This window comes from Panthera tigris, chromosome D4 (assembly GCF_018350195.1).
Source record: "Panthera tigris isolate Pti1 chromosome D4, P.tigris_Pti1_mat1.1, whole genome shotgun sequence".
In the NCBI taxonomy this organism is placed as follows: Eukaryota; Metazoa; Chordata; class Mammalia; order Carnivora; family Felidae; genus Panthera; species Panthera tigris.
The window spans coordinates 87,317,567-87,456,484 of record NC_056672.1 but is presented as its reverse complement, the minus strand read 5'-3'; the positions used below and the strand labels follow the sequence as shown (position 1 = coordinate 87,456,484).

Here is a 138,918-nt window from a genome sequence, read left to right as displayed (position 1 = left end):
TTTATTATTTTTTTAAATATGAAATTTATTGCCAAATTGGGTTTCCCAGCTCCAACTTTTAGTTCATTTGCTAGCAGTTGCTACTGTCTCTATATTGTGAGTCTTAATTTTCACTTATTTGTTTTTGGCGTAAGTGGTTTTTACGCTAAACAATGGAGTTTGGTTAAATAAACATCCGAAAAACCCCAAGGAAGTCAAAATGTCAAAATCTCAAGAGTATCAGGAAGGGTGGGAGTGGAGGTGATACCAAAAGTGAATTTACATAGAGATGAAATACTTCCGAAAGCCTCTTCAGTGAAATATTTCCAGTATGCATTTTTTCATTTTGACATGAGACTCTGTCTTAGGCTTGTTTTAATGTTCCTGAAAGCATAACCATTGACCAACCTCCACGTTTGCAAAATGATCTGCAAAATAGCAATAGAGCCCAGTAAGATAATAAATAGGTCATCCCCATGCCCCAGACCTGAAGATTAAGATGAATTGAATAGAAATAATATGAATATTGGGGCGGCTGGGTGGCTCAGTCGGTTAAGCGTCCGACTTCGGCTCAGGTCATGATCTCACGGTCTGTGAGCTCGAGCCCCGCGTCGGGCTCTGTGCTGATGGCTCAGAGCCTGGAGCCTGCTTTGAATTCTGTGTCTCCCTCTCTCTCTGCCCCTCCCCTGCTCATGCTCTGTCTCTCTCTGTCTCAAAAGTAAAAAATAAAAATATTTAAAAAAATATGAATATATTCATATTTTATGAACATATGAATATGCCTATACAAAAATGGATTAAATACATAAAAATGATACTCACTTAGGCTTCCATATGGCAACTCATCTAAGGAAATATTTTCATTTTCACTGAGAGTGAGGGGATAGCTGGGGCAAGAGCTTGTTCTTAATCTTTGGACCTTGTTTCTACCACTCATTAATGGTATGGCACAAGACGGTCTGCTTCCTGTCTGAGTGTGTTTCCTGTTCTGTGAAATAAGGATAGCATTGCGCACCTCAAGGGCTTTTTGTGAGGTTTCAGCGGTATGTGATCTGCATAAAGGAGAGGCCTGCTTTTGGACCACGGTTAAGTGGTCGACACTGTTGTCATCATCTGTATTTTGTCTGTTTGTGTCCCTCTCTTTTGGTTACTTCTGGCTCCTTCCTCCTCTGGTCTTACTCCTTCGACCTACTGTGAATCACTTGAGTATATTTAGAACATTCTAGGCATCTAGGCATTCTGTAAGAACACTTATTGAACAAATACCGCATCAAGAGGATTACAATAGGGTGCCTTTCGTGAGGGCTTTGGTTATCCGATAACGATGAAATGGAGAGTTGAGGAAAACTCGAGTCAGTTGGAGAAGAAGATAGAGTATCGTAGGTTACATGCCAAACTGCCTGGTGAAGATAATGAGAACAATAGCAGTTTAAAAAAATGGTTTATGAGAGGGGTACCTGGGTGGCTCAGTCGGTTAAGCCTGCGACTTTGGCTCAGGTCACGATCTCACAGTTCGTGAGTTCGAGCCCCGTGTCAGGCTCTGCTGACAGCTCAGAGCCCGGAGCCTGCTTCAGATTCTGTGTCTCCCTCCTTCTCTCTGCCTCTCCCTTACTCACACTCTGTCTCTCTGTGTCTTTCATAAATAAAAGCATTTAAAACATGGTTTATGAGAGACCTCGTGTGGAAAATCACCGGGTCCTGTGAGCAGCAAATACGAGGAGTTCAGAGACTAGGATTCTGCATCTGTGAAAGCTCTGTGCAGATGACAGGTTGTTGAGATAGGCCTGAGGCTGGAATTGGGGCCTGAACATGAAGGATGTGTAGAAATTGAAAAGATGAAGCAGGCAGAGGTCAACAGAGTGGAAAGTGCCGCATCCAGGGCTCTGAGGGAACATGCTGCTCAGGTTGGCCTGCCTGGTGGGGCAGGGAACTGAGTAGGGTCTCCTGGAGGGGTGGCATGAGAACAGATGATGAAGAATGTTAAAAGCCAAATGGCAGAATGAAGGTGACCCCGATGAAATGCTATCGAACCTACTTCTCAAAAAGCTCACGCTGGAAAAGTGCTTTATATTTTCTAAAAGGGTTTTGATCCTCTCTAGAATTCTTTTGTCCCTTTCTGGATAAACAGGGTAAGGCTGTAAGATGTTGAATTATCATTAGCTGCAAGTGGCCCTGCTGGATATGGTACAGCCAAGACCGAAGTACGTGTCCATGCCTCAAATTCAGTTCTTGTCTGTGGACCCTATGACTTTACTATTGGATTATGTTGAATGAGCTCTTTACTGTTAACCACCGCTCTCACCTACAGAACTGGCAGGTAATAGTGAGTTGGGGTAAGGTGGCTAATAGCAATTGACATGAGGCCTCAGTATCAGGGAGCCAAGGAGGAGAGGCGGGGATCGTACTGGACCAGGAGGCACAGACACCTGGACGTTCACCGTCCATCCTCACCGCTGTAGACACATTACCAGGCAGGCCCAGTATTGTTACTTCTTGCATATTATTCCTTTCTGGGTTAAACTTCCTCCTTCCTGGATGATAGGTTGTTCTACTTTTCTTCCTTGAGGGTTTGTGAGCAGTACTTGCTTCTTTATTTGTCTGAAGTCTTTATTTTGCCCTCATTCTACCATGATAGTTTAGCTAGGTATAGAATTCTCAGCTGACAATTATTTTCTCTAAACATTTTGAAAATATCATCCCAGTGTGTTTTATCTTTGATCATTCCTCTTGGGAAATTGGCTGTCTACTTAATTGCATTCCTTTGTAGATATTTGACTTTCCTTCCCTAGTTGTTAAGACTGTATCTTTGCCTTTGGAGTTCTGTAGCATCGCTATGATATTTCAGAGTACATACTTTCTATTTCTAATTTTTCTGCTTGGGGTTCAATTGGGGGTTTGTTCCTTTTGTCGATGTAGGAAAAGCTTTCAGGTACTAACTCTTCAAATGTTGCCTGGGTTTCATTCTCTCAAATTGTTGGTTCTGGGTCTCCTCGTTGATGTGTGTGAAACTCCTCATCCTATTCCCCATGCCTTCTAACTTCGTTTCCATTCCTTCCCTTTCTTTATCTCCGTATATTACATTTTGTGTAACTTTCTCAGCTACTTCATGAATTCTCTTCAGTTATTCTATTATTTAACTCATCTGTTAAGTTTTCAAATTTCAGTGACCGTATTTTTTATTTCCAGAAGTTCTATTTGGTTCTTTTTCATATATGCTTCATTTTTATAATGTCTTACTATTTTCTTCTGAGTTCTATTGCTTTTTTTATTTCTTTACTTTAAATATTCCTGTTTTATATTTTCTTCCAAATTGTTCTTTTACCTCAAGTTCTTATGCTGATAATTTTTCTCTCTATTGTATCATCTCTCATGGTGGTTTATTTCCTTGTGCATTTGTGATTATTATGGTCTTTTTTATATGAACATGTCTTCAATGGGGATGGTTTTTTTCTGAGAATCCCATAAAGGCAGGATTAGGTGAAACCCAGCAAGGTTTTATATCGGTTTCTTTCAGACAACCTGGGACCAATTTTTATGTTAATTACTTGGGTCGGGAGTTCTTGTACTATCTGTATAATATATACAAGTTTAAGATTTTGTTTCTCAGAGGACACACTTCCTCCACTCCACCCCATAGCCAAAGACCTTAACAAACTTCCTAGCTGTCTTCTCTGTCACTAGAGAAGTTTTGTTAGGTGTCACCCAACTTAAAGAAAAGCAGAAAGAATGAACACTGAGATTAAAATAAAAAACAAACCTGTGGTCTTACTTCTTGAACGAATTGAGCGTATATGCTGAATACCACATGACAACTTTTTAGTATTAAACCTTACTGGTTAGACGTCTATGGTCACTCGGGTACTAAGGACGAACAGCTGCTAACCTACCGCCAAATACATCAGATTTCTTCAGAACAGGATGCATGTATTTAATTCTTTCCCTGGGGTATGTAACGTGACTAATTTTTGTCCTCTTCTGAGGAACCGATCTTTTCTAGAGCTGCATTAAAAGGGCTTTTAGTATTTTTGTTCTTCACAGGAACCCCACAGCCATAAAGAAAGGTCATTTGGGCATTAACTTTCTAGAATCCGGGCTGTCATCTTCAGCTGTACTCATGTGAGACCTTGTGAGTGTCATATTCTGGGGTGAGATTATTTATTAAGGGGAGAGAGAGAAGAGAAAGAGGTAGTCCGTTTCCACCCTGCCACAGCTGAAAACGCAAGTTTCTTGCCAACAATGCCTTAGAAACAAGGGAAGAGAAGGGGGTCGAGTCTTGGAGACCATGATTTATATTTTAACAAGATCTCTGGGCTCATGCCGAATGTTTCACTAGCCTACCTTGGGCCTGTGCCAACATCAAGATGAACGCTATCAGCATTGGCTTCCCTTTCAGCAGAAACGGTCACTCACCTTTGGTAAATAGATATTTCCAATTCTACTTTTCAAATAAGGCAACCAGGGTAGAGGGGAACAGAAGGCCTTTTCTTAAAACTGTTTAGCAACTGAATGGCCCATGTGGGATTGAGATGCTGGTCTCATTTGCTATCTTTTCTGTGTTCTCTCCTTCTATTTCAGTGACTATGGACCAAAGTAACTTACAATACACTGGGGCTAGAAGTTGTAAGACTGTTAAAAAAGAATCAGGAAATTGCTGAAATATTTCAAGCATATTTCTTTGGTTAACTTATTTTGAAGTTTTTCTCTGTTTTGTATTTTAGCTGCCTTTATAATTTATCAAAGACAGACTCATTGTTTTGGCAAGTCCCCGGCCTGGAAGTCTCCAACAAAAACTCCCAGCACTCTGTCTGAATAGGAATTTTTAAATGCATTCTTAGTCTTGAACTTGAAAATGTATTCTAGATGCAACAGTTTGCTGGGAAATTTAACCAATGCCATTTATCATACACTGTTCCAGACAGAGAAAATTTTCATCTCTTCCTTTGTTGGTATCCTTCCTACTACATTATCTTTTTAGAGCTTTGCTTTGCTTTGCTTTGCTTTGCTTTGCTTTGCTTTGCTTTGCTTTCCTTTCCTTTGCTTTCCTTTCCTTTCCTCTTTCTTTTTCTTTCTTTCTTTCTTTCTTTCTTTCTTTCTTTCTTTCTTTCTTTCTTTTTCTTTCTTTCTTTCTTTCTTTCTTTCTTTCTTTCTTTCTTTCTTTCTTTTCTTTCTTTCTTTCTTTCTTTCTTTCTTTCTTTCTTTCTTTCTTTTTCTTTCTTTCTTCTTTCTTTCTCTCAAAGGCAAGCCATACCTCTTCCATCTTTAAGTTTCTGGAATTCACCATTAGAATTTGTTTCTTTAATCTTTTCGGCAAAATAAAATATTTCTTAATCACTCTTTTCAGAAGTGATCGCTATTAATTATTAATGTTTTATTTTTACAATCACCAAAGTATGCTGTAAATGCTGTTTGGAAACCTTAACATTTTTTTAGATCACATACAGCTTTCACTTTTCCAAATCATTAAGTGCTCTTACTTTTTTTTTTTAAGCAGGCTACACTTTAGTCCATCAAGGATATGACATATATTTAACCAATCACATTACTGAGCATTTGTTTCAAATTATCGTCTAGTATAAATAATACTGTGATGAATATCACTTGTGGACATTTAAAGTGATTTCATTGGCAGGGCAGTGGACTCTTGGCTGTCTCAGCCAGTGTAGCCTGCGACCCTTGACCTTAGTCAAGGTCATGAGTTTGAGCCCCACATTGGGTATGGAGATAACTTAATGAATGAATGAATGAATGAATAAAAGAATTTCATTAGGATGACTTCCCAGAAGTAGAATTGCTAAGTCAAGGACTAGGGAACATGAGTTCGCCTCCTAATCACAGACAAATCCTAGAGACATCCAGTGTAACAGTGAAAGTTTTCAGGGATTCTCGACTGGTTGCTGTTTTTATGCATCTCGAAAATACCCAGAAAATAGGTCAGAGTATTCAGTGGCCTCTTCCTCCCTCGTTTGCTGCCACGGTGTGTGTCCTTCTCATGAACCCAGCCGGGGGTCCAAAGGCAGCGTGTCTCGTGCTTAGGGCTCTTTGCCACTCTGAGAATATGGTGAACAGCTTTGCCAGCTGTCGACTGGGGGCCGTTGTAATGTGCTGGTGTCATTTAGAAGCACTGCAGCTGTGCTTCTGGAACTTTCCAGTGACTTGCCCCAGGCTGTCTTACCTCCTCTCAGTAGTTAGCACAGTTCACAAATGAAGGATTCCAGGTTGTCATGTTTCCAGCGATTGTCCGAGGGTTTGAACGTGCAGGGACCTTTACTTCTAAACCACGGAGTTCTGTAAATCGGAATCATTTGCGGCAAGCAAATTTTTGTAATCAGGTGAAAAAGGATGGACAGAGGCCAGAGAACCCAGGTCTTTAAATGTGTAGGTTGTCACTTGATCCACAGTATATTTTTTTAGGATTTTTTTTTTTTTTTTTGAGTAATCTCTATGCCTACGGTGGGACTCGAACTCACCACTCTGAGATCAAGAGTCGCACGCGCCACCAACTGAGCCAGCCTGGCACCCCAGTTTTATCTGTGATATTAAGTCAGCGGCTGAGGTAGTTTGAAGATGGGTGAATTTGCAGCCAGGAGCCCCACTGGATCCATGCTGTGGCTTCAGCCCAGGCCATCCAGCCATCTGGCTCGATCCTGGTGGTAGTGGTCCGGCCCGTCTTGCCCCCAACAGCGGAGCTACCTCGGGTCGCCAGCTACTGGATAATAATGGTGGGTAGCCTGGCAGTGATACCAAATGGTGATTCCGAATATAACATCTCGATTTAGTCCTCTTTTCCGTCCAGCCTAAAATACGTTTGGCTTCTTTTTATGTTAATGAAATGAAACATTGGAGGGGCGCCTGGGTGGCTCAGTCGGCTGAGCGTCCGACTCCGGCTCGGGTCATGATCTCACGGCCCGTGGGTTCGAGCCCCGCGTCGGGCTCTGTGCTGATGGCTCAGAGCCTGCTTCGGATTCTGTGTCTCCCTCTCTCTCTGCCCCTCCCCTGCTCATGCTCTGTCTCTCTCTGTCTCAAAAATAAATTTAAAAAACACTAAAAAAGAAAGAAAGAAAACACTGGGGCACCTGGGTGGCTCAGTCGGTTATGCGTCTGACTTTTTTTTTTTTTAAGTTTTATTTATTTCGAGAGAGACAGAGAGTGAGCAGGGATGGGCAGAGAGACAGAGGGAGAGAGAGATCCCAAGCGGGCTCCGCACTGCCAGCGTGGAGCCCGACGTGGGGCTCAAACTCACGAACAGCGAGATCATGACCTGAGCCAAAACCAAGAGTCGGTGGCCCGACCGACTGAGCCATCCAGGCGCCCCCAGCGTCCCAAGTTTTGATTTCGGCTCAGGTCACGATCTCGTGTGAAATCGAGCCCCGCTGGGGATCCTCTCTCTCCGTCGTCTCTCCCTGCCCCTCCCCGACTCATGCTCCTTCTCTCTCTCAAGATAAATAAAAAACATTAAAACGAAAAAAATCCCTAAGAATAAATAAATGAATAAAATAATGCAATAAACATCACAAGCGCAGGTGCTCTGGAGAACACTTAACTGTCGTTTGAGCTCCCAGTGGTAAATGCCAAATATTCCTCTTTGCCGTTCCCAGATTTGGGGTTAGGAAAGGATGGGCCTTTCAAATTTATTCTATTACATGCTTTTAACAAAGGAGAAGACGGCTTCCCCAAACCTCTGAGCACCGCTGCAGTAAATGGTTTCTCACTTAAGGAGCAGCACTGCCTGTCGATCTGGGAGGTCTGAGGTCATTTAACTGTTGCTCAAAAAAGGAATCAGTCTCTCTGCTTATTAACAATAGATATCTAAATGGAACGAGTGCGGATTTGCCCATTTCTGTGAAAAGGTCAGAAGCCACGAGCAGCTGGTAAAAGACGAGAGGGTATCGTTTGTTAAGCAGATCAGCCACGTTCCCCACGTGAAAGCGAACGAGTTTCTTAATACACCCTGTATTCTCTGCTCGTGACAACGGGGACTCAGCCAGCAGTGTTGTTCTGTCCCTTAATATCTGAAATATCAAGGGAGAGAATAACACTGCATTGAACAGCAAATGGCTGCACATTTTGGCCAGCGCGAATCGTCTAAATTTAACTAAATGGATTACGGTATTTTTATCTCTAAACCCATTAGGATTTCGAAGCATCGGATGGCAGTTCAGTTTCTAAAATATTGTCTTCTTTATTTAGAAACTCCACCTCTGACCTTTTAGGCAATCCAGCCGTGTTTCCATAGGACAGTAGAAGGGGCTGTGTCGAGAAACCACCGAGCTGTGAAGTCATGCTTAAGCATACACACGCAGGCCTGTGCGGATTCATTTGGGGAGATTCCCGAGGGTTGGTCAAGGAAATTCTCAAGTTTCAATTCAGCCTTTCTGATTGACAGTGAAAGTGGTCCAGACCCTTATTCAAAGATGTCTGCGATTTACAGCCTCAGGCACTTGTGGTCATGCTGGACTTTTTTAGAATATTTTCTCTAAATTCTGTGACCGACTCATAAAAAAAAAAATCCTCTGAACTTCTGCCCTACGGTCATGTCGCTATAAGATGCACTGTCTTGTATTCTTAGAACGAGAACTTTAATTGAATTGCAAGATACAGCGTATGGTCTGGTTTGGGAAGGAAGTATCTCTTTAAGATAATAGTCGCTATTTTTAGACTGACTTACACAGAGATAGAAATAAGGACGCTTCTGATCTTCATTTAGCCTCAGACTGGGAGATACCCTCTTAAAATTTCTAGCTACGTAACCGGTTACTCCAAATAAGTGTTTGAAAGCACGTTTAAACATATTTTTTTTTAATGTATTTATAATCGTGAGTAACTGACCCGACTCTAGTTTTAGAGAGAGATGCTTTTTTTAAAAAAATTTTTTTTAATGTTTATTTATTTTTGAGACAGAGCATGAGTGGGGGAGGGCAGGGAGAGAGGGAGACACAGAATCCGAAACAGGCTCCGGGATCTGAGCTGTCAGCACAGAGCCCGACGCGGGGCTCGAACCCGCGAACCGTGAGATCATGACCCGAGCCGGAGTCGGACGCTTAACCGACTGAGCCACCCAGGCGCCCCTAGAGAGAGACTCTTAAGTTCCATTGCAAAATAAACCCAACAAAATAAACCTATCAAAAATGGATTTTCCATAGTACAACTTGGTCGGAACGATGGCACGTGCCCGGGCCCGGGATTCCAAAGTGGGAATTAATTCCAAGCAGCTGGTTGCTGGGATTGAGAAGAATGGGTTTATCGTCCGGAAGCTCGATTCTGTGTGTGTGTGTGTGTGTGTGTGTGTGTGTGTGCACATGTGTGTACGTACATACTTACACGTGCCTAAGGATGACGTTCTGCTCTCTGTTTCAGAACTTAAGCTATTTTAAAAATTCACCAGGGGCGCCTGGGTGGCTCAGTCGGTTGAGCATACGACTCTTGGTTTCAGCTCAGGTCATGATCTCCTGGTTCATGGGTTCAAGCGCGGCAACGGGCCCCGTGCTGACAGTGTGGGGCCTGCTTGGGATTCTCTCTCCCCCTTTCACTCTCTGCCCCTCCCCTGCTCGCTCTCTATCCCTCCCTCTCTCAAAATAAATAAACATTGAAAATAAATAAATAAAAATTCACCAAGGTAGAATAATTTCTCCAAAATAAAGGGGACTCCATCTTGTTTACAAAGGAGGGGAGGAAACACCACCCCGTGCCCCTGCCTTGAATTTTTTTTTTTTTAATTTTTTTTAACTTTTTTTTAACTTTTTTTTTTTTTTTATTTGTTTTTGAGACAGAGAGAGACACAGCATGAATGGGGGAGGGGCAGAGAGAGAGGGAGACACAGAATCGGAAGCAGGCTCCAGGCTCCGGGCCATCGGCCCAGAGCCCGACGCGGGGCTCGAACTCACGGACCGCGAGATCGTGACCCGAGCTGAAGTCGGACGCTTCACCGACTGGGCCACCCAGGCGCCCCTGAATTTTTGAGAGAAGTATGTAAATGAAATAGAGAATTTTTTAGAAGTTTGAGGTCTACCTGGGAATTTCCTCGGTTCTTTTTTTTTTTTTTTTTTTTCGCATTCACAACAAGATGATAAATGATAAAAAACCCTTAAGTAACTGAAAGAGTTAAAAGGATTTTTGTGTCAGAAGCGTTAGGGGGACAGATGGCACGCGCGTAGGTGGGAGAGCTATTATCTACACAGAGGAGGGCTAGTGTCTATTGGAAGGGATTTTTGAGGGTGGCCAGGATCTTCACATTTGGGGGACCAGCTTCAAATATTTACTAGTGGACGCAGAAGCAGACGCCAGAGCGTATGGTCAGGAAGGGAGTTAACAGGGTGCCGACAAAGAGGAAGAACGTGGCGGTCGAAGTAACCAAGGGAACACGAGACGTGGAGGAAATGGTGTTGAGATCCCTCAAAGCCCTGAGAAACTGCAAAGCCCCAGGTAGTAGGGAAATCGGTTTGGAAAGACTCATCCTGTTAACCTTCGTTTGAGAAGAAAATAGAGGAAGCAAGCTCTGAATGAGCACCTTGGGCTTTCACCAACGCGCAGATGAGTGAAATGTGTCAAGGAAGTGAAAACTCAGGTGGAGCCTTCGAGTCACAGAGGCAGGAAGCCATAAAGGACAGCGCGAGGCCACAAGTCTGATAGTGGGCGGTGCCAGCCGTCAGACCGAAAGCGGGGCGTCGCTTTTGCAGTTGAACGTGTCCGTGTTCTCTTTCGTCCTTTTTGAAAACTGTGGGGTTTAGTAACACAAAGCAAAATGCAAAGCAAACGGGAAAGTTCCCTGGGTTTTGCTGGAACAGGGCCCTCTTCCTGGTGTGTTTTTGGCCCCGAGTAGCAGTGGTCGTGTCACCTGCAGGCCAAGCCACCTCTTTGTCTGCAGGGGGGGTGGGGGTGGGGGGTGGGGGGGGGGAGTGTTTGCCCCGCGCGAACCTCAGGCTGCGTTAGAGATTCATGAGGTCATATTGCTTAAGACATCTCGAAAGTGCTAGATGAAGCCAAGGTGGGATCAGCAGCGTAACAATCGGCGGTGCTTGTGGATGATTTCCCAGTTTACAGACGTTCTTGTTTGAGCTTTAAAATAATAATAATCATTATTATTATTATATTATATATAATATTTAAAATAATAACTATTATTGTATCGATTCTGCAATTCATCAGCGATTGCCCCTTTCTTGCAAGTGTGTGATTGACCAAAACGTGAATTAGAAAAGAGAAACAAAGGGGCGCCTGGGTGGCTCAGTCAGTTGGGCATCGGACTTCGGCTCAGGTCGTGATCTCACAGCTCGTGAGTTCGAGCCCCGCGTTGGGCTCTGTGCTGACAGCTCAGTCCGGAGCCTGCTTTGGAGTCTGTGTCTCCCTCTCTCTCTGCCCCTTCCCTGCTCATGCTCTGTCTCTCTCTCTCTCAAAAATGAAAAATAAACATTTGGGGCGCCTGGGTGCCTCAGTCGGTGAAGCGGCCCACTTCGGCTCAGGTCATGATCTCACGGTCCGTGAGTTCGAGCCCCGCGTCGGGCTCTGTGCTGACAGCTCAGAGCCTGGAGCCTGTTTCAGATTCTGTGTCTCCCTCTCTCTCTGACCCTCCCCCGTTCATGCCCTGTCTCTTTCTGTCTCAAAAATAAACAAACGTTAAAAAATTTTTTTTTAGTTAAAAAAAATAAACATTAAAAATTTTTTTTAAAAAAGAGAGAAAAACGTATGAATTTTCTTATTGATTATTTAGGAGAAAATCAACGCAGAATACAAAATAGCACATACATGTACATATACAGACAAAAACACAAAGAGGGTGCCACATTACTGCTTCTTTAAACTGTATACTTTAAAAAAGTTTTTTTTTTTAATGTGTATTTTTGAGAGAGAGACAGAGCACCAGCGGGGGAGGGGCAGAGAGAGAGGGAGACACAGAATCAATCAGAAGCAGGCTCCAGGCTCCTAGCTGTCAGCACAGAGCCGGATGCAGGGCTCGAACTCACAAACTGTGAGATCATGATCTGAGCCAAAGCCGGACACTCAACCGACTGAGCCACCCAGGTGCCCCTAAACTGTATACTTTATATACTAAAAGTAAACACCTGGGCACCTCCATGGCTCAGTCAGTGAAGCATGCGACTCTTGATCTCTGGGTTGTGAGTTCAAGCCCCATGTTGGGCGTAGCCGTTACTTAAAAATTTTTTTTTTTAAATAAAAATGATCACAAACATTGTGGTGAGTTTTAGAAAAGGTCCATGTACATATAGATCAGTGGTTCATATGCCTTTTTAATTCATGACCTCCATTGAGAATTGAAGTAAAAAAATTACGGATTCCCCCATCCCCTCCTCAAAAAACTATATAGATATATAGATATATAGATATATAGAGAAGCAAGTTCCCACAAGGCCCGTCTAGGTGACATAAATACGTCAACTGGGCCAAGTGCAGACAATACAGAATAGCGGTGTTTGTGTTGAACTAGAAAGTAATGCCAAGTTAAGACAATAGAGAATGGTAGGGCTTGTGAGAAACTTGGGTTCACATCCTTACCTAAGCCAAATTCAAATTCTAAACAATTTCTAGAAAATAACACCTGCTCCATATAACACATTTGAGGGTCAGTCTGACTGCAGATCCCTCCGGTTTGCGGTCCTAGACCCTTTACTGTATTCATTAAACATGGGGTGTTCTCATTTTTTGACCCCAAGGCACGTCAGCAAGCTCAAGTACGTCACCAAATGGCCGAGGACAGCAGAGCCGATTACTCGTCAATTCTCCAGAAATTCAACCACGAGCAGCACGAATATTACCATACTCACATCCCCAACATATTTCAGGTAAGTGATTCAGACCTCCCGAGGTGGCCTTGCTTTGAGAGCCACGTTGCCTTGGAATCACGATGGCTGGGCTTATATGCTGAGTATTTATATAGAGTGCTAAATTTCCGTGCACTAAAGCCATTTTTTAAAGCGTTTGCCAGATCAAGCCTTGACTGGCACCAAGGTGAACTAGAACATTAACCTCAAGGTTAATCAGTTGGCCTTTCCAGACGTCCTCGGTTGGTACCTGCAGCCTTTCTTGGCCAGTTTGAGAATTTACAATTCTTAGATTAGTGCCCCTTTTCGCCGAAAGGACAATTCTGGTTCTGAAATGCCAACTTAACCTTAGGAGTCCTAGCGGAATTCCTAAGCTTGTGGGATTTGAACAAAGGACAGAACTTTTCTCTGGATTGTTTTTCTTTGGGCTACTTTAGGTTGTCAGAAATGGCGTGAAGAAAGATGTATACGTGTTCTCCCGCTTTGGGAATCTTTTACGACTTGTGTCCAGTCGGAGGGAAAATAACAAATATTCGCGTCTTAGTGTCTACGCACACAGCAGACGAGAAGCTCCAGCTTGTAGAAGGAAAATACACCAGTGACATCTCGGCCTGTGTTGCGTTGAGGCGGTTCACTAACGCCAGGCTTTTGGTAAAGAGTGAAGTCGGGGGTCAGAGGCAGAAGAGATTGCCTGAAATGTATCGGCGACAAAAGCACTTGAGTTTGGGGTTCGCAATGAAGCTGGAATGGAATCCTATAAAGTATAGTAAAACCTTGGTGTGCGAGCACAATTCATTCCAGAAGCATGCTTGCAGTCCAAAGCACTCGTATATCAAAGTGAATGTTAGGAACCTTTGGCTCAGTTGTGATCCTGTGACACTCGGCATCGCGTACTACTCGTTGGCAAGGCGTCGCTCATTTATCAAGTTAAAGTTTATTAGAGATGTTTGCTTGTCGTGTGGAACACGAGCAGAACCGAGTTACTCGCAATCCAAGGTTTTACTGGATACATCTGGGCAGCCTAACGATTCATAAAATAACGTGTACAGCTGGTGAATGTGGAGGCAATAATTACAATGATTGTCTAGCTCGAACCCTATCGATGGACCTGTTTCCCTCCTAGACTGTTTGCTCGAGGTAACAGCGCCACTGAAGGCAACTTCCGTAAGTGAGAGTGGACTACGTTAATTTCATACAAAATCTAATGTTGCAGAAAATACAGGAGATGGAGGAAAGGAGGATACTGAGGATTGGGGAGTCCATGAAGACCTACGCGGAAGTTGATCGGCAGGTGATTCCGATCATTGGGAAATGCTTGGATGAAATAGTAAAGGCGGCCGAATCGATTGATCAGAAGAATGTAAGTATTGTAGCTTGGGCTTAACTTACAACCAAGTATCTCTGGTTCCACCATTTCTTCGCCACCGTCTCCAGCGACCTCACTGGATCATCTCGCGGTGGGGAGTTGCTTCCCGTGATCACCAGTACTTTGAGCAGTCGTGAGACCGCTTTCGAGTGTCCTCTTCATCCCTCAGGGTTTTGGATTCAGCTCTCAAACTTCTTCTGTGGGAGACACAGATAAGTCTGAGACATCGCAGAAGCAAATGGCTTTCTTGTCAGTTGGCTGAATAACCCCCCACATTGGGATCTGGTTCTTTAAGGCACTACTGACGTTTCGGGCCAGGTAGTTCTTTATCGTAGGGGCCCGTCGTGAGCACTAAAGGGTGTTTAGAAGCATCCCTGGTTTCTACCCACCAAATGCCGGAAGCACCCCTTCCCAAGTCGTGATGGTCAAAAGTGTCTCTAGACGTTGCGAAATGTCCCCTACAGGGCAACACCGTCTCCGTCTGAGAACACTGCTTAGGGCCAGTGTCATTCGTTTGGATTCCTTTCCTAGAAACCTGTTTTCCCTCGATAAAAGTATCAACTAGAACACCAGCATAGGCTTTTGCAAACATTCGTTAATTTGCAAAACCAAATATTGAACAAAAAGCGATGTCATAAGTCTTCCTTGTCATAGGAGTGTCTTAAAATGAGTCCAGGCGAGGGATCAAAGCCATCTTTTCTGTATGAACATATCTCAGCATGTAGATTTTTCATTGCTCTAAGAATATGTGTGTTAACATTTAAGGCCATCTGTGTAAAAAAACAAAAAACTCTTGTCAATCCAATGTGCAGAGATACTTCCAAATGTGTTAAATGGTAAGTGTTTTTAGGGGGAATAGTTCCAGTAGCAGGCATATTTTTTTCATTTTAGGATTCCTCGACCTCTGTTTTAGTAACATCTATTTGCCGAGAGCCCTCTTCTTCGGGGATTTCAGCCAACTTTTGGGGGGAAAATTACTGATGCTTCCGAATTAATGGTGTTTCCCTCACAGAACTACGCTGTGCCCACGTGGGTTCACAAGTGATCAAACCATCCTTTCCTGAAGCTGAAAATTTCTTTATTTGATGGTGGTTTTCTTTATCTCCTTTAAGCATCTGAAGGGAAAAACAGTTCAGACACACGTGACTGGGCTTGGGTCCACGCAGTCAAGTTTTTCCATGCAACGAGTGCCGGCTCCATTTCCTTATTGCCATTGCTTCATCAATTTCATACACCTCGGTTTTGGTAAAAGTGTGTTGGTGGCTCATCGATGCCTGGCTCTTAGAGGGAAATCAAGTCTCAGTGAGGCTTTTTCTAATCTCCCTATTTAAAATGTCAACGGTCACCAATAAAATACTATGGGGAGGGACCTTTTAAAGGGAAATAGTAATGGGGCGCCTGGGTGACTCAGTCAGTTACGTGTCCGACTTCCGCTCAGGTCATGATCTCGCGGCTCATGAGTTCGAGCCCCACATGAGGCTCTGTGCTCGGAGCCTGGAACCTGCTTCCGATTCTGTGTCTCCCTCTCTCTCTGCCCCTCCCCACCCCTCTCTTTCTCTCTCTCTCAAAAATGATAAACATTAAAAAACTTTTTAGAAGTGAGGTCAGTTCTTGACTCTTTTCCTTAGCTTCATTACTTCTGGCATTGATGAAAATCTGAAACCAGCCTGGTTTAAATTTCTTATAGTAAGAAGCTTGGAAATTTCTTTTTCCTTGAAATTTCACAACTTTATCAGATCACGTCTGAAGGACGGGTTTCCCTTTATGGGCTTTATCTGAGAAATTGTGAGCCCGCTGGATTTATAGGCTATTTCTCCCATTAGGGGATCCTTGTTTTCCGTTATATCACTGATAATTCTTTCTTACCTGTGACCTTTATGTTGCTAAATCCAAGGGTCTGTCTGTCTTTCTTTCTTTCTTTTCTTTCTTTCTTTCTTTCTTTCTTTCTTTCTTTCTTTCTTCTTCTTCTTCTTCCTTCCTTCCTTCCTTCCTTTCTTTCTTCTTCTTCCTTCCTTCCTTCCTTCCTTCCTTCCTTCCTTCCTTCCTTCCTTTCTTTCTTTCTTCTTCTTCCTTCCTTCCTTCCTTCCTTCCTTCCTTCCTTCCTTCCTTTCTTTCTTCTTCTTCTTCTTCTTCTTCTTCTTCTTCTTCTTCTTCTTCCTTCCTTCCTTCCTTCCTTTCTTTCTTTCTTTCTTTCTTTCTTCCTTTCTTTCTTTCTTTCTTTTTGAGAGTGAGAGAGACAGAGCATGAGCAGGGAAGGGCAGAGAGGGAGACACAGAATCCAAAGCAGGCTCCAGGCTCTGAGCCATCAGCACAGAGCCCGATGCAGGGCTTGAACTCAGAAGCCGTGAGACCACGGCCTGAGCCGAAGTCGGACGCCCAGCCCACTGAGCCACGCAGGCGCCCCTCCGAGGGTCTTTTCTAGGTCTTCATTCAAGTTCTTATTCGAGTACTTGAAGTATTAGGAGCACCGGCCCCCACTCGGCCACCCCCCTACTTGTTCTTCCTTTACTTGATTCCCAGGAAACCATAACGTGATGGCTTTTCCTCACTGCCTCAGTCTCCTTTCTTATTCGTGTTTTTTCTTTCTTCTTACACATGGAAGGGGGGAATACCCCCGGGCTTCGATCTCGGATCTCTGAACTCTGCCCATTGACTCCTTGGAGCGATCCGTAGACTCTTGGAGCGTTAAGTCCCATCTCAAGTATGAATCACACATGTTACGACCCCAGCCTGGACTCTCCCCTCCACCGCAGGTTCATTCATTCAGTTGCCCAGTGGCTTCTCCTCTTGGGTGTCCGGTATGTTCCTCAAGCTTAGTGTATCCAAAATGGAGCTCCAGACCTGCCTGGCCACACCCGCGCCTCCCGGGGTCCCCACTGCCTCCGTTACAGCATTTCCGTCCTTCCAGGGGCGTGTATCCTGGAATCATCTTTGATGGCCCCCCCCCCCCCCGACACCTGCTTCAATTTATCAGTCCATCCTGCTGGCTTTCCCATCAGAACCCACACCCTTCTCACCACCTCTCCTGATCCAACATCTCCATCACCTCGGATTGGGCAGGAGGAGCCCGGATGACTGCAGGAGACCTCTAACTAGTCTTCCACCTTTGTCCCCCACCCCCGTTCATTCTTAACACAGAGACCAGAGGGTTCTTTTTTTTAACAATAAGCCAGGTCACATGTCTCCTCTGCTCAGGGCCCTCACAGGGCTTCTGTCTCCCGGAAAAAATCAAAGCCGCTGGGGCCTCGACGCCCTGAACCATCTGGAACGCCCTGCCTCCCCATTTATCCGTCCCACGTCGCCTATTCTCTGTTCTCCCCAGTGCTGTCTTCCTCGTAAGCTCAAAAGTATGCTCCTGCCTTGCTGTTCCTCTGCCTGGAATGTTCTTCCCCCAGATACCTGCCTGGCTTACTCCCTCAACCTTTGGTGTTCCTTGAATGAATGTTTCAATTTGCTTTTTTTTTTTTTTTTTTGAGAATTCAAGGGCGAGATATTCCTTAATCCCTATATAACACCTCTCCTTGCACATTCCTTTCCGCCTGCCCTGTTCTCGCAGTGTGTTTCAAGTTTATCTTCTTCGGCAGATTCGGCTCTTAGCACGGTTACTTGTGGTCCTGCTGCTTTGATCTTTGCTGCTTCCGTCGCCCTTTTTCCTTTTATCACACGCTCTCCGCCTGTTCATGTTTGGCCGCTGTTACACCCTCGGAAACCCATGTTCTTTCCCTTAAGCCCACCACCTTGTTCTTTTTATTTCTAAAACCAGCACCGTTCCTGGCACACGTCTGGATCTGCCCACTCACTCGCAAGTGCCAGGCACAGTTCTAAAGACGGAGACGGACAGTAGCAAAATAAACGAGTGTTAAAACAGGATGAGCGCAGAGCCCCTGGGTGGCTCAGTCAGTTGAGCATCTGACTCTTGGTTTCTGCTCACATCATGATCCCAGGGTCGTCGGATCGAGCCCTGCGTCAGGCTCTGCGCTGTGCATGGAGCCTGCTTAAGATTCTCCCTCTCTCTGTCTCTCTCTCTCTCTCTCTCCCCCCGCTGTCCCCCTCTCCCCAGCTTGTGTGCTCTCTAAAATAAAATACAATAAAATAAAATACCAGGATGAGCATTTGGGGGAAAATGAGGTAGGAAAGGGTGTTAGAAGTGCCTGTGGGGTATTCTACCAAGGCGTGACGTTTGAGCAAAGATTTGGAAGAGGTGATTATTTATTTAAATGGGGTAGGAGGTCCTAAAGCCCCCAGCTCTCCCAACAAACCGGATGTCCCCTCTCCCCCTTAATGCAGTGTCAGAATCACATGATTACTTAAGCGTTCCCACTGGTTTATTTATGTGTGGTCAGTTTCCACTTATTTTCACATGGCCATGTTTTCACTAGAGCACAGCGGCGTGCTCACTGGCACACCCGGGCTTGTGGACCCGACTCGGCTAGCATACGTCTCCCCGCGTGTGACCAGAAGCGTAGTGTCTTACACAAGGGGGATTGTTTCCCCTGTCACGTAAAGGATGTCTGCAGGCAGAGGGTCCAGTCATGGCGTGGACAGATGTCTCTAAGACCTCAGGGACCCGGGCTCCTCTTAGCTCACAGCTTTTGATGATGTGACCTTCAAACTCAACGTGGCTTCTGGAGCTCCAGCCATCACGTCCGACTTCCAGAAAGCAGAATATAGAGAAGGGCCCACACCATCCCTTTAAAGAGTCTTCATAAAATGGTGCCCTGCCCTGTCTACGTCTCAGAGATCTCAGAGGTCAAAATTTAGGTGGTCTGGGGCGCCTGGCTGGCTCAGTCAGTTAGGTGTCCGACCTTGGCTCAGGTCATGATCTCATGGTTCACGGGTTTGAGCCCCACGTTGGGCTCTGTGCTGACAGCTGAGAGCCTGGAGCCTGCTTCAGATTCTGTGTCTTCCTCTCTTTACCCCTCCCCACTCGTTCTCTCTCTCTCTCTCCCTTTCTCTCAAAAATAAATACACATTTAAAGAAAATTAAAAGAAAAAAAAGGAGATAATCCGCAGTCTATGGCCCATCTACAAAGTAGGTAGTAGCTAAAATATTTGCTAAAATGTGGGCTTGTATTCAGAATTGAGATCTTGGGGTGCCTGGGTGGCTCAGTCAGTTAAGCGTCTGACTTCCACTCAGGTCATGATCTTGTGATTTGTGAGTTCGAGCCCCGCGTCGGGCTCTGTGCGGACAGCTCGGAGCCTGGAGCCTGCTTTGGATTCTGGGTCTCCCTCTCTCTCTGCCCCTCCCCCGCTCGTGCTCTGTCTCTCTCTCCGTCTCTCCCTCTCTCAAAAATAAACATTAAAACAAAATTTTAAAATAATAAAAACAAAAAAAAAGAATTTGAGATCTTCCCAGGGGCACCTGGGTGGCTCAGTCAGTTAAGCGTCTGACTCTGGCTCAGGTCATGTTGTCACAGTTCGAGGGTTCAGGCCCTGCACTGGGTGGCGCCTGCTTGGGATTCTCTCTCTTGCGCTCTCTCTCTGCGCCTGTCCCGCATTCTCTTTCTCTCAAGATAAATAAAGAAAAGAAAAGAACCGAGATCTTTCTAGATTGTCTTCTCTGTAGTTAGTTTTTTTAACTTTTTAAATGCTTACCTGTTTTTGAGAGAGAGCGAGGCCGTGTGAGTGCGGGCAGGGCCGAGAGAGAGGGAGACAAGAATCCGAAGCAGCCTCCGGGCTCTGAGCTGTCAGCACAGAGCCCGACATGGGACTCGAACTCACGAACCGTGAGATCGTGACCTGAGTTGAAGTCAGACACTTACCCGACTGAGCCACTCAGGCGCCCCTGTGATATTTTATGTATACATCTATCTTTCTATGGCATTATGGTTGTGATTGCCTCACACGTTTGTGCCTGCGCTCTCTGACCCTGAGAAGGTGAGGCACCCAGAGTTCCTAGCAGCGTGCACACCATAGAGTTCATTGATTTATTCAGCAGACATTTGTTGCCCACGGTTCTCCCCAGGCACCATCCAGGTTCTGGGGATACAGTAGAGGAAAAACAGAAGGGAGCTTGCCTTTGGGACCGTGAACAAATGCATACATAAGGAAAAACCATGCGATGAATTAAAACCCCCGAACCACAACGAACCAAAGAAATGAGAGCGATTATCTCCGCTTGGCTTTGACTTTGGCGGGTGCTAAATTACCTTAGGAATTTCTGGTGAGAACCAGACTTTTGTATTACTGTATTTTTCAAGGGAATTGCGTAACAGCCGTTCATTTTTTTCTCCCTGCTTTTAGCAAAGTCATTCTTCCTTAATATTTGTTTCTCCATATGTGGACAGGTGGTTCTTAAAAGTGTTCTCCCATCTCCACTAGACACATACCTTTACGAATGGCACTTAGTCTTTCTAGTTATAAAAATATTCCTGGAGGGTCGCCTGGGAGGCTCAGTCGGTCAAGTGCCCGACTCTTGATTTCAGCTCAGGTCATGATCTCACGGTTTGTGAGTTCGAGCCCCGCGTCGGGCTCTGGGCTAACAGCCTGGAGCCTGCTTTGGATTCTGTGTTTCTCTCTCTCTCTCTCTCTCTCTCTCTCTCTCTCTCTCTCCCTCCCCTGCTCGCTCTCTGTCTCTCTTTCAAAGATAAAGGTTTAAACAAATTTTAAAAAGAGAAAAAGAAAAAAAATATATGTTTGACTAGAAAAAAATCTGTTATTAACCAATATAGATGCAATTCTGTGAGTCCTTATTTGGACAAAATTCTTTACACGGTCAGCTGTATGATCATAATTCATTGTGTAAAAGGTATTTGCACGTATTTAAATGCATTCCTGTTTGGTGGGTGTCATTTCAGGATTCGCAGCTGGTCATAGAAGCTTACAAGTCCGGCTTTGAGCCTCCCGGGGACATTGAATTTGAGGATTACACTCAGCCGATGAAGCGCACTGTGTCAGATAACAGCCTCTCGAATTCCAGAGGAGAAGGCAAACCGGAGCTCAAATTTGGTGGCAAATCCAAAGGAAAGTTGTGGCCCTTCATCAAAAAAAATAAGGTACTGATGGTTGGACCCGGTGTGAAAGGAGTTTTATAAAGTGTGGCGATTTTTGACTTTCTCTGTTAAGCCTTTAAAAACAAACAAGCAAAGAATTTTAAACAGAACGCAGAATGCAAAGAAAGAAAAGCTAGTGAGCTGTTTTATTTTGAACCATCATTTCTCTTTGGTGGTGGAACCTTTGCCATGGCCATTTGTCTGACTTCCGATGCATATTACCACTTTGTACCGTGTCGCCCACGCTAACCCTGACCTCTACTGACCTCTCGGCCATTTCCCATCATGCCTTTCACTGCTAAGTCTCCCAGACGCCCGGTCGCCTCGGCTGGGAGAGGGGTTACCGCGCAGAATTCCGATAACGATTTATCAGCAGATCTCATTGGAATCGCTTCCATGGGTTAATAACTCGGTGTTGGACTCGTGTTAACCTGTGTGCGTCCATGCCCATTTTTTGCGTTTTCTTTTGATAGTGTGATGCGCAGGCGCATGGCCGCTCTAACCTGGGCGTCGGCTGTGGTCAAGGCCGCGGGACTGCTTTTGCCTCGGGATAACTTTGCTATGTGCTTCGCAGAGGCTGTCGGGTCCTTCATTTTCTCCCACCAAGCTCAGCTCTGTTAGCGTAGGCGGGTTAGAAGTCTCGGCCCTTCTGGCTCTAACGGTTTGGCGGAACTAATCAGAAGCCTTAGTTTGCATGTGGAAAGTCTGCATGAGCTGCTGGTCAGATGTCCCTCGGTCTTCTTGCTTCTACTTACTAAAAACTTCCCCTTTTGTCACATGCCCCAGTGTTTTCTTTCGGACCATGGCCGGGATAGTCGATCGTTTTGCGTTGTACTTGCTTTGGATTTCCAATATGATTTGATGCTTATTTTTGTTTTGTGTCTTATCTTCTTGTTTCTGATTTTACTCTGTCACTGCTCCGTCTCTTACATGTAGCTTATGTCCCTTTTAACATCCCCCCATCAGCCTCCCCCTCCTCCCCCTGCCTCTGCCTTACCCACTGCTGTTCCCAACGGCCCCCAGTCTCCCAAGCAGCAAAAGGAACCCCTCTCCCATCGCTTCAACGAGTTCATGACCTCCAAACCCAAAATCCACTGCTTCAGGAGCCTAAAGCGTGGGTAAGTTCCGCTCCGGAATCCTGTCTCTCTCGTGCGCTTGGGTTGCGTGTTTGGCCCTGCGTCACTTTATCTCGTTTGTGAGTTGAGCCCGTTGTGTTTTCCCATAACGCGAAACCGTAAGGACCTGTGATTCCTCATAGCTAGACGGAAGAACAACAATAGAAAGAGGGGAGGAGGAAGGAGGAAGCAGAATGGACGGAAAGAAGAAGAGAAAGCCAGCCAGCCCGGGGTTCTGTGCGCCCTTCGCGCGTTTCGGAAGGACTTGTCTCCACTTCCCTTTTAAAACATCTAAGTCATTAATATTTTACCAAAAAAGGAAAACTTCGGTTCGCTCTCTAAAGCCAGTGGCAGACGAGATGAGGAATTGGAAGTCACTGTACGCCCAGAAAATACTTGCTCGTTAATTCCCAAAACCACCTGAGTGTCGCCGAGGCACTTCTCCCCGGGCTAAGCCTCAGGGTTCGGAGGGCGGAGATGTCATGAGTTTACAGTGGTTTCTTGAGCTGTTTGGCTGAACTTACAAGACTGATAAAATACCTGTTGACTGGAAGAGGCCGAACGCAGTATTTGTCTTTAAAGGGTGAAAATAAGAAGGAGCTGACGTTTATCGAGTGCTTGTGATGTACCAGACCCTGTTCGGTGTGCTCGTTTGCTTTTCCTTCGGCCGCCCTCCGAACCTAGGTACCGAGGTTTCCTTGTCTTGCTGGCAAGAAAACTAAGGCATAAAAAGATGAACTTAGGAAGACGGCGAGCCAGAATGAAAGCCAGAGAGCCCGCTCGTCATACGCTGAGGTTTTGCGACATCCACATTCAGGGAGGATCTGGTACCCCACGGTCGACCCGCCAGTGGAGGTCATTTATACTCCAGTTTGCCACGCTGATTACCATTGCCTGGCTGCACTCACAGGGTTTTGTGGAATTGATCCAGGAACCAAAAGTAGATACCAGTGTGGTTTACGGGAAAAGATTGGAATAGAGTCAGCCGTAGCCTCCCAAATAAATCGAACCGATCAGTGGACTCTAAGCCATGCCCCCAACACTCTTCATTACGAATAACGAGTGAAGTGTGGCAGTGAAGAGCAAACAGACACATAGCGCGGTGACGTATCCAGTAAAGGTCTTTTGTCCTGACCTTTGGGGATCGCCGTCCGGTGGCAGGGGGATGTGTTCTTGTACCGACACGATTTTTACTCTTCCCCTCCTTTGGGTAAAGAAGAAGTGTCAGTAAATAACAGCCAATCAAGTGGTTGCCTTTTAAAACAAGGGACAGCACATCTGCTAAAATTGGAACGATACAGAGGAGATTAGCGTGGTCCCTATGTGAGAGTGACACACAAAATCATGAGACGTTCCATTTTTTTAAATGTTTATTTATTTATTTTTGAGAGAGAGAGAGAGAGAGAGAGAGCGAGCGAGTGTGAGTACACGAGCGAGGGAGGGGCAGAGAGAGAGGGAGACACAGAATCCAAAGGAGGCTCCAGGCTCCGAGCCGTCAGCGCGGAGCCCGACGCGGGGCTCGAACTCACGACTGCGAGATCGTGACCTGAGCCGAAGTCGGACGCTTAACCGACTGAGCCACCCAGGCGCCCCTGCGCGTTCCGTATTTTAAAAATAAATAAGTAAACAGAACAAGGGACAACCCCCCTATTTCTTTATATGCAGAGTTTCTTTCATCAGGGAATCCCAGTGTTTCATGCAAAGAATCTGTATTGTTGGTGGGATTATTTTGTTTTAAGGTTACCCAGCGTGTCAGGTTAGGAATTAGAGATTTAACTTCCGCAAGACTTCAGGAGAGCCGTTGTTAGGAGGCAGAGTATAGCATCCCAAGTAGATGACGGATCGCGTTGAGCTCTATAATGAGATCTCAATCCCTGGCTCGATCAGGCTGGCTTTTAACACTCCCGTCCATCCCGCTTTTACTCCTGGAAGAATTTCCAACATCTGGCCAGGGTGTTTTTGCTCGACCGTATAAAGTTTTACATCAACTATAAGTCTGTTAACCCATCTCGGCCACTTCCAAAACCTTTACAGAGCGCTCATTTATTATATTTCTAATAAACCCCTCTGCACGGTCTTTTGGAATCTCCTAACGGAGTCTGTTGAATATCCGTGATTGTTTCCCATTTGTTTGTGTCTCTTCCATTCTGTCAACACCACACAGTCTGTCGGTTGCAAACGGTTTCTGAATCTGTGTCTCATGCTGTTCTCTGAATGTTTAGGAAAAGACCAAAGAATGTCAGTAATCAATAAGCGTACGGGAAAGATGGCTAGGAAAAATTTACCACTTAACACCGTGAAATGAGAAACCAGCTATTATGAGGATTTAAAGGAAAATCCCTTTTTAAAAAAAAAAAAATGGTCATCAGCAAAATGAAGTTTATTTCTTACTCTTTAAACCTGTGCTCAGCACAAACAGGGTTAACAAAATTTCTCCTCGATAGTGAGTGTGCTTTGCTGAGAGTGAACTCACACATATACAGACTGGAAACGTCAGTAAGGAGATAGAGACATATTTCTGCCTCCCTCACTTTTGGTCAGTCTGCTCTTAGCAAAGGTCACATTTGATGACCCTTCCTTCGGGAAGTAGCAGTCAACCAAAAGGAAAGAAAAAGGAAACTCATGATCCAAGTACGATTAGGAAGTGCAAAAAAATAAAAAGCAATCTGAAGTTTGGGGAAACAGATTTCATTTTATTTTTTTTTTTAATTTATGATTTGTTAACAAATTGGATGTAAAGCAACCCTACCAGGGAAGGGTGTTGTAAGCCATTGGCATCTGCAAGAAGATTCTGTTTCACTGAACGTTTCTACAGTAGGTCACCTAAGCATGAGTAGCCGTGTTTTCATCTTTCCGTAAGAAGAATGGAACTAGAAAGTATGGTCTCCGTTTGCCGTTTACAGATGTAATTTTATTGCCTTAAATTAAGATTTCTTTTCCCGGGCTGGGCAAGGGCCTTCTAAATCTAAAGCGTGGACATATTTTCCCCACGTTTGAGAGCTCGTTGCATGGAAAAATCCCATCAACGTGGATGAAAAGATTTGGAAAGTCCTTACCGACCGTTTGTCAGATGTTGCGGTTGTATGGTTACTGTAATTTTTTATTTATTTTATCTTGTTCTCTTGCTGGTTATTGGCAGACTCAGTCTTTCTGTTTTCACAAAGAACTCATGAAGAGGACGATAGGGAAGCCCACGTATGCTTTTGAAGCTAGGGACTATGTTGTAAGTTTCCATGTGTCGGCCAGGTCATACAGTCACAGCACAGGCACTAACCCCTATGACAGCACCAAGACTGGGGACCCAGCAGTGAAATTCTCCACTGGCGGACCTGGACACAGAAAAAGCCCAATTCTCAGTATAAATGCAATCCCAAGCTCCTTCATCCGGAAAGCTTGGGGCGGGAGGGGGAAGAGAACCCAACTTCCCAATAACCACCAAACTGCCTAAAAATGCCAGTGAGCTGAGCTCGGCCGTCTGAGACGATGTCCCTGGGTATGTGCCTTTACGGCAGAGTCTCCCCCATAAGCGCAGCCACAGAGCGTGGTCCCAGGAGAAGGACACTCTTAACGGACGGCAGTTGCGTAGCAAGAGGGCTCACGATCCGGTCTGAAACAGGTGGATCCGTAAGGGGGTTATGCCATAAAGCTTGGAGAGCCAGAACGACCACTGAAGCAACGAGCAAGGTCATAGAGTAGTACCGTGACTTTCCACGGACCTTAAGCACATTTACTCGTGTATTTATTTTCACCGTCCCCTTTCTTCGTACTTGAGGTTAGTACCTGCGGCTGCAGAATAACACATGGACCCGCTGGCTCTGTGTTCCCTCATGTGTTATTGACACGTGTGGCTTCCAAGGCTCCATACTTGTTGCCTGAAACTGACAGCTTCTTAGCTCCCCGGGTGTCTCGCAGCGCACTTAATGCCGTCTTTGAAAACGATTCTCTTAAATGATTCGGTTTCTAATGTCAAATGATCTAACTGGCTGGCTTACAACTCACGACCGGAAACCAGTTTATGATAATCGTTACAAGAATACGCGGCACCGTGCTGGTGCTTTATGTAGATTCCCCATCACTGTCCACTTCGGAAAATCGAATTTTGTCTTGAAAACTTGGTATTTTCCCATTGGTGCTCGGATTTGTTTCCAGTCCTCATGATTCGTTTTCATTATGAAGTGGTGATATTCCCGTGCCGTGAGGTTTGATGTTAGAATTCTTCTTTCGGGATGCTTAAGGAAGAATACATAACTTGCGTACGTATATAAGTCACCGAAGTAGCCGAATAGAGAACAGGTAACGTATGAAGTTCAAATGCCGGTTCTTTGAATTAGCAGCATTGAAGACGATAACGTGTGAGGAGACATCTGTAGGTGGTAGTGTGCTTTCTAGGGAGGATATTCGCAAAGTTTTCTGCTGTGCACCCGGTGTTGTCTGTAAAGAACCCAAGTCGTGACAAACTGATCTGTGCTAAAGCTCACAGGAGGGGCGCACAAGACAGTCGCGAGTGTGCCTGTGTGTACCGTGTTCTCCCAAAAGTTTTGTCCGACCACTTCCTTCCTTCAAAGTCTTTCTTTTTCCCCCATAAGGGCGATGTCTTTAAAAGCTTCCTGCCTATTTAAAAAGAAGCGTCCATTTTTGAGTTAATCTTAAGAATAAGATTTTTTAAATCTGGTTAAGGAATTTTAACACCCTCCCCACTCGCCACTTAAAATCAAAGGGCCCTTTCTTCGGTGCTTTGTCCCCAACATAGTTTTGATCCTACTACAGCTGCCGGAACTTTTAGGATTGACGACAGCTAAGCAAAAAGGCACTGCACTCTCAAAACACTGCTTTATAGCCATAGAGCATGTCCCCCCTGTTAACGAAGAACCGAATGTTTCGTTTGCTAATTCGGAGATGCCTCGTCATCTGTTTTGTGTCGAGGAGTCACTATACCTTTGCTAATCTGCAGGCCCAGCAGAATTGCACCTGCTGTGTCCTGATAATTCCCAGGAAATCCACAGCAAGGAGTTAAGTGTTCCCTCGGTAGTTGAGACAGCTGGTTCTCTATTTCCTAAAGGTAACCTTCAGAGCAGCTGCTGCTGTTAATTCCCCAAGTGCTATGTAACCCCCGGGGGTAGGGCTCAGAGTGGATGGAGAGCCTCTGAATACACCTTCCACGGCGCAGGAGGTGGTGAGCGGTGCTCAGGTGGGAGAGAGCAACGCCCTGCCTCCAGCCTGGTGCAGAGAGGCTTTCTGGCTCCTGTGGGTGGTTTCCTCAAGCAACTTCCAGTCCCTGGTCCCCCGTTCACCCACTCGAGAGTGGGTGCCTTTAAGAAATGCCAGTTATTAGAGTTCCTTAAGACAGATTACTTGTACCTTATGGAAGTCCTTGCTCTCCAGACCCCCGCTGTGAGTAAAACATTCCATGTGAAATTTGGTGAACAAAAGCCTACCTGATTATTCTTGGCTTGTATTATCCGCATGCGTTACCCACTGCAAACGTAATTTAGCTCATCTCCAGGCTGATGTGACCGATACAGAACTGTGAACAGAAACTCTCCTTTTCTATCTTTATTCTTTGCTCTGGCAACGTGGCAGCTAAAAGAAGGTTTTTGGCAGGGGCCAGCCCCTCTTGTGAACGTTTGCACAGATCCGCTGCAAGCCATTTGCACAAGCGACAGGTGAATTTATGTGCTATGTTAATACGGTGGAACTGGTCGAGTTCCTCTTCTTCTGATGTGTTGTCTCTCTCTCTTTTTTTCCCCTGTTACCTCTTCAATTTTTACATGAAGCTTTCTCTCAAGCTGGTAAGCACAATTATTCTATGCATGTCCTGAATCTAATCAGCTTGCTTTTTTTTTTTTTTTTTTTTTTTTTTTTTGGTGTGTGTTTCCTTTGCGTGTGCTTTTGCTGGTGTTTTTTCATCAGACCTTTGCAAAACAAAGGTCCAAAATCTAATAGGGGCGATCTTAATCTTTTCAAGTCGCTAAGAAAATTAACGCTTAACTCCTGATTTGGTTTTCTTTCTTATTGGGGCCTTAAGAGGATGGCAAATATTCATAAGCTTTATTTAAGTGCGAGCATAAATAGAAATACTCAATATCGGGGGGGTGGCTCATGGGATCATTTGGAGTCAAGGTAAATTTCGCGGCTGGAGGGTGCTCCTCCCTGGGGACCCCAGAAGCAGATGGAAGATGCGGGGAGCCTGAAGGACACGTGCAGGGATGGTGCCGGTCTCAAACTCAGGTCCGAGGCAGCCTGCGAGAATCGCAAGCCACGGAATGTTTAAAGTTGCTACATAAATACGTGGGTGCCTTGTGCATAGCTGATTTAAGAAATCACAAGGTGACTTTACAGACACCGCAAGGAGCCTCCTAAGCCTTTCTAAAATGATGTACTTAGTGTTCTGTGTTGTTCCTACCTACTTGCATATAGCCCTAGTAAACAGACTAATCATTATTAAATTTCTTAAAAGAAACTCTTAACTCTATAACCCTTAACTGCACTTCAGATACGTGTAACTTACATAGTGGTCTCAACGGCACAGCTGAGAATTTCCTAAAATTATGGACCATGATAAATTGCAACAATTCAACCAGGGAGGAAGTCAGCACTTTATGCAATTCTGTTGATAATGCAGGATAAGAGTTTCTGGTTATCCTGATGTACACATTTGTACGCGTGCACGCATATGTATATGTGCGCATATACAGAATTTTTTCCACCTGACTCAGTATTTGGCAACCAACTCAACCCTAAAGAAAATGAATATTTTAGGGATGCCTGGCTGGCTCAGTCCATAGAGCCTGTGACTCTTGATCTCAGAGTCATGAGTTCAAGCTCCACGTTGGGCGTGGAGCGTACTTAAACACACACATGTGCGAGCACACACATTTATTTGATCCTAGCATTCGTTTATCAAGAATTAAGCACATGGCCCAAATGGACTCACTGGTGAATTCTACCAAATATTTCGGGAAGAAATGCTATCAGTTCTCTATAATTTCTTTCAGAAGATCGAAGCAGAGGAAATACTTCCTAACTCATTCTCTGGGGCCAGCATTACCCTAACGCCAAAACCAGAAGAGGGAGGGAAGGAAGGAAGGAAGGAAGGAAGGAAGGAAGGAAGGAAGGAAGGAAGGAAGGAAGGAAATGAATATTTTATTAAATTGAACATTTCTTAAACTCAAAATCCAAGACGAGTCCCTAATTAAAGTGTCTACAAGAAGGAAAACATTCTAAATGTTTCAATGAACTGCGTTCGACGACAGCAACAATCGGGGAGAAATTAGATGAATTAAGTAGGAGTCTCTTAGATACTGGGGTTCCTTCCTTGCCCTTCCTGTATTTCTTCTTCTGCTGAGGTGCTGGCAACAAAGGATAATATCACTAATAATATTAGGCGGTCTTTCCGTCTGAGATAGAAATCATTTTACCCACCCGGTATTGAATTGTTGCTTTATATCGTTACGTAGACGCTAATAAAGAAATGGAGTGTTGCCCAGAGACGCCTGGGGTGGAAACAAGCGTAAAATCCCAGGAAGCAGCTCGTGCTTGGGCTGTTTGTGGGGAAATGCTCCGGAGCAAGTGTTTGATTCCAGAAATGGGTAAAACAAGTTCCTCCTAGAGCCACAGCCACTTAAAATGACCATACATGCTTTGACCTCCCCCGCCTTCCTGAAACACCAGTGCCACCTGGTGTGGCCAGTCTCTTTGTAAACCAGGCCATTCCAAAGACTTCAGAAAGTCTGTTCTGACCCGAAGCTAGAAATATAAATTCCTTCATGGAATTAAAAAGCTAATTGGACACAATGGCCTTTTAAGGCACTTCGAGACACCATACGCTCCTTTGGATGTAGAAGTTACGACCTGCATCTCCAAGGGCGACATGAGGTTTGTTTGAGGCATAGTGCATGAGATTAGGTTCTATTTTTTAATATTTTTATTTATTTTTTGAGAGAGAGAGCGTGCAAGCAGGGGAGGGGCAGAGAGAGAGAGGGGGACAGAGGATCCGAAGCAGGCCCCAGGCTCTGAGCCATCAGTACAGAGCCCGATGCAGGGCTCGAACCCACGGACCGTGAGATCATGGCCCGAGCCGAAGTCGGGGCACTTAACTGACTGAACCACCCAGGTGCCCCGAGATTAGTTTCTAAACAGCAATACAGAAGCACGGGATATCTATCAAAAGGGCCCTAATTCATTCCTTCCTCATTTAACCGTTTTTAGTTTTCGTAAATGATTAAAGTTAACTTTTTTGCTGTTGAGGGTATCTGTCCGTAAGCCCTAAGCACGGTCCGTTTTACTGAAGATCCCTTTGCAGCTGTGGATACACCAAACGCAAATCTTACACCTGTTCTCCATCTAGACCTGTGCCGTCCCGTACGGCAGGCACACTTCACACGCGGCTCTTCACATGTCAGTTCAGGAAAATGAAACGAAAACGTCAGGCGGTCCCACGGTTGCCCTGGCCGCGGGGCAGATGTGCGGCAGCTCTGTGCGACTACCGCACTGACCAGTGCAGACATGAGACCTTTTCCATCCTTTGTCGAAAAAAAATTCTTCGGGACTCCCAGCACACAGTCAGGCTCAGTGAAGATCCGTGAGTCGACGTCGACCGCTCGCTAGGTCTCCTGGCGGCCGTGACTTGTTGCAGCACCGAAAAGCAACACAGACCAAAAAGCCCCTCCATTCCGGAAAGCGTGCTGATCTGTTTTGAGCCAAGCCAGCACGAGGACAGAGTCTCGTGCTCGCTGGCCCGGCGACTGAATTCAGCCCAAGTGAAAAAGCACACGATTGAGGGTTTCAAGTGTCACCGACACGGCAGTAGCACGTGGGAAAGAAAAAACAAGTCTGATTTCTTTCTGGTGCCTCTTCGCCGTCGAGGCGATTGGACTGGCTCCGTTTGCCATCAGGGAAATAGCCACTTCTGGTTTCACTCAAATCTTCTCTCTCTTACACGCGCACACACACACGCACGCACGCGCACAAGTCTGAGAGCATCAGCTGAGAGAGGTCTGTGCGTGGCCTTCGGGTAAACCCTGCTGAATCACACGCTTCCAGCCCAGCAACCTGGCATCCTGTCGCAGGCAGCCAAGGAACCTTGGTCACAAAGCACCATATCAGCTGCTTGGCAAATTCAGCTTGATTTCGGAATTCCGTTATCCGGGTCCCCTCTTTTCCACCCCCTCCCGAGCCAGTCTGGTCTTTGTTTAATTGGCTCGAAAGCAAGGCGGGCGGGGGAGGGGGGGTGGATCTCTTTTTCAATTCCTTGGCTTCTCCCTGGTTGTGGAATACATTTCTCTGTCTTTATGGTCACAGCCTCGTTGAAGTCAAAGCACTCGGGGACCAACAGCCTAGCCGCAGCTTCTAACGCGTAAGCATCTGTCTGGAAGCTCGCTGTTGATATTTTCTGCTCAGATGGCAGGCACGGAGGAAAGATAGGAATTGTTTCTGAAGGGGGATCAAGATGTCAAAATCTGCTCCTCCTGCCAGATTGGAAACAGCTGGCATGGATTTATTTGCACGCTGGGAAGCCGGTGTGGAGATCGGGGCGCGAGCTCTCCGAGGACTTTTCTGCGGTCACCCTCTAGGTGTCAAAAGGCGTGACCAGACTTTCAGAGGGAAGGGTCCAGTGGGGGGTGGGGGGGTGGGGAGGTGGGAGGATATATGTTTTAATGTCCTTTTCACCCACGGTCTCTGAGGAGCCAGATGTCCCATCTGTCACTTGCTGGGGATGGAAACTTTTGGCCTCCGCCTGTGTGCAGAAATGGGAAGAAAGATCAGGGAGGAAAGCAGTGCCTTTGACGGGACATGGGTGACAGGGGCGCTTGTCCCTGTGTTTTATGAAGGAAGCAGAAACTCCAAACTTCCTTCAGACTTCAGCGATGCCTCCGACCCTGGCGGTCAAGTGGAGAACCTGTCGCAAAATGGGTTTCTCGTGGATTCTCGCGGGGGTCAGAGGTCCTTCTTCGCCTCCCTCCTTCTGCCGTCTCGCTCTCTGCCTTTGGCGGAAGGCGGCTGGGCCGGCAGGCCTGGAGCGGGAACCGGTCTGTGGGACTTTCCTTGGCGGTTTGCATGCACTGATTCTGCGACTCAGCTGGGTGTCGTGGGAAAGGGCTTCACCGATTTCATGAAAACACATGCGGACATCTGCGGCCCCCGGGGTCTGGGGGCATCTTTCCCGCGGGCTTCGCTCGGTGTCTGTTTTCCAGCCCTGCCGCTGGCTCACGCATGTTTGCATCTGCAGGGCGCCGCGCCAGAGGATTTCAGCAACCTCCCGCCTGAGCAGAGAAGGAAAAAGCTGCAGCAGAAAGTCGATGAATTAAATAAAGAAATTCAAAAGGAGATGGACCAAAGGTAGAGTGCAGCAGTGTGACTTACTGAGAAATTCAGGTTCGGGGGCGCCTGGCCGGCTCAGTCGGGGGGAGCTCGCGAACGCTCGGTCTCGGGGTCGTGAGTTCGAGCCCCCACGTTGGGTGTAGAGATGACTTAAAAAAAAGTCGAAAGAAAGAGAGAGAGAAAGAAAGAAAGGGAGGAAGGAAGAGAGAAAGAAAAAAGGAAGGAAGGAAGAAAGGAAAAAAGGAAGGAGGAAGGAAGAAAAAAGGGAGAAAGAAAGGAAGGAAGAAAAATGAAGGAAGGAAGGAAGAAAGGAAAAAGAAGGAAGGAGAAGGAAGAGAGAAAGAGGAAGGAAGGAAGGAAGAAAAAGGAAGGAAGGAGGAAAAAGAAAAAAGAAAAAGGAAGGAAGGAAGAAGGAAGGAAGATAGAAAAGGAAAAGAGAGGAAGGACGAAGGGAGGAAGGAGGAAAAATGAAAAAGGAAGGAAGAAAGAAAAGAAAAAGAAAGGAAAGGAGGAAGGAAGGAAGAAAGAAAGAGGAAAGGAAGGAAGAGAAAGAAAGAAAGAAAGAAAAAGAAAAGAAAGAGAAAGAAAAAGGAATTCAGGTTCAGTTTGGAAAGACAGGAAATCCTAAAATGGGTTCAACATAAGTGATTATTTCGGCCGCGTGTTTTGTCACGGAGAGTCTCCTGGAGGACTTCAGTACCGATCAGGAGAATTCTTTTCACAAATAGGTTTTATTCTGAGTTTGGGCAACAAAATACATAAGATTATTTTTTTTTCTATATTTCCGCATTTAAAAAAAATTTTTTTTACTTCTTTTGAAGTAATGTCTACCCCCACCGTGGCGCTTGAACTCAACAACCCCGAGATCAAGAGTCGCACGCTCTCCCGGCCGAGCCAGCCAGGCAACCCTTAAATTTTGTATTTCTTTCTAGGTTTTTAATTTTAATTCCAGTAGAGTTAACGTGCGGTGTCGTATTGGCTTCAGGTGGACAATGTGGTGATTCGACAGTTCATATTTTACGCAGTGTTCATCATGATCCGTGTGCTTTTAATCTCCTTCACCTGCTTCACCCATCCCCCCCCCACCTTCTTCTTTTTTTAAATCGTGACTGTATAGCTGAGGGTTGGTTTTTTGTTTTTTTTTTTAAGTTTATTTATTTCGAGAGGGAGAGAGGAGGGGGAGAAGGGACAGAGGGAGAGAGGAAGAATCCCAAGCAGGCTCCGCACTGTCCTCGAAGAGCCTGACACGGGGCTTTGTCTCACAAACTGAGAGGGTGACCTGAGCCGAGATCAAGAATTAGATGCTTAACCCACTGAGCCACCCACGTGCCCCAGAGCCAAGTCTCGTGTACAAATGAGGAAGAGAAACACGGCCTGACTCTAGCCCCTCCCCCTTGCCCCATGTCCTAGCTTTGGGTCCAAAACGTGCTTGTTTTTCTCCCTGAGGTTGAATGACAGTCAGCCCTCCCAGAGGTTCCCGCGTCTCCGTATCTTGTTACGGAACATATTGACAGTGTCTAGAAAATAAATCACAGTACGCCTTACACACCGCCGGCCGTCAGGGCGGTGACGGTTGCTGACTCTTGACCAGCTTCTGCCTCCCCTTCCGGGGTTCCCAGTTTTCGGGGCTGTTTTGCAAGTTCCCTAGAATCGTACCCATAAAAAAAAAAAAATGGAAGAGGTTTGATATCTGTCTTCCCTTGTGCTTCCCACGTTTATAACCTGTACATCTTTAATATCATGTAGGGGATACTTGCTACTAATCCCGATTGAAAAACCACTTTGTTAATCGTCTCCCACCTTCTAAAATTCTCACTGAGTGAGTTAGGCGAGTCACTGATCCATCTGAGATTTGAACTTGAGATTTTGTGCTCTGCATGTAGCCAAAAAGTGACTCTGTGTGATTTGAACGATATGGAAGCTGGGATTAAAATCGGGTTATGCAGGGACGCCTGGGTGGCTCAGTCGGTTGAGCGTCCGACTTCAGCCCAGGTCATGATCTCACGGTTCGTGAGTTCGAGCCCTGCGTCAGGTGATGGCTTGCAGCCGGGAGCCTGCTTTGGATTCTGTGCCTCCCTCTCTCCCCCTGCTTGTGCTCTGTCTCTCTCTCTCTCTCTCTCTCTCTCAAAAAATAAACATTAAAAAAAATCGTTTTTAAAAATAAAATTTGGTTATGCATAAAGCAAACAATTGGTAGGTCAGTACAGTTAAAGTATATGCAAAAGAAAAGTAGTTGTTTATTTATTTATTTTTTTTGCCTCTGGTAAAACAGCTCCTGAAAAATGGGTGGGTTTCATAAATCCTGTTACGCCACATAAAATGTAGCAGCACATATAATTACCTTCGCTGCTGTTTTATATTAGAAATACACCTCCTGAAATGAAAACTTCGTCCCTGTACTTTTTATTACATGTGGGACCAAATACAGAAAGGGTCATCGGTGTATAAGCCAGTTAAGCCTCATGCCGTTTAATATGTGAGCAGTTGTGTTCCGTCCGAGAGTAGGAAGTTAGGACTCAAGCATCCGAAATGACATCAGACGCTGTCCAATAATTACGTAGAAAATTTCCTCTGCCACTTGGGTCATGGCCAGGGAACCTGGTTAACCTTTTAACCCTTCCAGCAGCCTTGCTGGTAATTAGGCAAATCACATTTAAACCTTCACTAAATGACTGTTTAGTGAGCATGTACTGTGTACAAGGAAATATCGTAGGCGCTGAGGATAAAGTGATGAACAAACCATATGTCAGGCCGCTGACATTTGTGTGTAGAAGAAGGCAGGATTAGTCAGAAGCGCAAAGTTGATGCTAGATTTCATTTAAAAAATTTTTTAATGTTTATTTGAGAGAGAGGAGAGGGAGACAAAGCTCGAGCAGGGGAGGGGCAGAGAGAGAGAGGGAGACACAGAATCCGAAACAGGCTCCAGGCTCTGAGCTGTCAGCACAGAGCCCGACGCGGGGCTCGAACTCACAGACCGTGAGATCATGACCTGAGCCGAAGCCAGATGCTTAACTGACTGAGCCACCCAGGTGCCCCTTTTCTTTTTCTTTTTCTTTTTTTTTTTTTTTTTAATATTTTTATTTATTTTTGAGAGACAGAGCACAGGTGGAGGAGGGACAGAGAGAGAGAGGGGGGGACACAGAATCTGAAGCAGGCTCCAGGGCACCCCTAACACGCAAGGTACAGAAAGGTTGAAAATAAAAGAATGGAAAAAGGTCTGTCATCCACTGATTGGCCAGTGCCGACCGAAGGAAGACTGACTTTCGGGCCAAAAAAACCCTCTAACTATTCAGCTCAAGGAGGATCAACTTTATAACAATAAATACTTCGAGTACCAAACAGCTCAGTTAAATCCGTGGGACCAGATGACCTCAAAACATAAACAAGGTTTTGCTCTTAACCCTTGGACATCAGCGTGTACAAGAAACACAAACACATCATTGTAGGGAGAGATTTTTTTTTTAATGCTCTTCTGTCCGTAACTGACAGAACAGATTCAGCACAGTCAGGGCAGAATATTTAAATGATAGGATCGATCACATTGACCCAGGACACGCCTATCCAGTGATTGCATGGATGCATTCTTTTCAAGCACCCATAGAACGTTTCCAAAAGTTGAGCACATCCTGTTTTCATGAAGCGAATCTCTACAAACGTCCAAGGGGAGACCGCATTCAAGGCGTGCTCTCTGAAGCCTGACATAAAGCTGGTTACCAAGAACAAAAGTTTAGAAATTAAGAAGTGTAGCTCTGAATAACTCAGAGACTAACGAAGTCATACTAGGCACTGGGAAATGTACAGAGCAGAACTGAACCTGAACACACATTCTCCGAATCAGCTACTGGGCTACCACTGAGGTGATACTCATAAAAGGAAACTTAGAGCTTTATGATACATATTAAAAATTAAAAAAAAAAAATTTAAACTATTTCCCGTGACTCAGAATAGGGTTTGGTTCATTGGTCTGATGTCGTATGATGGGTGTGGAGTGTCTTTTACGGAAGCTCCTGGAAGTTGGCCGCTACCACCTGCAGAGTCACTTGGGTTAAGCTTTTAACGTCTTTTTGAAAAAATTTGTTAATGTGTATTTATTTTGGGGCGCGGGAGAGGGAGACACAGAATCCGAAGCAGGCTCCAGGCTCCGGGCTGTCAGCGCAGAGCCCGACGCGGGGCTCGAACTCACGAACCGCGAGATCGTGGCCGGAGCCGAAATCAAGAGTTGGATGCTCAACCGACCGAGCCACCCAGGCGCCCCTAAACTTTTTAACATCTTGACCCCCTCCGAAGGTTCCTTGAAGCCAGAGTTCAAATTAAGAGGGCTCTGTGGTCCTAGAGATAACCCCAGCTTGGGGATCCCTTACTCAGGCTGCTGTGGGCGGGCCTCCGACACCTGACTTCAGGAAGGGGGTGGGATCTTGCTGTATGCAGCTTTGAGGCTCGGCTGCTCTCGTCATGGATACCAACTGGATGGATCTGGTTTCTTAATAGCTGAAAGGGGTGTGTAGGAAAATTTCCAAAGCAGTTAACTGTGCTTCTCCACGGGGTGAGCGAACGACAGCCCCGCAGGACCCAGGATGCCAGCTGTCGCTTTGGCTTGCGTGAAGGATGCGCACAAGGAAATCTCTGGGTTTGCTTTGGTTTTATTGTCGTTTGGGGCAAGGGGAGGGGTCAGGATTGATTCACGTTTCTCAACGGCTAAAGGCAATGGGGAGACACCAGGTAGCATTCAGAAGAGGCGACTGAGAGTTTAATAACCGTCTCTGGATGACACAGGCCTGGGTAGCGGAATTCTTACAGTTTTAAAGAAGGAAAGGAAGCCCCGATGCTCCCCCCCCCCCCCAACCCAGACGTTACCCGATCTTCCCCTGCTTAACCTTCACACGGTTCCCAGGGCGTCAGGAGAATACACTTAGCTCGTGACATTCACCTTTCACCGTGTTCTGCTCATTCTTGGTTTTTTTTCCACCCCCCCTCCAGAGATGCCATAACAAAAATGAAAGATGTTTACCTAAAGAATCCTCAGATGGGAGACCCAGCCAGCCTGGATCACAAATTAACAGAAGTCAGCCAAAATATAGACAAACTGCGGCTAGAAGCCCAGAAATTTGAGGTATGAAAAAGCTGGGGTTGAAAAGCTCTGTTGAAAAAAAAAAAAAAGAAAAAGACAGAAACAGAGGGAGGGGCGGGGTGGGGGTGGGGGGGGCGCGGTCACAGAGCGTCTGGCACCGGCTGGAGATTCAGCCAGAGGTGTCGGGGTGGGTCTCAAGGGGTGGGTCTCGAGTTGTCGTAAGAGGAAATGGTCGTGCACTGAGCGTCCTGCCCCTCAGCACGCCCTCGGTCCGTTGTGTCTCCTAAAGCCGATGCCGATCAGAGTCGTATTGGGATCCACAGTGCTTTTCCAGAAGTGCCTCCCTTAGTTGATCCTGCTTCATTTTCTGTTGGTCATGGAAACAACTGGAAGAATGTAATCGTCCGACACCGCCCGGAATCAAAAAAACTTAAAAAAAAAAAAAATCAATTCCAATGTGTTATTGTTCTTTCAAAGGCCCCATTATTAAAGGGTTATGTCTGTGAACACCGGGAGGAGACACAGATCAGAAGTGAGTGGGAAATACAAATAATAAATGTTTCAAGGACCGAGAGAGGAGCACCCAAAGGCTTCTTTTGCCCCCAAACGTGAAGGCTACAAAACACGGAAAGATACATTAGTAACCGATCGTTCCGGTCAGAATAGGTGATTTGCAGCCACGAAGGGTCAACGGGGGCGTTTTTAAAATTCTTCCTGGAGCCCATCCATCATTTGGTACTGTTTTTGAGTTTCTAGAGCCTAGAAATGTCCTTTTCTGATCACTTTCATTCTCGCCCCTCTCTTACCCTGTTTCAAATGTCGCCGAGGGCAATTTTTTCTACTTCAGATTTCCTATATGTACGTTTCTTCCCTATTCAAGAGAGTGATCCTCCCCAAAAAAAGGAAGCGTGGCTTTCAAACTGAGTCACTGCTTACGTGGGGCAGGATCCTCCTGTTTCCCCGTGTGACCTCGAGGTCACAGAATTTTGGAACCAGAAGGAACTGGAAGTAACGCATCTGAAACCACACGGCTGTTTGCAAAAAGCCCGAGAGTGTGACGCGGTCCGGTCCCGTGTTCTTTCCGCCCCATTGTCACAGCTGCCTCAGTGCCTTTGCTTCTACGTCTCCGAGGTGAGACGAGCTAGAAGCGGTGGTACAGCCAGGTGCAAATACACTGGAGGGACACCCCCCCCCCCCCCCGCCGTCGCCACCCCTCCCCCCCATGGAGTCCTTCTGGAGTCTCAGCTTCAGTGACCATCGGGCAACCCCAGCGTGGGGCCTTAGGACTCCACGGTCGGGCCCTGAGCTGAGCTCAGACCAGGGCCTTTCGTCACTCTTGCTCGCAGGCCTGGCTGGCCGAGGTGGAAGGCAGGCTGCCAGCGCGCAGCGATCAGGCCCGGCGCCAGAGCGGAATGTACGAGGCCCAGAACCCGACCACGGTCAACAACTGCGCTCAGGACCGCGAGAGGTACAGTATCTCCCTTGTGTTCGCTTCCCGATTCTGGAGGCTGGAAAGGAGCGTAAGGTCGTTTCCTGACACCAAAGCGCCCGTGAGGCCTGAGCTGCCCTTTCGCCACGACTCGGGTCCCTGATGCCGCGTGGGGCGGGGATGGACGGGCGGGGTGACCCGAGATGGTGTTCGTTAGCGGGGGACGGGGGGGGGGGGGGCGTGTGTGCAAGCACGTTGCTCGCACGGTGGCAGAGTCTGAGCCCTCACCGGGGTCGGTCGCTATAGTTGCTGTGTGCTTTGCTTTCTTGAGCAGCCCGGATGGCAGTTACACGGAGGAGCAGAGTCAGGAGAGTGAGGTGAAGGTGCTGGCCACGGATTTCGACGACGAGTTTGATGATGAGGAGCCCCTGCCTGCCATCGGGACTTGCAAAGCCCTCTACACGTTCGAAGGTGACATGGGCCCACGGGGTTCCCCGCTTGCACACGCTGTCCCTCCTCCTGCTGTGACCGGACCTTCTTCTGAAGCCTTCTAGATCTTTCTAGAAGATTCGTTCTGCTCAGAGTTGCCGTCGTCATCGTCATCATCACGTGGCTGACTGCTGTATAGTTTGCCCTTCGGTCCGCACAACCGAACAGCTTTGGTGGAGTTTACTTGCAGCAGGCAGTGTGGGATGATGATGATTTTTCATCCGTCCTTCCAGTATTTCTGGAGCCCCTGTCTTGGAAAGGCCCCGGGGGCGGGGGGGGGGGGGGGGGGGGGGCGGGGATGTGGGTGGGTGTGGCTTGGCATCCGCCCCCGGAGATCAGAGAGCAGACACATTCGTTTACCAGAAGAGGGGTACAGAGTGACAGGGGGACATCACTCTGGGGGGGGGGGGGGAGGTGAGATCCCATCCTTAAGAGAACTCAGAGAACCCTCCAGGCTGCTGTACATCGGAGGGAAGGAGGGAAGGAAAGCATGGGCTCGTGCGGCTGGAGCTGAGAGGTCTTAGGAATAGGGGAATCTGAGACGAGAAAGTGGTACCTGTGCGGGGGGCCGGGGGTAAGAGCAGCGTTTGGATCTGACTTGGCAATAACGGAGGAGCTATTGAAAGCATTTGAGCAGGGTGTTGGTACCTTAGGATCTTTACTGTCACATGTGCAGGACCAATCAGAGAACAGGGACGGAGGGTTAGAAAGACTAGCCTAGCGTTGCCAGAACGATGTCCTGTAGAAAGCTAACGAGGATGCTGTGGAAGAAGCCATCCGAGCTCGGGTTGGTTTGGGGAAGCCCTGGAACGAAGGGATCTTACAGATTCCCTTGCCACAGACCAAATGTTGATAGTGACAAGAAAGCACCAGGTTAAATGTTGCCGATGTTGCCTCCTTCCCACACCTCGGCCCCACCCCTACGGCACCCCCTGTAAACAGCGCCCCAGACAGTCTGCGCTCAGAACGCTGTTTGAGCCGTGGGGGCTAGACTTTTGGCAACTGTCTCCCGCAAACGGTCTTGGGGACCGCGATTCGAGAGTGGGCACCGAGATGCCGCGGTCAGCCAACCGCTCAGACTCCTGGCTGATGGGAAGCGGGGAACGAAGAGGGGGAGGAAAGCGGAGAGGGGTCCCGAAGGTGCCTTCCTGGGGTCCCCCTGAAGTGGGAAGGCAGGAGGAGGAAGTCGTGGTTTGGGATTTGTATTATTTGTAATAATAACATAACCGTGAGCCCGGCGGTTCAGGTGCCAGGGCAACAGGGAGGTGGACGCAGATCGCAGGGAGAAGTGGAACCTTCGCTCCAGACAAGAACCAGAAAGGGAGAAAGAGAAGTAGGGATGTCGTCTGAAAAGGGGTCATCAAAGCCTTGGGACTTTGTTGTCCGTAAGAGAGAGGAAGAACGGCGCAAAGATCCCTCCTGCCCTTCCCCGGGGAGACACCTGGCTTCCCCTGGCTTCGCCCTCCCAGGAGGAACTGGAGAAGGGCCTTGGGGGGAGGGCCTAGAAGCTTCTGCGAGGGAGGAGGCCTTGGAGGGCAACGGGCGAGGGGGTGGGTGCCTCTGTTGCTGGCTGTCCTTTCTTCACGGCCGGGCTCCCCTGTGTGCCCCACCAGGATGCCGCGAGAAGCCTAAAATACTCTTGATCTTGCTTCCCCAGGGCAGAATGAAGGAACCATTTCAGTAGTGGAAGGAGAAACGCTGTACGTTATAGAGGAAGACAAAGGTGACGGGTGGACCCGCATCCGGAGGAACGAAGAAGAGGGTTATGTCCCCACTTCGTACGTCGAAGTCTATTTGGACAAAAATGCCAAAGGTGCTAAGACTTATATTTAATAACAACTTTAAAAAAAAAAAAAAAAAACTTAAAAAAAGTTGGCGTTGTCTCGCTCCACAACTATGACGGTGACAGGCAGTCCTTCAAAGTCTCGATGGAGGACACCCGCGTGCGTGTTGTCGTTGGGCCGGGCGCGGTGGGCATGTAGGCGTCTCACACCCGGCCTTCCCTGGCTAGTTTTGACGATAATCAAGTTTCACTCGCTAATGAAATATTATGTGGAAAGCTTCCAACTGCCCCCTTACGATGCTGTCATTTGCAATCCACAAACAGTCCTTCCTCTGGCAGTTACCTGTAGGCATCCAGAAAAACAAAGTTGCCCTTCTAGCTTCTAGTCGACGTTTCTGAGTTTAAAACGTCCACGCGCGTCAGAGGGGTGCCGTGAGACCTCAGCCCTCCTGTTTGTAGCATCTGTGTCCCCTTGAACTGCCCTAGGACGTTCCGTTTTGTAACTTAACACATTGAACTCCGCAAGTTGGTCAGTTCGCTCTTGCAGTCGTCCGCTTTGGAAGAAGTCAGAAATAAAACCTCCCCCTCCTGGAGGAAAGAGTGAGGAGATTCCTATGTTGGTACTAAAAAGTGTGTCTTTTTTCCTTAAACACGTTTAAGATCGCGATTGGTTTCTTGTGATGAGCCTGTCACGGCTGCGTGATCCCAGACAACCCACTAAAACCCGGAAAAGCTCGGTGAACGATTAACCAGTTGACTTTGCCATCAGACCACCCGAGCCCTGGTGCTGTTCAGATAACTTAACAAAAATCAGTGCATTTCTGTTGGAGCCTTTGTGGCAAGCGGGGGCCGTAGGCAGCTCACGCTCCCCCAGGTGGGGCCATAAATAGAACCTGGTTCGCCACCAGCTGCCTCTTACACGCAGACCCCGGCTAATCACTTTTCAAAGGTGTTTTGTTTTATTTTAATCCCTGGCATTCTTTAAGACCCAAAATATGAATTTACGGACAACTGTTTGAGAATTGCTCGCTTGTTTTGTATAATTAACCATGGCCGGAGTAAAATAAAGCGTTTCACCGTCTTGAAAGGAATCTGGGTCACAAGGGGATTTGCATTTTTTAAATTGGCAAGATGGGTAGTGAAATTGATCACATGCATAGACGGGTACCGAGCCCAGTGCTTGTCCCCATTTCAAGAATCTACCCTGAGAGCCCAGAGAACCAGCTCAGAATAAAGGGGTCAGGTTGAGATTTTCCTTTTATTTGGCTTCGAAAACCATTTCGTGTCTTTCCTACTTTTAAGTGGGAAATCGGCTCCTGGTTTTTACGTTGTGAGCTCCTTTTATAAGCTCGAGTCAATTTACAGCTGACTTTACCAAAAAAATTTTCATAATAAATAAGGCTGATCTGAAAAGCAACCACAGCTCCTGGGTGGGGGCAGCACCTGGCAGGAGACAGCAGTGCTTTTGCTGCACATTCTAGCAGAAGGCACGGACCCAAGCGCACGGGAGACCCGAGATACTAAAATCCAAGCTTTCTGTCCGCTGCTGGACTCATTTCCGGACGATGAACTGCTTGCAGGAAGCAAATTAAACATTGAAGAAGTCTTAAAATGGCCAAGACAACGTTAGCCTTTTGAAGCCTCCCTTGGGAAGTATGACAGGGCATGAATTCTTTTTTTTTGTTTGTTTTTTCCCCCTTATGGTTGTGCAGCTTTGATTCAGAAGATGGCTCAGTTGGTTTGCGGGGGGTCTGGCGGCCGGTTTGGGCGTGTAAATGAAATGATCACGATTTGCAGCTGTGTGCCCCGGGCCCCTAGCAGAGGCCGCCACAGGATCGGGGACAACGCAGTGACACTTTGTAGCTCCCGTTTAGGCCGGTCAGCGCAGCCCCGGGTGTTAGAAGAAATCCCGCAACGATTCTCAAAGAATCAGGATGCCCATTTCTGCCCAGAGTGTAGACTCTGGTTTCCACTTGCTCAGTTAATCTGCTACAATAGAACACAAGTCTCAGCTTGTTCATGAAGTTTTCTCCTATTTTAGAGGCACACTTAGAGGTGACTAGTGTATACGTAGGGGCCGGACTTCCCCACCTGGTTTCTAAATCTGGTCGGGACCCCCAAGAACACCCTCCCCCTCCCCCCCCCCAGCAAACCCATCCCAGCCTGTGGACTGCTGCTTCCTGACGCCCAGAACTCAAAGCAGCTGTTGTGTGCCTGTGCACTTGTGTGTGTGTGTGTGTGTGTGTCTGTGTGTGTGATCTATGTGACTATTTAACGATTGCCAAAATATTTAGACTAGAGGAGCGTCCAATGGGTCAGTTGGATTGTGACTTACCTTCTTTTATGGTTTTTTTTTTTTTAATTGCTTTCTGTTAAATATGCCCGTAATCCCCTCCCCCCCCCACCGACCCACCCCCACTATATTTGTATATACTGCAATTTAAGAACTAAAAGGATGCTAAGAACTAAAAGGATGCCTTGAATTCGTTGTTTTACCGTTTTACTCTTTTGTCTGTTTGTTTTATTGGTGATTCTGCTGCCTAATGACCTTTTTTGTTTTTGTAACCGCTGGGGAAGCCAGAAGGATTAGGTCCCCCTGCCGGCTGCCTCCTCACTTGAGTTTATTGTAGACACTGGGGCTCTGAGTAAGTTTTGTTTGAATGCGGCCAACATGATTGTCTCGCTCTCCTTACCCTAAAAGAAACGAATCTGTCTGGCACCTTTCAGCTGTACCCTCGTATCTGCCTCTCTAATAAACGTATTTTTCTCAGTGTTGTGTATTTTAAGTGATTCTTCACCTTTCCGAGAAAATTATTCTGTGTAATACGGGTGTTTAACTCTTTTGTCTTCAGTAACGGGGAACTTTTCCGGCCAAATGCTTTTTAAAAATTCTGCCCTTCCCCGCCCCCACCCTTTAAAATGATGCCACCTTCTCTGTTTCTTGCCCTGTGTGCTCCTGAGGGCTTCCAGAATCCGCCTCTCTCCTCCTCTGCCCCCTCAAGATGAAGAACTCTCACTGTTCATTGCTGAGTCAACATTAAAGTGACGGGTTTTCCTTTTCTCGCCAAGATTGTACGCTTTTGTAAAGCACAGAGAGTGTCAGCCGGGGACAGAATCCAGAACCGGGCCTTGAAATGCCTCGCGCCCTCCTGGGAACCTGGTCACATTTTTTTTTTCCCCCCTTAGAAAGAGGGGGTCGGGGCGGGTGGGGGCAGCGTCTCCCATGCGGGCCTCTGTTCACCCCTGAAGGGAAGGCGGGTTCCCCAGGGAAAGTGGGAAGTGAAACCGTGAAAGTTCCTTATCTCAGACGTGCCCTGTGGTGACAGCCCCACTGTTCTGAAGCTGTCCCCCCTCCCGGGTGGTGCATTCTGGGAAACAGAGTGGCCCCCCCTGACCGCCTGCCTTCCTCTAAACCGTCTTTTTCTTTCTGTCTTTTTGTGTTGTAGATTCCTAGAGGCCTCGGGGAGCCTTCCCAGGAGAAACCCTCCGGTCTGCTTGTCTCCACAGGCCTGGGCGCCCGTGCTGGGCTGGACCGTGGCCCTGGACATCTCAGCCTGAAGTGACATTCCCCTCCCCACCCCGCCCCCCCCTGCCACGTAGCTGCTTGCCTTTTTCTTTTTCTTTCCTTTCGACAGCATGCCCCTCGTGGCCCGGCTCCTTCCGTGGCCCAGTCCGGCCACCTCTGCGGGGAGCAGGTCTGTCCCTGTCCCCACCACACACAAAGGGCCACGGAAGGCAGCTAGACACGTGTTCCCTCCTCCCCGGGCTCCCGCCTCGGCCCTCAGTCTACCTGGAGCATCCTGGCCCGTCCATGGTTCACACTGTGCCTTTCGTGAAAACTTTGCCACTGGTCGCCTCCCCCCGCCCTGCCCGGGAGACTAACAAAATCTGGACGAGGAAGGCCAGGTGCGCACCAGGTGAACTGAGCGCCCGAATGTCACTGACGTGTTCCCGTGTCCCGAGTCTGTTGAGTATTCAGTGGTCCTTTTCTGGTTATGGGTCCTCACCTCGCCCCAAACACTGGCCCTTGCAACATGTCATGGCCCGAGCGCGCCCACGGTGGCCACGGGGGCACGCACATGCATGCACGCGCGCACCCCCCCCTCTCCGTGCACGCTCAGTACACACGTGTTTTTATCTGGGGCCCGTGCTCAGTGGCCCGGAAAGGTCTGGACTGGACGTCCTATTCCAGCCCGGGGGCCGCGCACAAAAGCCTGCGTCCACCCGCCTTCTCCCTGTCGTCTCATTAATGAGCGCTGTGGACCCTGGCGCTTTACGAACGAGGGTCTCGCCTCGGCGTTAGCTGGTCGCAGGGCGAGAATTCCCGTCTTTCCATGAATTCCGAGATGTGCGTCTTAGGATTTTGGCGCTTTCCTCACCAAAGACCCTGTGCTGCCCGTGGCTCCGGCTTCTGTGTGTTCTCACGTGTTCTGCAGGCCACGGAGACTGGACTGCGTTTGCCTCTGGAGCTAGGTTGCCCGCCCCTTGCGGATCCTCGGGGACAACGTGAGGCCATGTAGCCTGTGGCCACTCATGCCTTAGAGCAGCGCAGCGTTCCTTCTTTTCTGGTGCAGAAACAGTCGGGAGAAATCACTGGCTGGGAGTGTCTGTGGACGAGACCCCATCCGAAGCCCAAGAAGGAAATCGGGCCTCTTTCTCGTCTCGTTTGGCTTTTGGTAACTAGGCGGTCACCTCGAACCTCCTCAATTTTTCTCGACGTTTACGAATCTAAGACCAGGGTGTCTTCTGGGAGCCGAAGGGACAGGGACAGGGACAGAAACGGGCAGGTGCTAAGGGGCTTGGGCCTGTGTCCAGCGGCCCCAAAGATGGCTCCTCTCAGCAAACCGGGGTTGACCAGACGCCTCCCTCAGAGCGGCTCGGCGACTAGAAACTTCCAGCAAGCAAACGCCCGGGGTTGAGCAAGTGAACCGAAGTCGCTTTGGGTTTAAAGGCGAGCCAGCGAGAGAGCATGAGCCGCCCCCCTTCTGTCTCTCTGTCCTTCTGTCTGTCTGTCCCTAAAGGGGGCTACGCCCTTGGCTTGACGATCACCTGCCGGAGAGGCTGCGGCCACTGGCTGTCGCGAGGCTGCTACGTTGGCGGCAGGCCTCCGGTCCCCACGGTGGCGGCGCACCCGTGGCCGACTCCTCAGTCTCGCGAGAGGGCCGGCTTGGCACGTGACCCGGAAGCCAGGCGGCCAAAGGGCAAAGGGGGGGGGCGGGGCTCCCCTGCGTCCCTGCAAACCTACCGGTGCGTGGTTAGTCCGGGCGGCCCCGGGGGCTCCACGGGCGGCTTCTGCAGCCGCCGGGTCACCAGGTGTCCCCAGGAACTTCTGAATCTCACCAGGCCAAGCTGACCACTCTCCACCCCACAGAAGATGCTAATGGTTTTTAAAATCGAGTTGAGAGCCTCGGTAACGCATGCGCATTGCATCTTTCCCATCCCGGGGCAGAACAGATTCATTTCTCGCAACATAGGGGATACGGTAGAAGCTGCAGTGATGTGTCCTTTTCATGTCTGTTAAACCCGATATAGAATATACTCGTATCTTGTACCCCCTGCGCCTTCCTCTCCCCCCCGCCCCTTCTTTCCTTCTGTACCACCTGCGTCCAAAAAAGAATGCATCGTAAGCACTTCTCAGTGTTCGGCGTGGGGTTTGCGCTGTGAGGCCGAGCTCATCAAAGGAAATAAGTTATTATGTGATAGTTGAGACGTATCGTTCACTCTGGGAGTCCTACTGGGAGCTCATCTATCTATTCGTACGGACCAGTTCACGTAGGGTAGAGACGCGGAATTTCCGACCTGCTTCCCGGCCTCCCCGCCCCGCACCCCCGATGCCTGTGGTTTCCCTGCCGATGCTAGAATACTGTTGTCGTAAGAATGACTAAGTTTTAAGGAGCCTGCCCTGACAATGACCTAAAAACGAAACGAAAGACAGGAACTTGTCATTTACCCCGTTTTTCCTTTGCAGGATAAAAAGGTATGGAAAGCCGTAATGGGATTTTCCTTTGGATTTTGATGGCGCTCGCCTCGAAGCTTCCAGGCTGTGAGGCTCAGGCCAGATGAGCTGTAGCACAGGGGCCCCCTAATGCTTTCTGGTGACTTCCGTAATTACAGGAGAAAGTTTACTGAATGTGGGGGAAAAAAAAAATGTTACATCGATGCTAAGTATTTTTCCAGAAATCTTGGTTTCATACTTCCTCATGCCTCTGCCTCGTGTGCTTCTATCATTAAAAAAAACAAAAACAAAAAAAAAAAACTTCTTTAGAGAGTGATCCAAAATTCTATTTTAACCTGACGTTGAGCACCTTTAAACTTTTTAGTTTATCTGTGCGCGTGGCACTAATTCTAAGCTTTGGAGGCATGTCAAGTGTTGTAACGGCCCATTGCCATTGTGAAGGTTCTGGAACTGCCCATTTGTCTCTGGAGATGGAATTAAACCAAATAAAGTGCTTCCATTGGAAGGCTTATATTGACCTTGTAACTATACGTTAACCCTCTTAAATGTTAAATAAAAGTATAACCTCTGTTACGTTGTCACGGGACTGTTTTTGTTGTACTGGCGGGGTGACCCGGGTCACGGAAGCAGGCAGGGCCCCTGCGCTGGGGGGCGGAGGCGGCTGGGCCCGTCCGCACCTCGCTGATTTACTGTGTGAACCCAAGACGAGTCACGTAGCCGTCGAGACTGGGGGGCCGGGCTCGCTCTGACCACCCCCCCACCCGCTGGGGGAAAAGCTGCCTGTCGGGGACATTGTGATGAGAGATTCAAGTTGATTCAGTCCAGGGATCTGGGGAGGCTCCTTAGGAGCAGGAAGTTTGTCTTTCATGCACTTGGCAGCTACAGGTTTTCAGGGATCCTATGGTAGGAGTGGGGGGGGAGGGGGGGCTGGGAAAATGGGGCAAGTTTGCCGTTGGTTCACTGACGCTCTGCTGTGTCAGGTGCAAGTGCCCGGACCCACCCCCTGGCTAGTTTGGCTTCTGTGGGGCCGCAGACGGCGTGCGACATCGCAGGGTGGAGGCCCAGGCCTGCACGCACAGGATGTGCGCGGCGGGAGGCCGGGTCCCTACCGGCGCAGAGAATCCGGCCCCAGGCTCTGCGGGGGGAGGTACAGCGGTTTGTGCCCACACCTCTTGGGGCCCTAAGGCTCCTCCGAGCCATGTTCGGAGAACATTCTCGGGAGGGAGGGAAACAGCACCGCGGAGCGTGAGCAGGGGCAGCCTCGCCGGCGCCAAGCGGCTGCCGGGTGGGAGGCGAGGCCACCAATAAGAGGCCGGCCCTCCCTGGGGCCTTGGCCTCCTCCCCCAACCCCGGTGTGACTGGACTTTAAAGCCGGAGCTCCTGACTCAGGAGGCAGCGGACCCGTCGGTCAGGCTGCCCCGCTGGGGCCGGGAGTCTGCGGGGGCAGGGCCGGGCCTCTCCGGGCGGGTGGGGGCCTCCCCCGGCCTCCCCCGGCCTCCCCGGCGCCGGCCGCACCCAGGCCCGGCAGCGCGGTCGCAGAGGCGGGGGCGACCCCTAGCGGGAGAGGGGGTCAGCGCGTCAGGGGAAGGACGCCCCCTGGCGGGGGACCCGGTACGGGCAATACGATGGAGGTGGGCTGAGCCAGCGGGGCTCGAGGGTCTCTCTCTCTCTCTCTTTTATTAAAGCAAAAGAGATCCCTGGAGTCCGCCCCACGGGACAGCCTGGAGATCCAGCTCTGAACCGGGGCTGAAGGAGGGAGGCCAGCCTAGCTTCCTGGGACGCGCGTCCCCGTGCGCTGAGCCGCGGGCAAGTCCTGTCCCCCGCTGGAGGAGGCCTCCCCTTCCCTCCCTGGCCCCTGCTGCTCTTTTCCGAGGCAGAAAGCCTGTGGCCAGCACCCTCTCAGACCAGGGATTAAAGTGTGAAGTCTGTGAAGCGACCCTTGGGTGTGTCGGGAGCTGTTTACAGCCATGAGGCCCTGGTTTATTATCTATTTCATTGTTTGTGTTTTCTAATTTTTTCCCATTTTTAAAAAACATTTATTTATTATTGAGAGACAGAGACAGAGCATGAGCGGGGCGGAGAGACGGGGGGCGGGGGGGGACACAGAATCCGAAGCAGGCTCCAGGCTGTCAGCACAGAGCCCGACGCGGGGCTCGAACTCACAGACCGCGAGATCATGACCTGAGCTGAAGTCGGACGCTTAACCGTCGGAGCCACCCAGGCGCCCCTCATTGTTTTTATTTTTTAAGGTGTGGAAGAAAACACAGGGATCTTCTCTTCATCAGCTCTTTGGCCCCGGAAGGAAGCAGCAGGGGCCGGAAGGATCCCGGGCAGCATCCTGCCTGGTGCGGGGGGAGGGGGGGGGGTTGGGCGCCCCGGCAGCGTGCACACCCTCTCACTGCCCCCAGGCCAGCCTGTGCCCGCTCCCACTCACCAGACACCAGGCTGCTCACTGGGGTCAGATCCCGGGAAGGGCTGGAGACAGCATCCTAACACGCCCCTGGGACAGCTTTCCAGAAGGCACCTGGTCCACAGCTCGGACTGCGCTTCCCACAGCTCCCCCGGAGGGCGTTCGTGTCTCCCGCACCTGCTCCTTCCCCGCAGTGACGCTCCTCTCCTGCACGGAAACCAGCCAGAGGGAGGCCCCATTCCAAAACACCACTGGCTTCCCTCAAGGCTCTGTGGGGGCTCAAAATGAGGTGGGGGGAGACTCACAGGCTTGTTTGTGTGGAATTGCAACGGGCACGAAGGTGGGAAGCCACACTTCCTGGGTGGCCCGCGCCTTGCCCGTGTATTTGCGAAGGCGGGTTTGTGAGAAGCACGGGCAGATGGGACGGCAACCGCACACTCCCCGGCCGGGCCGTGGCTCTGGCTCCTCTAAAAGGTGCTGCTGGAGTGAGGCCCAGTCCCAGCCTAAGGGAGCAGCCCGACGGCGGGGGGGGGGGGGGGGGGGGGGGGGGGGGGGGAGCCGGCAGGAGGGAAAGACAGGAAGGGGCCTCCCCTGCTGCCCGGTGGTTGCTTCCTGTCCCCATTCAGTCCGCAGTCCGCGGGGTGAACATCCACGGTCTCCTCTTTTGTCTCCGGATTCCAGCACCTAAGGTTGGCCGAGCCACTTAAAACCTGGTGTTTCTTTTTCAGATTATTTATTTGGAGAGAGAGAGTGCCTGTGTGTAAGCGGGGGAGGGGCAGAGAGAGGGAGAGAGAGAGAATCCACAGGTGGAGACAGCAGGTTCCACGCTGTCAGCGCAGAGCCTAACTCGGGGCACAGTCTCACGAACCGTGAGATCATGACCTGAGCCGAAACCAAGAGACGGACGCTGAACGGACTGAACCAGCCCAGCGTCCCAAAGCCTGGTGCTTCGAGGGAAGATGTAAAGCATTTTAAGGCCCAGTGGTACCTCCCAGTCTCTCCCCCACCTTCCTGTAGTCCAGTGACTGTCTCCAAAACTCCGAATCAGCAGAACTGGTTCTCTCTCATCCTCCAAGGTAAGCAAGAAAAGCCAGTCGTGCAATCTGCACCATGGGAATTCTGTGTAGACGACGTTCCAATGCGAGCAAAGCTAAAGATACTGCTTAGACACAGACGCACGCGGCCACGGAGGCCAGGGGCTACCTCTGGGGTGGGGCGAGGTGGCAGGCGTGCTCAGGAGGGACCCACAGCAGTCCGTGGGGACCGGTGATGGTGACACCGAGGACCCGTTCTCGGCGCTGAACACGCTTCTGCACACTCACGTGTGAGGGGATCTCACGAGCATGTGTGTTTCAAGTTAACACATAAAAGCCGCCAATTCTTCTCTCCCCACCAGACCCCAGGGAGTAGCAACAAAACCACCCCAAACCGTGGGGCGAATAAAACACGAGCGTCACTAAACGTCAGGGAGCTGGACACCGGCCACCGCGATGCAGTGACGCCGGCACAATGTCGGCCGTGCGCCGAGGGAAAGGTCCCCGGGGCCGCGAGGCGGCCTTGCCCGGCCCAGCGAGGGCGGCCCCTGCTCGGTGCGGGGTTACTCGGAGTGGCCAGGGCACGGCGCCGGGAGGGGACCGGCCTGTGGGATGCGGGGCCTCGACACCCCCGGCCCCCCCTCCCCGGTCCCCGCCCCTGCTTCTCTACGCGGCCGGGGAAAGGCCGGCAGACTCCTCTTCCTCTTCCGCTCCCGCGGCTTCCAGACCCTGGTCCAGAGGCCTCCACGCGGAGGCCCCTCTGGCACAGTTATCGGTGACGCCGACCACCCCGGCTCCGCACCCCCCCTACACCCCCCGCGCGGACGCACAGACAACAGCGTGGGCTGTGGGGGACGCATACGTATTTATTATGACATTCTGGACACAAACGAGGCCGCGCAGACCCGGGGCGAGCTCACAACCTGGCGCGGAATCTGTGCGTCCTGGCCAGGGTGACGTGCGGCCGCCCGGCTCTGAGGCGTGGTGGCCGCTGCGGCTCTCTGAAGACTGTGACAAAGGTCAAGGGATTCCACAGCGGCTGGTTCTTTGATCACATGCTGCCTCGGTGGGGAAGGAGCCAGGTAGAGACGGCAGGAGCGAGCTGCGAGCTTCAGCGTCGAGAGCCTCGGGGCTCTGCCTGAACGGCCTGGCAGTTCCACCGACATCTGCCTCTACAGAGACTGAAGGCCACGGCGTGTGGGGGCTTCGGTTCCCGGACCCCTTCCCCATCCCCCACTCACTCTGGCCCCCGGGGCAGCCGCCCCAGCTGCTTCGTCCAGGGGCTTCAGTGCCGCGGGAAGCGAGACCCAGGCCCCCCGTGCTCACCCCGACCGCCCCAGCCGTGGCCTCGCTCGGCATCATCCAGAACATACTTCCACGACGGGCGCGCAACAGCGCGGGGAGGAAGGGGCGGCTTGTGTTTTCTAGCGCCAGCCCCCAGGGAAGCCGCGTGAGCAGCAAGAGACAGTGACAGCGGGGGACCTCTGTCTCATCACCCGGTTCCCCGGTGGGGGCAAGCTCCAGCCAATCCATGGGGCAGCACAGGGACGGAGCTGCCTCCAGAAGTCCTCTCTACTGACAAATGCTGCCCCCACCCCGGATCCCGATCGCGCGTGAGTCCAGAGTCGCTAGTGTGCAGGAGAAACGCTGACAGCAGCGTGGGACTCCGGAGCCTGTCTGTGGCCACGGAGTCGGGCGAAGCGGGGCCCAGGGAAGAGCTGGCCCCCGCACCCCGACCTCGCGTGCTCGGCACCCTGCTCCCCAGCTCTGGGCTGTGAGTCCGGGTGCTGGACGGCCACGGTCCCTGACTGCGAGCCCCAGGGACAAAAGCCGGGCCCGAGTTAGCGCGAGGGCGGGTTGGGGACACGACGCTCGTGGCACACGGGGACGGACACCCAAGTTAACGAACGTCGCCGAGCCTCGGCCGTTTGAACAGCCTGCGGTGGATGCGCTTCCTGGTTGTGGCACGACTCGCTTGAACCGAAACAACTTTTCTGCCTCTTTACACATCTGGGTTTCCAAAGTGGCCGGCCTGTCTTCGGGGTACAAACGCGCCCTCTGCCGGGAGGAGGGCGAAGGCAGGGGCCTGTGGGGACACTTGGGGCACTCAGCCCGGCGGGGCCCACGAGAGGGTTTCTCCCAACAGCCTCCCGGAAGGTGTGTTCGGGGACGCGCTCTTCCAACACGCCAGGGACACGAGAGGGTCCCTGGAAAGGGAGGGGACTTACAGACTGGCCCACCAAGTCACACGGCCCGGGTCTCGGCTTCGATCTTCTGCTCCCCGTGTAAGCTCTCTGGGTCCTGGAGCTGGGCCACACTCTGTCGGATGGCGATCTCGGGGCCACCGCCATACAGGTTGTTCAGGTAGACCCAGGTCTCCTCCGAAATCTGCCCATAGTCAGCTCCTGCAGGGCCCAAGAGGGCACCGGGTCGGGGCCGGGCTCACGTCTGCCCCCTCACTCCCTTGATGACGCCATGGTCTTCGGCAGTGGGGGCTCCGGGAGGTGCAGGCCCCGACAGGGAGGGAGCGCAACTATGCGTTTCCGTGCAAAGCGGTGAAATGCAAATCCAGGATGCCCCAGCAGGACGTCTGTGCTCTCAGGACCCCAGAGGGTGCATCTCTGCGCCCCGTTTCCGGGGGTATGGGGTTCACACAAAGGGCAGGTGGAGGCCGACACAGGGCACGGGTGTGAGCGGCGGGGGCTCCTGGGAAGACTGTGACTGGCAGCTGGGGGGCGGGGATGGGGGGGAGCCCGGCCGGCCCAGAAGCCCAGGGCTGGAGCCGGCGAAACTCACCCTGCTTCAGTTGAATGTGGCCGCTTCCCCTGGCCTGTGCGATCCTGCTGTTGTCAATGGGCCCGGGGGGCTCTGGAACAGAAACAGCTCAGGCTCAGCACCTCTGGGCCTCTGCAGCGGCGGGAAGAAACCCCAGCCCCCCCCACCCCCACCCCGGCCCTCCGCCTCTCAACAGGTAAGAGCCATTCTCAAGGCGTCACTCCAACACCTGTGGCCCCCGAGAGGCTGTCCGGGCCGCAGGGGGTCAGTGTGACGTCCTTCCAGGGGCAGGTGTGAGCTCGTGCGTGGAAGTCTGAGAGCCAGAAGGGACTCGTAGCATCCCTGGAGCCCGCATGGGGGACTTCAGGGACCCACGAGCTAGTTTCAGACCCCTCACTGTAGACGGCAGCTGCCACGCGCCGGGCACCCTTCCCGAAACCTCACGGAAGCCTCGACCACCTGATCTGAGAGCCGTCACAGAAGCAGGGGAAGCAACAGCCCAGGTAAGAGCTGGCAGGAATAAGGCTGGGGCCGGAGGTAGGGCTGTAGCTCCAGAGCCCGTTTCTCCATCAGGGCCAAGCCCCACTGCTTCCACCAACACGAGGGAGGCCTCGGGGTGTCCCTGGGACCTTGCCGCCTGACACGGGCTGGACAGCGGTGAGGTCCCTCCCTCCCTCCCCTTTCCCGGAGTCCTGGCTGGAGCTTATGCCCTGAAAGGCAAATGTCCCGTTCACAGAACCCACTGGCTCTGCCGACCCTGCCAGGTCCCCAAGCCCCCCCGGTCTGGGAGCCCAAGTGTGGGGCTTGAGGGTGGTGAGGGTGGCCGCAGGCAGGCCAGGGCTCAGGCTCGGCTGTTTCTGACTGCAGGGGACTGCAGAGGGCTCTGGGAGCTGCCTTGTGATGGGGCCTGTCTCCGCCTCTGTAACTCGTGGGGTCAGAGGACACTGTGTCCACTGTCTTTCCTAAGAGCTTGAAGCCATCTATCCACTAAAATCTAGTATTTAGGGCAAGAGAACCCTCAAAGGAAAGGGCCTGGCAGGAGGAAAGAAGGCCTCCTCTGGGCACCAGCAGGGACGGGAGAACAGGAGAGAAGGGGAGGGAAGGGGCGGAGCCAGACGGCTTCTCTCCCACTACAGCAAGAAGGCGTGGCTCCAGGACACTGGGTGGTCTGGCCCCCGCTAGGTAGCCCGGTGGGGACAGCGACCCCAGCGCACCGGGCTGGCATAACACCCAGTGCTCTTCGCTCCTCCAGGAGGCGGGCGCTCGCCTAAACCTGCTGGGCAGCCACCGACCACCCCAGGCACCCCCTCTCCCGCCTCCTGGGGCCCTCCCCGCAGATCTGAAGCCCCAGGGCCCTCCCGGCGGTCGGGCGGAGTGCCAGGCCCGTGCTCCACTCACCATTGTCCTTGCCCTTGACAAAGGCTTCCCACTCCCGGAACCACTGCATGCTGATGCAGTAGATGACGCCGGGGGACTCCTCGGCCTGGAAGGCTTTGTTGAGCTGGGCCGGCCAGGGGAGCAGAGGGGAGGGTCGGCGGGATGGTCCCAGCACCCCGCCAACCCGCACCCTCGACTCTCAGAAGACACCAGATCCTCCAGGCAGAAACCGCGGGGCCCCCAGACAAGCTCAGAGGAACGTCCCCCCGCGGCCCCGCCACCCGATGTCTTTTCAAGGACTTTAATCCAAGGGAGAAGGCACGCAGATGCGGCTCTCCCGCACTTCACGGACGGCGGCCGATCGCTCCCTCGTTAACTATTCTGACGCGTTTTGTTTTCTCGTGGGCACAGAGCGCAGTGTCCTTTAACGTCTTTCACCTACGCGTCTGCTACAGGATGATGGATGGCCCCCGGTCGCCTGTTCTGAACAGCCCCGGGGCCGGGGTGTGCCCGGGGCCCCAGCACCACACCGCACGAGCCCCTTTCCTACACGGCATCGCCCTGGGTCCTGTTTTGCCACCTGATTTTTCTCACTCAACGCCCCTTTCGGGGTCAGTGGGTAGCACCCATGGTTCTCAGTGGGAGGGGGAAGGGACACTGCCAGCGTCTGGAGGTCATTTTCGTGTGGCTGGCACGGAGGCAGCCAGGGATGCTAACTGTCCTATCACCCGCAGTCCAGTCCCCACGACAAAGAACCATCCAGCCCCGAGCCACGGTGCCCGTGGCTTACCAGCACACCCGGCAGATGGACCTGAGCCTCCCGAAGCCCGCCCTCCTGCTGGTAAAATCTTAAATGTCCGGCCAGGCCTCTGGCCACTCCGTTCTCCCCACAGAACGCGTCTTCCAGACGGAGCCTGGCTGCACGCGGCTCTTCAGTCCCCAAATCCCCGCGTGGCCCCAGCGGAGGCGAGAGGCGCCCCACCCCCACCCGCACGCACCTTAATGAAGGTGTCGATCTCCGTCCGCCTGCGCTTGGCCAGTGCCTCTATCTCCACCTGGCAGATGGAGCACACGTACAGGTGGTTCACGGCAGGGCCGCCCCCAAACCTGCACCGGGAGGGAGGGCCAGGAGGGGGGAGCGGAGAGGGAGGGGGAGAGGGAGAGAGAGCGCGAGCCCTGAGGGGCGGGTTCCAGTAGGGGAGGCAGCAGAACTTGCCAGAGAGCCACGACCGCCCTCCACGTGGTGGGTTTCTCCTCCTCTGGGGAGGCTCCCCAACGCTGCAACCCTGGGTGCCCTGTGCACAGCCCGTTCGCTTTTCGGTCTTCCTCGCCAGTCTGGCAAGGGCACCCGTGTGCCAGCACGACCACGGCACCCGGCACAGGGCCTGCCCCGGCACGGGTGTGTCACAAACAGATGTTTAATGGCTGAAGGAGGGATAAACGTTCTCGCTTCCTCTCTTGGCTGCTGGGCGGGAGCCCTTGCGGCCAAGAGCCCACCCGGCCAGACCCCGGGGACGATGCCAAAGGGACGCAGAAGGTTGTCCCTCTGCGGGCAGGAGGGTGGAGCTCTGCGGGATATGGGGACACATCTCCCTGTGGGGCTTGGCCCACCGTCCTGCAACCGGGCAGAGTCCGCGCCTGATCTGCCAGCGGCCGGGGCAAAGCCTGTCCCGACCCGTCTGAGCACGTGCTGGGCATGGCATGTCCTGCCCACCTGTCCGCAGAGCCACCTGGGCCTGAAGGCCACCCGAGCCGGGCCTGCCCCAAGCCGGCGCTCCCAGGACTATCCGTGACAGAGACCAACACGCTTGCTTTTGCCTGAGCCGGTTTTGTCCCTCCTGACCGGAAGGATCCAGCTGGATGCCCACCAGTGTCTTTTTCCCTGCAGTTCGTGTGCCAGGGAAGCCCCTGCAGCCGCTTCTGTGCGGCTCTGCCCGGAGTGGAGGGCGGCGTGGGGCCCACGGTGGCGTCCGTTCCCCGAGCTCCTTCCCTGCCCCGCCGAGCGCCGGGCCCTCCCGGAAGAGGCAGGCACGGCACCTACCTGTTGTAGAGGTGCTCCCAGACGTTCTGGGGCAGGATCACTACCAGGTCGTCGATGTAGTGGTATTTGTTGGGCGGGATGCCTGGGGAGGAAGGCAGAGGGACGGGGAGCTGGGGGCTCGGCCGCCCGCCCCGCGCCCCCACCGCAGAGAAGGCGCCCTCACCTCCGTGGGAGCAGAGGAAGGTGTGGTTGGTGATGGGCCCCGGCTCCGCAAAGGTGTTGAACTTGTTAAGCCATTCCCGGGACACGTAGAACCGCAGCAGGCTGGGCTCCCGCATGGCGGCCAGGGATACCACCTGCTGCCGCTCCCGCACAGCCTCCTCGCTGCTCTTCCTGGGGCAGGGGTGAGGCGAGGGCCGGTGGGTGGGGTAGGGCAGAGGTGGGAGGGGGTTGGGGCAGGAGCATTGCGCGCAGCTGTGCCTGGGCTCACTCCATGCAGGGGCACCAGCCACAGCTGGCAGAGGTGTGTTCGGGGCCACCTACCGCCACTCCCCCTGCCTGAGCCCCACCCCTGCCCGAGTTCCGGCCACCGTCCCCTCCCACGGGACCACCACGGAAGACCCAAACTCAACTTCTTGGGCTTCCCACTTTCCCGCGGTGGCCACAGAGCTCTTTCTTCCAAACTGAAACCCTTGCTGCCCGAGTCTAGAGCCCTTCCAGGCCCCACCCACCCTGACGGAAGCCCCAGGGGCCAGGGGCGGGACGCCCAGGCCCGCAGGTCACCAGCTCTACCCCGACGGCCCGCCCAGGGCCCCCACCTGTAGAAGAGGACGTAGGCCTCGGCGTTCTGCACCACCGTCTCGTGGACCTCGGTGACATACTGGTCATCGAACTCGTACCACTGCCCGTTGATGACGTTCTGGCAGTAGGCGATGTAGTGGCCACCTGCGGCGGGAGGGGCGGGAGGGGCGGGCGGGTCACGGGTGGCCTAGGGGACGGGGACAGGGAGGGGCAGGGGTGGCCGGACTCACTGCCTGCTGTGCCGTGGTGGCAGATGACAGAGAGGAGGTCGTAGGTGGTGATCTGCGACGTGCACTCCTTGGCAAGGAATGGACGCAAGTCAAGTCCCTCGAGGGGGAAGGAGACGTGGCTGCTGATTTTGAACGAATACATGACCTCGTGCCGAAAGCGCTTCAGGTGGATGCACAGGATCTGCGGGGACCGGGGGCAGGTGTCGGTCCCCCCAGACGGGGCTGGCTGGGGCCCTGCGAGCCCTGGTAACCAGGCGGGGTCTCGAGGCGAGGCTCTGGGACACCCGCCAGCCCGCTGTTCAGTCCACTCGGGTCTTGCCATTCAGGTGAAAACAAGGAACCTAGTGGCTAGAGCCTTCCAGAGGCCCAGGCGGGTGGGTGGGTCACACCCACTGAGCCGCCTGAACAAGGGAAGAGCCCCGCGTGGGAGCCGAGCTGGCTCGCCGCAAGACACGAGGAGAGGCACGGGTGACGGCAGGGCCACGCCGACGGCTGCCGAGACGGGCGTCCCAAACCTGCTCGGCACGGCCCCGAGCTCCCGCCTCTCGGGCACCGCTCCTCTCTGCTCAGGTTTCAGTGAGCCCGTTCCTGCCTCGGAGCTTTGCCCGCCGGCTCCTTCCCCCCTCGCCCCCACGAGGCCCACACAGCCCCCGCGCTCAGGGCCCACTCAGACCGACTCCCCCAGAGAGGCCTCCCCGCACACCCACCTTCCCCGGGGTGGCACCCTCCGCCCCACGCCCGCCCCAGTCCCACTGGGACTGGCACAGTGCGGGAGGAGCTGAGGGAGGGCCCACGTCGCCGTCCAGACCCCTCCCAGCAGGCCTCTCAGCCAAAGCAGTGGACTCCCCCCTGAAGTGGTCAACTCTCCCCAGCCCCGGGCTTCTTGGGGGAGGAAGGATGCTCAGTGACAGGCAGTGGCGGGGGCGGGGGCGCTGCTCCACTCACCTCGGGCAGCCGCAGGACCTTACAGTATTTCACCCCGTTCCGCAGCCTGGCAGGGACAACAGGCGAGAAGCAGTGAGTGTCCGGGTGTGGGGGTAGAGCGGCACCCTCCCAACAGGGGCACGTCTGTGAGGTCAGGGTCAAACTCCCCGGGCGAGCAGGGGAAGTACGCGGGACACAGACGGACGGAGGGGTCGGAATGGGAAGCGGGGGAGAGGCCCCGGGACACACACACACTTACTTTTTACACCGTTCACAGCTGTACATGTTGTCACCTAGAGCAGTAAATGCAGACAACGGTTAGCGGGGACAGGGAATGGCAGAGGTGGACACGATCATTTATGCTGACGGCACACAACCCGACGGGCTGCCTGCAAGAGACTCACTTCAGTGTTAAGGGCACACAGGCTGGGAGAGAGGGATGGAAGGAGACATTCCCTGCAAATGGAAACCAAGAGAGCAGAGGTGGCCATATTGGTATCAGATAACACGGACTTTCGGTCCAAATCCGTCAGGAGAGACGAAGAGGGTCACCATGTGGTGATAAAGGGGTAATTCAAAAAGAAGAGGTAACTATTGTAAATATATGCATCCAACCCCACTGGACCTAAATATGGGAAGCGAATATTAACACAACTAAAGGCAGAAAGAGTCGGCGATACGGTAACAGTTGGGACTTTAACGCCCCACTTTCAACGCTGGGCAGATCATCCAGGCAGAAAATTAATAAGGGAACCAGACCTGAAGGACTACAGACCAAGTGGGCCTAACAGACACAGACAGAACATTCTACCCAACAGCACCAGAATACACGTTCTCAAGTGTGCACGGCACATTCTCCAGGACAGATCCTTTGTGGGGCCACAGAGCAAACTTGGAACAAACCTGGGAAGACAGATATAGTATCCAGATCTTTTCCAAACACAGCGGTATGAAACGAGAAACCATTAACGGGAAGAAAACTAGAAAATTCACAAACATGTGGACATTAAACAACACACTCTTCAACAACTGACGGGTCAGAGAAAAACTCAAAAGAACTCAGGAAGCATCTCAAGACAAATGAAAATGAAAATATAACATACCACCACATATGGGATGCAGGAAAAGCAGGTCTAGGAGGGAATTTCATAGCAATAAGTGGCAACATTAAGAAAGCAAACAGATCTCAAACAACCTTTTTCGATGAAAGAGAAAATGAAAAATAAACTAAGGCCAAACTTGGCAGAAGGGAGGAAACGACAGAGATTAGAGCGTAAATAAACAGAGATGAGAAAAAAAACAATAGAAAAAAAAAGATCAGTGAAACTAAGAGTCGGTTTTCAGAAAAGATAAAATTGAAAACGCTTTTAGCTAGATTAGCAAAAGCAGAGACAGAGAGGATGTAAGTAAATTATAAATGGAGGGGGGCTCTTACAACTGACACCACAGAAACACAAAGGATCACAAGAGGCACTGTGTCCAATTCGCTGTACCCCAAATTGGATAGATAACCCAGAAGAAACGGACAAATTTCTAGAGATATACAACCAAGACTGAATCATGAAGAAAGAGAAAATCTGAAGAGACCAGTAATAAGGAGATTAGAGCAGTATTCTTTCCACCTTGCAATAGTAGTAAAAAGTAAAAACTTCCCAACAAACAAAAGTCCAGGACCAGATGGTTTGCCGGTGAATTCTACCAAACATTTAAAAAAAAGAATTAACACCAATCCTTTTCAAACACTTCCAAAAAGCTGAGGAGGGAGCACTCTCAGACTCATTTTATGAGGCCAGCAGCACCCTGATACCAAAGTTAGATAAGGACACTAAAGGAAAAGAAAACGATGGGCCAATATCCCTGATGAATGTTGACGGGAAAATCGTCAAAAAAAATTCTAGCAAACCGAATTCAGCATCATATTAAAAGGCTCACACACCATGATCAAAGGGAATTTAAACCTGGGAGGCAAGTATGGTTTATCACACACAAATCAATACACAGGATACTCTACGTTCATAGGATAAAGGGTAAAATCATCTGATCCTCTCAACCCAGAGAGGAAAAGCATTTGATGAATTTCAACACCCTTTCACGATAAAAGGTCTCAGTAGGTTAGGTGTAGAGGGAACACGCCTCGGCATACCGGAGGCCACCTAAGACAGGCCCACGGCCAATGTCATCCTCAATGGTGAAAAGCTAGCAGCTTTTCCTTCAAAATCAGGACCAAAACAAGGGCGCTCACTCTCACCAGGCCTATTCTAGCCAGTACTAGAAGTCCTAGCCAGAGCAATTAGGCAAGAAAAAGAAATAAAAGACGTCCAAAAAGGAGAAGAGGAGGTAAGGAGCTCAGGCTGCCTGTATGCGGATGACGCGATCCTACACATAGGAACCCTAAAGACTCCCCCAAAAAACTTTTAGCGCTGACAGATGAATTCAGGGAAGATGCAGAGCACAAATTCAACATATAAAAACCAGCGGCATTCCTGTGCACTGGCAGTGAAATATCTGAATGAGAAACCAAAAAAACAAACCCATTTACAATCGGGTCAAGGATGATAAGACACACAGGAAGACGTTTAACCAGGGAGGTGAAAGATCTGTACACAGAAACCACATGTCATCGATGAGAGACACGGACAAAGATGGCCGTGAGACCTTGGAAAATACAGCTGTTGGCCTCTGCCCCAGGTTCCTGGCTCACACTCCCTAAGGTCCTTCTACTTTCCTAAGTGGTAAGAGCACTAGAAGCATCATCTGTTCTGATATTTGGTCTTTGACCCTTTGACCCCACTTCCTGGCAGGCTCCTAAAGGTCCCTTGGAATTTCCTAGGTGATGGCGGTGGCTTTTGTCCTAACAAGGTGACTCTGGATGGCTCTGGGATTGGGGCTGATCACCAGAAAGACGGAGCCATGATTAGAAGTTTGGAATTTTCAGGGGCGCCTGGGCGGCTCAGTCGGTTGAGCGTCCGACTTCGGCTCGGGTCATGATCTCATGGTCTGTGGGTTTGAGCCCCGCGCTGGGCTCTGTGCTGACAGCTCGGAGCCTGGAGCCTGCTTCGGATTCTGTGTCTCCCTCTCTCTTTGCCCCTCCCCTTTTTGCCCCTCCCCTTTTTGCTCCTCCCCTCTCTCTCTTTGCCCCTCCCCTCCAGATGCTCTGTCTCTCTCTGTCTCTCAAAAATAAATAAACGTTAAAAAATTAAAAAAAAAAAAAAAAGTTTGGAATTTTCAGCCCCACCTGTGTCCTACAGAGGGAGGGGCTGGAAATGGGAGTTTATAACCGATCATGCCTACGTGAGGAAGCCTCCATAAAAATCCCAATGGCATGGCGTTTGGCCCCCTTCCAAGTTGGTGGACGTGTGGAGACGAGGGAAAGTGCGAGCTCGGAGGTCAAGGAAGTTCTGCCCCTTCCCACATACCCTGCCCTGTGCAGCTCTGCCGTCTGGCTGTTCCTGAGTTAAATATGTTTTTTTAACATTTATTTATTTTTGAGAGAGAGAGAGACAGAGTGCGAGTGGGGGAGGGGCAGAGAGAGAGAGGGAGACACAGAATCCCAAGCAGGCTCCAGGCTCCGAGCTGTCAGCACAGAGCGCGACGCGGGGCTCGAACTCCGAACTGTGAGATCATGACCTGAGCCGAAGTCGGATGCTTGGCTGACTGAGCCACCAGGGTGCCCCTGAGCTACATCCTTTCACGATAAACCAGTAATCCAGCAAGTAATGGCTCTAGCAAATTAATCAAGCCCAAGGAGAAAGGGTTGGAACCTTCGAGCTACAGCCAGTCAGAAACACAAGTGACAACCAGGACCCGTGACTGGCTTCTGAAGTTGGGGAGGGGAAGTCTTGTAGGACTGAACCCTTAACCTGTGGGATGTGATGCTGTCTCCAGTGTCAGAATCGAGGCGGATTCTCAATACCCAGCTGGTGTCACACAACTGCTTGGAAGGGGAACGGCACCACGCATCTGGCATCGGGAAGGTAGTAAGAGTGATAGGAGACTGAGTTGTTCCCACACGGTGACCCAATACATGAGAATAAATGAATAAATTCACGGATCAGAATACTAGATATTGTCAAAATGTCCACCCTACCCAAAGCCATCTATAGATTCGATGCAATCCCTGTCACAATCCCAGTGACCTTTTTCACAGAAATAGAAACAAAAAATCCTAAAATTCACATAGAATTATAAAAAAATCCCAAACGGCCAAAACAATCTTTTTTTTTTTTAATTTTTTTTTTCAACGTTTTTTATTTATTTTTGGGACAGAGAGAGACAGAGCATGAACGGGGGAGGGTCAGAGAGAGAGGGAGACACAGAATCGGAAACAGGCTCCAGGCTCCGAGCCATCGGCCCAGAGCCCGACGCGGGGCTCGAACTCACGGACCGCGAGATCGTGACCTGGCTGAAGTCGGACGCTTAACCGACTGCGCCACCCAGGCGCCAAAACAATCTTGAGCAAGAACAACGGTGGAGGCGTCCCGAGTCCCGATTTCAAACTACACTACGAAGCTACGGTAGTCAGAACAGTATGGCACTGGCATAAAAACACACACAGGCCAATGAACAGAATTGAGGACCCAGAAATAAACCCATGCATATACGGGCAACTGCTGTCTGAGAAGGGAGCCAAGAATACTTGACGGGGGAAAGACAGTCATTTCAGTAAATGGTGTTGAGGAAACCGGACATTCACACATGTGACAGAAGAATGAAACTGGACCCGTATCTCATACCGCTCACAGAAATTATCCTAAAATGGATTAAAGACTGAAATATAAGATCTGAAGGGACGCCTGGGTGTCTCAGTCAGTTGAGCGTCTGACTTCGGCTCGGGTCATGATCTCGCGGTCCGTGAGTTCGAGCCCCGCGTTGGGCTCTGTGCTGACGGCTTGGAGCCTGGAGCCTGCTTTGGATTCTGTGTCCCCCCTCTCTCTCTGCCCCTCCCTGCTCATGCTCTGTCTCTCTGTCTCAAAAATAAATAAACATTAAAAAAAAATTAAAAAGACCTGAAACCACAAAACTCCTAGAAGAAAACATAGGGGAAACGCTCCCGGACGCTGCCCTTGGCAATGACTTTTTGGATAGGACACCAAAAGCACAAGCCACAAAAGCAAAAATAAACAAGCGGGCCGATATCGAACGCAAAAGCTCTCGCAACACAAGAAACAATTTGCAAAGTAAAGAAGCAACCTACAGAACGGGAGAAAACACGTATCGGATAAGGGGTTAATATCCAAAGTACGTAAGGAATTCATACAAATAGGAGAAAACAAAACAAAACAAAATCAAAACCCAGATAATCTGTTTAAAAGCTGGCAGAGGACCTGAACAGACATTTCTCCAAAGACGACAAACAGGTGGCCAGCAGGTACACGAAAAGCCGCTCGACATCACTCATCCCCAGGGAAACGCGAATCGACCCCGCGATGAGGTGTCACCTCACCCCTGTCAGAAGAGCTCTCCTCAAGAGATTTGGCAAAATGAGATACAAAGTGTCGGCAAGGACGTGGGGAAGGGGGATCCCTCGCGCGCACCGCCAGTGGGAACAGAAATTGGCGCGGCCATCGCGGAAAACAGTGTGGAGGCTCCTCAAAAAGTTAAATAGGACTACCCCGTGATCCGGCAATCCCACGTCTGGGTATTTATCCAAAGGAAATGAAATCGGTCTAGAAGGGACCAGGTACGCATCCAGGTTCACTGCAGCATTGTTCATGACAGCCAAACGGCAGAAGTGAAGCCCACGTGTCCACCGCGAGAGGAACAGGGAAGTAAGACGTCGTCTATCAAGAGTACTATTCAGCTCCAGAAAGGGGGGGGGGGGTTCTGCCACCTGCCACGACACGGATGAGGAGCCCGTCACAGGAGGACAAAGACCATATGATCTGACTTAGATGAGGTCCCCAGAGTCATCAAGTGATGGAGACAGAAGGCAGAATGATCAGCGCCAGGGCTGTGGGACGGGAGAAGAGAGAGTTGCCATTTAAGGGGTAGAGTTTCCGCCTTGCAGGATGAGAAGGTTCTAGAGATTGATTGCATGATAATATGAATACAGGAACGCTACTGAACAGTGCACTTAAAAATGGTTAAGGTGGGCAGGGGTGCCTGGATCGGTGAAGCAACTGACTTGGGCTCATGTCATGTTCTCGCGGCTTGTGGGTTCGAGCCCCGTGTCAGGCTCTGTGCCGACAGCTCAGAGCCTGCAGCCTGCTTCGGATTCTGTGTCTCTGTCTCTCTTTGTCCCTCCCCAGCTCATGTTCTCTCTCTCTCTCTCTCTCTCTCTCTCTCAAAAATAAATAAATGAACTCAAAAATTTTTAATACAATTTTAAAAAATGGTTACAATGGTAAATTTTATGTTATTTTACCACAACTAAGTCTTGTGGGGGGGGGGTTGTGTTTGTTTGTTTGTTTGTTTGTTTTTAAGAAAAAGAGCTTTCCCAAAGGTAAGATGACAAGCACTCAACAGAAAAATGGGAAAAGTCAGGAAGAGGACATTTTAAAATATGAAATACCAACGGTCAATACGCTCATGGAAACTGTCCAAGCTCATCGATAACCGAGGAAATGCAAACTTAAAAGCACAATATCATTTTTGTGCATCAAACTGTTAAACAAAAGAAAACCAGGTGAAGCCCTAAGGGCCACCAGGTGGTAGGGCTGGGAGAACACGCCGTCCCAGGCCCAGCCTGGCAGGTGGGGGGGGGGGGGGGGCGATAACTGACAGTGAGTTCCAGAAACCAGCCGTATGCTGACCCAGCCAGCCCGGTCCACTCACCCTTCAGCTCATCAGCAGCGAAGAAGGCAGCAAGGCAGTCTTCCAGGGTGACGACCGGCCCCCAAAACCAGCTAGGGGTACAGGATACCACAAACCTACGGAGACAGGAAAGGGGTGGCGGGGATGCAACCAGGGCCTGGGCAAGACTGAGACCTGGCGGCTTTGGGCCCCGGGAGGCACCTTGGCCCGGTGGGTGGAACGGGTAGAGGTCCCAACGCTTGGGAGCACCAGCCGGCAACCCAGGGTCCTTGGGAGAATGACATCACTTCTCCCTGAGCTTTGTCTTTTCACGTGTGAAGGGGCCCTGATCCCACTGGCCTGTCCTCTGGGCAGAGACGGGCTCCTGACATCAGGCGGGTATAAAGCGGGCTTTGCAGCACACAGCAGGGGCTCCGGAAAGCCGCCCACCGCTCTCCCTGCGGGGTCAGGCCCGCTCTCCAGCTGCCGCTCCTTTCTAGCTGTCACCTGGTGACTCCCCTGTCATTACCCGCCTTCAGATCCATGGGCCCACCCAACCCAGGCCATTCCCTCGTGGCTGAGGAAGCCCCCGCCCCACTCAGCCAACACCTGCACATCCTCCAGCTTCAAGGGCCCTTCGGGACTCTGCCCTTGGCCCTGTAACTGCCTGGACTTTGCCGTTTACGGCCTGCTGCCTTCCAGGGCCAGGGCAGCGTCGTGTCTCCAGCAGGCGGGAAGGCTGGGGTACCTCCGGATATACTCCACGATGAAGGCGAGCCAGCCCTGGGCGGTGTAGCTGTCCCCGCAGGCGCCCGGCTTGGCTGGCACGTTCTGGTAGATGGCCGAGTGGAGCTTGGCCAGGTCCTCCTTGCCAGGAATGGGCAGCGACAGGTCCTGGAACGTCTCTACCGTGGTGGACACCTGTGGGGTTGAAGGTCAGCCTGGGTTTCCACCTTCTAGGGTTCCGTCCTGCCCAGAACAAGCAGAATCTGTACCCCGAGCCCCAGTCACCACCAGATGGCAGGTATAGGGCGGAGGGTCTGCTCCCTAGTCTGGCGACCGGGGCCCTCCCCTACAGAAAGGCAGGGGGCACCAGGCGGAGCCCCCGACCTGGGGGAGGAGCACCGGGGCACTGAAGGCCGGCGCGTCACTCGTCCCGCCCCAGCACACTCACACGGTCACAGGTGAGACACTGCACGAGGCTAAGGATGGAGCCGTCGAAGATGTCGGAGATCACGCTGCGGTAGTGCTGTTCCTTCCGCCTCCGGCTGCCGGCACTCAGTACCTGGGCTGGGGGCACAGCACGGGACTAGGCCCAGCCCCTCCGGCCTGTCTGGGGCAAGGGGCGGTGCTGGGGCTTGCTTGGCCGGGACCTGGGGGGTCCTACGTGCGTCACGTGCCGGGGCTCACAGTTCACCTCCCGGCGCCTCGGTCACGGTCAGTGAGACGGGGCGCCCCCGCTCGCACCCGGTGGCATTAGGAGGGCTCGGAGACGCTGCTGCTCCCAGGGGCAGCCACGGCACGACCCGCGCTCCCGGCCCCGAGCCGCGCGTGCGGCCGCCCTGCCGACCCACCCTCCCCGCCCGACCCCGCCAACCTTTCTTGAGCACGTACGACGGCCCCATCCTCACGGGGCTCGCCCGAGGAGGGCTGCTGGCCAGCTTGGCGTGGCCCTCGTGGTGGCGCACTGGGCTGCAGGGGCGGGAGGCGCTGCGCATGTGGGCCTCGTTGTCCGGCTCTGGGGGCAGAGAGGGGGCCGTGCTGGGCCGAGGCAGCCACGCCGGCTGCGGGGCCGGGTCAGGAAGAGGGCCCGCCGGCACCTCCTAGGGACCGAGGCGAGAGCCCGCCAACGCCTCCTCTGGCCCGTGCCCACCCCGGCCGCCACCAAACCCACAGAATGCCTGTCCTCGCTCCAGTCTCCAGCCGAGGCGCGGGGCCGGCTGAGCGGGTCCGCACCTGCCTCGTGGCCGACCCCCGACCCGAGGCTCCGGTGGTGGGACCCCAGGGGGCGGGAGAGGCCAGCGGGCCGGTGCGCGTCGGCGCCCGGCACACGGGAGGCGCCGGGCAGAGCGGGCCGGGGGCCCCGAGCGGCTGTCTGGCACCTGGGGTCCGGCAGGGGCTGGGGGACCGCGGCGACGGCGGCCGGGCCTCGGCGGGCTGGTCGTCAAGGGCGGCCATGGCCGTGTCCACGTCGGCGTCCTCGTCCACTTGCTCCGAGCTGGTGCGCTGCTGGCCCCAGGAGAACTTGCGGTCCTTCATGCGCTCCTTCTCGGAGATGGCGCGGCCCGCCTCGTCGGGGGTCAGCAGCTCCGCCTCGGCCTGCGAGCCGCCACGGCCCTGCCCATCGCCCTCACCCCGGTCGCTGCTCGAGTCACAGGACAGGAACTCGTCCTCGGACGGGCTCCTGTCGCCCTCGCGCTTCTCGTCCGTGTCGCTCGAGTCTGAGTCCCGGGCCTCGGCCGGTGCCGCCGCGGCCGCCACCACGGGCTCCTTGAGCTCCTCGTGCAGCTGGTCCATCAGGCAGCGCAGGAACTCCTGGGTGTCCTGGAAGCAGCGGCCGCGTCAACGGGGCCGTCCCCCCGGCGGAGGCACCCCCGCCGCCCCTGCGGCCGAGGACACCAGCAGGCCCCTCTCGTGGGTCCCGGCGGTACCCCGTGCAGACGCGTCGAGCGGCCCTCACGGGGGCCTCCGTGGCGGTTCCGTCCCAACCCCCGCTCTACCAGGAGCGCCGGGGCCAGAGAGGCCGAGCCACCCCTCCCCAGTCACACAGCTGTCAAGTGGCAGAGCTGAGGTCCCCACCGGGGCCGTGGGACTCCCCAGCTCGTGCCCATAAGCACCTGTAGCCCGGCCTCTACCTCAGTGTGGGACAGTGAAGGAGCCATGTTTGGCCCCGAAAGTCACCTTGCTGCCTGCAGGCGGGGCCCCTGGGGCGGGCGGGGAGACTGAGGAGGGATGAAGGTGACAGAGAAGATGCGTGTCCATGTGACGACCCAGCTGACTTGGGCGGGGGTGATGACGGCCAGCAGGCCCGGCCGCCCGCATCCTCTACCCTTCCTCTGGTTTCCCCCTGCCCTCCCAGCCTTGCTGCCAGCTCCCATGCCCACCCCTTGCCTCGCCAGTGTGGCCGTGGCCCCGGAGGGAGGATGGCACCTTCCCAGAGACGATATATCTAAGCTGTCCCTCCGGGCCGCTTGGGCCTCAAATCACAGCAGTGGCACTTTTATTCTGACCTCTGACTAGATCGCCAAACCGAGCAGGAAGCCCGGGCAGCGAGGCTTCCAGCACCCGCCCACCGAGCCCCGCCGAGAGCGGCGCACGCAAAGAAGATGCCAGAACGTGGTGGCGGCGGCTGGGCTCCAACAGCCGAGGGCACGTGGTGCCACGCTGCCCCTCACAGTGCCCGGCGTCAGAAGCAGTGCCCCCGGCCCAACTCCTGACCAACACGAGGCTGGATCACTCAGCGGCCAGAACCAGCCAAGCCTCCTCAGCCTCACGTCACAGACGCGGAGACCGGGCCTCGTTCTCTCGGTTCCAGGAGAGGGAAGGGAGGACTCTGGAAGGGTTTCCTCAGGCAAAGTGTCAAACTCGAAGACCAGAGAAAGTAACCACTAGCTTATCTTGCATTAGGGAGTGGAGAGGATTCATGGGTCCCGTTATCAGGGGCGCGGAAAGGTTCTTTTAAGAAACGGGCCTTTGACACGCCATCTCCTTTCCTTTCTGGCTTCTCCTTGTCACAAGAGTACTGTGCTTGGGTTGCTAAAATCTCAAGCCATGTGTGGAAGCAGGACAGCATCCTCTGGCTGTTAACAGAGGCCCACGCCTGCATCTATGTTTCGGACTCAGAAATGATCCGTGTGCCGTGTCTAAGAAGCAGACGAAGAGGTGTTTCTGGAGTCTGAGTACGTGCTGGTAGCAGCCGGGCAGCCCTTCTCTTCACAGAGCGCCTGAGGAATGGCTCAGCTCGGCCTCAGTCCCACCCTGCCCCTAGGTGCTGTGTGACCTGAGCGAGCTGTAGAACCTGAGCCTCGGCTCCTTACCTAGAGCCTGGGGGTGATGACAGGGCTCACTCAGGAGAGCTCTGTCAGGAGAAACAGGGCTGTACTTGCGTGGCAGGGAGTGACAACTTAATAAATGGTAGATGGTGAGCTGTGATCGTGGAGGATGTTATCGCTTTCCAAAAGGGTGGTGTTCAGGCAGCGCTGGGCTTCTCGCTCAGGAGCCTGGCGATCCTCCAACAGAGGGTGTGAGCAGAGGAAGCCCAGCAGCCCTCAGCCAGGGAAGGGATGGCAGGCAGGGTGGTGGGGGCCGAGGGAGAGGCGGAAGGCATTCCCCGCCCGACCGCGGCTCTGTTCCCGGGCCCCGCATTCAGGCCGCAGGAATGGCGACCCAGACAGGGCCAGCTCCCCCCGCAAGCCCAGCAGTGAAACCCCGGGCCGCCGGGCAGTCTGGGGCAGGGACCCGGACATGTGAACGATCAGCTCGGCTTGGGACTGGGGCATACAGGTGGCTGCATTCAACTGCATCTTGGTCCCCCGAGGGCACGCCACGGGAAGGATCACTGATTTCCAGAGGGTTCTCTAGACGTATAAAAACTTGTAATGAAACGCTTAGCAGAAGTGAAATGCCGCCTGTGATCTGGAGAATGAAAAAGCACGTTCTGAACGCAGTGCTGAGGCGCCCGGAGTCTGCAGTCAGCCTGCCTGAGGTCAAATCTCCCCTCCGCCACGCACCAGCTGTGTGACCTGAGCCAGTGACTCTCCCGGCTGAGACCCAGCCTCCAGCCTCCTGACCTGCCGAGTGGGGAGAACATCCGCAGGCCCCGGGGGGGGGGAGGGGGCTCCAGTGTCCTCACACACACCAAGGGCTCAGGCAGCGAGAGGACCCGCCCAGTAACGCCGAGCCGCTGCTGGTGTTTTCCATGCCGGTCTGGGCTTCAGGGCCAGGCCTGGTAACGGCCCTGGGTGTCCCCGGCACAGCTCGGATGGCCTACCTGCTGGGCATAGCCTCGGAACATCGGGTTGACCAACTTGATCCCGTGAGACAGGCTGGTGGGAACCACGTAGCTTGGGCTGTGGGAAGACCAGACCCATTAGCGCAGGTGGCCCGGCCCGTTCAGGGCTGTGCGGTCCCTCGAGGGTCGGTAGGGCAGGCAGGTGGGGTGGCTGGATGGGACTCAGTGAGGTGTCTGCTGTAACTCTGGGAACGGCTGACTTGGCCAGGAGCCCCTGCGGGCTCGCACCTCCCCACACTCAGGGAGGAAAATGTCAAGTCACGGCTCAGCCAGGCAAAGAACTCCCGACTGGGACGGCATCATTTCCCGTTAGTCCACAACAAGCCGACCTGAAAACTGGTTTCTTTCTGAAATACTTCTTGTGGTTTTTCTAATTTCAAAAGCAATCCATGTCCATTTTTGAAAAACCCCGAATTTTAGAGAAGCTCGACAAGGAGACATCACCACTAACAGCACCACCCAGAGATAACTGCCGCTGAGATTTCTAGATTTTTCCATGGAAATAGATACACCCAGGAAACAAACTTGGCTCCTGACAGAACCGGAATTATACTGCATCGCGCTGTTTTATGATCTGCTCTTATACACTTCTACGCGCTCCTTTTAAATCATTCCCAAGTTTCCCAGAGAAACGGGTCTAATCCAAACTGCCGGCCTTTAAATTTGTTTCGCGCTGCGCTAAACCCCTGCCCTGTCGGCACCGGCCACCACTTATGAGACTCTCTCCCACGTGGACGGGGTGGCTGGGGCTTCGGAGGAGTCATGGTGAGTGTCTCGGCCTCAGCACACATGTCTCAGAAGTGGTCGCTGGCTCAGGGCAACACCAGGTTCGAACGCTAGCTCTACCCTTCCCAAGCTGAGTGACCTTGAGCAGGACACGGAAATCTCTCTGAACCTCAGGTTCCCCAGTTTATAAAACAGCACTGCCATGAGAATCACACGGGTGAGGCGTGGCAGGTGCACAGCAAACAGCCGAAGGCAGTCCCCAGCCCCATGCACCTGCCCAGGGTCTGGGGCTCAGTCACTCACCGTTTCCTGTGCCAGACCTCAGAGACCAGCTTCTGGTAACTTTTGCACAGGGCTGGCTTCTTGTCTGTGCGCACCAGGCCTCCACACTCCAAGAAGAACTGGGTGAGCGGAGGGCTAGGGGCAGGGGAGGGAGCCGGGTCAGAAAAGGAGGGGCGCGTGGCATCGGTTAGAAAGAGCTGGGTAGAGAAGAAAAGCTCACGCAGGGGGCATCCTGTAGCCCCCGGAGCCAGAAATGCCTGCAGATGACTAGAAGGATCCCACCTGTCGTGACTGAATCGTGTCTCCCCAAATTTACGAGTTGAACGCTTCAGAATACGACTGCATTTGGACACAGGGCCCCGAAACAAGGCAATTAGGTTAAAATGAGGTCCTCAGGGCGGGCCTTAGTCCGATATGACTGGTGTCCTCATACAAGGAGGAGATTTGGACACAAACATGCCCAGAGGGAAGATGACACAGGAAGAAGGTGGCCATCTAGAAGGCAAGGAGAGAGGCCTCGGAAGCAGCCACCCCTGTCTGCACCGTGATCTCAGACTTCTGGCCCCCAGAACAGACAGAGAATACATCTCTGCTGTTTAAAGTATTCTGCCAGGGGTGCCTGGGTGGCTCGGTCCGTGAAACATCAGGCTCTTGGTTTCGACTCAGGTCATGATCTCAGGGTTTGTGAGTTTGAGCCCCATGTCAGGCTCTGTGCTGACAGCTCGGAGCCTGCTTGGGATTCTTTCTCTCTCCCTGTCTGTCCCTCCCTTGTGTGAGCCCACTCTCTCTCACAAAAATAAATAAATAAAAAATAAATTACAATAATAATAATAATAGTAATTATAATAAAATAAAGTCCCCTGACTGTCATGCTTTGTTATGGACGCCCCGACACAGAAACAGCGCCCTTCCCTCTCCCAGGGCTGCCGAGCTTCCCGCTTCAGGGCCCCTGGGGTCAGGGCGCGGCTGTCGCTGCACCAACAAGAGAGGACCCAGAACCTGCTGCTCCCACCAGCCCGTTCTGTGGAACCTTCCCGAACCTGAAGGCATCTTCCTTTTCCCTCGTGTTTTAAAAACTTATCTCATTACTTAAGAAATACGTATTCATCGTAGAAAGACTGGATGAGCAAACACTAATAAAGGGCTTTAATCCTACCACGTGAAGACAGCTACCCCGAACATTTAGGTGCATAATGTTCCAGACTTTCCTGCAGACGCCCCCTCCCTCCTTCACACATATGCGCACCGAGTCCCCACCAGGTGGGACATCTGTGTACCGGGCGCAGGAAATGCCCTGGCCTCACGGACTTAACAGCCTACCTGAGGTAGAAATGACTAATTTTTTCCCCCAATGGGATTGCACCGCACAAAACTTGTAACTTCCTTCCTCCCCCTTGCCATAGTCTGACCCCTTCCCACTCAGGAAAATACTGTCCTACACTTACTGCAAAGTTGGCCTTTATTCTTTTTTAAGTTTTTTATTTATTTTGAGAACGGGAGAGAGAGCATGAGCAAGGGAGGGGAAGGGAGGGGCAGAGAGAGAGAGAGAGAGAAGGAGAGAGAGAGAGAGAGAGAGAATCCCAAGCAGGCACTGAGCTGTCAGCGCAGAGCCTGACACAGGGCTCGAACTCACGAACCGTGAGATCATGACCTGAGCCGAAACCAAGGGTTAGACGCTTAACCGACAGAGCCCCCCAGGGTTCCCTAAAGCTGGCCTTTAAATTCGGGCCTTCAGATCGTTCCCTACAAACACAGAACATGAACATGGCACAGGTACCACACGCCACGTCTCAGGTCGCCTTCCCGGGACTAACTCTGACGGAAGGGGGGCTGCTGGGTCAAAGGGCACATGTGCTCCAAGGGGGGCTGATACACGTCTAAATACATGCATCTGTGGGCAACATACACAGCACAGCGTGGGGGCTGCTGCCGCTACTTCCGGGGCATCTGGGGACAGGTCCTGGCCTCCCGGCTCCCAGACGAGGTGACAACCTACCAGTTGGACAGGGCCTGCAAGGCGGCGTTCATGTAGCAGGAGTTGCCGAGGTTCTTCATACCCGTGAGGCCTAGGGAGCCAATGCACAGCGGGGAGGGAGGGTGAGGGTGCCACCGCTCACGGATGAGCCGCCAGGACCCAACCAGAGGAGGACGTGGGTGGCTGGTGTCCTGCCCCAGAAGTCTGCCGGGTTAGGTTACTGTGCCTCCTGCTCACGGTAGCTGTGGGCGCCCAAGCATTTCAGACGGACCGCTCTGCCCTCCACCCAGCCCGGCCCACTGTCCGCGTCGCACAGGCAAGGAGGCCGGGTGTGGAGGGGCCGGCCTGCCCGGGGTCACACGCCGAGACCGGGGATGAGGACCGGCAGGCCACGAGGACTCGGCTGGATGGCCAGCACCCCAAGGGAAGAAGCCACCACACTCTACGGCCCGTCGGCCACGCCACCCTTGCCCGCCCACACGGCCCAATGTGCCGCAGAACTCCCCAACCTGCGTGGAGGCCCCCGGCCCGGCCTGACAGCTCCCCCAGCTCTGGGGTCGGCTACCTCGAGGTTTCAGGTCATCATCCTCGGACTCGGACTCTCCTTCGTCGGCCACGGCAATAGGGACAGCTTTCAGAGGGTGCGAGGGCAGCGGAGGGTCCTGCGGGAGAGACCGAGTGAGGAAACTGGGGAGGCGAGGAAGACGGGGTGGGGGGCAGAGGCCCGCAGGCTCCCCAGGGGGAAAGGAAGCCCAGTCGCCCAGCCCCCGCCCCCAGCCCACACCGGATTGGCCCATCTGAGCCGAGGACACCCCGGAAAGAGATGGCTCTGGCATCTTGTATCTTACTGACGGGAAACTTGTATTTTACTGACGCTGATAAAAACGTAGTTATAATAAATTTGCAAAAAAATAGAAACAACGAATCACGACCTACAATGCAACTTGCCTCAGCCGACCACTGTCAAGTCTGTACGCGGTTGCGTAAGTTTTTCACCGTTCGTATACACACGCCCCCAAAACAAGATACTGCACGCACACTGTTGCATAGCCTTTTTTGTAAATAACCGTAAACAGCTGCCACGCTTGCAAACGTGTTCCGTAAACATTTACTGAGCGCCTACTACGCGATGGTCGCTGTGTAAACGCGGAAGAGACACGCTCAGGCCTCCCCGAGCTCCGACTCCAGCCAGCCAACCCCGCGACCTGTGTACTGGCCGGAGCCCGAGGCGACCCTCCGTGCGTGCGTCTGCCAGGCCTACCACCTTTAGGTGCCCCACGGTGCCCTGCTCGGTGCCTCGTTAGGGGGGTTTCTGGTGTTTTCCACAGAGAAGCGAACCGCAGGTCACCGTTCGGCATTCGCCGGGGGGCAGGGTTCGTCTTAGGGTTGGGGGGTGCCGGGGGCTCCACACAGGCCCGGAAGCATCTGCACTGGCCCCAGGCCCAGGCTCGGTCAAGCCCTGCCCTTGCGCGCGGCCCGCCCACGGCCTGTGAACGAACTCCCTTCCCGGAGGACTTTTGTGTCCTCAACCCCCACCCCGTGTGGGCCTTGGCACGCAGCCGGGGCTCAGCAAGGGTTCGCTGGCACTTGAGAACACGGGCCAGGCACAGATGCCATCTGGGACCCACCAATCCCCGCTCCCCCGACGCTTGGGTCACAAGGCCCTGCCCCCAATACGTCACTACCGACTGCGCTGACGCCCCTGCACCCCCTCACCTGCTCTGAGAACTTGGGCGAGGGGCCCACCAGGGGTGCTGCCAGCCTCTGCTTCAGAAACACTTCCTTCTCACAGGCGTAACACCACACCCGGAACGTGGTCAGGTTCACGGTCAGGTTGTGCTTTTTTGCCTAGAGGGCAAGATCCGAAGTGAGGCTGAGGACACACTGGCCTAACGGGTGCCCTGAGGCTGCATCCAGCGGCCTCAGTAAAAGGCCTGGAAGCAGAGAACATGCTCACCCTCCAGCCAGGAAGGCCATGGGCGGCCATTGACCATTCACGTGTTTGTGATATGGGTGCACCTGCATTAGCTCTGGTCTCTGTTGCAACCCTGCTAGGCCTGTTCCTATTTTATAGACAGAGCCACCGAGGCCCAGAGCGGGCGGCTGGAGCTGGGAGGCGGCTGGAGCCGGGGTTTGAATTCTGGGCCATCCGCCCGCAGGGCCCACACTCCCAGCCACGGCGCTCACCTGAGCGTGAATGGTGCTATGGTCAGCGAAGGATTCTCCGCAGCCAACATAGGAGCAGGAGACCTGGGGAGAGAGGGAAGGAGAGAGGATGGGGGCTGGACCATCTCCGCCACCAAGACCAGGCCTGAGGCCCTGCCGCCCCACAGGAACACGTGTGTGCGTACCTGAAGCTCCCGCTGGAAAGGACGGCTGCCCTAAAAGCCGCCCCTGCCCTCCGAGGAAGGTGGACAGGGTGCCCTGGGCTACTGGCCTCCTACAAAAAAGCCCAGGTAGGGGCCCAGCAAGACGTGGGCCAAGCTGTGTGGCGCCCAGACCCTCTCCCCTACTTCCTTATGGGCCGGTAATTGAGACCCACTCGGGACCCGCAGGGGGCCTGCGGGTCTCTGATGGCCTTGCCTTTGGCCTTGCACTTCCCTGTCCCAAATCTAGCCACCCACCAGGCCCAGCAAGTGCCTCCACTGCAGGCCTGCAGCCCAACGATCAGCCTGCTTCTCCACAAGAGATCAGCACCGCACGGGCTTGTGAGGGCCTTCCGGTCACAAAGGACACATCCCTTCCTGCTGGGGGGGCTCCCAGGACACAGGACCATGCCACACATTTCTTGCTGTCCCCCAAGGGCCCAGACGGTATTCTGCAATCTGCTTTAGAACTGGGTGACGGGCCCTGAAGGCCGAGGCCGGAAGAGTCCCCTGGTGGCCCATGTGTCCTTTTTTCTTCTTTTCTACTTGGATTTGTTTTCAAAGAAATTTTTAGTAGCCATTTTCAATGTGACTTTAAATGTAATAAACATATACTTGTAGAAAATTGTGGAAAATGCTGTAAGAATTCCAGAGAAAAAAATGAAAACCATCCCAAATCGTGCTCCTCATAGAAAGTGGCCACGCTGTGATACAGCTCTCTTTAAGAAGCAATGACAATGAACCATGACTGGATTTTCCTGGATCCCGTCCACAGACCGTGCACCTTGCTAAACCCACTGCAGGGGTCATCTTGTCAAATCCACCGCAGCCCCGCAACGAGGGGACAGCTGCCCAGCGACAGTGACCTCTCCTTTACAGGTGGGGTGACGAGGCCCAGGCTGGCCCAGGGACAGGCCACTACGCAGAAGAGCCAGGGCTCAGAGCCAAGATGCCTGCATCAAGTCTCACAGACACATGCACATACAGACCTTTGCCTTTCGTGCAGATGGGATCATTTGGTCCGGAGTCCTGCACAACCTGCTGTTTTCTCTCAACATTCCTGGTGGCTGCCCAGGCAGGCAGGCGGCCAGCAGGGGGACTTGCTGACTCTGGCGCCCTCTTGGCTCAGGCCGTGCACCTGAGACATCCATGCCCCGTGTCCCTGCCCAACGATCCCAGCAGTGCCGGCCAGAGACGGACATTCCCAGCCCAGAGTCTAGACCAAGCTCCAGGCCCCCAACAGCGGCAAGGGTACTTTACCTGGAGACAGGCCCACAGGTTCGGTCCAGTAACACCACACGACTGACAGGCTCCCTGGGCAAGGGGAGGGGGGAGGGAAAGAGCCAAGCGTGAGCGGTCGGGGAGCCGCTCCAGCCAGAGGCATCACACACAGACCCCACTGGACGCCGACGGCTGTACCCCAGAGCTTTCCACCGAAAGGTTTTTCTGCCTCGGAAAGGCCTTCACCAGCCTGTCGATCTAAACGTCCTTCCTCACAGGGCACTTTACGCTTTACTGTTTGTATTTTGCTTCCCCACGTGCTACAAAAACATTTTTAGTAAAATCCTTTGAAACGTAAATAAACAGACCTGTTAATATGCATTTTATCGCACCCTCGACTCTTCCTTTGATGACTGTGTAAGCCTTTCTTCCCACCTAGACTCTGGGCTCCGTGAAAGAGGGACGGTCTGTTTTGTCTACCTCTGTGACTTCACAGAGCCTAGTACAAATTGGGACATCAATACGCTTTTTTTTAAAGAAATTTATTTATGTCTTTATAAAGTATATTTTTGAGAGAGAGAGTGACTGCAAGTGGGGAGGGGCAGAGAGAGAGGGAGAGAGAGAGAATCCCAAGCAGGCTCTGCACTGTCAGCACAGAACCCAACGCGGGGCTCGAACTCACGAACCATGAAATCGTGACCTGAGCCGAAAACAAGAGTTGGATGCTTAACCGACTGGGCCACCCAGGCGCCCCAAGGGACACCAATACATTTGAGGAACACAGAAAACACCCAGGTTTCTGGCGTTCTGGTGACAGAGCCTGCTTCTTGTCTACCAGTGTCCCCCTTTCCTGCTTTAGCAACAGGATGCTCGGATGTGGGCCGAGCCCACGGCCAGCCAGCTGCAGACTGGTTCTCGGCCCCACTGTGGTCTTGGGGCTCGGTTCTAGTCAATGAGATGACAGCGAAAGTGACGCGTGCCATTTCCGGGCTGTGCATCCCCCCCTCCCCGCTCCTCCTCCTCCTTCCCCTGGAACACAGATGGGACGGCAGGAGCGGGGGCAAGCACCTTGGACTCAGAAATGAAAGCCATGTATTGGGAAGGGAGGGGCTGCCCTGCCATCGTACGTATGCCCGGACTGTCCTATGACAGAAAAGGAAGCGTCGCTCTCATTTAAGGTGCTGTATTTCAGGGTCTCTTCGTTACAACTTAAATCGTGCCTTAAATAATCTTGTCTGCTGCACGTGTCTAAAACAGCAATTCCAACTGAGGCTCCACAATGCCCAAGGTGACCCCCTCAGCCGTGAGGCGGATTCTAAGTACCCGCTCTGATGGCAGTTACGACACGGGGCTCAGTCAGAGCCAGAGCGCCACCTGCCAGGGATGACCACGGCTAAGTTCTTCATACCTCGCTCCTGCAATCCCTGCCAGTGTGCGCAGCAGCTCTTTTGGACAGATGAGGAACCGAGGCTCAGAGGGCAGGCCCTGCTACAGAGCAGGTCAAGAGGGGAAGCAGAGGGGCCTGGGTCACAGGGCGCCCCCCCAGCAGGAAAGTGGGCTTCCCCCCCCCCCACTCACGTCTCGGCGGGGATTTTGCGTTCTCACCGAGCCCAGTTTCTAGCTGTATCGGTAAAGGGCCCGAACCTGGAGGTCCCCGTAGGGTTGTGGTCAAGAAGGTGGGACTTGAGATCCGCGATCTGCCTCAGGGTCTCCCGCTGAGGACGCTGGGGGCAGCAGCCCCCGACCTTCCCGCGCTTGCAATCTCTTTTCTGATTTTCTGATTTCACGATTCACTTCCCTCTTCCAGGGCTTCCTTTTTGTTTCAGTCTTTTGAATGACGACGGTACCCTACGCTTGTTTGGTTTTTTTCTGTAAGCGGGCTCACCGCCATCGCGGGGCTCAAACTCAAGACCCCGAGATCGAGAGTCACATGCTCTACTGGCTGAGCCAGCCAGGGGCCCTGGAGGTTTGTTTTAACAGTTCAAACGACACATACATGCTGTATACGATCTCAGGGAGGGTATATAACGTGTAATAAATACATATGCTGGAATAACGTGAGGCATATCCCTCCGTGTTTTCACATACAACGTATATGCATACACTTAGGGGAGGGGGTGTGATTTTTAGGAAAAACAAGATCATACTATACACGTTTCTCTGACACGTTTCTGTCACCTTTTTATGGTCACCTTTCCAAGTCTGCACACAGACACTGCATCTTCCCGTCTGCCGTAATGACACGGTGCCCCACGCTACGGGCACACCGTAATTCGCCCATTCCCTTCTTTTAAAAAAAAAAATTTTTTTTTTCTTAACATTTATTTATTTTTGAGAGACAGAGCATGAGCAGGGGAGGGGCAGAGAGAGAGGGAGGGAGACACAGAATCCGAAACAGGCTCCGGGCTCCGAGCCGTCGGCACAGAGCCCGACGCGGGGCTCGGACTCACGAACTGCGAGATCGTGACCTGAGCTGGAGTTGGATGCTTAACTGACTGGGCCACCCAGGCGCCCCTCACCCACTCCCTTCTTGATGAGTATGCAGACTGCCACCAGTTTTCTCCTTTGACAAATAAGCCTCAATAAATACTGCTGTCTTTGTGTCTTTATCACTGGTACTCGCACCTCTACGGGATAAACTCCCACACGGGGAGTTGTGTCCCTGAAGTGACAGGAATGCCCACCTCGCCCCACCACGCGTGCGGTCTCCTCCCCTCCATCACCAACAGCCCGGGTCGGATCGGCCTGTGGTTTGTCCGGCAGAGGAAAAATGCCATCATCTCGCGATCCGCGGCAATGTCCCAGGTCACTGGTGAAGTTGAGCACTTTCTTTCAGAAGTTTCTTGGCCATTTCCGTTCCCTGCACTGTGCCTGACCTGTTCACCTCCCTGCCCCTTCTGGTATTTTAAAACAATCTTCGTTTCATTCTGCAGATTTCTGGGTGCTCAGGGAAGGGCGGGACACATGCTCTCTGAAATACAGGCCTGAGACGTTCCAGACGTTCTCGGTCCTTCTGCTCCAGAAGGACCTACCACTTCCGAAAGGCTGCCGTGGCCCGGCCCGGATCGCGCCTCCTCGCTCTCCTCTTTGCCCTCGGATCCCCCTATCCCTGCCTCCTCTGGAGGCAAACCCCCTCGGTCTGTCTCATTCATTCCTTGGTGCAGACTCAGAACCCAGCGTGAGTGCGAATGCATCACAGCCTCGCTCTGCCCTCCTCCGGACCACACGAGAAGCGAAAGTGCTTCGAAAGAAGCCACAGGCACTCTGAAGGCCTGATCCCTCCCGCAGGCCCAGGCTGAACCAGCTCAGGCCGAAGGCCACCCAGGACCTGCTGGGACAGGGAGGCTGAGCGAGCCGGCAATTTGTCTAGGAACGCGACTCTAGACCCCGCTGCCCGGAGTGTGCCCCCCACACGCTCGGCCCCCACGTGCGACAACACTTTCAGGAGGCCGTTTATCACGGCACCGCATTCACCACATGCAAAGAGCCTGGGTGTCTACCCGCAGAGGCTCAGTTACGGGGTCCACACGACGAGATGCCGTGCAACTCCAGGGCAAACTAGGACAAAGCGGTCTTCACGGACCAGGGTTGAAAGAGCTCCAGAAAGATGTACTGTCCTGTGAAGGAAGCAAGTTGCCAAAGTGTCTAGGGGCATCTGGGTGGCTCAGTTGGTTAAGCACCCGGCTCTTAATTTCAGCTCAGGTCATGATCTCACGGTTAGTGGGTTCGAGCCCTGCATCAGGCTCTGCGCTGACAGTGCTGAGCCTGCTGGGGGTTCTCTGTCTCCCTCTCCCTCTGTCCCTCCCTCCCTCATGCCCTCCCTCCCTCCCTCTCTCTCAAAAATAAATAAATTAAAAACAAGAAAACAAACAAAAAAAGCATCTATAGTATAGTAGGTTACCTTTTATATAATGAAGGGGGAAATGAAAAATAAGCATATTTGCATGTATTTGCATAAAGAAACTCAGAAAAAGTATAAAAGAGACCAATATAAAAGGCTCCCTAAAGGTGGAATTGGAGGGTGGGAGGAGGATGTCTTGACAATGATTTTTTTTCATTTTATTTTTTCGTTTTCTCATGTTTATTGTTGAGAGAGAGAGACAGAGCACGAGCAGGGGAGGGGCGGAGAGAGAGGGAGACACGGAATCCGAAGCAGGCTCCGGGCTCCGAGCCGTCAGCACAGAGCCCGATGTGGGGCTCGAACTCGCAAACTGGAAGATCATGACCTGAGCCAAAGTTGGACATTTAACCGACTGAGGCATCCAAGCACCCCTGAATTTTTTTTAAACAATTTTATTTTAAGTAGGCTCCACACCCAACGTGGGGCTCGAACCCTGAGACTAAGAGTCCCATGCTCTAGCAGCCGAGCTAGCTGTGCACCCCCCTACTTTAAAAATTTTTTTTATTGACATCGATACTTTTATATTGCTCGATTCTGAACCAGAGAAAAGTATCACCCGTTCGAAACACTTTAACAAAAAAAGACACATTTTTTTACTCCCCACTCAGAGAAGCCCACCTTCTGGCTCTGGGCCTCCCCAGACCCTCCTCGGGTCACGCTCGTCAAAATGCCGGTGGGCTCTCAGAGCATGATTCGTTCCCTGCCTCGGAAAGGCTCCACGGCTAATGCACAGGGCATCAGTGGCTCCCAGATGGACTGATCTAAGTGCTAATTAATGGCTGTTAGGACGCAGCCCCGGAAAGCTTCCCCCACGGACGCCAGCCCTTCCATTTACACAAAACGCTAAGCAGAGAGTGTCGGGAAGCCGGTTCCTCAACTCTTTCAAACCTTCCTTTGGAAACACCTGTACCTTAGGAACGCAGCAGCCCTGGGTGTGGGCCCCAGCTCTGTAAGGTCTGACCCTTTACCTTCGATTTGAACAGCAAGTCCTCTTTGGTCACCTCCCCTATGGAGTCAAGGTGAGGGCAAAGGTCCCTGGAGTCCCCCATGCTGGCCTGGGCTCACCTACAAGAGAACACAGGGAGCCTGGGTTAACGGCAGCCACCGCTGGAGCGAGGCGGGGGCTGCTGGTGCAGTGCACAACTTTGGTCTCAGGTCCTGGCTCTGCCGCATATCCGCCGGTGAGTCGAGGAAGCCACTTAACTTCTCCGAGCCTCACTGTCCTCCTCTGGGAATTGAGTGTGACGGTAACGCTCGGGGGACTCACAAATGGGTACGCGTCAAACTGGCGACACGTGAACAGGCCCTGTGGATTGTCCCAACAGTCCCTTTAGCGGTTGTGACGTCGTACTACGGATATGCCAAAGATGTGGCACCCCTGGGGGAAACTGAGTGAAGGGTACGTAGGCCCTCCCTGGGACATCCGTGGCGACTTCCTGTGAATTAACAATTATTCCCGAAGAAAATGTATAAAAACAAGTAACTGGATTGGCTTCAGCCGCCTCATATTTTAGCAGAAATCACACCTAGGAACCTGACGGCTGATTCTAGCTCCAAACCGTTGCCAAGAAAGTTCCGGGCCAACCGAAGATTTAGTGGAGCCAAGGTGGTTTAACCAAAGGCAGGGGCGGTGTGTCCACTGAGGGAAGTGGACCCCCACCGTCTCCCCGACATGGTCAGCCAGGGGGTCCACTGGCCCAGGCCCCCCACCAGATCAGGTGTTACGGGTGCTGATCAAGTTCCGGGTGGCAGACTAAATGGTTTCCGTGCGTTATTTCTTGGAAAACGTCCCCAGGCAGCTGTGATCAGCCCCGTCTTACAGATTTGGAAACAGGGGTTCCTTCTTGTCTCAGGTCTCACAGCGAGGAATGCTAGAGCCAAGGCGGAAGCTCGAGCTGCTCAGACTCTTAAGGCCTCACGTGTATTCTCTCTCTTTTTAACTTAGGGCAGTGGAAACACGCAGAAGCAGACAGCTCGCTCCCACGTGCCGGCACCCAGCTCCAACAGGGAGCCGTTCACAGCACCCTTGCTTCGGCTCAAACTCCCACTTCCTCTTTTTGGTGGCAGACCCAGATACCGCCTCATTGCATCTGTGTGTGCTCTTAAAAGATAAGGACTTGAAAAAAGGAAAAAAAAAAAACAAAACCCATAACCACAATTCCGTTATTTCACCTGAGAGAATTTCCTCTTGGGTCCGTGCTTAAGGGCTACGCCTGAAACGGGGAGGCTGTGGGCCTACCTCTATGCACAGCGACACCCCCAGGGAGCGGCCAGCATCTGTATTCTCCGCGGACAGCCGATGGTGGTGGGGCGCGAGGGCCGGAGTGAGCGCAGGCCTCTGGCAGGGAACCTGCGGGGAACAAACCAGCTCACTTCCTGCAGCTCCATGATTTTAAGCTCACTCCTAGCGCTGACCGGCGGCTACGAAGAGGTCAGAATTCCTCCTGGGAAGGGCAAGTGAAATTTTGGACATCTGGGGCAGCCGCGGGCTGGACAGGCTCCCAGTCCATCCACGGGGACCATAGAAACACACTGCTCCGGGGTAGCTAACGAAGGCTGGTGTGGAGCTGGTATAGGTAGGGGTAGCCCCTCCTCGGGGGTCGTGATCCCCGAGAGCAGAGGCCCGCAAGGGTCTGCACGAGAGGGCCGCGGGCCTCTCTAGTTATTGCCTTGGCTGCCACAGCCCGTTAACCTCCTGGACGGAAGGCTCAGCCCGTTCCGTGCACGCCCCTGGGACCCTCAGATCATCCTTGGATCCTGTGCTGCTCAGAACCTCTGACCCCCTCTGCACACCCCTGGGACCCTCAGATCATCCTCGGATCCCCTGCTGCTCAGAACCTCTTGGATCCATCACCCACAGGATCCTGTGCTGCTCAGAACCTCTGACCCCCCAGTCTTGAGCAACCCCAGGCCAGAGGCACAACTGAGTCCATTCATGTGTCATCACCGACTGCACCTCCCCAACCCTGCTGGGCCACAGTCTCCCAGACATGGGTCGTTCAAAGAGGGAGAGGCAGTTAGAAGCTAACATTTAAAATGCTCACATGGCAATGACGGGTTCAAGGTTCTAAACTCCAAGCCTCTTCACCTGAAGCCAGATTTTTTAGGTTTTGTTTTTTGTTTTGTTCTCACTGAGGTCAAGTGCACCAGGTTGGCAAGCTGCAGTATGGGGGCAGGAGGGGGGCAGGGGAGGGAGTGGCTTTGGTGTGTGTGCCCCCCGTCTCTCCAGCAAGATGGCAGAGCCCGCTTGTGAGCTTGACACCCAGGGCCACAAATGGAGGCCGGGACAAGGACACTGGTGACAAGCCTGTCTTGATTCACACGTGCAGTGAGACCATTCAAGTTCCTCCGTCTTCAGACAGGGGAGGGGAAAAAAAGCAAAGCCCAGTGGATAACGACCCTCCACGTACCCTCACTGCCCCCGTGCTACAGAAGAAACAGAACAGAGAGCTTAAGGAAGCGAGAGACTTGGCCAGAGTCAGTCCTCAGCTAGTAAGTCGTGGGTGGGGACTCAATCAGATTGTCTGGTGCAGGGCTGTGCTCTAAATCGGGGGTTGGCAAATCATGTCTATAAAGTACCAGGCAGTAAATCATTTAGGCTTTGTGGGCCCTGTGGATCTTTATCACATATTCTTTGTTTTTGTTTTTGTTTTTTTACAATGTGTTAAAGATTTTTTTTTTTTTTTTTTTTTTTAATTCTTAGCTTGAGGGCCTTGCAAAAACAATGCTAGCCCGCTGCCACAGGTTGCTGCATCATGCCCTAACTCGCTGTGCTGTTGGGGCCTCATAAAAACAAGCCCGGATCACCAGGATTCCATGTTTCACCGAACACAACGCACTAGTTTAAATAAGGCAGGTAGCAAAGAAGAGCCAAGAGGGTTCACCTGGCCCCAGGTTTTTTTCTAAGTAAGTATGCAGGATGCATGCAAACACGGACTGACAAAGATATGCACTGTTTATAATGGGGGAACTGGATACAATGTAAACAACAGGCGGTTAGATAAACAAGGACACAACCACACTCTGTCTACTGCGCAGCCATTAAAAATGATACATATTGAATCTTCCTATCCATGAAATTAAGTTAGATCTAAATACATGGAGAGATATACCATGTTCATGGACTGGTACACTCAACACTAAGATACCACTGTGCCCAAACTGGTCCATAAATTCAATGTAATCTTCATCAAAATCCCAGGAAGCTTTCTTGTAGAAATCGTCAAGCCAACTTGAAAGTTTATATAGAAAAGGAGACCTAGAGGGGCGCCTGGGTGGCTCAGTCGGTTAAGTGTCCAACTTCGGCTCAGGTCATGATCTCACAGTCCGTGAGTTGAAGCCCCGCGTTGGGCTCTGTGCTGACAGCTCAGAGCCTGGAGCCCGTTTCAGATTCTGCGTCTCCCTCTCTCTCTGCCCCTCCCCTGTTCATGCTCTGTCTCTCTCTGTCTCAAAAATAAATAAACGTTTAAAAAAAAATTAAAAAAAAAAAAGAAGACCTAGAAGAGCCAAAACAATTTGGAAGAATCACAAAGTTGGAAGACTGAGACCCTCTGGCCTAAGAATTTCTATAAAGGTTCAGCAAACAAGTCAGTGTGGTGTTGGCTCAAACACAGACATACAGCTCAAGGGAAAAGAAGTGAGAGTCTAGAATTAGACCTGCACATATGTGGTCAACTGATTTCCAAAAAAGGTACTGACAGAATTCAACCAGCAAAAGACAGTCTTTTCAACAGAGGCTCTCCATATAGGGAAATAAATGACCTTTAACCCCTACTGCATATCATCCACAAAACTTATTTAGAAATGGATCACAGCCTTCCTGTAATTGGTGGCCAACAGAAAGCTTAAAAAGAGCTTCCCTTTCCTCTTGTTCTTTCCCAGGGTTCTGGAAGAGTCAGGTTACTCTAAAATGTGTTGTTGATGGACTCCCAGTGTGCATTCTCATGTTCAAACCAACGACATTCCCCCCCTAATTCTTTCTCCTCTAGTCTTTCATTTGCTCGTGGCACTGCTGGAACTCAGCTTCAGAGTCCTTCGGTTTTCGACCTTTTTCTCCGGCTTTCATCTCAAACACCTGCTGCACCTGCAGCTCCTTCACCTTTAGCCACACACTCTCCCTCCTTCCACTCATGCCCCGAGAGCTCTGGGTACGCTGCCCTTTGCTCTTCTTGCCCACTCCACTAACAGACACAGCTGCCGTTTCCTGCTTCTGCACATGTCTGGGCATACGTGATCAGTGACATCTTTCAAGCCTTGCACACGTGTTGTCAACCTACTTCTTAGAACTGCAAAACCTCAAACATCACCATTCTCAGCTCCGGCAGCACGCAAGGATGCCGCCTTCCTCTGACCCTTCTGCAGTTAACTCCTCTCACGTCATCACGCCCTGCCATAGCGAGAGGTAAACAGTCCTTTGGGTTGTTAACAAAGCTTTCCTTCTTCTTCACCTTCTGCTTCTGGGAATTCGTAGGTTTTCTTTTTATGTGCTTGGATTTATCTGTTTTTTAAACCCTTGCCACACCTCTGGTGTGAGCATGTCTGCTCTTGGCAATAAGTGGGATGACGTTCACTTTTTCATAAACCCGGTGTCCGATGGTTTAAGTCCGTCTCCTCAAGGGGCAACACCGCACCCTGTTATCAGGCTTCCAATGTCTGTGGACTAGACACTCTGTGCTTAGGTAGACTTCCCATTTACTATCGACATAGTCAATAATGGACTACCAGCAACGACCTCATCGGCTACATCTCCAAACCCTGGGGTATCAGCTATTGTGGGCAGCAACTGAACGCCACCTTCTTTGATTAAAACTCTGGACTGTTCCAGTCTTTTTTATTTTATTTATTTATTTAAAAAAATTTTTTTTTAACGTTTATTTTTGAGACAGAGAGAGACAGAGCATGAACGGGGGAGGGTCAGAGAGAAGGAGACACAGAATCTGAAGCAGGCTCTAGGCTCTGAGCGGTCAGCACAGAGCCCGACACGGGGCTCGAACTCACAGACTGCGAGATCATGACCTGAGCCAAAGTTGGCTGCTTAACCTACTGAGCCACCCAGGCGCCGCATGTTCCAGTCTTTTTTATTCTGTGGGAAGGACCTGGATGCTCTGGAGAATACAAATACGTGAGGAAAAGGAGTTGATGAACGTCTGCATTCCCAATCGAGACTCGCCTACAGCCACAATCAATGTGAGTTCAAGCCCTCTGTCCACCGATTTTCGGTATGCTTGGTTTGGGAACTTTGCAAACCTCGCAGAGCCTTTGCGGTCCATCTGTGGAACCACCACGGTGCCCCTGTGGACGTGCCTCCCTCTGCAGGGGTGGGACCGCGCTGACCCACATCCCCGACCCTGTGGCAAGCAGCCCGGTGCGGCCCAGGCCGACGGTTCTCCTGATCTCAGACTTTAAACAACAACTAAAACTCTCAAACTTGTAGAGGAAAACGGGAGAGCATCTTTGCAACTCTGGAGGCCACAAAGATCTTAGGACACAAAGGGTGTTAATTATAACAAGATACATTGAAAAACTGGACTTTTCAAAATTAAATGCTTTTCTTTTCCAAAGATGATCCTAAGGAAAATGAAAAGGCAAAAGCTACAGACTGGGAGAAAATGTTCACAACACATGTAGGACAAGGAGGCAAGGAGCTATTGATTGACAAAAGTCTTCATAAAGGTGCATTTCTGGGGCACCTGGGTGGCTCAATCAAGTTAAGCGTCTGACTCTTGATTTTGGCTTAGGTCATGATCTCATGGTTTGTGAGATCGAGCCCTGCATCAGGCTCACTTGCTGAAGCGTGGAGCCTGCTTGGGATTCTCTCTCTCCCTCTCTCTGTCCCTCCCCTGCTCACGTGCGCTCTCTCTCTCTCAAAAAGAAGAGTCATTTATTGGATATAAATTATACCTCAATAAGACTGATTTTAAACCCTGAATAAAAAAACCCACACTTTGACTTAAGACGTCTATTATCAACATGGCTAAATCTCAGAGAATGTTGAGTAATGAGAACAAGCTGCACCACTCACACCCATTGGCAGGGCTGCTATCAAAACACAAAAAAAAACCCAACCAGAAAAAAAAAAAAAAAAAAAAACAATGCTGGCGAGGACGTGGAGAAACTGGAACCTGTGCGCTCCCAGCGAGCCATAAAATGGTGCCGCTGCTCTGGAAAACAGTATGGCGCCTCCTCAAAAATTAAACACGGAGTTACCATGTGGTCCAGCAGCTGCCCTTCTTTTTTTTTTTTTTTTTTAATTTTTTTTTAATGTTTATTTATCATTGAGAGACAGAGAGAGACAGAGCATGAGCAGGGGAGGGGCAGAGAGAGGAGGAGACACAGAATCCGAAGCAGGCTCCAGGCTCTGGGCCGTCAGCACGGAGCCCGACGTGGGGCTCGAACTCACAAACCGCGAGATCATGACCTGAGCCGAAGTCGGACGCTCAACTGACTGAGCCACCTAGGCGCCCCGCAACTGCCCTTCTTGATAGACACCCCAAAGCACTGAAAGCAGGGACTTGAACGGACGTTTGTACGCCCGTGTTCGTAACAGCACCGTTCACAGGAACCAAAGGGGGAAAGCAGCGGAAGGGGGCCATCAAAAGATGAATGGATAGACAAAATGTGCTCTATCCATACAACAGATTATTGCTCAGCCTTAAAAAGGAAGAAAATTCTGACTCGTGCTACAGTAAGATGAACAAGGTTCAAAGACGGGCTTTGAGGGCATTACGCTATGTAAAATAAGTCAGACACAAAAAGATAAATGCCGTAGGAGTCCGCTTACATGAACTACCTGAAGGAATCAAATCCATAGAGATGGAAAGCGGAACGGTGGTTGCAGGGAGAGGGAGGGGTTAATGGTCAATGGGGATACGGTCTCAGTTTGGGAAGATGGGGACGTTCTGGAGCCAGATGGGGGTGATGGCGATACAACGGTGTGAACGTACTTAATGCCACTGGACTGCACCCCCAAAATGATGAAGATTTATACGTATTTTACTGAAATTCAAAAAAATGCAATTTTCAGAAATGCAAAATGAAATTCTCAAAACTAAAAGATAAAAATTTCAAAAGTTGCATATACACACACGCACATACTATGACACCATTAAAAAGAAAGTTTAAAATGGGGGGAGGGGCAGACAACGATGATGATGATGAAGCAAAACAGTCCATGACCAGGAAGCACACCAGTCTCCATCAGGCCCCACCATGTGCTGTCCACTGTCTCTGTCCTCTCTCGGCTGCATTGTCCCCTGACCAAGAAAGGCATCTGCGCGCCACCCTGCCGCACCCTGTCCCGTCCCGCCCCGCCCCACCCCACCCCACCTCACCATCCTCTCCTCCATGGAAGGCCTCTACTTTGCATGCTCGGTAACCATTTTGGTCGTTCGCCCATTTTTCGATCTAATGCCTGTCCCCTCTCAAGAATGTGAGCTCCCCGAAGGACCTGTCTGTTTTGTGCACTGTTGTATCCCAAATACCTATAATGGCACCTGGAGCACAGCAACTTCTCAGTAAATACTTGCTGAACGGATCAAAAGTACAAAAAGCTGTAAAACATGATCACAGTAAAATGCCATTTTGGTAAACCAATCTTGCTTTGTGCCTGCAACAATGATGCTATTGTCATCATTTCTGGGAGGACGGGGATCGAGTTGATTTTTGTTTCCTCCTCTTTTGCCTATCTGCATTTTCTACAGTGAATTGATGTTGCTTTGGTAACATACAATCTGATAGGTTCCTTCTAATTCTCTTTAAAGTTCCCAGGGGCGTCTAGGTAGCTCAGTTAAAGTGCCTGACTCTTGATTTTGGCTCAGGACACGATCTCCTGGTTTGTGGGTTTGCACTGACAGGACAGAGCCTGCTTGGGATTCTCTCTCTCCCCCTCTCTCTGCTCCTCCCCTGCTCACATGCTCGCTCTCTCTCTCTCTCTCTCTCTCTCTCAAAATAAACACTTAAAAAGTAAAGTTTCCAAAATAAAAAGAACTATGCATCTGTCCTCTTTGGTATGTGCGGTATGGAGGGGGAGCATGACCTCCATCCCCTGGGGACTCTCGGGGCCCACAGAGTGTGAACAGGACACCTGAGGTCCATTTAAGAGAGGGTGCAGCCGCTCCAGAGTAGGTTCCAGAAGCCCTGACGGAGAAATGCCTCAGCTGCCAGCTGGGTGGTTTGAAAGTATAACCTTTCACCCTGTGGCTCATTCGTTTGAAGATCTGCCCTTAACGCCTTTGTTTTGTTTTGTTTTGTTTTGTTTTCCTCATTAACTTCCATGTTAGATGAAAAATTTTCATCTCCTCCTTCCTACCCTGAAAGTAGAAAAAGGTTTTTTTGTGTGGTTTCAATAAAATTAATATTCACCTCTGTAGAAGCTGGAGGGTGTCTTCACTAAAAACTGGAAAAAAAGATGGTCACTGCAGTCTTCTTCATAGGCACCAATGTGTAATTCAAGAAAGGAAACTCAAAACTCCAATATAACAGATACAACACGTATACAAGGTTTTTATGTTCATATCATGTACTTTTCTCATGACACTAAACTTCAACAACTTTTTTTTTCCCTAAGGCAGGCTTCACGCCCAGCATGGAGCCCAACACGGGTCTTGAACTCATGGCCCTGAGATCAAGACCTGAGCTGACATGGAGTGGGATGCTTAACTGACTGAGCCACCCAGACACCCCAACAACTTCCTTCCTAATGGCTAAATAATATCCCACATACAACATCAGCTACACCTTAGCCGCTTTCCTATTCTTGGACCCTTAGGGTATGTGTGTGTGTGTTGCCAATATAAATAAGGCAGCGCGAGAAGTATTTTGGAGTATAAACCTTTGGCCACATCTTTGCCCAAGGAAAAACGACTAGGTCAAAATGTATGTTTTGAAGGCTCTGGATATATATCGACAAACTTCCCTCTAGATCCATATTCTATAAGTGTATCTGTCTACCCGCACTGTATGAGCACACCCAACATAGAGGGCTTGAGGTTTACTAACATTTTTTTTCCCCAAAGTTAATGGTTAAAAAATCAGTTTGTGTCAAGGGAAAAGCTGAGGGGGTAGTGCCGGGAGCTGTGGGTGTTTACGACTGCGCACACAGGAGCCGAACCATCGGAAGTGCCTGGTCTGCAAGGGCTGTAGTTCGTTTATCTCAGTTCCCTAGGAGTCTGCACGTCGTTTTATCTCGGTGCCCAACTGGCTTGGCTTGGGGCAACGGAAAACGTGCCGGGCGTGGGCCCTGTCCTCATGGGGTACAGAGGCCCGTATCTCAACACCAGGGTACCCGCATGCAGCCTCCGGGAGGTGATCACTACTACGTCATCCACCCTTTCCTGGGCTCCCACCCCGTGTCTGTTGCACCATACATCAGCCCCGGAGTTGACTGTAATTACAGAAGGCAAGAAGAGACACCAGCAGCCCGCCTTCAGCTCCTCGCTTGGCGCTTGCTAAGCTCTGTGTCGGTAGATAAGTCGGTCGCCCCTCAGTTCCCCCATCCATGAGATGGGGACAAAGACAGCGAGGAGGGTTACGAAGAGAGTGCAGGGAGACAATGCACAGGGCCAATTTCACCTAATGGCTTCCGATCACGGGTCTGTATTGGCCCGCACAGCAAGAACGCTCAGAAACGTTCTGTACCGTAATTTGGGTTACTGGCCGTGTTTTTTAGATCGGGGAACTGAGACAGGCGGGACTGCGAGTCACACGCCCAAGGGTACCCTCCATCAGCTTTTCAGCCAGGGCTCCGCTGCCCAGGACAGCACTGCCTCCGAGCAGTCGCTACGCCCGGTGCTTCGCCTACACTCTTCACGGAAGGACTGCTGTTTCTCGTCTTAGGAAGAATGGAGCCCCTGGCACAGGGAGCCATTTGTCCAAGACCCTACAGCGAGGACACAGCCAGGAAGGAGCCGGGTCGTATCTGCCTTCACAGCGCTCCCTGCTCTTGCTTCTGTGCAAGTAAATGGAGTGCACGCAGCAGGCACTTGATAAAGACTGAAAGAGACCTGTGCGGCCGAGGGAGCTAGATCCCAGGAACAGGCCCTCCAGGAGCAGCCGGGCTGCTGGGAGTCAGCAAGGCACCTGCCACAGCCAGGGAGCCAGGACACCTCCCCTTCCCGGCCAGCCAGGCCAGCCTCCTCTCCTGGGGCAGAAAAAGCAGGGGGAGGGAGGCCCTGGCAGGCCTGGCACAGGGCCCACCCAGCTCAGGCCCTGGCGAGGCTTCTGAGACTGTTCAGCCTTAAGGAGGGCAGGCACTCCCCCCCCCCCGACCCCGGGGCCCACAGCAAGGAAGGGGGAAAGTGCCCCCTGCCCGGGGGCAGGCAGGCAGCATCTCTGGGCCTGGCACCAGCTGCTCAGACCGGGCCTCGAGTGCCCATTACTCATCATTTTCCTGGCCGTTCTGGCTACGCCCTCCTCCCGGCTAGGAGCCTAGCTCCTTAGGATGGGAGGGGGGTCCTGCCAAGCCCCCGCCAACTTAGGGAGACACCCACCTGCCCCGATCCTTGCCACACTAGCCATCCCACACCCCTGCCCACATCCCTCCACACCCCTCTGACCCTCAGAACGTGTCCCCTTTCCCTCCCTCCTGCCCTCTTCTCTCCATCCTACCTCCAAGCAACTCCATTTTTCTTAAAACCCAAATACATCCCTTCTGTCAACCCAGTCTTAATTCCCTAAGAGCCCGCCATCCTCCTGACTCCCAAAGCAGAGCCCCACAGCCTACTCCTGCCTTGAAAAGTCTTGCTTCCCCCGCACCTCTATTTCTCCTCATTGGCCTTACCCACCTAGTGTCTGCCCGGAATGGCCCGGTGTAATGGAGCTGATATGAACAGACCTCACCGAATCCTTACCACCATCCTGGAGGCCAGGCAACAATGGGAGTTAAACCCATCTCCACCTACGTCACGAAAGGAGGAGAGGCTGAGGCCCAGAGAGGCGCAGTAAGTGGCTGGAGGTCACACAGCTGCTGAGCTGCTGATCCAGGGTTTGAACCAAGGACTGCTGGCCCTGAAGTCAGTGCTCTCAACTGTCTGCTCCACAGTCTCCCCAAACAGCCCCGGCCAGCCTGGAGTGGGGGATGATCTTTACCTCCTCCAGCCCAAACACCCACATTCCGAGGGCAGCTTCCTCTGGCCTCCTTCACAAGAGCCACCTCTGAGGCATGCTTCACACAGAGCATTTTTCTGCTCGGCTTAAACTCCTCAAGTCTAGGATAACACCTCTGAAGCCTAGCACTGCAATGTGTTCCAGGCTCTGGGAGAGTCAGTTAACTGGAAAGGGCATGGGTTCGGGGCCACCCCAGGCTGGCAGTTCTTGGGGGTGAGCAGGCTGGAAGGAGTAAGTGGCCCAGGTCTCCGAGAAGCCATAACTCCTGGAGTAAGTAAATAGAAGCAGAAACTCAGACTAAGACCCCTAAAACCCCAAAGCAAGAGAGGGTCAGAGAGGGTCACGCCAAAGGTCACACAGCCAATAGATGGCAGAACGGGAACTTCAGGGGGGGGAGTCACGTGCTAAGTTGGCACAACTGGGGCTTGAACTGAGGGTCAGGACCTATACTTCAGTCCCCCGTTTTATAACGTTACCGACCAAATCACAAATGAGAATACACCAATTTAAATGTGCAACTCAATCCCCCCGCCCACTCGTGATTCCTTTGCCTTGCTCTGTTTCCCTAACCCTCATCACCTTCTAAGACACTTGACATACTTGTGTTATTAGAACCTGACGTCCACCGGATCAGGGACCTTTGTCTCTTTTGCACTCTGGCATACTTCAAGCACCTAGAACAGTGCCTGCTCCATATAGTAAATGTTCAATAAATATCTGAGTAAGTAAATCAGCCCAGCAAACTTTTATCGAACGCTTATTACGGCCCAGCTGTGAACTGCAATCACTTTGCCGGGTCCCAAACCGACCTAGACACGAATGTTCCCTAAACCCTGTAGCAAGCCTGGTTCCAGAAAGGAGCTAGCAAACCAACCCCACTTTGAGCCAAATCCATCCATGTCCTTAAACAACCAAACTCTCAAACAAAACGAAAACATGACACATCTCCGAACTGAAGAGAACCCACATTTCCTGGAGGCTCCCTCTGAGAAGCAACTTCACCTCAGCCCCCAAAAGGCCCAGCAAGACTTAGAGAGTCCGCAGCCCCTCGGCCCAGCCACCCAGATTCACAGCTGCCGCTTTTCCAGCATTACTTTGGCGAAACAGGTCTCAGATCTGTCATGGCCCAGCTGGTGAGTGGCACTGGGCCAACTCATTTGTAGTGGACGCTCCTCCCCGGGATGTCAGAGGAGAAGAAGGGTCCAGAAATGTCCTTGGCCTTCTGGCCTTCTCTCTAGTGCTGTCCAGTACCTCCTAGTGGGAGGGTCGCTGCAGGGGCGGGGGTGGGCAAAATCAGAGCCACCTCTGAAAGTGTGACATCTGCAGATGTGGACTCCCTGGGTTCCTGCAGCAATTCCCAAGGATCCTCCCCTTCAGTCAGCAGGGACGGGAGGGCCAGTGATTCCCAGGCGCCTCTGGGGTTGGCTGAACCAGACTGCAGAAGGCAAGACTTGGAGATTTTCATATACAGCTTTTGACCAAAGCCAAAAAGCTGTTCCAAGAAGTCCTGGGTCCGTTTGTCTCAGTCCAGGGAAGAGAACAGCAATTATCAGGAAAGACTGTTCCAGAGAGCCGTAGGGCATTCCAGAAGGGCCGCCCTGCTTCTGAATGGTCTTCCAGAAGAGGAAACCAGTCTCCATCAGCACCCCCCCCCCGCCCCCAGCCAATGGGCTACAACAGCAGCTGCAGCAAACATTTAAGGAGCTTCTGTGCCAGGCACTCTGCGTAACCTGCAGCAGAGTGGGGCCTGCCACTGATCCCCGCCCCACTTTCCAGCTGTGCAACCTTAGGCATCTACTGCCTCTCTGAACCAAAGTCTTCTCATCTGCAAAATGAGAGACCGCCGTCTACTTCGTGGGATTGCTGTGGGAGTTCGCTGAGATAACGCTTAGGTGAGCCCCGAGCCTGCCACACGGTAGCGCTTAAAAAGGCGCAGTGCTTTCAAAGAAAAGGATGGGCCTATATGGAGAAAAGGGAAATTAAGAGGTCCCTAAAAGTCCTGTAAACCATTATTTACACATTTAGTTATTTCCTAAGCGTTCGTTGATGCCTGTTTGTTTTGTTTTTCAAATAAACTTAACCCTCGCAGCATCCTGGGGGGGTGTAAACGGCAGAGGGCAGAGCAACAGTCCTAATGACAGAGGACGAAAACAAGGCCCCTTGAAGGTCCGGGGAGGCGGCCGGCAAGCACCCGAGGAGGGGCCCTCCGCCCTCAAACCCTCCGGAGTGGGTTCAAAACATCGGACGCGGGGATAAACTGGCTGGAGGCCATCATCAGCGGGGCAGTCGGCGCCAGGACTTTAATTCCCCACTGCTAAGAAGTGGTCATCTTTTATCCCTAAAGGAAAAAACGCATGCCGGGGCCCAGACCCTGGGGAAATAAGTCAGCGTCCCGAGACGCCACACTCGTGCTTTCAACGCTGGGTCAGGCCCCGCAGAAATAAAGGAGATGGCGGCCCCCGTTCCGGAGAAACAACGAGCCCCCAGGGCTCCAAGTGGGGCACCGGGGCCCCAGAGGACACCCCCTGAGCGCCGGCCGGAGGAGGGGAGAGGACGGCGGCGGCCGCTCACCTGGCAGCGGCGTTCTGCGCTCCTGGCAGGGCCAGACCCCAGCCCGCCCGGAGCCAGGCTGGGGTCGCCCCTGCTCGGAGAGGCCCGGCCCCCCGAAGCAGCCGGCGGCAGCCCGGAACTCACCTGCCGTCGCAACCGCGCCGCCGCCGCCTGTCAGTCAAGCGCACCCACCGCTGCACCGCGCAGGGCCGTGGGGCCCGCTGGCTGCGTCCCGCCTCCTCCCCCTCAGCCGCCCAATCGGAAGAGGCGAACGCCACGAATGGGGGCGGGGCCAGGCGGGCGGTGCGGGCCGGGGGCGGGGCCAGAAGGGTTTGGGGCGGGGCAGGGCGGTGCCGGCGCTCTGCGCTCTGCGCTCTGACCTCACTGCTGCGCGCCGGAAGCAACCCGGGCCACGGCACAGGGGCGCGGCGGCCGGACCGCGGGGCCGGCAAGACCATGCCGGTCACCGGGAAGAGTTTCCGCCGGCGCCGGGCCGATTCGGAGTCGGAGGAAGATGAGCAGGACTCAGAGGAGGTTCGGTGCGTTTGGGGTGGGGCTTCCAAGGGGCCAGAAGAGACAGCGGTTTGTGATACTCATCACCGGCCAGGCTCCTCGTTGACTGTGAGCCGAGGTTGTTGTCCCTTTCTGCAGAACAAAAACCTGAGGCTCCTAGGGCTGCGGCCGCCGCCGCAAGGCCGCACAGTAGCGAGAGATTTCCCCCAGGATGCGCGGTGGGTCTGATTGCAATGGGTCTAAGCGCAGGGTTGCCTTCTGGATCATTGTGCCTGCGGCTCAGCAGTTGGACAGGGATGCCGGTCGAAGTTGCCTTTTGAGTCTGAGTTCCGCGGAGGGTGTCTCAGACTGTGCGTTGCCTCTTTGCAGATTAAAACTGGAAGAGACCCGCGAGGTGCAGAACTTGAGGAAGAGGCCCAACGGGGTGAGGTGGGTATCGCAGGGGCCCCGCAGGAAGAGCAGGCGGAGATGACAGACACATGCCCCCGCCTGAGTCGCCACCACAACTATCTCTTCAGACATAGCCCCTTCTCTTGACACACTGTACACCTAACATTGCCCTGGAAGGAGTCCAGTGTTCTTTGCAGACGTTTACCCAGGAGATGGCCCGTGCCGTGTGGTCTTGAGGTTTGCTCCAGAGGTGCAAAAACAGGTTATCAATTCGTGTTTTTATTGCACCTGATTGCGAAATGCACACGAATTGTTAAGTTTGGAAAAAAATTTTGAAGTATAATCGAAAAAGTAAGCAGCACCCGTAATTCTCCCATCCACAGGTAACCAGCGTTAACGTGTAATGTTCTGTCCAGTGTCTCTCTTTTTTGGAGATTGCAAGTACTCTTATTCCATTCTGTTTTCAGCTCATCACGTTTTAGGCATTGACATTATGGATTATTTTTCCCAAAAACCTTTTTAGTGGGCTGCATAGTATTCCACTGCGTGTATATGCCATAATTTAACTAATCCCTTACTTAGGGGCTGTTGGTCATTTGTAAATTTTCACCACCAAATATGGGTGCAATAGGTATTTTTCTACATTTGTCTTTAGCTTCCTTTTCCCGGAAGTCAAAATCTTAGAAATGAGATTTCCAAGCCCAGATAATGCCAAATGGCTTTGTAGGAAAGCCTACCACTTCACCCTACCCCCTGACCCAGCATCTAGAGTGCTTTATTTTTAAACTGTTTTATCCTTGTAGGCTTTGCCAGGTGGCTTTGGTGCCCACTCCTCAGATCTCGCCTTTGCTCTAATGTTGCAACCTACAGACTTTCTAAGTGTTCTGCCTCGTGTCTGAATTGTGCCATTTCTCACTGTCTCTGTCTCACTCTGCCTTTTCTTTCTGCTCAGTGCTGTGGCCCTGCTGGTAGGAGAGAAGGTACAAGAAGAGACCACCCTCGTGGTGAGTTGTGGGGTCCTCCTTGGGAATGGAAAGCTGTGGCTGCTCTCCAGTAGGTGACTGTGTTTTCTTTTTTTAAAAAAGGGGGGGGGGGTGTGCCCGGGTGGCTCAGTTGGTTAAGTGTCCAGCGTCGGCTCAGGTCATGATCTCACGGTTCATGGGTTCAAGCCCCACGTCAGGCTCTGTGCTGACAGCTCAGAGCCTGGAGTCTGCTTCAGATTCTGAGTCTCCCTCTCTCTCTAATCCTCCCCCACTCACACTCTGTCTATGTCTCTCTCAAAAATAAATAAAGTTTTTTTTTTTAAATAAACATTAAAAAAATTTTTTTTAATTAAAAGAAATTACAAAAAAAAAAAAAAAAGACCACTGCCAATTATACAGATGCTTCCTCACAGCTGTGTTTGCTTTCTGCAGGATGACCCCTTTCAGATGAAGACGGGCGGTATGGTGGACATGAAAAAACTGAAGGAAAGGGGCAAAGATAAGTAAGTGGGGGACTCACTGAGATACAAAGTAACCTATAGCCCCTGCCTGGGTCTATGTGCCTCCAAGAGAGCTGGGGCCCACAACAGCAGCTCTAGTGGGGCATTCTGAAGTATCCTTCATGCTTTGTAGTTTAAAAACAAATGAAAGCAATGGGGCGCCTGGGTGGCTCAGTAGGTGAAGCCTCTAACTTGCAGTTCGTGAGTTCGAGCCCCGCATCGGGCTCTGTACTGATGGCTCAGAGCCTGGAGCCTGGTTCAAGTTCTGTTTCTCTCTCTCCCTCTGCCCCTCCCTTGCTCACACTTTGTCTCTCTGTCTCTCTCTCACTCTCAAAGATAAACAAACGTTAAAATATATATACATATATATATATATATATATATGTATATATATATATATATATATTTTTTTTTTTTTTTTTTTTTAAATGAAAGCCAGAACTCTTTAAAAGAGTCCTTTAACTCTTCTGCTTAGAGTGCTGTGGGTACTCTCCTTCGGAAAAGGTGCATTGTGTAGTGTGTTTCAGACCCAAGTGGAAATGTTGTTTTTGTTTTTTAAGAAACACGTGCTCTGTCTCTCTCTCAAAAATAAATGGTAAACATAAAAAAAAAAAAAAAAAACACATAAGAACACAATTATAAAATAATACATTTGAATAGTGTAAAAGTATCTAGTCATTCCCCAGAGGAATCTGCAACATTTTGCTTGCTTATATTTCTTCTGTTTACATATCACGTGTGTTTTTTTCCACAACCACAAGCAGGATGGGCTTGGGTGTGTGGGTTTTACTTGTATGATATCAGACTCGGCCTCACCGACGTGTGACTCAAAGGTTCCGCTTCTTTGCCCCTCCCTCCAGGATCAGCGAGGAGGAAGATCTCCACCTGGGGACATCGTTCTCCGCGGAAACCAACCGAAGGGACGAGGATGCCGACATGTGGGTATCAGCCTGGCTGTGATCGATGAGGCGCTGGATCCAGCCAGATACAGTCCCGAGATAGCTAGTCACAGATGACATTTCTAGAACCATCCAAAGGCCAAGGCAGAGTTGGCCCCTGTCACTCCACCTCCCAGGCTCGTGAACTTTGAGGGAAAAAAAATCCTAAAAATTCTTTGAAATGATGGTTCTTGGGATTTTAGATGCCCCGACTAGTAATAGTTTTCCCCTAAATATTGTAGGAATAAAACACTGCACTTGCCCACCTTTTCACTGACGAGACTGTTAACCAAATAAATGACCACCGTCGACCGTTGCTTTCTGTTTTCAGCGAACCTTAACATCTATTAACAGCAATAGATTGGGAGGACACAATCTCACCACAGAGGTTGGTGCTTTAAAGTCAAAAAAAAGTTCTGCGTGGTGAAAAAAACTCGAATTAATTTTCACGTTTCTCATTTTTGCACGGACTGATGAACACTCCTGGGCCATCACTGCTCTGTGGGCCAGTGTTGGGGACCACTCATTTTAAAGAGAGGTTTTGTGAGCTTCCCGCCTCTCCCTGAGGCCTGTGGGTTTCTCATTTCAGGATGAAGTACATTGAGACAGAGCTCAAGAAGAGGAAAGGGATCGTGGAACACGAGGAACAGAAAGTCAAGCCAAAGAATGCAGAGGACTGTCTTTACGAACTTCCGGAAAACATCCGTGTCTCCTCAGCCAAGAAGACCGAAGAGATGCTTTCCAACCAGATGCTGAGCGGCATCCCCGAGGTGGACCTAGGCATCGAGTACGTTTCAGACCCCGATCTAGCCTCTCTCCTGCCCTGGGCCCACGGAAGAGCGCTCTGCTTTCCGGCTAAGGGGACTGTTTCTTACCCGTCTCCTTGGAAACCCACAAATAACTCTATTTTCTCGGGTAGGCGGAGATGCTTGTGCCCAGAGCGTCCGAAGGATAGGTCAGCGTTGCTAGGGAGATGCTAGAGAAGGTCTCCTGAAAGCAAAAGCGTGGTGTTTTGTTTGTTGAGATATAAGAAACACATAACGTCATGCTGGTTTCAGGTATACAACGTAAGGATTATTTGTATGCAAGCGTTTATTTTTACGTGGTCTTTGTTCACAGCTCTTCGGCTGTTCTGCTCAGGCCCTTGTAGTCCTCTGTTTTCTTACCCATCCCATGAGCCTCCTTTTCATTTTTGCAAAACACCTGCTCTAAAACAGGATTGTCATGGAAGAAATATGACAGTCAGAATCCTCTTTGGACGTAAGAGAAAGTTGGGAGGCTTCTGGATCCTCGCCTCTTTTCTGGAACTAGCTTCGAGCCTTAGGTAGTTTTCTTTCCTTCTCTGGGGCTCAGTTTCCCCTTGATCAGAAGAGGACAGTAAGGGGCGCCTGGGTGGCTCAGTCGGTTAAGCATCCCAACTCTTGATTTTAGCTCAGGTCCTAATCCCAATCCCAGGGTCGTAGGATCGAGCCCCATGTCGGCTCTGCTGACAGGGTGGAGCCCGCTTGGGAGTGTCTGTCTCTCCCCCCACCCCCACTCACATGCACTCTCTCTCCCTCAAAATAAGCATTAAAAAAAAAAAGAAGAAGACAATAGATAGATAATGCATCTTCGACAGCCGTGAGAACACACGAGCTGGGAAACTGCGGAGCCCCGTGCTCCAGAGGGTGATTTCCTCATGCGCCGGTGCGTTTCCAGCCTGACTGGCAGTTCTGTCTGAGAACCGAAGGCGGGAGGACTGAATACATGGCGTGACTCCCTTCTCCCCACAGCGCAAAAATAAAAAATATCATTTCCACGGAGGATGCCAAGGCCCGTCTGCTGGCAGAGCAGCAGAACAAGAAGAAAGACAGCGAGACGTCTTTCGTGCCCACCAACATGGCCGTGAATTACGTGCAGCACAACCGATGTAAGCTGCTCTGGGCAAGCAGCCCTGTCCTGTTGGCTTGCCACCCCCCCCCCCCGCCCCCCAAGTTCCTGTATTTTGTCTGACGCGTCCCCTGGTCTCTTTCGATCCAGTTTATCACGAGGAGCTCAATGCCCCCATTCGGAGAAACAAAGAAGAGCCCAAAGCGCGACCCTTGAGAGTGGGTGACACGGAGAAGCCAGAGCCTGAGCGTAAGTACAGCAGAGGCCCCAGAGCTGCCCGGAGCAGTCATCAAGCCCCTGGAGGCGGGGTGGACTCTGCAGGGGTGGGGCTTGGGCTCTGGGGCTGGGGCATCTGGGCTCCACTCCACGTTCGTTTCCCTTCCCCTTGCCCAGCCTCGGTTTGCTCATTTGGAAATGGGGATAGTAACAAAACCTACCGTTAGGGCTTGCTCTGACGATTCACTGGGCTATTAAATATCAAATATAATAGAAACTCGAAAACTTAGCATATTTCAATAAGCAAAACTAAACTCAGAGTTACTCATAATTTTGCCAAAAGTGAGCGCCGTTAACATTTTTATGTGTCGCCTTCCAGACTTTAAAAAAATATTGACGTAGGGGGGCCTGGGTGGTTCCGTCGGTTAGGCATCCGACTTCAGCCTAGGTCATGATCTCGCTGTTTGTGAGTTCGAGCCCCACATCGGGCTCTGTGCTGACAGCTCGGGGCCTGGAGCCTGCTGCGGATTCTTTGTCTCTTTCTCTGTCTGCCCCTTCCCCACTCACACTCTCTCTGAAAAATAGAAATAAACGTAAAAACTATATCGATGCATACAGAAACATATGCCGTACACATACTTCATAGGGTCTCCTCGTTTTTCACTCAGTAGTGTGCCCTGCACGGCTCTCTGGGACAGTAAATACGTATTTTCCCTTTCAGTCGCCTCGTGTTCCGCGGCATGGAGCTACTCCGGTTCCCTCTAGTCGGATGCTTACGTGGTTTCTCATTTTCCCCCATTTAATCACTGTCGGGCTGACCCTTTTTGCCTACATCATGTCCTTCGGCTACATGCCAAGAAGTCGCCAATGCTCCTCTAGAAGTGGGGTGCTGATTTGTCCCTCCCCCTCCACTAGCAGCATCCAGCTGTGCCCCTTTCCCTCCAAGGGTCTTCTTTTTCGTACCAATGGGGTGAGCCTAAGGAAATGCTAAATTTGCTGAGGCTTCTGAAAATCCAGGCTGTTTGCTTTTTCTTCCTTCCTTCTTCTTTTTTTTTTTTTTTTTTAATATTTTTATTTATTTTTGAGACAGAGACAGAGCGCGAGCAGGGGAGGGGCAGAGAGAGAGGGGGACACAGACTCTGAAGCAGGCTCCAGGCTTTGAGCTGTCAGCACAGAGCCCGACACGGGGGCTCGAACTCACAGACGGTGAGATCATGACCTGAGCCGAAGTCAGGCGCTTCACCGACTGAGCCACCCAGGCGCCCCCCTCTTTTTTTTTTTTTTTTTTTTTTTAAAGATTTTAAGTAATCTCTACACTCACCACAGGGCTTGAACTCACAACCAGATCAAGAGTCACTCATTCCGCTGATGGAGCCAACCAGGCGCCCCGCTTTTTCTTCCTTCTTACTTGAGAAATTATTTTCTATACCGTCTTGGGTGCAGTCATTAATTCCCAAAGAGTTTTGTGTTATTCCCACATAGTAAGCAAGGACTTTGGAGTCACCAGACTTGGGTTCAACTCTCAACCTACGTTCACTTTCCGAGTGACCTTGAGGAAGACCATCTAAGCTCTCTGAACAGTGATGGCAATATGTCCCCGTTTGAATTGCCGTGAGGGTTAAAAAAAAGGCATATCTAGGGGCGCCTGGGTGGCTCAGCTGGTTAATCGTCCGACTTTGGCTCAGGTCATGATCTCGCGGTTTGTGGGTTCGAGCCCCGCGTCGGGCTCTGTGCTGACTGCTCAGAGCCTGGAGCCTGCTTCAGATTCTGTGTGTCCCTCTCTCTCTGCCCCTCCCCTGCTCATGCTCTATCTCTCTCTGTCTCAAAAATAAATAAACATTAAAAAAATAAATAAGCCGTATCTAAAAGTATTTAGCACCAGGCCTTGTACCTAATCAAACTCTCCCTGAAATAGAACACCTGTTGTCACCTGGTCCCATGCTGATGTCAGCATACCCCACCGTACCGTCATCTGACTCCACCCTGTGTTTATTTCACTCACTCAGTAACCAGTCTTTACTGAGGCCCTACTATGTTCCTATTCACCAGGGTAGGCCCCGGGGCTTCTGTGGGGAATGAGGCAGGCGTGGTCCTAGCCTAAGCAGAGCTAAAAACCTGTCGGTTGATTCCAGCACGGCCAACAGCTTCTGCTCTTTTCCTTCTCAGGGTCCCCTCCTAACCGCAAGCGTCCTGCTAACGAGAAGGCTACCGATGACTATCACTATGAGAAGTTCAAGAAGATGAACAGACGCTACTAAGGGTAGCAAAAGGGAGAAGTGCAGGATGGACGTAAACAGCACTGTCCCCTCCCTAACCCCTTGACAGACGGCTTCCCAGACAGAGGTGGACAGAAGTTTATTTGCTACCAGACAGTTCCCCAAACTGATCTCCACTGGTCCTGCCACTTAGCTGCTGGATTTTCTGGGCACTGCGTTTGTGACCTTTGAAACAAGACAATGTGGAGTTTTCCTGTTTGGGGGCAAACTCCGTTCTTGTGTGAGCATTATAAAATCTTGTTCGTAAATCTATTGACTTTCTCTGAATATTTGCCCTGGGTCGGGAAGAAACAGCGGTGTTCGAAGCAAGAGAACACCCTTTCGCTCGTGCTACTATTATAATATATACGCAATCGTGTCTTGTACTTTCAAATTCCTGGAGGTCGGGAATGCGCCCTTCACCGTGTGTAGTGGGTCCAGCTCACAGCAGAAAAGTCTAGGATGGAATCAAAGGGACACTGGTATTTTCTGACTTTTACAAAGTTACCGGTTTCTTTTCATTAAGAAAGAAAAAAAATTTCTATCACTTTCAGCACTTAAGTATTAAATATGAAATGAATCCAACCATACTATTCGTACTGTGTCTCCTTATACCAACCCCAGGTAATGTGTTGAGAGCCTGTGGGTTGGGCAGCGCAAATGCAAAACTCAAGTTACTAAGAGAGACTGTCTCATTTAATTTAAAGATGTAGGGGCGCCTGGGCGGCCCAGTCGGTTTGGCACCCGACTCTTGGTTTCGGCTCGGGTTGTGATCCCAAGGTCATGGGATCAAGCCCTGTGTCGGGCTCGGCACTGAATGTGGAGCCTGCTTGGGACTGACTCTCTCTCTCTCTCTCTCTCTCTCTCTCTCTCTCAAAAAAAAAAAAAAAAAAAAAAGTAGGCTTCAACCTGCCAGCTCTCGGGTACAGTGCCCCCGTGCTGTCATTTTCCTGAGGCACTGACACATGTTGAGATGAGAAAAGGGCAGGTGGGTTGACTTCTGGGCTGACTCATTGTAGGTGTTGCAGCTAGAGGAGTTTGCCTTTGGAGTCCAAGCTCAGCCCTGCTTATATCCTTCAGGCCCCGAGCCTGTTATATCCTTCGACAATCTCTCTCGGAGCCTGTTTTCTCATCTGTAAAATGGAGATCGTTTTTCATTTTTATTTTTTTCCCTCCACTAAAATGCATGGTAGTGAAGGCAGGAATCACCTATGCCTTGTTTTTGTTTTTGTTTTTGTTTTCCCTTGAATTCCCAGGGTCTAGTCCATAACCCAACACATTGGCAATCCTCAACCCTATGAATGAATGAGTGAATGAGTGGAAGAATCCTTAGTCATCATGTTGATAGTATGTATCCTTCATATGATGCCATAAAAGTAGCACTCTACCCATGTAACGTTTCCTCCTCAACGCTCATAACCACAGTCTAATCAAAAGAAAAACATCAAATTCCAATAGTGGGCCATCCTCTGAAAGATTTGACCAAGTACTCCCCAAAACTGTCAAGGTCGTCAAAACCAAGGAGAGCTTGAGAAACAGTCTTAGCCAAGAGGAGCCTAAGGAGACATGAAAACTAAATATAACGTGGTATCTTGGGACAGGATCCTAGATCAGATACAGGGCATTCGGTAAAAACTAAGGAAACGCTTTAGTTCTATCAATATAGGTTCGCTAATCTTAACAAATGTTAACACGTTAATATGTTAATACGGGAAATTATGTGGGAGGATATATAGGACCTCTCTGTACTATCTTCTCAATTTTTCTGTAGATCTAAAATTATTCCCCACCGCCCCCCCCAATTTTTTTTTTTTTTTTCGTGGACTCCAGCGGCCTCCGTCTTTCACCTCCCGGAAGCAAGAAAGCGCCCCGCCCCGCACAAAGATGGTGGCCACAGCGGCGCGAGGAGACCCGCCCCGCACAAAGATGGCGGCCGCGCCCGGGAGGAACCGGAAGCGCGGTCTGGCAGCGGCGCGGGTCCGGGGCAAGCGCGAGAACGCGCGGGCGGCGCGGGTCCGGGCATGAAGCTGGGCCGGGCCGCGCTGGGCCTGCTGCTGCTGGCGCCTTTGGCGGTGCGGGCGGTGGAGCCCATCAGCCTGGGACTGGCCCTGGCCGGCGTCCTCACCGGCTACATTTACCCGCGCCTCTATTGCCTCTTCGCGGAGTGCTGCGGCCAGAAGCGGAGCCTCAGCAGGGAGGGTAGGACGGGGGGCGGGGGCGGGGGCGGGCCCGGGGCCCGAAGCCGGAGCGGCCCGGGCGGGGTGGCGCCGGGCTCCCGGCCACGACCACGACCACGACGGACCGGGGTTGGTCGGAGACCCGAGCAGGCGAGCTGCGGCCCGGGCCGCTTCCTCCGCCGAGAGTTTCGCTCCTTCCTGGAGGGGCGGTGGGAGCTCGGCCTGCCGATCCGCAGCCCTTTCCGGCCGGGCGGTGCCCGGGGAGGGGCAGAGCTGGGGCGAGGGGCGCAGGGAATGGGCAGGGCTAGCAGGGGGAGGGCCTCGAGCCCTCCCGCCCTCCCCCTCCCCGCCCCGGCCACCCCCGGGGGCCCGGTGCTGACGTACCTCCGCGTTTCACAAGGTGCTCCGAGAGCTGAGCTGGCCTTGCTGGCTTTCACGGGCGCCTGTAACCCTGGGCTAGATTTCGCCAGACACACGGACACCCCGTCCCTGATCGGCTTTGTTTTTCCCAGCGCTGCAGAAGGATCTGGACAGCAAGCTCTTTGGACAGCATCTTGCAAAGAAGGTCATCCTAAATGCTGTGTCTGGCTTCATAAGCAACCCGAAGCCGAAGAAACCTCTCACGCTCTCTCTGCACGGGTGGACGGGCACCGGCAAAAATTTCGTTAGCAAGATCATCGCGGAGAATATTTACGAGGGTGGTCTGAACAGTGACTATGTCCACCTGTTTGTGGCCACACTGCACTTCCCACACGCCTCCAACATCACCCTGTATAAGGCAAGAGCGGAATTTTGGAATCCTTCCTGGATGATGCTGGGTTTCCGGGGTTTCTTTGCTGTGGGGTGGAACGCGGGAATTGCGTGTTGGAATGAATGAGCCGGGAAGACGGCTGCCTGCGCCTGTTCCCCTCTGAAAGGTGTGGAAGTTCGGGGGAGTTTGAGGTGGAGCGGTTAATACCGTCAGAGCTTTGTGACGGTTGCTGGTGAAAACAGGCTCAGTATGCTACTTATTTTAATAAGGGGAGTCGTGGGATTTTGAGATGGACGTGATCAAATCCAAGCTAAAGATCATTGCGTCTAACTCGGGTCATAAAAGAGGAAATGTTTCCAGAAAGGCCTAAGGTGGTTTAGCTAAAGTGTCGCAAACTGCTTTTACGGTTTAACTCGCTGGTAAACAGCCTGGACTTTGGCAACAGACACGCCTAGATGTGAGTCCTAATTCTCCCACCTGCCAGCTGTGTAGTCTCGGGACTGTCCCCTGAGCTGAGACCCAGGTTCTTCTCTGTAAGGCGTGGTTGTGAGAAATCCCTGAGCTCTGTCGAGCTTGTAACATGCCACCTGCCACACGAGCCTTCAGATACATGTCCACTTTTTTTTTTTTTTAATTTTTTAAATGTGTATTTATTTTTGAGACAGAGAGAGACAGAGCATGAACAGGGGAGGAGCAGAGAGAGAGGGGGACACAGAATCTGAAACGGGCTCCAGGCTCTGAGCTGTCAGCACAGAGCCCGACACGGGGCTCGAACCCACGGACCGTGAGATCGTGACCTGAGCTGAAGTCAGACGCTCAGCCAACTGAGCCACCCAGGCGCCCCTCTGCCTTCTTCAAGAAGGCTGGTGTAGGGGCGCCTGGGTGGCTCCGTCGGTTGAGCGTCTGACTTCAGCTCAGGTCACGATCTCACGGTCCGTGGGTTCGAGCCCCGTGTCGGGCTCTGTGCTGACAGCTCAGAGCCTGGAGCCCGTTTCAGATTCTGTGTCCCCCTCTCTCTCTGCTCCTCCCCTGTTCATGCTCTGTCTCTCTCTGTCTCAAAAATAAATAAACGTTAAAAAAAAAAATTTAAAAAAAAACAAAGAAGGCTGGTGTACAGAGGATACCTGTTAACATCACCATTTTTTTTTTTTAGGTCTATTTATTTATTTTGAGAGAGAGCATGCAAGAGTGGGGGAAGGGCAGAGAGAGGGGGAGAGAATCCCAAGCAGGTTCCGTGCTACCGGCGCAGAGCCCAACACGGGACTCGATCTCACGACCTGGTCCAAACTCGAGAGTCAGGCGCCTAGCCGACTGAGCCACCCAGGCGCCCCTAACACCGCCATTTTAATGACAGGGACCAGCAACTCAATGACACAGCATCATCATGATCTCTCACAGCACAGGAGTTCTAACCAACCTGGGGCTTTGGAACGAGGCAGGGCACAGCTCAGATCCCAGCTCTCCCACATCCTAATTTTATAATCTTGGGCGAGATGACGAAGCTGTATGCCTCAGTTTCCCGATCTGTGAAACGGGTATGATCGTGCCCCCTGCACGGAGGTGTGGGGAGGAAGCAAAGAGCTTGTGTGTGTAAAGTTCTGAGCACAGTGCCGAGCACACAGTAAACGCTCTGTGAGTGCGGCCGTTGTAGCACTAAGGCTCGTGCCGGTTGTTTTCCGTTGCACCTGCTGAGAACTTCGCCTTGGCTTCTCCCCTCTGTAATTCAGGATCAGTTACAGTTGTGGATTCGTGGCAACGTGAGCACCTGTGCAAGGTCCATCTTCATATTTGATGAAATGGATAAGATGCACGCTGGCCTCATAGATGCCATCAAGCCTTTCCTCGACTATTATGACCACGTGGATGGGGTCTCCTACCAGAAAGCCATCTTCATATTTCTCAGGTAAGGCCAGGGCTGGGACACGATTGAAGCACCCCGGCCGCGAGTCCGTGGGCTCCGGGATAGAAGCCGGTCCTCACTCACGGGAATTCTGTTGCAGCAACGCGGGGGCAGAAAGGATCACAGACGTGGCTTTAGATTTCTGGAGAAGCGGAAAGCAGAGGGAAGAGATCAAGCTCAAAGACATGGAACCGGCCTTGTCTGTGTCGGCCTTCAACAACAAGAACAGTAAGTGCGGCCAGGCCAGCCGGTACTGACCCCTCCCGTGCGTGATCCTGCGTCCCGAAGTCTTAGATTGTCAGCCTCACCGTCGCCTGGGAGCTGGCTCGAAATGCAAATTCTCAGTCCCTTCCCCAGACCTTCCGAGTCAGGATTTCTGAGCGGAGGCCGTGTGAAACTCCAGGTGACTCTCATACGCTCTCCCGTTGGCCGAGTGCTCTTTTAAAGAGAGAGGGACATTCTTGATCTTCGAGGTCTTCAAGATTGGTTCCCTGTTTTCTTTAGTTTAATCATTTTCCTTGGTAGAAGAAAAGCAGGTGGTTGAGCAGGGAAGGCCGCTGTGGGCGGCCAGAGAGGACCAGAGAGGACTGGTCCGGTCCCTCTTTCTGTGTGTTGCTCCAGAACTGGGAGGTTCTGTGCACGAGCATAAGGGCCGAATAGCGGGTGGGCCCGCGTTCTGCACTCCACCTGCCCATTTCCTTTATCTTCACGGTGACCTCGTGGGGTAGAAACTGTCATCCTCCTCATTTTATAGATGAGGAAACAGGCTCAAAAGAGAGCCGCTTGCCCAAGGCGCACAGCCTGCTCAGTGGCTCTGATTGCAGAGCCTGATCTTTTCGCTACCAAGTTCACGGCTTTTCCAGTGACCCCACACACCTTTGACCTTGAACCCTCAGAGGTGGGAAGTCCCCATGATGCAGAATGACTCACCGGGTAACCTGTGAGCCATGCGGGTGGACTGTTGCCATTTGAGCCTGCTCTGTTCGGGTTCCTTCTTGAGCTTAGAGAGCAGAAGTTCTTTGAAACAAGAAGTCGATATTGCTGCAGAGATACTTGGACAGTATGGGGTGTTCATGTCCATTTGTGTAGCTGGAATATTACTGATGGAAGACAGGATATTTTGTAACACGTTCACTGGTTCTCTGGCGAGCCAAACAGTATGAGCACTCGCAGCAGATGCCTTCGCCTAAACGCTTCAGCAAGATGAGGCCAGTTGCCTAGAACCACATTGCGGGAGGTTACAAAGGGTCCCAGAGTATAAGCTTCAGGATGAGGCGGACCTAGCTCAGCCATTTACTGACTGTGGCCTCAGGCAGATGGCTGAACTCATTCATTCATTCATTCATTCAGCAAATACTGAGCTCCTACTAGGTGGCAGGCACGGGTCCCAGAACTGGGGATGCAACAGCGAACAAAGACAAATCCTTATCCTCATGGAGTTTTATATCCTAGTGATAATACACCAGGAAATGTGTCAGATGATGGGATATCTGTTATCTGTATAGAGGCAGAGATGTATCTTCCTTTCCATCCCCAACAGGTAAAAAGTTAAGTCCATAAAGAGGGCTTGGGGGTGCTGGAATGAGGATGGGTGGTGGTTTTACTAGAGTGGTCAAGGACGGCTCACTGTGAGGGTGACATTTGAGCTGACCCGAGGACTGCGGGAGTGAGCCATGTGGGCACCACAGGGAACAGCATTCCATCAGAGGGAACAGCACACGCAAGGGCACTGAGGTGGGGGTGTGCCCAGGGTCACTGTGGCAGTCCAGGATGAATAAGGGAGAAAAGGGGGTCGGATAAGAGGCAAGTCTTGGCACTGGGGGTGCTGGTCACAAAAGGCCAGGGTCGGGGGGGGCCTCGGGCAGGCCTTGGGTTTGACTCCCAGTGAAGGAGGGAGCTGCTGGAGTGTTTTGAGCAGTGACGTGACCAGACTTAGTTTATCAGGACCACGCTGGCCACTGGGTGGAGCATAGACTAAAGGCAGTGGGGGCAGGGACCCCAGGCGGGAGCTGTGGCCTGGACCCGCGTGCTAGCAGTGAGCCGAGTGGGGTGACATGCTGTGATTAGGATGCGTGTTGAAGGTCGAAACCCTCAGAAGGTGGAATAAGATTTCCTAAAGGATTGGTGTGGGAATGAGAGAGCCCCAAATCAAGGGTCCGGCTTGAGCCATGAGACGGGTGGTCATGCCCCTTAGGGGGACAGGCCGTGGAGTCGCAGGTTTGTGGGGCCGGGTGGGAGACGGGCGTGGACAGTGAGCAGGGCGCCCCTGCGGAGATGCAGAGCCGATGGCTGGCCGGTCCAGTGGGGTTCCAGCGGGGCGCTCAGGCTGAGGGGACCCACTGGGGAGTGGTCTGTAGATGGTTTTGAAAGAGACTGAGGTCATTGTTCCGCCAGAATGCTCTGGCTGTGGTCAGGTTCTAGTCCGGGCTCCGCCCAGACGTCACCTCCTCAGCCCGGCCTCGTCGGCCCACAATGGCAGAGTAGCCTGTCCTCCGTGCTCACTCGCCCCATCTCGGTGCTCACAGCACCACCCCCCCGGCACTATCTGAAATCGTCCGGTTGCTGGCTTGTGGGGCCGTGAACCCCTGAGGGCACTGGCCCTGTCTGCTGGCTCTGGGCTCTCCCGGGGACCCAGAGCTTGCCTGTCCGCAGAGAGGGCCTTCAGGAAATGAGCTGTCCCACCCTGCTCGGCCATTGGTTTTGTTCTTTCCCACGGCCAGACTCCACCCCATCCAGGCACTGAGGTCTTTCCTGAGCACCAGGCGTGTGCAAAGCACTGCTGGGAAAGGAAAGCATACAGTCCGGTTGTGGCACTGGGCGTTACGATGAGAAACACGTATTTGGCCTTTGTCTCTGCTTCTGGCCCAGATCTCCTGAAAACACTTGGAACTTCCTAAGTAATAAAGGTGTCTTGATATTCATAACAAACCCCGGTCAACCACATCTGAGTTTGCGTTAATGAGGGGACTTTTGGGAAGCACCTAAAGGGCACGGGGCTGGCTTCCAGGGGAACCAACCGTGTGACTGGAGGGTTGGAACTTTCAGTCCCACCCCCTGATGCCGGGGAACCAGAGGGGGCAGGGGCTGGAGGTGGAATCCGTTGCCAGCAGCCAGTGAATTAATCAGTTGTGCCCATGTAACGAAGCCTCCATAAAAACCTGGCAGGTTGGGGTTCGGAGAGCTTCCAGGGTGAACACATGGAGATCTGGGAGGGGCCTTCTGCCCCTCCTGTCCCTTCTGCCTCTTCCTGTCCCTCCCTGTCTCTCCTGTCATCTGGCTGTTCGGGAGTTAGGTTCCTGTATTGAGCTGAAATTGTAGCTCACCCAGCCCGTGTTGGAGAATTGCTTGGGGGTGTGGGAAAAAAGCCCACACGTTGGAATTGGTGTCACAGACCAGGATTGAGGCACCAGAGTTGAGCGGCAAAGCGGAAGGGAAACGGGTCACTTGGAGGAGTGCGGGGTGTGACCCAGCGGGTGCCGCATGGTCAGGAGGGGGTGCGTGTGTGCTGGGCCCTCCCGGGAGTCCAGGAGGGGACGTGCGTGGGTCACAGGGCGGGTGCAGGCCCCGCACTCGCCCTGGGTGAAAACACACAGCAAAGTCTGTGCCCTGCGGCCGCAACAGGGCACCGTCTTCACACTGTATCGCTCTGAGGGTTCCAGTTCTCGGTCCCCAGATGCGCCGTGTGGTCTGGACATGCGGGCAGTGGTGGTAGGTTTCTGTCCTGTTGTCGATCCAGCCGCTGAAAGTCCAGTGAATCCCAAGTTCCCCAAGTAGGGGAGTGGCTGGTCCTCTCCTGGGACTCTTCTCCCCTTGTGCTTTCTCTGAAACCCTGCCAGCCTGGGAACCATGTCCCTCCGCGCTCCGCTCTGCCTCTCAGCTTGTTGCCGGCACCCTGGGCTGGCGGGCCTCTCTCCCGCTTCAGATCTGTCAGCCCATCGGAGAGGCCTCCCCTGAGCCCGAGGCTAAGGTGCCCCGTCACCCCTGCTTTGCTTTCGTGGAGGCATCACCGCTCGGTCTCGCCCGTGGGCACACCCCCGGGTTACATCTGCCCCCGTGGACCACAGGCTCCGCCTCCGGGTGCGGCACCCCTTGGACGCCCGGCGGATGTGTGTCGGATGGCTGGGTGGGCAGGGGGACGATGGATGAACAGCACCTTTTTCTTTTTCCCAGGTGGCTTCTGGCATAGCAGCTTAATTGACCGAAATCTCATTGATTATTTTGTTCCCTTCCTCCCCCTGGAATACAAACACCTAAAAATGTGCATCAGAGTTGAAATGCAGTCCCGAGGCTTTGAAATCGATGAGGACATTGTAACCAAAGTGGCTGAGGAGATGACATTTTTCCCCAAAGAGGAGAGAGTTTTCTCCGACAAAGGCTGCAAAACTGTGTTCACCAAGTTAGATTACTACTACGACGACTGACTGCTTCGAGTTGGAGGAGAAGGAACTCGGCACTTGGCTCCGTGCCCTGGAGGAGGACAGAGCAGATGCTTCCTGCTGGACCGAACGGGAACCTTCCTGAGCAGTTTTCATCCACCGGGGCCTCCGGGCGTCACACCCCCTACAGATCACGGACCTCGGAACAGCCCCAGAGCCTTCCGAGGAGGTGGCAGCGGCCAGCTCCCCGTCCACTCGTACGAGGGCTCATGATTTTTAAAAAAATCATGTTTTAATTTCAAGTGTTTCTGTTTCAAGGAAGGATGTCTAAGTTTTACTGAAAATGTGGTAACTTTATTTAAAATGTTTTTAACCTCATGAGAAACTTTTCAGACTCTATGTTATTGGCCTTACGTGTTTTTCGAAGTTCCCGTCACCATATCCTAGACACCGATGTCTTTACTGAAAAGAAGCCCAAGGCTGGGTCCTTGGCACACGGTCCCTAGGATGGCAGAACCGGGGACCAAGGCTGGAGCCGTGATCAGACCTGTCACAGGATGACCATCGCAAGGGGCAATGATGTGTTTGGATACAGGGAAAGTATGTAAGAGGACACACGTGGGGGGGCGCCTGGGTGCCTCAGTTAAGCGGCCGACTCTCGACTTTAGCTCAGGTCGTGATCTCGCAGTTCGTGAGTTCGAGCCCCGTGTCGGGCTCCTTGCCGACAGTGCGGAGCCTGCTTGGGATTCTCTCTCCCCGTCTCTGCCTGTCCCCTGCCCATGCTCTCTCTCAAAAATAAATTTTAAAAAATTTTTAAAAATTTAAAAAAAGGAGGACCCACTGAGGCCCCTCACAGATAAGCCTTAAGTACCCTTTCCAAGGGTTTTGATCTCGGTAACATTGTGAACATTCGCGAGAGACAGAGTTTCCTTGCAATAAAAATGTTTCCAGCTTGTCGGTTGCCATTCAGCTTTACAAAGGAAGACCCCTCCCTGTTTTCCATTCCTGAATGAGCCATATGTCGTCTGGCAAGTTTTGCCATATTTTTAAAAGCCATCCTCGTTACAGGTTTTGGTGGTTCAACGAGAATTCCCAAAACCTGTTAGGAAAGCGTAGCTGCCCCCTCCCCCACCCACCCCGATCCTGAGAACAGTATTTTTACTTATAACTACAAAGAGCTACCATTTTACAATTAAAATGGGTGTGTAATTTGCGAGTGCATCTTTAAAGGAGACAAAAGCCCGCTCGCTGTAGGTCTTTGGTGCTTCAGCCATGAACTGAGACCTAAGAGGCGCAGTGCGGGCTGGAGTGAAGGCTCACGCAGGGAATCTGGATCCGTGCGGCTCTGGCTCTTTGCTCAGCTGCACCGGGTACCGCAAAGTTGTGGGGTTCATGGAGCTCCCGACACCCAGCCGTGGGGTTCAAGTCTCGAGGCACAACCCCAGCCGAGGCACCAGGCGGGCGTACAGGGCACAGGAGACTAGACGGACCTTGGTGTTTGCAACGCGCCTGTGTGCCTGCTGGTGGGGGGAGCTCCCGTGGGGTGTGGCGCCCAAGCAGTGCTCACCGGCCCGTTTTTCTCAGGCCCAGAGGACTGGAGGGCCCCCTGCTGCCCCAGGACTCCTCTGCCTCCAGGTACCTGACCTGCACGGAGGCCCTTTAAGGGCATCCAGGCCTCTTAGGGACGGCTGCACGTGTTGGAAGGCTCTTGATGTGGATCGGAAGCTGGCCTGTTGTCCTGTCCCCAGGAGTCACAGATGGGGCTCATCATTCTAAGCCGGCAGCCCCAGCACCTGGGGGTCCCTGGCTCGGGGAACACAGGGGTCCCCCGACTTAATTTGGCAAGTTCATTCTTTGTATATGAGGCAGGACAGGCTGGAGCGGGAACCACTCTTGGCTGGAGACCAGATCCGGGAAATCCAGTCTCGGGACTTGACCACCTTCAACCGAGAGATGACGGGACTGGGTGGGATGTTGACGAAGAGGGTTTGAACTTTCTAGAAAGTCGCTGACTCATCCTCAGTCCTGGAAAGAGGATCGGCGTTAACGATTCACTGACAGACAGGAGGCCAGGTGCAGTGCGATCGAGCAGACCCTGGTTAGCTTAACTGGGGTTTCGCTGTTTACCAGTTCTGGTTTACTGATCTGAGCCCGGCCTGGTTCGAGTTCAGAGTGTCAGCACGGAGTCACGTCCCCACCCCTACCCCTCAATTTCCTTCCTATGTTAATTTCAGGAGAAAATATTTGCTAGGAATAAGTCCAGCTGTTCTTGGCATTTTCACCCGTGGAATTAGGGCGTATAACCCGTCACCGAACCCCACGTAAGTGTCTCTGTTTGGAGATACCAGCCTTTAAGGTAAATTCTGTCTGATGCAAAGACTACCCTCCGGCATGTCCAGGGTGTGCTGAGACACCCGAGTCACCCGACAGCCTTTCTCCCAGGCTCCAACTTCTCAGGGTTCCCAAAGAAACTAGGGGAAAAAAAAGTCTGCAAATAACACGTCACACGATAAAATTTAGTCTTTATTTTCTCTTCAGTAGGTCAATTCAAGTCCTCGTCTGCATCCTACACAGGGTGAGGGAGGCTGGGCTGTGGTCAACCGTGGCCTCCCTCTTCAGGTGACAAATCAGTAACTGCAGTCCAAAGGTGGCCCACACGTGTCCAGGGAGTTGCGTCACTGTCAACAGGGAAAATCTCCGTCTGTGCCTGGCCAGACGCTTGCGGGGCTAGGAAAGAGATGTCACTGGGCTCCAGTTCGAGAACACGTACTCAAAATGTGAAGCCTTAACTTGGCATTTTTAAAAGGCTAAACGTGACCCTCCAGAAGGCCCTCCGGGGTCACGAAGACATTCGTTCTAAATTGTACACATAAATTCGCTGCACGTCGTTCTTATCACGTGTCTGCGGGTGCACTGCAGTTATGACACGCACGATTCACACCGGCTGGCATCCGCCTTATTTCCCGGCGGCCAGGGCAGCCCAGCCTGGTGCTGCCATGTAGGGTGTCCTCAGATGACACCCAGGACCAGCCGCTTTACATTGACCTTGTTTGATCTGCATCCGTGACCACGTCTGACCACGCACCTCGTAACAAAAACGCAACTGTTTTTGCTAAGAGTTTCTGATCAAGGAATAGACAATTATTCCATCTCGTGTCCTTTCCCATGCTTTAAAATGAGCTGTGTCCTATACGTTTTTCTATCATCTAAGATTCGCGAGTAAAAACATTATAAAAAATATACATATCTTCGAAAACCCTAGCGTTTCTGGTGTGCGATACCTAAGGCTTCTTTGGCAACGCAGAGCCTGCAAGCTGACCACTCAGTGGCCCGTGTCGTCCACGGAGCCTGAGCACGTCCCACAGATTCCAAATGGTTCTCTGGAGTAAAGTGACAGATTGGCCCACGCGTACATTGTAACAGACAAACGTTTCACCACGGCAACCAAGGACTCAAATTCACAACTCACGGTCTCGTTCTGATCTCACCCTAGTGATGACATATGGTTGGGGACAAATCTAGTTCAGGAGAAGGGGGTACAGGGAAGGTGGGGTCGATACCAAATGACAGCAAAGGAATTCCAGGAGCCTGAGAGGCCACCTGTCCGGGTCTGCTGGAGAGGCCTCGGACGGAGACCCCGCACCGCAGGCAGGCCGGTCACCTGGCTGAGAAGGCTCGGTGTGCAGGCCCACATCGCCACCGGACCCTGTGCCTGAGGGTGCCACCGACTTTAACTGAAAATACTTCAAGCCAGTGGACACTCTCTGTGCAAAGGAACAGAGCAGGTTCTTAGCAGGTGCAAACCAAAAGCTCCCCGAATTGCGCAGGGGCCCTGGGACTCCTTGAGTTAGAGCAGCAGCTTCTAGAGCACCTGGAGCAGGTGCTGGGGGAGGGGGAGGGGCGGGGGGGGGGGGAAGGGGAGGTCTCACGCACACAGCTGTTTGCAAGGCACTTCCGTCAAGGTCAGTAAGTGAGGGGAGGGATTTTAAAAGTTCACCTTCCACCGCAGTTGACAGATGGACTGCCGTCTGGTCCAAACTGACAGGCGCGCTCGCCAGATCGGCGTCTTTTCAAAACTCAGCTCTTAGAAACTTCTAGATCCCTAAAATCCACAGGTGCAAATGTGCAAACCCCGAAGGAGTCTTCAAAGTGCTTCCGGAAGGGCAAGGCCCTCGCTTGCTGAGCTCCCGGGGGGGCCTCTTCCCCCGCGTGGATGAGAGGTCAGTGAAAATCCAACCGTGACTGCACAGTCTTACAGCCCTTGTCTGAGTAGATTTTCTCGCCTTTGGGGAAAAACGTCATTTCCTCTGCCACCCTGGTGACAATGTCCTCATCTACGGCGGACCCGCGGGCCCTCATCTCGGCTCGGACACACATCTTCACGTGTCTGTACTCCAGGGGGAGGAAGGGGATAAAGTAGTCGATGAGGTTTCTGTCTATCAGCCCGCTGCGCCACAGGCCACCTGCAAAGCAAGACACAGCTGGGTCCCCCCCGTCTCCGTCACTGTCACCTGGCCCAGCTCACTGCTCCTACGGGGCCCATGTGGTTATCCCGACCCGCGGTACGTCCTTCGTGTCTTTACCCGTCGAGATTCTCTTGTCATCAAGGTGGGACAAGCCTGACAGAGGCACCGGTCGGCCACCCCCTGCTAACTGGCTTCTATTACAGGAGGCCCCAAGGAAAAGTCCCTACTTCACGGATTCGGTGGCTTCGTGGAAGGCTTGAAGAAAGAGGAGGCTGTGCTGGCAGGGTCACGGGGAGCCTGGGGGACTCACTGTGTTTATTGTTGAAGACTCCGACGGACAGCACGGGTTCCAGGTCCTTCAGCTGGATGTCCTCCCTCTTTCTTCCTGCCCGCCAGAAGTCAAGGGCGGTCTTAGTTATGAGGTCCCCACCGGCATTGCTGCACGTGCCAAAGCAGAGTAAAATCACACGTTAAGATTCTGGGTCTAAATCAAGCAACATGTATGCTCTGAGGCTTAAACTTTTTTTTTTTTTTTTTTTTTTAAGTTTTTTACTTGAGACAGAGAGAGACGGAGAACAAGAGAGGGAGGGGCAGAGAGAGTGAGGGAGACCCAGAATCCGAAGCGGGCTCCAGGCTCCGAGCTGTCAGCACAGAGCCCGATGCGGGGCGCGGGCCCACAAACCCTGTGACCGTGACCTGAGCCGAACTCGGATGCTCAACCGACTGAGCCACCCAGGCGCGCCCCCCCCCCCCCCCCGGGCTGACTTTTTACCCTCAGAGACACGTGCAGGTAATGAAATTGCCTGTTATCAGCAATAATTTCATTCATTTTTCTCCCACCCACAGCTGCCATGCTGAGAGTAGCAACCCCAAAGTAACAGAAGTCACCAATTCACTTTTGCCAGGCACCTCTGTCCCTCGGCAACAGAATCCCGATGGTTGCCGGGACCTCCTTCTAGCACTAGGAGAAAGAACGGCTTGCGGGGCCCCCGAGAAATCCCCTCCCGCTCACCTGAGAAACATGAAAATGGCCTTCCGGTAAGACACGCCATCAACCTGCTCGTAGTAGTCTAGAAACGGCTTGATCGCGTCGATGACCCCGGGGTGCAATTTGTCCATCTCGTCAAATATGAACACGGAGCTGGCACACGCACTCACGTTACCCCGGATCCATCCCTGTAACTGGTCCTGGACCAGCCATAAAAGAAACAGAAGCTCAGAGGATGTGCCTGGAGAGGCACACGTGCGACCCTGTTCCTCAGGCTCCGAACGATGAAAAATCAGAGCTCTCTGGGATTCGACAAAGAGCTCTTGGAAACTGCCTCCCAACCGACAGCTTTTCCACAACTTTGTCTATAAAAAGTCGAAACTGGCAGATAGGTGCTAGGGTGTCAAGCCGTTTTTTTTTCCCTAACTCAAATGACGTGCCGGAGAGGACTTTCTAAAGGTACAAGAGGGGCCAAAGGCATGAAGAGTCATCAGTTCGCTGTTAACCCATCATTTCCACTCACTGTGAACTGAAACCTCAAGTTAATTTCACCAGACATACTGGGGAACAAGAAACTGCACTGAGGTTGGCACAGTGCCCCAAACCAATGCCTCGTACCGACGCGGCGAACGAAGGCAGTGGCGCTCCCCAGAAAGCACGTGTTCCTGAAACAAAGATACCCAAGCAATAAACCCTCAACCCCCAGACACGAAAGGCTCCAGAGGCACCCTCACCCCATCACTGGATTCCTAGAGATACAACTCTTTATCCAAGGATTTGGAAAACGAAAATCCCTTCTTATTCTTTCTTTTTGGCAAGCTTCCCTGTCTCACGAACACCCACTTTCAATTCCTTGTCCCGATCAGTTTCTGTTTCTTCTGTAGGCCCCCACCTAACAGTAAGACGATTAACCTTTACAAGGACGACATTGATTTAAATGAGAACCCTACCAGACAACTTATAAATTAAATGCAGGAAGAGTATCTCAAAAGAAAAAGTTATCTCTTAGGATTCAGTTCTTCGCAGCTTTCGTGTGAAGAAAGAAAAGCAACACCAAGGATTTGGATGGGAGGCACAAAGGGAACAGAAGCTGGGGCAGGGAACCCTCCAGTCTACAGCGCTAAACACAGAGTGCTCAATGCACATGCTGCATCACAGGGGAGACTTAAATGAAGCTGTGTCCAAACACATCGTCTGAGACCTGCTCCGCTCCACCAAGGGCTGGGACGGGAATGCCGAACACGCTGGGTCACTGCAGAACGTGGCTAGTGGGAGTTTGGAGAGCTGAGTTCAAGCGTGTGATTTGCCACAAGGCCAGAAAGACTGTAAGGAGCAGGTCCCCTGGCCTCTCTTGGCTCCACCTTTTAATGTAAATAAACGTCACCTGTCCCACTGTATTATTTTGGAACCAAACGAGGAAAAGAAGTGGTGGGAGAGCTCGGCCAACAGCAAAGGGTTACCGTGGGCGAGTGTGCCTTAACTCAGCGGGACCCCGGGCTACTCCAAAGCCAAGAGAGGCAGCAGAGGCCAGAGTTAGTGAAGGTCGCCCCGACCAGAGTGGCCGGTGGACAGGGTAACGGGATTCTCTTGCCTGGTACAGTTTTATGTGCTGCTCGTGAGGGAAGTGCAGAGTCGAGACAAACAGGTGGACAAAGTTACTCTTCAGGCCTTTCGAGTGAAGATTTTCAGCCACAATTTGGCTGACAAAATTCTTGCCCGTGCCAGCCCAGCCGTGTAAGGACAGAGTCAGCGGTTTCTTGGGGTTTTTATTGTTCTTGAAGCCAGTCAGCGCCTTGAGAATCACCTCTGTGGCCAGATGCTGCCCAAACAGCTTCTCCTCTAATTCCAGCTTGAGGGCTGCAGGAGCCAGCCGGAGAACAGAGAGAAAAATATACATTAAACAGGCACCAGAAAAGCAGCGCTTTCCCCAGCTGGCCAAAGCGAGAGGCACCTATTAGCAAGCGGTCCGGCAGGGTGTCTGCCAAACCCCAGGGCTGGCCCGGAGCACAGCCTCGGGTTGCAGAGCCACACGATGCCACTTCCAAGGAAATGCGCTAGATGGATGTCCTGCTTAACACTCCAGCGTCTGATAAGGAAGCTGAACGTGTTCGTTCGTCCAAGGATTAGCCCTCTCTGGACTGCGCTGCGTGCTATTCCCCAGCTACCCCTGCTGAAGTGTAAGAAAACCCGGGGCCAAACGTGGGCTTTCTGGGCAGCCGCTGCACACGCTGCACATCTGAAAACTACTTAATGGGGCAAAGGGCTGAGCACGCTGCTTCCAGCTTCTTTCTGTACTCCCAGGGAATCCGAGGCATTTAAGAAGGAACTTAGGCAGAGCCCCCACGGTCTGCAGACTGTCTCAGCAGGCACGGCTTGCAGGGCGGGAGTCCGGACCGAGGCCCCGTCCGTCCTCCCTCCCGCCCCAGCTCAGGGTGAGCGCCGCGCCCCTCGCGGGCGGACCCGCCCTACCGGACGCGTTGAGCCGCTGCTCCTCGCGGCAGCACTCGGCGAAGCGGCAGTACAGGTCCGTGTAGGACAGGTAGCCGGTGAGGGCGGACGCGGCCCCGAGGGCGATGCCCACGCTGATGGGCTCGATCGCCGCCACCACGTGAGCCGCCAGCAGCGGCCCCAGCGCCGCCGCACGGCCGAGCCCCGCCGCCCGCGGCATCGCCCCGCTCACAGTCCGCCAACCTCTGCACCGCGCTCCCAGGCCGCGAAGCCGCGGCCGGACTTCCGGCTGCGTCACTTCCGCCCCGCAGGCCCGCCTCTCCCTCGGGACGGCCATATTGGCGGGGACTGGGGAATCTGTGTCGCCATCTTTGTGCGTGGCGCGAGAGGCGTCCCGGGGCTGGCCTCTCGCGACCCCCTCGCCTGCTTCTTCTCGTTTCCAGCCCCCACCCTTGGCTTTGTCATCCCTTCCCCTGGAGCTGTCATGAGCGTCTCCCATGTCGGCCCACCACCTGCCTTCCTGAAACAGCTGCTCTGCGCCCCGGAGGTCCAGGCCCGGGCCGGGAGGCACCAAGACCGAGGCGCACAATCAAACCAGAAACCCGTCCGGTCGTTCAGCAGGCGACAAGGCAGGCCCTTTGCTGGCTGCTGGGAAGACAACAGTGAAGGAGAGGGAGTTGGCTCTGACCCTCTCCGGTGTCCAGGCTATTGGGCAAGAGCCCGTACTGGGCGGTGGGAGAAACACAAGGGCCGTGGAGCAGGGAAAGCTTCTGTCTAAACGGAGAACGAAAGGAGTTAGCCCCGCAACAAGTGAGGAGTGGAACCTTCACCCAGAGGAACAGAAACTGCAGTTTGGAGAAGTGTTTCACACGGTGGAGGCTGGTGACAATGAGGGGGCAGAGCCAGGTGGAGACTGGCATGGGAAGACCTCCAGGGCTGTAAGGAGGCTGGCTTCTAGTCTGGGGGGGGGGGGCATAGGGAGCCACGGAAGGTTTTACACAAGGAGCAGCATGGTCAGAACAGAGATCACTGTGGTTGTTGGGTTCAGTGAGGAGGTTGGTCCAGGTAATCCTGGCCCAGACTTGGCTGAAATTGGTTGAGTTTACCCATCAGCCAACCTATCAACAAATATTTAGTGAACACTGGTGCCGTGTCAGATTCGGTGCCATATGCTGGGGGTACAGCAGGTATCCGGGCTGACGGAGCCCCTGTCCTCACAGAGCTCTCGGTCTAGGTGGGGGAGACGGAGGGGCAACAGATGCTTTACATACCTTGAGGTTAGTGCCGTGAGGTGGGATGCACAGAGGGGGGCACCTCACCCAATCTGCAGGCTGGGGAAGGCTTTCCTCCCTAGCTCCGTTTTGACCTGAACGACGAGCAAAATTGCGACGGGGCAAGATCCCACTGAGCACGCGGGAAGAACGAAGGAGCAATATTGTCTTAAAATGTTGGTACAATAGACAGGAGATCGGGTCTTTTGCAGCCATTTAAACTTACGATGAAAAGTTTCAATGTCCGCCTAAAAATGCACAGAGGAGATAGGTGAGCAAAAGGCATGTGAAGACCCCTACCCGAAACCCTATCCTGCTCCATAGGCATTGACTCTTCATCCTTCAGGTGGACTCTGCCTTTACTAGGCCTAGTTGGTGCCTCCCTCTGGATTGGCAGCTGCTAAGAAAGGACTTCTGCGTGGATCTGGGGCTTGGTTCCCCGGCCGGACGGCCTCCTTCCTCTCCACCGTCAGCCCCTCGCTTGCCACACCTTCCCTGTCTCCCCACTCTACAATCCTGAACTGCCCTGGGGCTCTGTTCCAGACCCCTTCTGTCTCCATCCTCTCTCCCTGGGTGGGAGGCCTTGACTTTCTCCCCCAAGACCCTGCATCTGGCTGCACACTGGACACCTCCACTTGGCTATGCACCGGGCATCTCCCCATCCCTATAGTCAAACAGAAGCCTTGATTGTTTTCTCCAACATGTCCCTCCCCCACGGCCCCTGTCTCAGGAAGCGGACCCGCCATCCCCCAGTTGCTTAGACCCAAAGCTAGTGGTTGCCTTGGATTCTTTTTTCCCCCCAGTCTCCACTTCCAATCCATCAGGAGGTTGCCGACCCTGCCTCTAAAACCTGTCCAAAAGCTCTTCAGTCGCCGCCATCTTTTCGGCCACCCCCCCCCCACCCCCCACCGTCCGAGCCTCCGTCATGCATGACCACAGTAGCCCTCTGGGCAGTCCCCTGCCCCTGCACTTGTGCCCCCTGATTCACACTCCCCACGAGAGACAGGTGGTGCTCTCCCAACAAACCGGATCATCTCACTCCCGATTCAGCCTGTCAATGGCTTCCAAAAATCCTTAAGAAAAAAAAAAAAAAATCCATCCTTTTTATTCTGACCTCGAAGCCCTCTGTGATGTGCCTCTGCCTTCCTCTCAGACCTTCACCTCCCCCATACTCTTTTATTCCCAAACCCACAGCCCCTTCTGCCTCCCCACTGTCTGGTTCTCTCTGCCTGGAATCTTGCTTCAGAGTCTCTCCTGGCTGAGAACTTTCAGGCCTCAGCTTGAAGTCCACCTGCCATATCTAAAGTAACTCCACTCCCACCCCCAGTCACCTACTCTCCCTGTCACCCTGTTTGTGTCCCTGTCTGGTGTCCAACTTTCCCACTGGCCCGCGAGCTTCCGGAGGGAACTTAACTCTTGTGTTCTGTTTCTCGCAGCTCTTGGGACTGTGCCGCATACACAGTAGGAACGCAACAAATGTGTTTAATGTTCAAGGTTGCGACACTGTCCAAGAAGGTGGGCTCTGATCTGGGGTCCAGGGATGCTGCTATGGACTGAATGTTCTCATCCCCCCTAAATTTATATTCTGAATGTGATGGTATTAGGAGGAGGGGTCTTTGGGAGGTGGCTGGGCCATGAGGGTGGGACCCTTAACATTAAGTTGCTAATAACAGGGAAAACTGGGTGAGGGCTCTATGGAAACGCTCTGTACTAGCTTTGCAGGTTTTCTGTAAATCTAAACTAAAAGGTTTCTTTTGTTTACAAAAAGCAGTCCCGTCTGTGCTGCGTCTGACCCTCAGTGATACTGTAAAATCCATAATCACACAAGCTTTAATTCTTCTAAACTGAAGTGGGTTTGTGAAAGTGTGGAAATTGCACTTGTTGGGCAGAAAGGCTCAAAAGACTGAATGCAGTGTGTGTGAATGGATAAATTATCTATTTTAAATCCGTGAAGAGGAGGGAGGATCCCAGGGGTGGGGCGTGTAGGACACAGTGGCAGGAGCTCTGGGGCCTCGATGCTCTGCCACTGTCCTCGGGAAGAGAGAATCTGATTGGCCCAACCTGGGTCAGGTATCTCGACCTTGGATCAACTAACCATGGGCAGGGATGCTGTGCCAAAGTAGGCCCCCATTGGTACTATTCTATACATATCCGACATTTTGTTCCCCTAAAAAGTGAGTATTTCCTCATTTGTCTTTTGGTCCCTTATGGTGCAGTTGGCCACTGGAATCCATGGAGGGGCCTCAAAGCCGCCTCCCAAAGAACTCTCTGGGGGGTCAAGACACATTGGAACCCAGGAGTGGACATAGCTGAGCCCCAACAGTTGTCCCCCAACTGTGTAATGATCCTGACACTGCTTTGCACTCCATTCCTGCTCTTTTAAGAAAGTTAAATTTTTTTTAATGTTTATTTATTTTTGAGAGAGACAGAAAGGGAGAGAGAGAGAGAGACAGCATGAGCGGGGGAGGGGCAGAGAGAGGGAGACACAGAATCGGAAGCAGGCTCCAGGCTCTGAGCTATCAGCACAAAGCCCCACTCTAGGCTCGAACTCATGGACCGCGAGATCATGACCCGAGCTGAAGTCGTACGCCTAACAGACTGAACCACCCAGGTGCCCGAAGAATGTTAAAAAATTTTAATAAAACAATTTATATATTTCAAATTGGCAAAAATGTACTATCATTTAGAGTATCTTAGGATACATTGCCTTAGAATGGGAACTCCCAGTACTCTGAATTCCGCAAGACATAGCTAGAAACTTTGTTTCTATAGAAAAGGAGGACTGTTTAAGTCAGATCAGAGGGAAGGTAGTGGAGGCCTATGTTTCTTTTTTATTAATTGCTGTGATACTGGCTGCGATACTATTCCTTTCATATTCATTTCTGTTACAAATCTTACAAAGGGGAGTGCTTCTGGGTATTTAGATCCACATTCTATCTTAAGGGTGTATGTTGGGTTTTCATAAATTGTCCAAGGCTGTGGGGGCTGCTGTCTTGTGTCACTGTCACTGGAAGCCTGGTGCCTTCCTCACCCTCCACCCAATCCCCTGGCCCTCATTCTGCACCATTCTCTTTACTCTTTCTATCATCGCTCTGTTGGAGCATTGCTTACAATGTTTACATTGTTGATCAAAAACACTCAAAGCCACCAGCTTGACTCCTCGAGGCTGTCATAAATGCAAAGAGCAACGAGAAAAGTCTTGGAAGGGTGATTCTGGTGCAGACAGGGCTCAGCCCTCTGGTGTCGCGGCTGGTTGAGATTTTCAGGACCAGAGACAGCACCCCACTCCCCACCCCCAACCACACCTGTTTCCCAGGAAGCCTTGGGTTTGACCTTAAGGAGAGACCTGATTGACTAGGAAACTGGAAGGCTGGGAAGACCTGGGGAGGAAAGCACTAGAGGGTGCTAGTGAGCTACTGGTCTGAAGACTGATATCTGTTCAAATTTTGACTCTATCACTTACTACCTTCTGCAACCTTCAGAAGGTCACAAAATTAACGACAACAAAAAAATTTTCAAAATCTTAGATTACTTAAAATGCCAGGATGCCTGGGTGGCTCAGTCAGTCAAGCGCCGGACTTCAGCTCAGGTCATGATCTCACGGTTTGTGGGTTCGAGCCCCATGTCGGGCTCTGTGCTGACGGCTCAGAGCCTGGAGCCTGCTTTGGATTCCGTGTCTCCCTCTCTCTCTCTGAACCTCCCTCCCTCACACTCTGTCACTCTCTCTCTCTCTCTCTCTCCCAAAAATAAATAAACATTAAAAAGAAAGCCAATTGTTGGGGCACCTGGTGGCTCAGTTGGTTAAGTGTCCAACTTCAGTTCAGGTCTCGATTCAGGTCATGATCTCACAGTTCCCGGTTCGAGCCCGGGGTCGGGCTCTGTGCTAACAGCTCAGAGCCTGGAGTCTGCTTCGGATTCTGTGTGTCCCTCTCTCTCTCTGCCCCTGCCCCGCTCATGTTCTATCTTTCTCTCTCTCTCTCTCTCTCTCAACAATAAAAATAGACACTAGAAAAAAAATTTTTATGCCAATTATTTGCACTGAGCCCTGTTCTCATCCAAGTTTTTTTAGTGTCTATATTATACAGAGGTGCACTCCTGGGGTTTCCAGTGTTTGATGTTCTCCTCTCGTTTGTTATTCTGCATACGATGATACCCAGTTTGTTTCTATGAAATCTTACAGCTATATAATATTACATATGCTTTTAAACAGCTCTGTTGAGCTCGAGTTGACATACAACCAAGGGCACATATTCAAAGTGTACACTTTGATACGTTTTAACACATGCACACGCCCACGAAACCATCGCCATGATCAAGACAGGGAACATCATCCCAAAAGATCCCTCTTGTCATTTTGTCATCCTTCCCTCTCATCTCCACCCCCCCATTCCCCCCCCCCCTACCAGCCACGGGTTTGCCTTCTATCCCTGTAGATTAGTATGCTTTGTTTTTTTTTTAATTTTTTTTAACGTTTTTTATTTATTTTTGAGACAGAGAGAGACAGAGCATGAACGGGGGAGGGGCAGAGAGAGAGGGAGACACAGAATCGGAAGCAGGCTCCGGGCTCTGAGCCATCAGCCCAGAGCCCGACGCGGGGCTCGAACTCACGGACCGCGAGACCGTGACACGAGCCGAAGTCGGCCGCTCAACCGACTGAGCCACCCAGGCGCCCCTAGTATGCTTTTTATAGAATGTTGCATGTTTTAGAAATGACATTATGTATTATTTTATTTGTTGCATGCTCATAAATGCCAGGCTCTGGGTGCATTAAGTCATTATCCAATTTAATTCTAAAGCAACGCTGTGAAACAGCAGTGGAAATCTCCATTTTACAGGCGGAGAAGTTGAGAGGTTTAACTAACGTGCCCGAGGAGCTCACTTCAGGAACAGAAAGTGGTGGAACCAGGACGGACACTCGGGCCCTTTCAAGGCCTCCCTTCCCCCCACCGCCAAGCTCCCACCCGCTGACCTGTCGCTCTCCCTCCTTCACCAAGCAGGAGACAAAGTGCCTGGATTCAAATTCTGCCTCTGCTATGACCGTGTGTGTATGACCCTGGGCGGGTCACACAACCTCTCCGGGCCCCGGGGTTCCTCATTTGTAGAATGTTTGTAACAATAGTCTCTGCCTTATAGGGTCGCCCTGCGGGTCACTTGAGATGATGTCGGGGGCACCTTACTTAGCAGAGGGCTCGGGCAGGATGACTGAACGCGCAGCCAGGGTGTGGGGTGGGTGCAGCGAGACAGACGTGCAGTGCATCATGGGAACCTGGGAGGAAGGAAGGGGGCGTTGGCGTGGGAACCAAGACTTCTGGAAAGGTGTCTCCTTGAACCCCTGGACCATTATTGCCTGTTCTACTCGTGTTGGAAATGCACCCATCCATCTTCTAGGGGTCAAAGTCTTCCTGTGTGTTGGCCACTGCCCGCGTTCCTCCTTGGGATTCACAGCGAGCAAGAAAGACTTGGTGGCCCCAGCAGGGCTCCCATCCGGTTGGGGGAGTGGGCCGCACATCCCAGCAATTATAGTTTAGTGTCCTCAGGGCCAAGGCAGGGGCAAATATTTTCCCATTTCCCATTTATAATCCCTTGAAACTTTTTTCCTCCAAGTTCTACCAGTGTCACCTGGGACTGACCAACTGCCCCACGGACAATTCTTTATAAACACAACGTTACCGAAAAACACCCCAAGGTGTCACCACTGCTGCTGTTGAAAACTTTCTGAAGAAGCTTTCTCTGCCTTGTGCTTATGTATTGCACTCCAACCCCTCGCCATTGTTCCCTGAGTGCCACCTCCAGTCCCCCAGTCAATCACAGGTGGATGACCCGGGGCTGGGCTTGGGGGATGACTGGCCTGGCTTGGAAACCCAGCCACACCACTGCAGGCTGTGTGTCCTTGGCAATCGTTTATTTCAAGGCCCAGGTGTTCACTCAAGAATTCTCTGCAGAACATGTTTAACCCAAAGCTGGTTTCTTCTCCCCCTGGGACCCGGCCACGCCCTCTGACCTCCCAGTGGATGTGGGCTCAACGGTTGCCAACTCACTTGATAAGCAAAACACAACGGGAGGAGGAAATCTGCTGTCCAGATCGATCACACGGCAGAGGTCCAAGCCCAACGCTGGAGAAGATGGCCAGTGGGTTGCATCCATAGGGACTACACATTTCAAGCCAAAGAAAACACCAGAGCCGGATTAAGCAGCAAAAGGAACTGGGTCATCAGGGCCAAGGAGACTCACAGTAACTCATCTACCATGCAGAGGTGCTGGGGGCCGAGGGAGGGACCTGAGTCAGGTCCAGAGCGCCTGGCTCTCCCCCTCCTCCTCTCTCATCACCTTCCCTTTGTGGATCTGCTCCGTTCTCCACAGGGCACCTGGCTTTGTGTGTGTGGCTCTAGACACCCAGAGAGACCACACAGTCACTCTCTTCTTCTCCCCTGCCCCACTCTCAGCCCCAATTCCAAACTCCCAGGGAAGGGATTTGATTGGCCCAGCCTGGGTCAGGTGGCCCCTGATCCAGTCAGCTGTGGCCAGGGGTGGGGGCAGCATCCCCCCCCCCCAGTATGAACCACGTGAATGAGGAAAGGGCCGCTCCCAACAGGAGATCCACCTCTAGCGTGGATCTCCCAGTCTCCTCCCACACGGTCCCCGAGCCCCCCATGCCCTTCCCGCTCTGCCCAGCATCCCTGCTCACTCCCATTCCAACACCTAGGTTCATTCATTCATTCACTCAGCCAAAGAATTCCTTTTCACTTGGCCTTTTGTTCTACTCATACCTTCAACAGGTTGGATGAGGTCCACCCACAGATGTCGATAAATATTTGTGAAATGAATGGACGGTTGGTGCTCCACGGTCCTAAGCTGCATCCCCAGGAAACAGAAGTCACCCAGATCTTCCGGGGGAGCAAGAGCCCCCCAAAGTCAGTTAAAGAGATAAGGTAGACGACAAGACTACTTTGGCAATACCCGGCTTAGCTGAAGGTCGCATGCTCTGTGGCCCCCAAATTCCACTGTTCAAGCCTTTATCATGTTATGGCACACGAAGAAAAGGAAACGATGAGTGTGTCCCACTGTGGAGAGACTGCTGGACGAAGCGACTGGACTCAGGGCTCCGGCCCTCCTAGGTTCTTCCCAGCTGCCCACCTGCAGCCCATTCATAGCGTGGAGGGTGCAGAACCCAGCCCCAGAGGGCCGCACACCTGCACACAGGGGACACATTGGAGGATGTTGAGGCTCCGTTTGCAATATTACAAACCGGAATCAAACCTAATTGGCCATCACTAGGGGAACGGATAAGCAAACCGTTGTCTAGTTCTACAATGGAACATTATGTGGCGGACCAAAATGGATGAACTTGAATCGTGTGTGTCAATGTCTGTACATCTCAGGAGTAAGAGTTGAGTGGACACGTAGCAAAGGATACGGCACAGCACGTCACTTGCATATTAAAAATGCGCATGTGCTCCAACATCAGGTTATGTTACAAAGCTGTAGTCATCAAAACAGTGGCACTGGCACAAAAATGGACCCAGAGATCAATGGAACAGAGCAGAAAGCTACAATTACGTGGGCAATTCATCTTCAAGAAAGGAGGCAAGAATATGCACCGGGAAAAAGACAGTCTCTTCAACAAATGGTGGGGGGAAAACCTGACGGCTCCATGGAAAAGAACGAAACTGGACCACTTTCTAACAGCATACACAAAAATAAACTCAGACTAGGTTAAGGACCTCAATGTGAGGCCTGAAACCATAAGAATCCTAGAAGAGAGCACAGGCAGCAATTTCTCTGACATCAACCTTTCTAGATCCGTCTCCTGAGGCCAGAGGAATAAAAGCAAAAATACACTATCGGGACTGCGTCAGAGTAACAAGTTTCTTTCTGCACAGCAAAGGAAACAACCCATGAACCTGAAAGACAGCCTATGGAATGGGAGCAGATACTTGTGCATGATGCATCTGACGAAGGGTCGTTTCCAAAATATGTAAAGAACTGATTCAGCTCAACGACCCAGAAACCAAATAATCCAGTGGAAAAAAATGGGCAGAAGGCATGAACAGGCACTTCTCTAAAGAAGACGTTCAGGTAGCCCACAGACACGCAGACAGACGCTCAACAGCACTCGTCATCAGGGAAACGCAAATCAAAACCACAGTGGGGTATCCCCTCACACGTGTCAGAATGGCTAAAACCAACAACACGGGAAACGGGTGTCAGGGAGAAAGGAACCCTTGCGCGCCGTCGGTGGGAATGCGACCTGGTGCAGCCACCGTGGAGAATGGCATGGAGGTTCCTCAGAAAGTTAAAAATAGGACTACCCTTACGATCTGGTAATCGCACTATTGGGTATTTGCCCCCAAATCTAAAAACACTAATGCAAAGGGATATATGCACCCCTATGTTTATTGCAGCATTGTTTATAATAGCCGAATTATGGATACAGCCCAAGTGTCCACTGACAGATGAATGGATAAAGAACATGTGGGGTGTGTGTGTGTGTGTGTGTGTGTGACTGTATACCTAAAATGTATACATATGTATACATATACGTGTATACATATGTATACGTATACATATGTATACATAAAATATATAAATACATGTATAAATAAATGTATACATATAAAATATGTAAATTATATAAAATATACAAATAAATGTATACATATAAAATACATATGTATACATTTTATGTATACATATGTATACATATACGTATGTATACATAAAATATATAAATACATGTATAAATAAATGTATACATATAAAATATGTAAATTATATAAAATATACAAATAAATGTATACATATAAAATACATATGTATACATTTTACGTATACATATGTATACATATACATATGTATACGTATGTATGTGTACATATGTATTTTATATGTATACATTTTATGTATACATATGTATACGTATACATATGTATACATATACATTTTATGTATACATATGTGTACATATACATTTTATGTATACATATGTGTACATATACATTTTATGTATACATTTTATGTATTATACATATATAAAATGAAATATTACTCAGCCATGAAAAAGAATGGAATCTTGCCATTTGCAACAACATGAATGGAGCTAGAGAGCATTATGCTAAGCAAAATAAGTCAGAGAAGGACCAAACCATATGATTTGACTCATAAGGGGAATGTAAGAAACAAAACAAACGAACAACGGGAAAAGAGAGAGAGAGACAAACCAAGAAACAGACTCTAACTATAGAAACACCGATGGTTACCAGAGGAGAGGTGGTGGAGGGAATGAGTAAAATAGGCGATGGGGATTAAAAAGCACACTTCTTGGGGGCGGGGCGCCTGGGTGGCTCAGTCGTTAAGCGTCCGACTCTTGATTTCGGCTTGGGTCATGCTCTCACAGTTAGTGGGTTCCAGCCCCACGTCGGGCTCCCCACAGCGCGGAGCCTGCTTGGGATTCTCTGTCTCCCTCTCTCTCTCTCTCTCTGCCCCTCCCCAGCTCACACTCTCTCAAAAATAAATAAATAAGCTTATTTATTTACACTCCAATTTCGGCAGGGAGATGACTTTGGGGGAGGATCACCAAAGGGATGGGGTTTGGGGCTTTCCTTTTATGAAAACACAGAGAACTGGAGGGACCACTATAGCAAAATGTAACCATCTGTCACATCTGGGGTGTGATGTTATTTCCTTCCACGGAATAGTTTATAATCGAATACAAGAGTTAGGGTGGCCTCCAGAGAGGTAGCTTGAACCCATCTGGAGAATCTGGTAACCTGACGAATGTGGCTAACGTTGCCCCTGAGAGGAAAGGGCTAGAAAGGCATCCATTTCCCCAAAGCTGGCCTCACCTGGTCAAAGGGAAGCTAGTGTACTTCCGGGGTCTGACCACTAGATGGGGCCAGCAGACGGGGCGACTCCAGATGGCCCCAGCAACTTCCAACAAAGTAGTTTTTGCAAGACAGAGGCAGAGAGGCAGAGAATGTATCTGAGAACACGAGAGGCAGGTAGAGGTAGAAAGCAGCGCCCAGGTAACAAAAGGACCCCTAGTTGGCGCGGCAATACCGTTCGCTGGTGTTGATCGAGTGTGTCTTTCCTAATCCTTGAAATCACACAAGATGCGGGTCTTAGGCACTAAGACAAATGTCAACAAGGGGTCCAGGCCCCACGCCCACGTCTGACATCATCCCGCTCCCGTCCACTGAACGCCCCAGAGGTGTATGCACCCTGTGGAAAGTGGAACGATCCATTTTCAATCTCAAGTGCCTTGACTTTGGCAGAAAGGCCCTGAGTCCACCTCCCGGCTCTGCTTCTCATCAGCTGTGTGACTTTGGGCGATTGTCTTAACATCTCTGGGCCTCGGGGTTGTGGGGATAATATTAGTCCCTACTCTGGACTGTTGCAAGGGTTAAATGGGATTACATACGTGAGGCCCCTGGCACGTAGTAGGCCTTTCCTAAACGGAAGAAACGTCAGGTGCTGATGCCCACAGCACTCAAAAGTAAGTAATCCCAGGGAGCAAGGAAAAGGTGTTAACCCAGCAACACAGTGAGCAAAGTTTAACGCTCCCCTGAAGGGTAAAGATATTCCCAAGCACCCAGCCATGGCGGAGGGATGTGGTTGGATATGTGATGACCGTGTAGAGAGAGCAGCTAGGGGGACGCCCCCGGGGGGCTCAGTCGATTAAGCATCTGACTCTTGGTTTGGGCTGAGGTCACGATCTCAGGGCTCATGAGATCAAGCCCCGAGCTGGGCTCTGTGCTGACAGCGCGGAGCCTTCTTGGGATTCTCTGTCGCTCTCTCTCCGCCCCTCCCCACTGTCAAAATAAATAAATAAACATAAAAGGAGCAGCTGGAGACCCTGCCACTAACCCGAGGCGGCAGGGGTGGGGGGAGTGGGGGCGACACCATTCCTTCCTTCTTTCATCGCTTCGGCAAGTATTTAGAGGCCAGCTTGCTGTGTGGGCTCTGGGACACAGCGGTGAGCAAGACGGACATGGCCTCCCCCCTCCCCCCGCCAGGGACGCACAGCCCAGTGGGAGCCAAACAGATGTGTGAGGGCTTGGGGGCAAAGGAGAAGAGGTCAGGACTAAGATCGTGAGTCCTGGGTGTCCGCCAGGCGTGGGCAAGCCTGTCAAAAAGAAGGTTCTCTGACACAAAACAAAGCAGAGCAAACCCAACCCAAACACTATTAGTCAATACGTGCGAGCCCAGTAACATTTTAAAATTGCATCATCGAGGCTTGTTTGCCTACCGCGTGGTTCACGCTTTTCACGTGTGCGACGTTGCGATTTTTAGGAAACGTACCAAGTTACGCAACAACCATCCCCACAGACCAGCCTGAAACCGTCTCGTCTCCCCAGCGTGCTCCCTCATGCACGTTTACCGTTCTCTCCCGTCCCCACCCCGGGTAACCACGAATTTACCTTCTGTCTTTATAGCTCTGCCTTTTCTGGATATTTCACATACATAGGCCGATAACCCATGGTCTCTTGTGTCCGGCTTCTTTTCCTGGGTGTCATATTTTGAAGGGTCATCCGTGTCATAGCACGTATCTGTAGGCAGTTCCTCTTTATTGCTGAATAGTATTCCATTATAAGGACATACCACATTCTGGCCACCCATTTACCAGTTGATGGACACTTAGGCTGTGTCCCATTGCTTTTTTTATTGTTATTTCTTTTCTCTTTTCTTTTTATTTGTTTTTTAACGTTTATTTATTCTTAAGAGACAGAGCAGGAGCAGGGGAGGGGCAGAGAGAGAGGGAGACACAGGATCCGAAGCAGGCTCCAGGCTTCGAGCCATCAGCACAGAGCCCGATGCGGGGCTCGAACCCACGAACCGTGAGATCATGACCTGAACCTAAGTCGGACACTTAACCGACTGAACCACCCAGGTGCCCCTATTTTTTCTTTTTAAGAGAGAAAACGAGGGAGCAGGGGAGAGGGACAGAGCGGGGGGGGGGGGGGGGGGAGAGAGAGAGAATCCCAAGCAGGCTCTGAGGTCAGAGCCTGGGATTGTGACCTGAGCCGAAACCGAGAGTCAGATGCTTAACCAGTTGAGCCACTCAGGTGTCCTGGTTGTGTCCCATTTCCGTCTGGTCCATAAAATTCTAACGTAGGGCCAGCGAGTGGACTCCACACATTCAGTCAGCTTCTTGACCCGACGTGCAGAATGAATGAGTGTGATTTTTATGAGAAAAGTCCTATAATTTTCACAGACTCTCAGAACGCACCTTGACCACCCTACCGTCTACAGAAGCAGGGATGAATTCTGGACCAAGCGAAGCTGGCTCGGTGAGACCAGCCTAAATTAGGTGGAGTTATTTCTCGTGCTGGTCAAAGAATGTGGGCCTTTGGCGTGGGGACCCTGCTCAGAGGGTCTCCTGATGGAGGGTGGGGGATGGTGGCCAGCAGCGGCCAAAGGGACACGATCCTGAACCAACATCCAGGCTGTGCCCGCCCAGCGAGGATGGTTCTGGAAGTAGGCTTGTAGCATAGAAACAGCCTATGCTGTTTCTCCCTGGAAACAGCATAAACAAAAATGGCAGGGTTTCCAGGCTAGCCCAGCTGGGGGTCCTGAGGGTGATACAGGGGAAAGAGAGAGAGAAGGGGGAGAAAAGTTTCCAACCCCGTTCCTGATGCAACAAGAAAGCAGGAGGCTCCTTCTTAGAAAACTGATAGCATTTTATTCAGGGGGCGGGGGGGAATTGAACCTCCAGAAAAGTACAAGACTACGGTGAACATTCGCACGCCCTTCACGGGGACCCACCCAATGTGAACGCACTCCCATCTGGTCACCTCTTTATTCCTTCTGCTGACCCGTTTGAAAGCCCTTTGCAGACATCATGACACTTCAACCCTAAGCCCTCCATCATGTGTTTCCTAAGGTTAAGGACAACTCCCGGAAGGCCATCCTACGCAACTTACCTTCAGTATAGTAATATTATCGATTATACAGTCCCCATTCAAGTTCCCCCAATGACCCCAATACTATCCTTTAGAGGTTGGTTTGTTTGTTTTAGCCCAAGATCTGATCAAAGATTCAGCCTTGCATTTGGTTGTCAGGAGAAGCCAGATTTGAAATCGAACGAAAATTGATGACAATTGCTAGCCTGGGGGAGACCTTGCAGGGAACCAAGGCGCCCCAGGGAAGGACTGCGCAGGGGGCATCTCAAGGAACCCTCGGAACAGCCTGGGTGGGGGCTGCTGCCCACATTTGTAGGCAGAATCCTTGTGAGAGAGCTGAGCCGCGATCCCCCTGGGGTGGGATAGATGAGGGAAAACCCGCAAAGCTTGCCCGAAGTCCCCCAGCTTGAGGCGGGATGTGAACCCTGCCTGGTGAACTCTGGGCCCCGAGACGCTGCTGAAGCTTAGGTTCTATCCACCGCCTGCTTTGCTGACCCCGCGGCTCCTTCCCATCCGGGGCGCAGTCCCGTGGCCGCTGGGTTCTGCACCGCGCTCTGACTTCTCCCTCCCTGCGGTGGGAAGCACCCGGCTCATGGGTGTTGAACCCCAACGCTTGCTTTTGTGACCCATGGGATCAGGCTAGGGTCTGAGTCTGGGGGGGGGTCGCAGGAGGAACGGAAGTGGGACACCAGAGCTGAGCGCAAAGGCCACGCACAGCTGGACGGCACGGTTGGGGAGAAGTCAAGGCGCAGGGCCCCAGGGCGCTCGGTGCCGGGGCGCAGGGCTCGGGCCCTGGCGCCTTGCAGTTCCCTGGGGAAGCGGGGGGGGGGGGCATCTCCCCTCCCCCACTCAGACCTCACCTAGGTTTTGAAAGACCCCGAACAACAACGGAAAAAGGGTCTAACAGCGGAGGCGGGGAACCTTAGGCCGCCACTCATCACTTCCCTTGACTTGACAACTTAAAAAAATAAAATAAAAAGCACCCATAATGTGTGTGTATATTTTAAAATATTTTTTCAGGGGCGCCTGGGTGGCCCAACTGGTGAAGCTAACCACTCTCGGTTTCCGCTCAGGTCATGATCTTACGGTTCCTGAGTTCAGCCCGGCTTCTGGTTCCTTGCTGACGGTGCCTAGGATTCCCTCTCTCTCTCTCTCTCTCTCTCTCTCAGATCCTCCCCTGCTCATGCTTTCTCTCTCCCTCTCACAAATAAAAAATAAACTAAAAAAAAAAATAAACTAAAATACTTTTTAATCACAGAAATAGGACATGTGCGTGAAGAAAATTAGAAAATACAAAGAAGCAAAAATTAACAAATCTATCATATGCCCGCCACCCAGACATCACGGCTGTTCCAATACTAGATGCTTCTAGATCTTTTACCAGGCAGGTGCTTTCCTAGGCTAGGGCTTTGTTTTCTGGACTGAGACCTCAGACGACCAGATCACCGGATGAGGAGACGCTGTGGCTTTACAGAAGGTCGATTGTTCTTAGGAGGGGCCGATTTAATGGTTCTGATGTGATTTCATTTTGGGAACCGAACAAAATACACTATTTCATGACCCGCTTTAATCTGTCAGTGACTTCCATGTTTTCATTTCAGACAGTTCTCATCTTACCTAAAATGAGATTTTATTAAGATTTCCCAAGGGCCCCTGGGTGGCTCAGTTGATTAAGCATCTGGCTTCGGCTCAGGTCATGATCTCACGTTTGTGAGTTCAAGCCCCGCACCTGGGGCTCTGTGCTGGGCTCTGCGCTGACAGCTCAGAGCCCAGAGCCTGCTTCGGATTCTGTGTCTCCCTCTCTCTCTGCCCCTCCCCTGTTCATGCTCTCTCTCTCTCAAAAATAAAAAAAAACATTAAATTTTTTTTTATGATTTCCCAGTAACCCCACAGTGTTTCCCTTTTGAAAAAAAAATTTTTGTAACATTTATTTATTTTTTGAGACAGAGAGAGAGAGAGAGAGCGTGAGTTGGGGAGGGGCAGAGAGAGAGAGGGAGACACAGAATCCGAAGCAGGCTCCGGGCTCCTAGCTGTCAGCACAGAGCCCGAAGCGGGGCTTGAACTCACGCACCGAGAGATCATGACCTGAGCCGAAGTCGGACGCTTAACCGGCTGAGCCACCCAGGCGCCCCCCACAGTGTTTTTTCGTAGCTGGTTTGTGCATACTGGCATTCAAGCTGGGCCATGCGGTATTCTCATTGTAAGCTAGTGTGCCCCTTTTTGCGCCAGTGACCGGCTGGCGGGAAGGGGCCACATGCTCCAGGGAAAGCCCCACCCCCTAGCTTTTTCTCTTACTGCCTCCTGGTGTGACCCAGCTCATGGCTCCCGCCCCCTACCTCCTCTAAACTGGAAGTTAAAACGAGGCTGGATGGCGTGAACTATGAACCTGGGATGACAAGGCTCCCACCACACAGGAGTGTCCAGTTAAGGAGAGAAGGTCACCCTTCTGGTCCTTCTCCGCAGAGATGAACACTTGTTGGCTGGCTGCTCCTCCTTCCGGAACCTTTTCTCTGCTGATACAAATGTTGGGCCGTTCCTGTGCTTCCGATTGTGCGAAAAGGGGATTGATACGCTAGCCATTGTTCTGGGACTTTTTCAAAACCGTGACCATGTATCTCGGCCCCCCTCTCCATGCCCTGATCGTGAACCTCTGTCATAGATTGTCACAGATCACATCCATCTGGTTGACTAAAAACCATACTTCTTCTGTGCATAAGCTGCCGTTCGTGGCGAGTCTGGAGGACCTAAATGCAAATTCGATGGACAAGATAGCATCTAACTTATTCAGCAGGCTTTTGACTCCTCTCCCCACCCCCATCCCTGCAAGCCCTTCGCCCACAGCCATCAGATGATCTTTTGCAGGGCCTTTGCATGTTCTAGGCTCTTTCCTGCAGTGCTCTGGCCATCTCTCCCCACCTCCCCCCTGCTCCCAGCTCCTTCAGCTGTGGCTTGCCAAGATATCTTTCCCTGTCTATAGAAGAAAAGCCACTACGAACAGCTGATCACTGGTTTCAGACCCACGTTGTGGGCAAGCATTTTCGGTGTGTGCACCCCTTCAGGGTTGAATGGATCCCTCTGAACAAGAGGGTCCCTCTTCCTACCCTGATCTCCATCCCACACTGGGAGTTCCAGGGAGCGGGTGACAGCAATCTCCCCGTCTTGTTTGCCGTCACATCTCTAGGACGCCGGACAGGGCCTGGCACAGAGCTGGCCCCCGGGGAAGGAACGGATGGCCAGATGAACGAATGCTGTTAGGAACACACGCTGGGGAAACCTCGTTGCCAGTGGGGATCCAGCGAGTCTTAAGGACACGCTCTGATCCAGAAACACTACTTGTAGGAGCTCATCTGAACGTGCACAAGTGGCCTCCTGGCATTGTTTACCCTGGGGAATGCACTGGGAACGATTTAGATGTCCAGCAGTCGGTTCAACACAAAGTGGAATGCTTGATGTTTTTCTTTCAAGTTCGTGTTTCCTCCGGGCTTCCCATCACAGTCAGTGGCATCCCTGCCTACTGAGCTATTCGAGTCAGATCTGGGCATTGGGATTTTATTTCCTTTTTTTAATGAAACCCGCCCAGAGGGAGACAGACATCTCTCAGCACCCAAGAAGTTCCCTCGTGTCCTATCCCAGTCCACACCGCTCCTCTGCGCAGAGGTAAGCACCGTTCGGACCACTACTGGCATTCTGTCTTCCTGCTTCCTCCTGACAGCCAGCTTTGTCCCGGAGGCTCACCGGTTCTGTGTTCTGGCTTTCCTCAGGCCCCGTCACCTCTCATCTGGGCAACAGCACCGGCCCCCCACCGGTCCCCTATCCTTGGGCACCGCTCCCCGACCCTGAGCAGCTGGGGACATGACGGAAGAGAAGACTGGCCTTGACCTCAGCAGAGATGAGGGTCTCTATCTGCTTGGCATCTGAACCCTGGCGTCAGAAGGCTGAGAGGCAGGGGAAGGCGGGCGAAGCTGGGGGGAGGGGGGGTGTGTGTGACCCGGCAGGGCCTGTGGTTTGAGTGAAGAAAGCGATTGCATAAAAATGGAGAGCCTTACCACAGCCTGGGTCCTGTCCCTGCCTGAGTCATGCTAGAGAGACAGGGAGGGGACGGCAAGAGCCCGAAGCCCCTCAGATCTCAAGCTGGCCAAGGCCTTGGGTGTGACATTTCTGAAGTCATCACCGATGAGCTCAGGCAGAGGCGCGCCTGGGGACAGGGTAAGAGGCAGGAGGGAGGGCTGAGGTTGTCTCAGCAGAACTCCAGGTCTGGGTTGGCAAGAGGTCACGGGGTGGAGAGTTGGCCCCGGAGACAGCTCCAAACC

General features: G+C 52.0%; 5 protein-coding genes, 1 non-coding gene and 2 pseudogenes across 17 annotated transcripts in view; 4 read left to right on the top strand and 4 right to left on the bottom strand.

The window, feature by feature from the left end:
* Positions 1 to 47,840, top strand: part of FNBP1 (formin binding protein 1) — a 140,297-nt gene extending 92,457 nt beyond the window's left edge. For 2 of the 7 annotated variants that reach the window (XM_042963672.1, XM_042963679.1), the window contains 10 exons: positions 12,645 to 12,773; positions 13,966 to 14,112; positions 20,916 to 21,113; positions 22,047 to 22,228; positions 27,999 to 28,014; positions 32,454 to 32,563; positions 37,523 to 37,655; positions 38,960 to 39,081; positions 39,374 to 39,513; positions 41,189 to 43,863. In XM_042963672.1, coding sequence (XP_042819606.1) covers positions 12,645 to 12,773; positions 13,966 to 14,112; positions 20,916 to 21,113; positions 22,047 to 22,228; positions 27,999 to 28,014; positions 32,454 to 32,563; positions 37,523 to 37,655; positions 38,960 to 39,081; positions 39,374 to 39,513; positions 41,189 to 41,364 — 1,353 coding nt within the window. In that variant the 3' untranslated portion in view covers positions 41,365 to 43,863. Of the gene's footprint in view, positions 1 to 12,644; positions 12,774 to 13,965; positions 14,113 to 20,915; positions 21,114 to 22,046; positions 22,229 to 27,998; positions 28,015 to 32,452; positions 32,564 to 37,522; positions 37,656 to 38,959; positions 39,082 to 39,373; positions 39,514 to 41,188; positions 43,864 to 44,760 lie in introns of those variants that run through there. The other 5 variants (XM_042963674.1, XM_042963673.1, XM_042963675.1 and 2 more) reach the window with 5 other exon arrangements.
* TRNAR-CCG lies at positions 8,956 to 9,040 on the bottom strand. The gene has a single exon. It is a non-coding gene; the product is annotated as a tRNA-Arg (tRNA).
* LOC122233305 lies at positions 23,476 to 23,589 on the top strand (annotated as a pseudogene).
* A 3,720-nt stretch (positions 47,841 to 51,560) lies between the features above and the next one.
* Positions 51,561 to 95,880, bottom strand: USP20 (ubiquitin specific peptidase 20). 4 transcript variants are annotated; one of them, XM_042963714.1, is made up of 26 exons: positions 95,813 to 95,880; positions 83,256 to 83,366; positions 81,985 to 82,081; positions 77,155 to 77,208; positions 75,716 to 75,778; positions 75,245 to 75,376; positions 74,094 to 74,190; positions 73,550 to 73,619; positions 71,575 to 71,688; positions 70,525 to 70,603; positions 67,637 to 68,078; positions 67,132 to 67,272; positions 66,709 to 66,824; positions 66,283 to 66,455; positions 65,577 to 65,671; positions 59,062 to 59,095; positions 58,824 to 58,869; positions 57,879 to 58,059; positions 57,666 to 57,792; positions 57,071 to 57,240; positions 56,908 to 56,989; positions 55,865 to 55,973; positions 54,888 to 54,990; positions 53,511 to 53,582; positions 52,943 to 53,119; positions 51,561 to 52,800 (listed from the first exon to the last, which is right to left on the bottom strand). In XM_042963714.1, the coding sequence occupies exons 3-25, from the start codon at positions 82,063 to 82,065 to the stop codon at positions 52,959 to 52,961; spliced, it is 2,742 nt and encodes a 913-aa protein (XP_042819648.1). In that variant the 5' UTR covers positions 82,066 to 82,081; positions 83,256 to 83,366; positions 95,813 to 95,880; the 3' UTR covers positions 51,561 to 52,800; positions 52,943 to 52,958. The 4 variants fall into 4 exon arrangements, with proteins under 4 accessions (XP_042819648.1, XP_042819650.1, XP_042819647.1 ...); XM_042963716.1 differs by lacking the exon at positions 95,813 to 95,880 and adding an exon at positions 95,690 to 95,804 and having other exon boundaries at positions 51,561 to 51,895; XM_042963713.1 differs by lacking the exon at positions 95,813 to 95,880 and adding an exon at positions 95,690 to 95,803.
* Positions 85,622 to 96,126, bottom strand: LOC122232963 (annotated as a pseudogene).
* CD4H9orf78 (chromosome D4 C9orf78 homolog) lies at positions 96,047 to 103,601 on the top strand. The gene is made up of 9 exons (XM_007078826.2): positions 96,047 to 96,207; positions 96,551 to 96,610; positions 97,524 to 97,575; positions 97,987 to 98,057; positions 98,915 to 98,992; positions 99,582 to 99,779; positions 100,765 to 100,901; positions 101,012 to 101,110; positions 103,244 to 103,601. Exons 1-9 carry the CDS (start codon positions 96,125 to 96,127, stop codon positions 103,333 to 103,335), a joined length of 870 nt encoding a protein of 289 aa, XP_007078888.1. The 5' UTR covers positions 96,047 to 96,124; the 3' UTR covers positions 103,336 to 103,601.
* Positions 103,602 to 105,301: 1,700 nt separating this feature from the next.
* Positions 105,302 to 112,914, top strand: TOR1A (torsin family 1 member A). Of its 2 annotated transcripts, none has more exons than XM_042964429.1 (5): positions 105,302 to 105,531; positions 106,022 to 106,287; positions 107,988 to 108,163; positions 108,261 to 108,388; positions 112,331 to 112,914. In XM_042964429.1, exons 1-5 carry the CDS (start codon positions 105,354 to 105,356, stop codon positions 112,579 to 112,581), a joined length of 999 nt encoding a protein of 332 aa, XP_042820363.1. In that variant the 5' UTR covers positions 105,302 to 105,353; the 3' UTR covers positions 112,582 to 112,914. The 2 variants fall into 2 exon arrangements, with proteins under 2 accessions (XP_042820363.1, XP_042820364.1); XM_042964430.1 differs by having other exon boundaries at positions 112,428 to 112,567.
* Positions 112,915 to 116,433: 3,519 nt separating this feature from the next.
* TOR1B (torsin family 1 member B) lies at positions 116,434 to 120,722 on the bottom strand. 2 transcript variants are annotated; one of them, XM_007078866.2, is made up of 5 exons: positions 120,460 to 120,719; positions 119,582 to 119,847; positions 118,015 to 118,190; positions 117,313 to 117,440; positions 116,434 to 116,999 (listed from the first exon to the last, which is right to left on the bottom strand). In XM_007078866.2, the coding sequence occupies exons 1-5, from the start codon at positions 120,656 to 120,658 to the stop codon at positions 116,758 to 116,760; spliced, it is 1,011 nt and encodes a 336-aa protein (XP_007078928.2). In that variant the 5' UTR covers positions 120,659 to 120,719; the 3' UTR covers positions 116,434 to 116,757. The 2 variants fall into 2 exon arrangements, with proteins under 2 accessions (XP_007078928.2, XP_042820622.1); XM_042964688.1 differs by having other exon boundaries at positions 116,838 to 116,923; positions 120,460 to 120,722.
* Between the last annotated feature and the right edge of the window lie 18,196 nt (positions 120,723 to 138,918).

Coding starts and splice junctions, on each gene's coding strand:
- TOR1B (XM_007078866.2), bottom strand. CDS start 120,658: ATGCCGCGGGCGGCGGGGCTCGGCCGTGCGGCGGCGCTGGGGCCGCTG. Junction 117,441..118,014: donor GCCATTTTCATGTTTCTCAG/GTGAGCGGGAGG, acceptor TGGCACGTGCAG/CAATGCCGGTGGGGACCTCA. Junction 117,000..117,312: donor AGTCTTCAACAATAAACACA/GTGAGTCCCCCA, acceptor CTTGCTTTGCAG/GTGGCCTGTGGCGCAGCGGG.
- TOR1A (XM_042964429.1), top strand. CDS start 105,354: ATGAAGCTGGGCCGGGCCGCGCTGGGCCTGCTGCTGCTGGCGCCTTTG. Junction 105,532..106,021: donor GCGGAGCCTCAGCAGGGAGG/GTAGGACGGGGG, acceptor TGTTTTTCCCAG/CGCTGCAGAAGGATCTGGAC. Junction 108,164..108,260: donor GCCATCTTCATATTTCTCAG/GTAAGGCCAGGG, acceptor ATTCTGTTGCAG/CAACGCGGGGGCAGAAAGGA.
- USP20 (XM_042963714.1), bottom strand. CDS start 82,065: ATGGGGGACTCCAGGGACCTTTGCCCTCACCTTGACTCCATAGGGGAG. Junction 70,604..71,574: donor GAGGTCTGGCACAGGAAACG/GTGAGTGACTGA, acceptor GTCTTCCCACAG/CCCAAGCTACGTGGTTCCCA. Junction 57,793..57,878: donor CCACCACGGCACAGCAGGCA/GTGAGTCCGGCC, acceptor CTCCCGCCGCAG/GTGGCCACTACATCGCCTAC.
- CD4H9orf78 (XM_007078826.2), top strand. CDS start 96,125: ATGCCGGTCACCGGGAAGAGTTTCCGCCGGCGCCGGGCCGATTCGGAG. Junction 99,780..100,764: donor GAGGTGGACCTAGGCATCGA/GTACGTTTCAGA, acceptor TTCTCCCCACAG/CGCAAAAATAAAAAATATCA. Junction 101,111..103,243: donor GGAGAAGCCAGAGCCTGAGC/GTAAGTACAGCA, acceptor TTTCCTTCTCAG/GGTCCCCTCCTAACCGCAAG.